At 40.8% G+C, this 138,473-nt stretch overlaps 16 protein-coding genes across 16 annotated transcripts; all 16 read left to right on the plus strand.

The window, feature by feature from the left end:
• Nucleotides 1–226: 226 nt before the first annotated feature.
• Nucleotides 227–30,193, plus strand: fgf22 (fibroblast growth factor 22). Its single transcript, XM_084355785.1, has 3 exons — nt 227–1,277; nt 25,829–25,932; nt 27,964–30,193. Exons 1-3 carry the CDS (start codon nt 905–907, stop codon nt 28,156–28,158), a joined length of 672 nt encoding a protein of 223 aa, XP_084211911.1. The 5' UTR covers nt 227–904; the 3' UTR covers nt 28,159–30,193.
• A 10,202-nt stretch (nt 30,194–40,395) lies between these two features.
• On the plus strand, nt 40,396–42,589 carry LOC311258072 (duodenase-1-like; the record flags this gene model as incomplete). Its single annotated transcript, XM_084354118.1, has 5 exons — nt 40,396–40,456; nt 41,347–41,497; nt 41,636–41,771; nt 41,872–42,126; nt 42,233–42,589. The coding sequence occupies 5 exons, from the start codon at nt 40,396–40,398 to the stop codon at nt 42,398–42,400; spliced, it is 771 nt and encodes a 256-aa protein (XP_084210244.1). The 3' UTR covers nt 42,401–42,589.
• A 3,408-nt stretch (nt 42,590–45,997) lies between these two features.
• Nucleotides 45,998–51,327, plus strand: LOC311258073 (mast cell protease 2-like; the record flags this gene model as incomplete). Its single annotated transcript, XM_084354119.1, has 6 exons — nt 45,998–46,092; nt 46,261–46,390; nt 46,581–46,832; nt 46,918–47,057; nt 48,810–49,007; nt 51,297–51,327. 6 exons carry the CDS (start codon nt 45,998–46,000, stop codon nt 51,325–51,327), a joined length of 846 nt encoding a protein of 281 aa, XP_084210245.1.
• An 846-nt stretch (nt 51,328–52,173) lies between these two features.
• LOC311258402 (complement factor D-like) lies at nt 52,174–53,791 on the plus strand. The gene is made up of 5 exons (XM_084354652.1): nt 52,174–52,315; nt 52,393–52,552; nt 52,729–52,858; nt 53,178–53,447; nt 53,534–53,791. Exons 1-5 carry the CDS (start codon nt 52,258–52,260, stop codon nt 53,690–53,692), a joined length of 777 nt encoding a protein of 258 aa, XP_084210778.1. The 5' UTR covers nt 52,174–52,257; the 3' UTR covers nt 53,693–53,791.
• A 3,849-nt stretch (nt 53,792–57,640) lies between these two features.
• On the plus strand, nt 57,641–59,280 carry LOC311258617 (cathepsin G-like). The gene is made up of 5 exons (XM_084355061.1): nt 57,641–57,719; nt 57,797–57,947; nt 58,342–58,471; nt 58,666–58,917; nt 59,003–59,280. The coding sequence occupies exons 1-5, from the start codon at nt 57,662–57,664 to the stop codon at nt 59,156–59,158; spliced, it is 747 nt and encodes a 248-aa protein (XP_084211187.1). The 5' UTR covers nt 57,641–57,661; the 3' UTR covers nt 59,159–59,280.
• A 5,019-nt stretch (nt 59,281–64,299) lies between these two features.
• Nucleotides 64,300–65,861, plus strand: LOC311258729 (complement factor D-like). Its single transcript, XM_084355284.1, has 5 exons — nt 64,300–64,391; nt 64,469–64,631; nt 64,808–64,937; nt 65,258–65,527; nt 65,614–65,861. The coding sequence occupies exons 1-5, from the start codon at nt 64,334–64,336 to the stop codon at nt 65,770–65,772; spliced, it is 780 nt and encodes a 259-aa protein (XP_084211410.1). The 5' UTR covers nt 64,300–64,333; the 3' UTR covers nt 65,773–65,861.
• Nucleotides 65,862–69,766: 3,905 nt separating this feature from the next.
• Nucleotides 69,767–71,249, plus strand: LOC311258739 (serine protease 57-like). The gene is made up of 5 exons (XM_084355294.1): nt 69,767–69,835; nt 69,913–70,063; nt 70,231–70,354; nt 70,675–70,926; nt 71,013–71,249. Exons 1-5 carry the CDS (start codon nt 69,778–69,780, stop codon nt 71,169–71,171), a joined length of 744 nt encoding a protein of 247 aa, XP_084211420.1. The 5' UTR covers nt 69,767–69,777; the 3' UTR covers nt 71,172–71,249.
• A 5,832-nt stretch (nt 71,250–77,081) lies between these two features.
• On the plus strand, nt 77,082–78,623 carry LOC311258735 (complement factor D-like). Its single transcript, XM_084355290.1, has 5 exons — nt 77,082–77,161; nt 77,239–77,395; nt 77,578–77,707; nt 78,030–78,281; nt 78,368–78,623. The coding sequence occupies exons 1-5, from the start codon at nt 77,104–77,106 to the stop codon at nt 78,524–78,526; spliced, it is 756 nt and encodes a 251-aa protein (XP_084211416.1). The 5' UTR covers nt 77,082–77,103; the 3' UTR covers nt 78,527–78,623.
• A 3,595-nt stretch (nt 78,624–82,218) lies between these two features.
• On the plus strand, nt 82,219–83,285 carry LOC311258074 (duodenase-1-like; the record flags this gene model as incomplete). Its single annotated transcript, XM_084354120.1, has 4 exons — nt 82,219–82,313; nt 82,480–82,615; nt 82,768–83,034; nt 83,118–83,285. 4 exons carry the CDS (start codon nt 82,219–82,221, stop codon nt 83,283–83,285), a joined length of 666 nt encoding a protein of 221 aa, XP_084210246.1.
• An 18,407-nt stretch (nt 83,286–101,692) lies between these two features.
• Nucleotides 101,693–103,251, plus strand: LOC311258738 (chymase-like). Its single transcript, XM_084355293.1, has 5 exons — nt 101,693–101,777; nt 101,869–102,019; nt 102,185–102,314; nt 102,633–102,884; nt 102,970–103,251. The coding sequence occupies exons 1-5, from the start codon at nt 101,720–101,722 to the stop codon at nt 103,126–103,128; spliced, it is 750 nt and encodes a 249-aa protein (XP_084211419.1). The 5' UTR covers nt 101,693–101,719; the 3' UTR covers nt 103,129–103,251.
• Nucleotides 103,252–105,858: 2,607 nt separating this feature from the next.
• Nucleotides 105,859–107,386, plus strand: LOC311258733 (complement factor D-like). Its single transcript, XM_084355288.1, has 5 exons — nt 105,859–105,961; nt 106,039–106,198; nt 106,381–106,510; nt 106,805–107,056; nt 107,142–107,386. Exons 1-5 carry the CDS (start codon nt 105,904–105,906, stop codon nt 107,298–107,300), a joined length of 759 nt encoding a protein of 252 aa, XP_084211414.1. The 5' UTR covers nt 105,859–105,903; the 3' UTR covers nt 107,301–107,386.
• A 2,504-nt stretch (nt 107,387–109,890) lies between these two features.
• LOC311258076 (granzyme-like protein 1) lies at nt 109,891–111,436 on the plus strand (the record flags this gene model as incomplete). Its single annotated transcript, XM_084354122.1, has 5 exons — nt 109,891–109,909; nt 110,313–110,463; nt 110,640–110,775; nt 110,918–111,184; nt 111,269–111,436. 5 exons carry the CDS (start codon nt 109,891–109,893, stop codon nt 111,434–111,436), a joined length of 741 nt encoding a protein of 246 aa, XP_084210248.1.
• A 5,093-nt stretch (nt 111,437–116,529) lies between these two features.
• LOC311258731 (kallikrein-14-like) lies at nt 116,530–117,989 on the plus strand. The gene is made up of 5 exons (XM_084355286.1): nt 116,530–116,628; nt 116,720–116,867; nt 117,032–117,161; nt 117,405–117,668; nt 117,754–117,989. Exons 1-5 carry the CDS (start codon nt 116,568–116,570, stop codon nt 117,910–117,912), a joined length of 762 nt encoding a protein of 253 aa, XP_084211412.1. The 5' UTR covers nt 116,530–116,567; the 3' UTR covers nt 117,913–117,989.
• A 2,211-nt stretch (nt 117,990–120,200) lies between these two features.
• LOC311258737 (granzyme B-like) lies at nt 120,201–121,678 on the plus strand. Its single transcript, XM_084355292.1, has 5 exons — nt 120,201–120,299; nt 120,389–120,539; nt 120,705–120,834; nt 121,112–121,363; nt 121,450–121,678. Exons 1-5 carry the CDS (start codon nt 120,239–120,241, stop codon nt 121,606–121,608), a joined length of 753 nt encoding a protein of 250 aa, XP_084211418.1. The 5' UTR covers nt 120,201–120,238; the 3' UTR covers nt 121,609–121,678.
• Nucleotides 121,679–129,160: 7,482 nt separating this feature from the next.
• Nucleotides 129,161–130,689, plus strand: LOC311258730 (cathepsin G-like). Its single transcript, XM_084355285.1, has 5 exons — nt 129,161–129,261; nt 129,353–129,503; nt 129,664–129,793; nt 130,114–130,377; nt 130,463–130,689. Exons 1-5 carry the CDS (start codon nt 129,201–129,203, stop codon nt 130,619–130,621), a joined length of 765 nt encoding a protein of 254 aa, XP_084211411.1. The 5' UTR covers nt 129,161–129,200; the 3' UTR covers nt 130,622–130,689.
• Nucleotides 130,690–134,578: 3,889 nt separating this feature from the next.
• On the plus strand, nt 134,579–136,140 carry LOC311258734 (kallikrein-14-like). Its single transcript, XM_084355289.1, has 5 exons — nt 134,579–134,677; nt 134,769–134,916; nt 135,071–135,200; nt 135,517–135,777; nt 135,863–136,140. Exons 1-5 carry the CDS (start codon nt 134,617–134,619, stop codon nt 136,019–136,021), a joined length of 759 nt encoding a protein of 252 aa, XP_084211415.1. The 5' UTR covers nt 134,579–134,616; the 3' UTR covers nt 136,022–136,140.
• The last annotated feature ends 2,333 nt before the right edge of the window (nt 136,141–138,473 follow it).

Below are 138,473 nucleotides of genomic sequence, written 5' to 3' on the forward strand. Positions count from 1 at the left end.
GACTGACTGACTGACTGCACACAGCAGAGCGTGAGGCCGTTCACTTACTGCTTCACTGCCCCGTGCTAGCTGACACACACTCGCTGACTGCCGCTCACTCTGACACATACAGACACACTCAGTCACTCTCTCTCTCTCCCTCTCTCTCTCTCTCTGTCTCTCTCTCTCTCTGTCGCAAACACACACCGGCTCTCTCCCTCCCATACTCACTCACTTGCTCACTCCCTCTCTCTTTCTCTTTTCCTCTCTCAGTATCACACACTCTCTCACACACACACAGACACACACACTTGCACAGAGTCAGTAACCAACCCTCATTCAACTCCCTCTCAGCCACGGGTCAGCAGCTCAGACAGGCACCTTGTTCCTATTCAGCTGGAAAGGGTAGAGCATCACAAGGTGCACACAGACAGACAGACACACACACTCACACACAAACACACACATATCCATACACACACAGACAGGCACTCTGACACACACACACACACACATGCGCATCCTCATCCATCCCAGGACTTTATCTGTGGCACGGGGACAGAAGACCTCAGTCCAAGGAGGAGGACAAACAGAGAAACAAGGAGCGGCACTAAAGATGAACTTTTAAAAGGTGGATTCATCAGACTTCATCACTTCATGAAAGGATCGGGCGAACACAATCGGGAGATAGACTGAAGATGACAACTGGAGAAACTTTGACAAGCTTGTTGCAGTAGGAAGGCCTGCTGTCAGCCCAAAGTGGAGATTGGCCGCCTGTCACATCCAGAGGATCTGCTGTGAGTGCCATTTCCCTCCCTTCTCACTTCAGGACCCCCACCCTCTTGTCATCCCTCCACTGGGACATCCTCCAATCATCAGCATGCCTACAGCTTGCACAAGGTGCACCTTGGGAGTCTGACCCACCATGTGCAGATGGACGCCGTCCGTAGCTCATCTCTGTCCTGAACCTGCCCTCGGCACCTCCACTGTCGTAACCTCCGCTGGGCGACCTCTCCCCCTGCCCAGTGCAGCCTCCCTTTGCCTGGCATGCTTCACCCTGCTCCTGGTCACCGCTGGCACTGCCACAGGGGCCTGTCCTCCTGGGGTAGGGCATGAACCCCTTCAGGTGCTGGCGAGTGGCATCAACTGTTCATGGACGTTGGAAAGGCACACTCGCAGTTACAATCACCTAGAGGGCGACGTCCGACTGCGGCGACTTTACTCTGCCAACAAGTTTTTCCTCTGCATTGACAAAACAGGCAAGGTGGACGGGACTCGGCGGAAAAACTATGCAGACAGTAAGTAGCTGGCACGGCCAGAGTGCACCTAGATTCAAATGTGTGTTGGCTGGACTTTCTTATCTGTTCACTTTTATAGCGGTTCATAGGGATATCCTATGATTCATTCACTGCTGAGCTATTTATGTTGTGTTTAGAGCATGAGAGACGCGTTGCTAGGTAAGAAGGGAATGCCCTGGTGTGGAATTAGGCTCCTCATGGGACGGCCGGCACAACAAAGCTGACTTGAGGAGAGACGTTGAGCATCAGTTGGTGATGCAAACTGGGCTTAAAGCTTCGGTTTCAGGGATTAACTTGTCAAAACTGTGATGAGAGTGCATCAGTTATAAGTAGCAGGTGTACACAGAAACACATTCCTCCAACAAACACAAACAGTTTGATCAGTCTTCAGTAATAAGACTGCAGTTACAGTCAGATTTAAGGCTGTGCGTTGGCCTCATGCAACCTGCATTGGTATTTGAACTTTTTTTATGGACCCATTTGCTGTTCATCATATTTTGGCAATCGTGCTCACAGCTGTAAATCTCTCTGTAGAGTCTTCTAGGATTGTAGCTCTCCTTCTGCCTCTTAGCACCTGCTCAGACCGGACAACACTCCCCAAAGTGTAAAGTGATTGCTGCATTGAGCATGTGTTCCAGATAGATCCAGATTCTGTTGGAAAGTGGTTCAGGGACACCTGAGAAGAGGTGCTTCATAGAGCAGCCGTGCCTCCTCAGTGTATCTATCAATGGGTGTCTTTCAGATGCTTGACCAGGTCAGATGAGCCGACTGGTCATGATCTGACCTCCTTCTCCATTAGTCACTGGCTGACTGGTTAGCCCTTAGAGACGTTTATGCCTTCGACGGTAATATTTATGTTTTTGGTCGTTAATGCCTTTTTACACAAGTGGGTGAGTCAGAGTTTTTCCACACAGCTACTGGGGGCAGGAGCAGCTGCTGCATCCAGCTAACAGGCCAGTCTGTCTGTTGCCACTGTTTCACTGAGCTCCAAGCTGCAGACTGGATGACATTTGTTAACCTGTCGGGATTAGTCACCTGGCAGAATCTTTTAAAACCACCCACACTGGTAGAAATGAGTTATTACTGTGTTACATTTTGACCCAACGTTGGGACATTACTCTCTCATATTAGGGGTAATATATGTCAGCTACCACAATAAAATATTACTCCCAAACTTTGCTCGAATTTGACACTTCAGAGTTCATGCTGGAAGACTGGTAGCAAGTTGGCAACGTGAAGGAGTTTGAATTAGTGCTCAGAGAGCCTGTGCCTGTGGATTGTGAAATCCATGCTTTTTCTTGCCATAGCCATGTCATTAATGCTTCAGCGGTTGCAGTACCTCTCTATGAAAAAGTGCAGTCCCCCTCAAAAGTAATGTCCTCATACACTTGAGCCATCATCCTCTCATTTCCTTTGGTGGAAAGAACGATTCTTTCTGCACTCACACAGAGCGAGGGGAGGGTGTGTACCTGCACCCCGAACTGAGCACAGTGCCAAACCGGTGGTCACCTTGTGGTCAGTCTGCGGTTGCGCCTCACAATGGGGCAGATCTGGTTTAAGGCTGGTTTGAGGTCTCGCTCTGTTTTTGTGTGGGCTACCGTTACTGCCATCACACAAGGAGGCTTTCAATCAGACTTAAAGCCTTCTGACTCTCACATTATCTTCATACTGCTACAGTAGCCATGCTATAGATTAGGGTGGCAGGACAAGCAGGAAGTCGTACATATTTAATGACAAGGTCAGTGACAGAGATACTGGGGTCTCTCACAGGAAGGAGGACACATTTCGAAATATCTTTTTCCATCTGTTGTCAAACTTGATATAATATGTGCTCAATTTTTTATATTATGTGTATTATTCCATTGCTTTCTGCAAGATATAACGCTTCCCTGCCCGACTCAGCCCACACTAGCTGAGCTCAGGGCTGTCCTGAGCCTGCACGCAACTTTTGCCCAGCAGTCTGGCCGACCCCTCCTCTGTCCTCTGTGTTGCCCTTACACTCTTGTCGACACAGCTACATTGCCCCGACAGCTCTGCCTGCTACACCCAGGCCCCCGTCCCTCACCTCCACCCCACTCAGTTTTTCCAGCCCAGGCTCCCAGCTCCCTCTCAGGTGCAAAAACAGTTGGAATTAGTCAACAGGCTCTCTGCTAATTGAGGTTGGAAAATATTGTATCAATCCCAGTGGAGCAGGGGCATGGAACAGCTGAGGGAAGAGGTAGAAGGACTGGACGAGGTTGAAGGAAGGGAGATAGAGAAAAATTACAAAAACAGCCATGATAAATGACTGCACTTTTGTTTATCTCCCTTGAGTTTCAGTTTGTGAGGAATTAGCTAGCTGTATGAAAAGCGAAAAGACTGTAGAGAAGACACCGCCTCACCAGATGTTATTGATGGAAGGATTGCGAGTGATGAAATTCAAAACTTTCACCCAGTCACAGACAGGACAGGCTGAGTGTGTATCAGTTCCATCTCCAAAGCGTCCCGAGAAAAATGTCCTGTCCTGTGAGCACACATGCGGAAATACACACAAACACACACACTCAAACACACACAAACACTAAAGTTTCAGGTATCTGCTTTGTTATCAGAATAAAGCATGCTTTAAGCTGACAGCGACTATACCGCATTTGTTAGTTAAACGAGAGAGATAGCAATCGGACAAGATAAGCGACTCGGCTACAGCTCGTGAAAGCACACGCTCTAAATATAGATCCACCGACCACTTGATCATCGAGCTTACTAAAAATAACTTGTTGAAATAGCCACAAGAAGAGACAAAGTACAGTGCTTTGAGGGGCCGAATGGGAGGGCCTCGACATGTTTTTCTTTTGACCTATGGCAAAGCAGTGAAGGATCGAGGGGAAAAACACACCCAAGTGTTTACAAAAGCTCCAGAGGCAGGTACGCATCATATCCTGTCCTAGGTCATCGGTCATAGCCTGCTAATTAGACAGCACAACAGCTGTGCGGGCACACCCAGCAACCATTTCATGATCAATTGCAACAGCAAATCATAAAACTAAGTAGAGAGTAGAGTACAGGAAAGAAACTGCTCTGTGTGTACGGTCACTCAAGTCAAACTCAATCAATACATCAGGGCTAATTGAAATTTTACAGCTTTAATTGTGAGTTTTCAATTTATTCCCCCCTTTCCGTTTTGTCTTAGAAATTCTTAGAGGTGGTTTTTTTGGCATGCCGCGCTGCATGTACTTCTTTAATGTTATGTTTAATTTTTTCATCCCATTTTAAAGGATGGACTGTTACATTTTGGGTGTGTGTGGCTGAAGGCATCAAACGTTTGTGCAGCCTCCAGGTAGTGACAGCCCGTTCACCCTTAGGAAATAAGGTCACCTCACCGCGGCGCAATAATCGCAGAAGTCACTACGGCCGTTCTGCCCCTGCAGCCGTGCGGCTCTCACAGCCAGGGCGTGTTGTGTTTACCAAATTTCCCTTGGTGTGCAACATCTTGCTGTTTGATGTGAGAGTTTTCCTAGTTCATGAGTGTATTTGACTTGGATGGGACCCATGGGAAGAAAATCTTCCACCCTACTGAAATATGTTGTTGAAATTATTCAAACTTGTTTTAGACAGGGGAAAGTGTCACTCGCCAAGGAGAGACTGACTTGAATTTGAAAATGGGAAAAGACAGGACGTGTGCTGCAGACAGATGACTAAATCTAGCTGAAAGATTTGACCAGTTAGACAGCATCGGCCGTGATGAAAATATTAAACTCGGCACAACCCAATTGCCAGAGTAAATGTTGGCATTGTACATTTCTGCAGGCCATGGATATGTTGAAACCTTACATTTCTTAATGTTGCAACTTTACGTTTCGTTGGGTTTAATTTTCCATTTTATCTTGTGACATCGCTGCATTTATTGTCTGGTTAGGTTTAGGGCATACAAATCACTCAGTTAGGGTTAGGAAATGATGTTCTGACTTCCCGTCAAAACACAATAGTCACAAGGTTTTTGAAAAGATATCTAGTGGTTTCACACTTACAAATGTGTAAATGTGTCATCTCAAACTGCAACTCCATCTCCATTCCCTCCATCTCCTGATGTGAAATTCAGGTTATAAACATGTAATTTACAGAGAATTATCTGCTGAATCTGCAGCTCTCCTCGGCTTTATGGAGCTTCATCAAGTTTCAGCTGATTGTTTGGACGTCTGACAAATTTGCTGTTCTGGTTAGCATTGTTCCAGTCGCACGATGTAGCCACTTTCATTGAAAAAGCTCCAAAAAACCCATTGTACACTGTACCTGCTTAGCACCAGACAACAGACAGACAACAAGTTAGCATCTAGCTAGTGAACACAGTGAACAGAACATTAATATAATGACCCCAAACACAATCTCAAATGAATGCTAACCAGCTAGCCCACAACATTGTTAGACATTGATATTTGGTTGAATCTAGGTTGTGATGCCGAGTGACCAAATCCAAGTATCTGTTAAACGTCAAATGTTAAATTGTAACATCATTAAACAGTGACTTTTTGTTGGTTTTACAACAAGGTGTTTAGTAACTAATTCCACGTTTATCCAACGTCGGAGATTGATGTCAAGCCATTGGGTTTTGCCGTCACACCAAATGTCCATAACAAACCAAAATTTACGTCCAATGTTTGAGGTTGATGTCGACCCAATGTCGGGGTTTGTCAGACATCTGATTTTTAATTGGCCACTATTGTGCTCACTACTAGTGTTCTCTGCCCTCTCATGGCCAAAAATATCAGTTATGTTAAATAACAGATGTACTGGTCTTTTATTTAAATCATTTATCAATGTAAATACCACGATTTGGTTACGCCAGTTGTTAATAAATCCACCACTGAGTTGTGAGACAGGTTCTCAGCAACAACTAGAGAGTTTTAACTAGATTTGGTTGCACCATTAAATGCCTTTGCCAGTTAAGACTTTAGAAACATGTAAGCCAGTTGCTAAGAAAACATTTGCAGAGCCTGCAGTTATCTCTTATTTAATTTTGCTTCATTTATTTTTGAATGCTTGGAGACATGTGCATGTTTCAGAGGTATAGTATTCTCATCAGATCGTGATGTTCAGATCGTCAGTTAGCCTGAAATGTGAAATTTAAAAGCATTTTGTTGAAGTGTCAGGTCAGCTGTGTTGTCTACCATGTTCAGTTGTACTTCTTCTACTCTTCATTTTAAATGCCTCATATATTAGGAGTCGTTACTTTTCTTTACTGGCTCTTATTGGCTGTGAATGTTTACTAAAATCTCATCTCTGCTTATTTTTGTTTGGTGAAACCTGCTTAAATTTAAGGATGGATAAATCTCAGGAAATACACAGGAAGTAAATTTAAGTACCACTCATGAACAGTTAGTCATACAGTAAACTACTCTCAAGCTCTTGTTAAGTACTCACCATTCAGATATATTAAACCAGAATACACTTCAGAAGACATTATTTTAACCAGAGCCCTAAAAATACATGTGTAAAAAGTGCTATAGAGGAGCTTAATGTTTCCACGAGGATTTTATTATTTTAAATTAACAAATTCCCGCTCAAAAACACCAGCTCAAGTGTTATCTAGACTGCAATGTAGGGACAATGGCATACACATGCCAAAGCGACAGACATTACAAAATGTCTGTACTCTGCTGTCTGCCATTTTAAAAGGTGTTAGGAAGTTCATTCTGTCCTGGCCATCCTCACCATGACTCACCATTAACTCTGGTAGGGCTCATGTGGGGACGTGTGACTGGATCAACCGCACCGTGGTTGGAGGGGCTAAGAGGGAAGCACCTGGCCGAAGGAAGTCTTTGGTGTTTTGAATCGGGAGAATACTCATGTTAATGAGGCTAGGAGAAGGGCTGGGGCGTGCTCTGCTCAGTATTGAGGTGGAAATTAAAGGCTAGAGGAGTGCTGGAGCGTTTCCCGTTGCTCATTAGGCATTATGTAAGGTTTCCTCTGGGTCGTCTCAACTGAGAAGGGATTCGTGGACATTTTGGATGCCAACAGGAGGGTAAAATCCCACGAATCATGCATTTATTATCCCCCCACCGCCCCCAATAAGGACAGTGCATGGCCTCAGCCTGTGGGAGACAAATGAAAACCGACCCGATGCCAGCTGTTCCTGATGTTAAGAGGCCGAAGGCTAAATAAAACATCTCTGGCACACGGATGCACGTTAGTTCTCTCTCTCAAACGCAGACACATACACACACTATCACTGTCCTGGGAACGTTGCAGGACAAGAGTGTCAGTGTCACCCTAATTAGCCGAGCATCCCTGGTTTCTGCCACCAGGGTTTGATATCATGAATGGGCCCGAGAAATGTAGCAATTAGTAGCTAACAACCTTTAGCAGTCTGGCGGCGGCTCCTCTCTGGGATTTACTGGGTTCATCAGCAGGTTTATAGAGTCTGACTTTGGCTCCAGCAGCCAATTCAGTTATAGCATCCCACAGCTCTGAACATCCTGTGGGTGTGAAGGGAACACAAAGGAGAAGACTTCACAGTGCCAGTAACCGGCTACTTGGATCTTAAAGCCGTTGATAAAAGATGTTTGCACTGATGTTCTGAAAAGCTTCTGACAGTGAATACAAGGTTCGGCATATCAACTTCTAGATACTTGAAGGACGAAAATAGTGTAAACACCAGAAAATGATTAAAGAGTGTAATAGAGCAAGATTGAGGTTTGACTCTTTCAACATTCTTTCGGCCAGGAAAAATAACCTTTATATTTGCCTCTTTTTTTCCCGTGAGCAGGCTATCAGTGGCCATCCAAAAACTACTCCCTCCATGATTTAGGTGTTTTATACAGCATTGTAATGAGCCACAATTAATTACAGTAAGGCAACGCAATATTAACATGGTCACAGCCAAGCAGTAAGGTTTTAAAGATTTTGCCCTTTCCCTCAATGAGAACACATTAGCAGTGTTCTTAGTGTGTGTGCTTTTTTTTGTGAAAGGTGTAAAATGAGTATTAATTAGATCAGTTGGGAACAGTCGGCCAGCTAGTCTTACTCATGCAGCACCACATGTTTGAAATCACTCGCCAAAGGAAATTCTCACCAAGGAGCAGCTGCCACTCACGTCTCAGACCCTGCAAGCACACACACACACACGCACTGACGTAATCAGCCCATTGAGTCAGGGGAGACAGGTCTTGCCTCAGCCTTAGATAGACCAAGACAGATTAATGGTTTTGTTTTGACCCTTCCAATAAAGCCTCTCACCTCCCTGCTCGAACTGAGCCAGACATCATGTCTTGGAAGGCGTTTAACCACTGGCCCAGGAATAAAGAAGCTGAAAGAGAACCCCTTGCTGTAGAGAGGAAAAAAGAAACAACTTGGCATCCCTAAATACAGCTACGGCTGACTGGCTAATGGTACGGGAGTTTAAAGGTGTTCAGATTTAACGTAAAATCACAAGGAGCCCGGGACTAGGAAGCAATAATAGCTGGAATGTAATGCACCTGTTGCCCCAAAGACACATATCCCTCCCTGTCGGATTCGGTCCAGATCATAAAGGAAGTAATAAGAGGCCGTAAAATCAGTCTTTCTCCTAGGTGACATTCAGGTAAATCTGGGGCTCCCCACCCTTTTATTTTCCTGCGAGGCTATGAGAGCCAAAAGAGCACGCTGGACCTCCGTGGACTTTTGAACAGACTTTAATCTCTCTCACAACTCGCACACATAAAACAGAGCAACCAGAACCTGCCCATCAATCGGTGTGGCTAAATATTGACTCGCTGTCAGGCAATCATGTCATAAAAATCTAGTTAACTGCTCCTGGATATGTGTAATAGACTGGAAATCTATTTACTCATGACACCTTTGTGGAGACATGCTGCTGCATCAGTCTGAGATTCATATCTGTTAACGACACATATTCAATAATTAACTGCTCTGTGCAGCACATTAGATGTTTTGCACCAGAGCGCCTGTGATGATATAATATTTCTTTATTATTACATCATGTTTCTCTGTGTGTTTAAAGGTTTTGAAGAGCAGTTTTAAACAAGACCAAGAGTCTACAGCCATATAATGCTACTAATAATATTATAAAGAAAACTAAGTTTTTGATTGTGATCAGGTGGTGCCTAGGGGAAGGTCATGGGATTACCATAAAATCATGGAGATTTATCCTCAGGGGAGCAAGTCATTTTTTCTCCAGTCCGTCTTGTAGATGTTGAGATACTTGACAGAATAAATGAAAACTTTGAGCTTATTGTGGCACAGTAAGGTCAGTAGATTTATCCCCAGGGTACAATGAACATCTATACAACATTTTATGATAATTTATCAAATAGCTTTCAAGACATTTCACCAAAAGACAAGTGAAGTAATCATCAAAGTCAGTTGCATGTGTCCTCTGGGGAGCATGAATGCCTGTACCAATAATTTCACACCAGTGAATCTAGTAGATGTTGAGATATTTCACAGAATAAGTGGAAACTTTGAGCTTCTAAATGAAAAGTCAAAAAATTAGCAAAATCAGTAGATTGATCCTCTGGGCACCATGAGTATCAAAACAAAACACTGGAAAAGTGAGGGGATCACCAAAGTCAGTAGGGTTTATCTGCTGGAGACCATGCATTTCTTAGTCTTAAATCAAACTTTAATGAGTATACATAATAGTAGCTTTGGAAATATTTCTGGAACAAAGAGGTGAACTGATCGAAAACATTTCATACAGCATTTTTTATTTTTTTTATTTAATTCTTAAAACCCCCAGTGTGAGACTTGAGTGCATTTCAGTTGTTGTCCACTGAGTACAGATCCCCATGTACGTGGGTCACAACAAAGAATTTGAGACCACACGGACTGACAACTGGGTGGGAACAGGGTCAAATCTCAAATTTTAAAACTTGAACAGAAAAAAAAAAGATTTAACACGTGATATTTTGATTTGTCTTGGATTTAGATGACAGTTTTATAAAAGCAAACAAATAATCTGTCAGATTTTGTTCCATTAGTTGAACAACCTCTGCGCTGAAGCTGTCGTGCTTTGAAGACTGAAACAGAGAAGTCGCTGTCTGGACTGAATATCCGTGTTGCAAATGCATTTCCTGAAAGTAGGATAATTAATGCAAATGCGGACGGCTAAAAACAGCAACTCTGGTGCAGGTCTGTGCATACCAACAGGTTGAGACCATACAGCGTCTTCTCTGAACTCCATAACACACATCCACCCATACCTGCTTTTTATCTCTGAGGCCATTTCTCTAAACGAACACAAGCAGGATGTGAGTATCGTGTCAGGGCTCTTTGAATGTGTGTGTACATTTAGGATGCATGCGCCTGTGTTTATACTCGTGCCATTGCAGGAGCATGAAGTGGACCCTAAACTGAAAAAGATGTGCGTTTCCTTTCCCTAATGGCTAATATGAACCAGACTTTACCTCGCACTCAATTCAGACACACGCATGTGTGTGTGTGTGTGTGTGTGTGTGTCTGAACGCACGCTGACATGTGCAAGCTTGTGTGCACACGGGTGTTTTTCCCGTCTGGAAGGCCATGCTCCTCATTAGAACACAGCGGGTGGCACGAAGCATTGTAGAGATACAGTTAGAGCTGGACAGTAAAGTCCTCACCGGACATCAGACCAGTCCTGTGATCGTTGTCCTGGCCGTAGCTTCTCCTTTGCATAACAAATTTTGTCTTGCCAAGTAAAATTTTTTATGAATGACTTGGGACAAGTTTGCATTGTGGTCAGCAATTTTCTGCTGCTTACACCTGCATTCATTCATAACTGTTCAGATAATATGCAAATGTCTATGTAAAACACCATGTTTTAACCGTATCTTTGCAAAGATAATGCTGCTTTTACATAAATCCTCTCCCTCCGTACTCATTCCTCCTCACCTACTGTATATACACATATCTTTCACTATCATCCTCTTGTTTCTTTTTCTTCTATCTATCTTGTCTACCCCTTTCAACCTATCACCATCTATCTCGCTGCTGTCTCCATTTCCCCCTCTCCTCCCCTGCAGTGGATAGGATTGGGGTCAGGGCCCTTTGGCCAGTGGAGCAAGTGACAGCTCTGACAGGGCCCTGATTTCACTCTTGTGCCTTCTGTCACCTCCCGGTATGCCCCGTCTCATTTTAATAATGTAAATATGGGGCAGGCTCAGGCCAGAGAGAATATTCTGTGTCCAGGAGCTCACTGACTGGAACCTCGCTGCACACCTGAGCCACACATGCACACACTTGGAGTTGGCAGTATTCTCCGAACTAACTTGGTTTGTTAGACTGCGGCTTAATACAGAACTACATGCAAAAAACCAAACAAAAACGTAATTTCTCAGTTATTAATACAAGTTTCGCTATGAGTAAACTGACAGTCAGCACATCAGTCGCAGCTAAAGACATGATCACTGTGTTGGTCATATAAGAGTTAAAGGTGCAGTTAAGCATTAGGTTGGGGGACTCATAAGAGATAGATTAAATATAATGGTCAACATCGAAGCAGCTGAGGGCAAGATATGCTGAATTTTAATCTCTAGCAGTGGCAGACTCAGGATGTTTGAGGGGCAGGGGCAAAACAAATGAAAGGAACACCTCATGCAAGATGGGGGCACCAACACGCAGAAAGTCATGATATATTTAAAATTTACTTCAACACATTTTTTCCACTGGAAAAAAAAAAATCCCCAAATTTCCCAGTGTTGGACTTGGGCGTTGTCGTGAATGCTATTTACAGTAGTAATCGTAATTACTGTAACTTTTGCATGACATGAACACAACATGAGTCAGTCCGCCAGCCTGCGCAGTCGAAGCTAAAAATGTGCAAACGCACCGTATTTTATTTTCTTTGAAGTACATTGCCAGCTACCCACACTCACATGCTTGTCACCTACAAGGGGCTCTAATAGCTTCGGCAACTTATTCTTCTCTGATCAAGAAATGCTGGGAATGCTGGTTTGGACCAGACGGGGATGTTCTTCAGTAACTACATGACGAGTTAAGTACTGACAGCCCAGGGTAGAAGACGTTAGGAAACTGTAAACAGGGCCTTTGTTTTCTCCTGATTGTGTTTCCACTCAGGGTGGCTGAGTCTGGTCTGGACAGCCATCCAAACCAGCCACAGATGCAACACACCAGCTTACTGCAATTAAGTGGCACAGGGGAATGACCTCAGTCTAATGTGGATCCCACCATCCCGCCTGCTCCTCCCAGGGTACCAAAGTTCAGGAAACTGCAGAAGCCGTGAGTCACAAAGCTCTCGGCGGGCAGATCTGTTCGTAACTATCTGTGAAGCCTTTGATAGCCTGCTCTTCGCTTGTTACGGATGTGATGCATGATTTGGAGGCCGTCTGCCCTCCATGATTAAAGAAGAGGCCTCCTGGTCGGTAAGATTGCGGCCCCTCAGTACCACAGACGAGCGCACCGTGGGCTTCGTTAACCTTGTTCACCTCTGCTATCCATCCAGCCATCCACCCCACCGCTCGCCCACTCCCTCGGGTCGTCCTCTAGTGTTACTTTTTCTTGCTTGTAAATTTGGGGTTTGATCAGCGGAGGGTCTTGGCCCTCTGATTCCGCATCCTGGAGGTCCCTAATGAACTGATTGATGTTCCATTATGTACAATCACAGCTTAGCATGTCCGAGGAAGTTACTGTTCAGTGGAATAACTACCACGGAGCGCATGCTGACAGGACGTTCAGGTACACTAATCACCGGTTGATGGGGAGTGTGTGTGTGGTAGAAGCGATTCCTCTGCGACTACAACCTTTGACCTGTCAAACTGATATTCTCTGTGAGCTTTGTGATTGTTTTTCACTAAACTCTTGTCTTTGCACTAACATTTAGTGCCAGTTGGAATCACTTCTGAGCACAACTGCCTCTACAAACACACACACAGACATATCCAGATGTGGACGGTGATTCTGGAGTATTGGGTCAGTCTGTCTGGGGATAAATCAGACAGACTAATGTGTCCTGTGAGGGGATGGAGGGTAATTGGTCACATTTGACCCCCGGCCTCGCGGACTGTGGGAACGCTGGCTTTATCTAGCAGCGGTAATTGGCTAATGAAACACTTCCGCAACTCCTCCACTAGATTGTCATCCACCGGTTGGGATTGGGTGAGGCATGTGCATGTGTGTTTGTGTGAGTGTGGCCGGCACAAGTGGCCAAGAGGCATGTGTGTGTGTGTGTGTGTGTGTAACTGTGTGTGCTGGCATATTTGTGTGTGTGTGTGTGAGTAGTACTAGAAAATAGCAGGATGCGGAACTCCCTGTGGCCATCTCCACAACGTTATCGACAGCATCAGTCCCATGATGCCTGCAGCACACTGATACATTGACAGAACGCACATTAATGCTTGTGTGGTCGCCATTGCAATTTAAATTTAGGTTTGAAGTAGAAATGGCTAATGTAATTCAAATTAAATCTGTAGCCCGAGGAAGCACTTTTTGTGCGGCGCATACTGACAGCGTAGCGAGGACATGACTGAGAGGAAGTCATACTCTCAATATCACGGTCGATACGACAGAGAGCCCTGTTATATTTTATCGAATTCTGCTCATGTTTTACAGTTGTTTGGTGTGATCATTTATCTGGGCACAGTCATGCCCACATCAATCGAAAGACAAGAAAACCAGGGAGGGGAGAGTGAGTTGTGGGGGTGGGTGGGGGGCACTAAGAAATAAAAAGGCTAAAGTTACGGTGGTGAGACAATGTCTCTGAGGTCCCATCAAATGAGCCATTCATAGATGCGGGCCTACCAGTTTGTGGAGCCAGGGAGACACTCCGATAGAGTGGGGCCCAGGGTGGCCTTGTCTTTTTGTCCCAAGCTGACCCCTGCTCTCCCGCCTGGCCTCTGCGCCCCTCACCTGGCCTGTCCCAGCGCACTGGTAACAGGATACCTGTAATTTGCTCTAATGGCCTTTGAAAGACCTGGCTGGGCTAATCCCTGGAGTACTTCTCCCAGCAGCACCGTATGAAAGGGTGGGGGTAAAAGGGCCGAGTGCGAGTCCTGAAAGAGGACCAGCCTCTGAATTGTGTGTGAGAGAATGTCACCCCTTGCGGCCGGGGCCGAGGGAGTGCGGGAGTCAGTTTTCAGCAGATCACCACCATGTGGCTTGTTCACAGGCTCGGTCTTGTAGAGAGGGAGATTGTCTCTGCTTTACACCTCCCTCAGTGGCTCAGTCTGGCACGCAGGGGGGAACGGGCCAAACACCGGCCTGCACACAACTTTGAGAGAGTGCACTTCAAATTGTTTCCAGATTCCTTTTCAAATTTGTGCTCAGGTAGTTCTTCATGGATGACATTTCCTTATTGAATAATAGAGATTGATATCCCCCAGTGCCGCAGAGCTGCATGGAGAGCAGGAATAACCAGGGAACGGTTTGACGTGAAGTTAGACGCTTAAATCGTCTTGCAAAAGCAAAGCAGCCAATGACTTCAGTCAAGGGAACGAAAATGGAGATGGACAAGAGACAGCAAGACAGGTTATGTTACTGTACACTGTCGGGTGTTATTATGGAGGCATAAAACTTCTATATATAAAACTGGTGACTGCAATGGATTTTGCAAAATTGGTTGCACATGCCGGTTAAAAAGAAGAATCGCTCATAGTTCGTATGAGCGATTCTTGCAAGAAGCCCAGTGGTGTGATAAAAATGATAATAATACTAATAACATCACTGTCCTTTGAATATGGCCTGAGATTAAAAGGACAGGAGAAAAATAATGTTATCAGTCTCATCTTTTGCTCTCGTCCCCCCAGAGATTTTAATGGAATGTGGGAACAGCAAGTGATATGTGGGCAGGGAGGACCAGCCCTCTGCCTGTCTTTTCTCTCCTTTCTTCCTGTCTTTTCTATCCATCGTTCTTGTTTTTTTTTTTGGTGGACCGCATGCAGCAAGTGAAATACACACACACGCAGACCAAGGTATAGGGGAGATTGCACACTGTGTGTACAGAGCGATTTAGAGAGTGACAGCATGTTTAGATCTGTGAACGTTCAAGTGTTTAAAAAAGAGAAAAGGGGGTACAAGAATAGTCCTGTTCCTTATTTCCTATGCTGCTACTTTAATTATGTACTTGTTTGAATTGTCTTTGATCAGAACAAACACGAGTTGAAGGATTCCTAACTGTCCAGGAATTCAGAGCTAAATTAGGCAAGAGAAACACTGTTCAGACTCCCAGAGAGTCTGAGCTTCAACAGAATCAGGTCTCAGGGCCAAGTAACTTGGCATGTTGGCCTGAATGTGCGGCTTTGAATAACATGTGGCGGGAGATCAGAGTGAGGGCTGTTCAGTTAATTTCATTACTGACTATCTTGGAGATTTTTCCTTGAAAAATCTTGTTTCTATTGCAAAAGTAAGAATACAGTGACAAAACCCGGAGAACTGCAGGCGCTTTGTGTGTTTTTGTGCGCGATCAGTCCAGCCCGGCTCGGCTCGGAGCAGACATATCTCATAGCTGTCGGTATGGCATGAATAAATTATCCCATTCCTGTGAGAGTTAATAGGTATGATGCATGTCCGGAGACCCGGCGCAGACAGGCCGCTTTAGGGAGGGAGAGGAGGGGTGACCCAGGCAGACTGAGACAGAGACCAAAGTGGTACGACAGGGGAGAAGTGAGGGACAGACGGGCAGTGAAAAGCAGGCTGGCAGATGGAAGACAGGAGGAAGGCGAGAAAGACAGGTACAGTTTGTAGTTTGCTGCGTGTAGATCGACAGCTGCTCCGCTTTGCAACAGAGGGCCGCTCTCAAAAACGCACACACACCAAAGTACAAACCCCTCGGCTGCTGGAACAGTGGAGCTCTCAGAGCGGCAGTCACAGCTCCTGTTAAAGAGACTGTAAATTTTTATTATTGCTGTCCAGAACTGGTCGGTCCATTAAACCAGTAAGGGCATTGCATCATATGTATTTTGAGCCCGGTCACACTTATTCAAACAAAAATAAATGTCATCATGTCATCACCGTGTGTATGAAACATTATGGACAGTGACTCAACGAGGGTGTTTTTACATTAATGAAAGGGAAATCCTGAGCAAACCCTCAACTTTGACCAAAATCGTTAAGTCCAACCTTTGGTGGAGTAAACCTCAGAATGAAGAGCATGAAGAAGCTGACCTCAGCCTCAACTAACATGTTTAAAATTGACCCAAAACCTCCCTAAAGCTGAACAAAAACCGGACAAGGTTTCTGAAAAAGGGCCATCATTTTTCTAGGTTCTGGTATAAGAATTTTGCTTTTGTCACACATGCAACAACCACAGATTATAGTCATGACTAGTGTTGGTACATTTAAATTCAAGACAAAACCTGCAATGCGAGAAGGTCATAACAAATGTGCAACTGCTTATAAACTGACTTTAGTAATATCCTTGGCATGTGCACATTTTAAAAAGACACCATTTCGAAAGATTTACAGCAGAAAATCATTGTGGCACTCCAATCAGTCACATCAAAGCAGGTACTTCTGCCTTTAAAAGCAGATGTACAGCACCTGCTCTGGCATCAGTCACTCATTGGGGTGTGGCCAAGTATTTGACACAGTGTTGGTGTGCCGTAGTGTGGACATTTCTAAGCGTTTTGATATAGTTTGTTGCTCTGAAATAAGAGTAACCTATTAGCGGCGCTTCACTGATGAGAGATCATCAAATGTGCCGATAAGCATTTATCTGTCTATCCTTTTTCCATCACCAGTGCCCCACCCCCTTTGCAAGTGCCCCTCCTCCCCTAGCGAGTTGCATATGCATAATATGCTTCTCAGGAATGAGTACATACTTAACGTTAGGTACTATTTATTTACAGTAAATCAATAAAGGTGGGGGTGGTGGCCTCCCCAAGATTGACTCCTTCTGGCGCCCCCCTATGAAAAATGTGTAGGGGCGGCCCTGTCTTTAGGTTCAGTTTTCATATTATGTTGCAACAACGTTGTGCTTAAGATCTGGTTAAGTTTAGGAACGAAAGCCACTTGGTTAGGGTTAGAAAAAGATCGTGTTTAGTCTTAAAATACCCACTTTGGCTGCCACACACATGGCTAAAAATTGCCCCAATGTCTCCTTAAAAATATCCAGTGGTTTCACACTTACAAACGTTGCAATACAGGCTTGACCTACGGACACTGACTTGGCAGCCTTCTCGCTTAACCTCACCATCTTCCCTGTATGACATGCACAAATGTAAAAGTATCTGTGGTTTGCCTTTGGGCTGGGGTGTACCCAATGTTATTCCACTGGAGAAGAAAAGAGGAATATAAATATTTTACTTCTTTAAAGAACTATATTTTCTAAACCAGCCAAGTTGCAACCAGTTATTATCAGTCAGCATGACGAATTGCATCGGACCACGTATCAGGATATACACTGTTTTTACCGACAACCCCTTTCTAAACCCATAGTGACCTCCCACCATGTGCTAATCAAGGGCTGTGTGCAGGTGATGGATTTGATCCAGAGGTCAAAAGTTTGGTTGGTAGAGTATACTTTACCAGGAGAATCCACAGGAGTCATGGTTCATCAGGAGACCATGTTTACTCTTGCCTTTCACTTAGTTCGGTGTGTCTTTGTATATGCGCTGTGCATCCATCCTCTGGTTTCAGCTAATCTAATGTGTCCGTGTGTGTGTGTGTGTGTGTGTGTGTGTGTGTTTGTGTGTGTGTGTGACCAATCAGACTGATCACTGAAAAAGAGACATGTAGCTAAAGGTGCAAAACCACCACTCAAATACCATCTGAAAACGTATTGAATGCTCTAATTTTTGCTTTTAAGTTCCACTCACACCATTAAATGAGTATTCAACTGATTGAATTTACCTTCACAACAACATTACAGGGCTGCTTAAAGCTATTTTATAGGCTCCTTGTGAGGTGGTGGAATATACAGGAATTTTCGAACTGCGAACTCCAAAGTCCAGCACACTGCGGTCCCTGTAAATTATCTTCCCGTCTCTGCAGCACTGTCATATTTCACAGCAAATTGGAGATCGGCTTTCATATGAACCACTCACTGAAATGAGATCATCACTGGCCCACTGCTACTGTTATTTATTTTCCGCAATATTTATTGATAACTGTCAGGATCCGGGTATATGAGCCTCCTGACCTGACATTCCTTCATCTGTCAGCAACCAATCGATATGAAGTGTGCGGCTTTTTCTGTCAAGGTTTGCAAGAGGGACCCAGACGCATGACTCCAAGCGGGCAGGTGGAAGTAACAAAAAGTGAGCTTTCATAACACAGACAGCAAACGCAGATGACCTGACAACGGTCTCCTGGGTGAAAGCCCTGTGTTTGTTTGACCCATCCATCAACCTCAACCTCCACCCTTCTTGGACTTTGTCACTCTTTATACTACGACATTTTTTATGCGTGGTAATTGGATGCATTGGTTTCGCAGAGAAAGGCTGGGCTGGTTGTGTTGATGTTTCGCCAAATGAGTCCCACTTTAAACTCATTGTAACATTTACAAATAGTATATCTTTCAAGCGGAGCATGTGAGGGTGGATCACTGATCATTCTCCCCGTGTGCCCTCTGAGCTCCTGACACAGAAGCAGGGATTTTTGTGCTGACACACCACTTGTAGCTGATTTGTCCCCACGGTCACCACATGCTGAGGGCCACAATCACAGTTTTTTTGTGGCCCAACATCATGTTGTCAGGGCGTGAACAATGGCCTCTGCCCTAAATCAATGCTGTGATTATGCTTTATGGGCTATTAAATTAAAGGGCCCTGTGCACATGACAACTTTTTCTTTTTTATAGATGTGATTCACCGGAAATCAAACATTTGTTATGAACCTGACTTCTCTGTCTTTCAACACGTGCTGTAAGTGAACTAGTTTGTATAAGTGGGGAAATCCCTGCTATCATAGCCTCCCACTGACTGCATCTCACTGCCACCGCAATCTCTTTCCAAGAACTCTGTTTAGTTTGCATGTCATTGTAGTCCTGGCACAGTGAAATTCAGTTATGGGGATAACAGTGGGGACACTTTTGAACAGTCTCCGCTTGTCGGCAGTATTGGTGTTACAGTTAAGAAGCGATGGAGGTAGTAAAACACCTGCACAATGGAAAAACAGTTAATTCCATTTGTCCTCCTTTTACTTATATTATCGCGACCTCTATATAAATGCTGACAGCTGTGCAGTGTGATATATTGACAAGTGATTTGCAAAAGCCCAGCCTTTCCTGTACACAAAAACCCTGGTATTTTTCAGATTTATACCCCAAAAAGCTCCTTTAAAGGGGTTTTTCAATTTAACCGCTATTGTCAAACCCTACGACTTTGATACCCCTACACACCTGGGCAATTGTTGTGGATCTTGGGTGAGATAGCTACGTTGTCTGTTTTGAAAAAAAAAAAAAAATTCCAACAGTGGAAAGGGGTTACATCTGGTGTTTTCAAAGTGCGCTCGTTGGAAAACGGCTGTACTTGAAAACCACATGTGCAGCCCGCGAACTTTACATAACACGCTTGCATTATTTTTTAAAATCAAATGGATCAACTTTGTCAAACCTCAAGGACATTGTGCGCAAGGAAATTAAATGTTAAACACCATTACGAGACCAATCACAAATCCTCATGGGTTTTGGCGCTCGGTCTTCAAATCTCTCTGTGTTAGACGATCTGAGAAGTACTTTGTTTGAGGCGGCTGAGGTCTTTATAGGGGCTAGGAAAGAAAGACGAGGGACAGCTGCGATGGAGGTTTTCAGCGGAGGGACAGTGACGGGAAACATTTTTGAAAATTCTGCATCAATGCAAGCAGCACTCAAAGCTGCTCGTGACTGGTTCATTCAACTGTAATCTGTGTTTGAAAGCATATCAAGTGAGTGACAGGTCAGCTTGTGTCCACTGCATATAAATGTACAAAATCATCCACAAAGGCATTTTGTGAGAGTAACTTCCATTTTCTTTGTTTGTCTGAGAATTTACATGTTTTTTGTGTAAATATACTAGAATATACTAACTATACTATACTTAGAATATACCTACTATACGTGTGAAAACATAAATTCAGTGCAGGTTATTCATTTTCTTCTCTATCAAGCGAACAAACTCGTCGGACTCCACAGGTCCTTGCTAATCATTAGTTGGTATTTTACTGTACATTCAAGGGTTAACGTCCAAGTTTCCATATGACACCACCTGTGATAGCCTCCACTGGAGCGCCTGTTCTCATGGTAATCTCTCAAGGTGTTTAAAGCAATAGTGAGTGATGCAGCCTTTGTCTGTGCTGATACACACAGGCGGCTGCTTCGCCCAGTACCAGACCCTTCAAGGGGGTCATGGCAGATCAAAGGTGCTGGTCACAGCCATTAGGCCCGGCAGCCCAGACCCGACATGAAAAGCTTGTGTTTTGAAAAGGAGGGCAGAAGGAAAAAAACAACAGGGCCCTCTTCGTTTAAAAAGCAAGCAAACTGTGAAATAATTGAAAAGGTATGTCAATCAAGAGCAGGAGCACAGCGGGAACTCCAAGATTCCCAGGCTCTGCTCTGGTCGAGCACTGAGCCATGGAGGGCTGCTCAAGGGGGCAACCCAAGAAATTAAAGACCTGGGAAAAGGAACAAAAAGAAGACAGGAGGAAAGAGGCAGGAAAATCTCTTTTTCTCACTCTGTCTTTGCACAGTCTTTCACTCTTTTCTGCTCGAAATTTGTGATGAAAGGAACCATTTTGCCACACTTTGTAGAGCCCCATTCAAAACCTTCGGTCATTAATAAGATCTTGTCTAGCTCTTCACCTCTCAGGTGAGTAACAAAGACTTATTGGGTGGAGGTGGGGGGGCAGCAGCAGCCATTGGAGGCGCTTGCCCCCACCGCTGCAGCTCCCATCTTATAACCAGCACCTTCAGCCTGTACTCGCTCCCTCCTCCTCCCCCATACCATGAGTCTGACAAAAGGGAACCCCGTGAGAGTGTCTCTCTCTTTCCTTTCTGCCTTTTTTTTTTCAAAGTCAGAAAAGGCTTGAATGATCTGACGATGGGCTAACGTCCAAAAAATGGGGGACGGAAAGAAAAGAAAGAGTAAAAAAAAAAAAAAAAAAGACTGGGTAAAAGACTTTTTCTATGCTTTTAAAAATCCCATAGAGGAGAAATAAATGGCAAGTCCACAGTTGACTAGACACGTATAGTGCAGGATTTGCTTGTAATGGCAGCTTGAGCTTATTGACAGTCCCAGCCAAATCATGTCAAAGGTTAAGAGATCTTGCCAATTGCAAGTGGGAAGCCAAAAGTACCTTTTTCATGAGCTCAATAGGGCCATCAGTTGATACTTGCTCAGCAGAACGCGGAGCAGGAGTGACCTTCAGTTTCCAAAGCAACTCGGGAACAAAGAGCTAATTTGTCTCCATTATTTCGCTCTCGTCTTTCTAACTGGGATATTGTTCAAAAGATTTGAAACATTTCTTGAATGAAAATGATTCGCAAAAAAATGTAGGAAAACTATTTCACTAGAATAAGGGTCATTTTATGAGAACAAACTAGATGTTCCCGTCTGTTTGTGTAGATAAAATGTCTTCATTTACAACAGACCGTGTGTTAAAATAACGGGGTTTATTAAAGAGAGGACAGTGGTCTTCAAAATGCTTAATATATTCAGAAATGTGACCTGCAAAAAAAGCAAAAAATAAAAGATCAAGATCAATCAAATCTCAGCAAAACTTTTGAAAATTACTTTTTTTCAAAGTAAAAATTGTATACTTCTAGAAAACTAAAACAAGTCCGGAGGCTAAACGCATACAGCCTTCCTTCCAGTAATGTGACCTTTGGATTTCAGCAGTTAGAAAAACCCTCTAATAGCCTGAAATACCTCACTCTGATTCCTCGGGCTTTGAACACAATGGAGTGACTTTTCAAAGGGGGGACTGTGAGTTATATGGATCTAACTGGTCTTTATAGATGTGTGGTCAAGCGTCCAGAGCCAGAGTGATTCCTCGAGACAACGTGAAATCCCCATTTCATGTCCTCGGATCTTTTGTGTCTGCTGGCTGCTACACCGGCATGTATGAATGAAATGACAGGAGAGAAAGGACGATATTTAATGTGCTGTAGACACGCATTTCGTTAAAAGGGACCGCTAAAACAAACCTTTAACCAGTGGACTCCTCAAATCTTTACTCCAAAACATTTTAAATGGAAGTGCTATAACAACTGTAACATTGCACTTTGATTTATTGAAGTCTGTTTTCTACTACTAGGTTTTCTTTTTTTTTTATTTCTACCTTTTAAAACCTGAGATTTTACTGTTCACGTCTCAGATGTGACAAACATCCTTCCAACACACCTACTGTGCCTTGAACTCAAAACAGCAAATAATGGCTATTACTGCTGGCACCACTTTCAGGCACCAGCGGTTTTCATTGGCCTGGACTAATCCCCCATAAATCCTTGCAGTGCTCCAATCACCAGCCGGGCCTCAGCTAATTGCTTATGAGTCCCTTGCACGCTCCAGGTGCCACCATAGCACACCCGGTGTTTGTAAACACAGCTCGTAAAGAGGAGGCTGCCATCAAAGTGTTAATGTTTCCTTGGAGGATCAGAGGCTGTGCAGGAATGATGGGGGTGCAGCTGGGCCGGTACCTGGATGGACTCGACCGGGGCATTCCCTCCTTCCCTGCAGCTGTGTCGGGCGGAGAGAGGGCTGCATTTACGCGGCCCTGTCAGAGAAGAAAGACACTCAACAGGAGTTTGTGTTTGTTTACCTTCCTCGTCTTTTTTCTTTCCTCCGTTTTACTCTTTGTACTTCTTTGTGTCCGTGCCTAAACTAGATGACCTCACTTGGTAAGCACGACTAGTGATGTTCAGAGCTGGCGAGAAAAAAAAAAAGTTTGAGATAGTTGCGTGTTTTGAGTGATGGGGGCAACAGATGTGTGTCTTTGAAAACAGCAACAGTAGTCTGATGGCATTAGCAGCTGTCTAGTAGAGAAGAGTTAGTCGCGTCGGGATGTGAGATTATGTATTATGATGGTGTCATCTGTAGAATATTAGACACGGGAAAAAAAAGGTGGCACAACATTTAAAATATGCAGTGAAACAGTACTTGGTTCATTATATTTATTGCTCCTGTCCAAACAGGCTGTAAAGAAATCCTTTTGTTTTTACAGTGCAAGTGATGGGGAACAACTCCCAGAGTCCTCTTTCAGTATAAAACTGCAGTCTTAAAGAACACATGTTATGCTCATTTTCAGGTTCATAATTTTATTTCTGGTTACTACCAGAATAGGTTTACATGCTTTAGTGCCCAAAAAACACATCAGTTTTCTCATACTGTCCAGTGCTGCAGCTCTGTATTCCCTCTCTGTCTGAAACGCTCTGTTTAAGCTCCTGTCTCTTTAAGGACCCCCCACTCCTGAATACCCAGTCTCCTCTGATTGGTCAGTTAACACACACCTGACCCAGCACCGCTAACAACAACAGAGCAGCTGTGCTAAATTAATTCTTACATTCCAAACTAGCCGCTAGGCATAAATTATACAAATGTGTGACATGGTGATGTAGTGTGATGCCATGGAAATAAAGACAGGACTACTGACGAGGTGTTTCAGGAGCATTGTTTTCTGTAGGAGAGACGAGCTTCTGTTGGTGCTGACTTTGACATCTTTAACTTCTTTAAGATCTTTCACATGCACAAGAACCGACAGAAACTGAAAAATGAAAAAGCGTAATAGGTCTCCTTTAAATTGAGCTGAAACTAATATGAGGCTTCAGCAGTCAGAGTTAGTCAAATCAAGAGGGTATCTACTAAATTTACAGTCTTTAAGAGCGTAATTCTCTATTCCTTAACATCCATCCATTAGTTCAACAAGGAAACATTGTCCGAGGAAAGATAAAAAGAGCCTCTGGTTTTTGTCCCCGCATCTCTTCACATGTTTTGATGGACAGTATGGACGGGAGGTAGGATTACACCAAACCAAAAACTCTTACAGTAGATGCACCTATTGGCAACTAAGAGACCATCTTCCTCAGGAGAATGACCGCATTGCTCACTTCAAAAAGTCCCCCAAAATTAAATCTATGTACGCCCAAGTGACAAAACCCTCTGACAGCTGAGGGATGAATGAGTGGGTGATTTATCATTATTACCATGACGAGGGCACTCCCATAACTTTATGTCATTTTAATCCAAGCCACAATCTTTCCCTAAACCTAACCAAGTCATTTTTGTGCCTAAGCCTATGACCAAATCTTGATGTCACATCAGTACATCACAGTATTGGAAGGCACAGATGAATAATGTTCAAACAGCGTAAGTTGTTGTTAAATTTGGAAGTCTTGTTGTGTATTAAAACAGACTTAAATAAATGTGAACCTGTCCTTTAAAGCCAGGTCTAAAACAAATATGTAACTCATTATTTAATCCAAAAACACATTAAGTCAAGCCAAATTCAGCTTTACTGTTCTTTCCAAACAAAATCTGGATTTGCACAAATAAATAGGCAGAAAAAGTTGCAATGCAGGGGGAGTAGCACCTGCGAAACCCCTGGTGTGAGCATTTATTTTTCATTGCTGGATGGGTTTAACCAGCGAGACTGCTCAGGAACTCGCTCACTGCCCTGTACAAGAGTTGCGGTTGTACCGGAGCAGCTGGGGGTTGGTCAGTTGGGTGGCCAGTGGCCCGCTGCTGCTTTTACGACTACTTCATTTCCTACCAGCTTTGGGTCACTCTGTCCCTCAGCACCTTGATCTGGTGCTATGTTTACAGCATGTGTCCAAAGGCAACAACCTTTTTTTCACAAATATCCAGCAGTGGCTAGTCTTTGAGCAACAACATTAAATGTTTTCTCCTGCACAGACTTGGTTTTCAGGGGTGTAAAAGGAAGATTTCGTGCTCTGATCAGATAGCAGACCACATCAGGGTGCTTTTGACAGTGTAAGTGGGCCTTGAAAGCCAGAAAAATGTCATCCAAAAGAGAGCTTCATCTGAAGCAATTAACTGCTATTCAGCACCCTGCGGTAAGCCCTCAGGTCATCTCCAAAACATCTCCCTGTCGTAGCCATGACAATGGGTGTGTGCCTTTATTTTTGTATGCAGACAAAAACCAGATCAAGAGTGAGCCACATGGGACTTGTTTGCAATCAGTGCCCAGAGGAAACAATTAGCCCACAAGCTTGCCAGCTTTTTCATGAGGTGAAGTGAGTTGGAGAGGCTGCGTAAGTGGCCAGCAGACACGGGTTTAATGCCCCTCAGTAAACAGCACTGGGCATCATCAGGTTGTAGTGCCACATCTGGAGTCAGGAGGCTTGAATGGGTGAATGGGGACTGTGCAGGCTCAGACACTGTGAGTGTGTTCAGATCATATGTAGTTGAGGATGTGTGATCCGAGACTGGAGTGCATAGTTGTTCAGTTAAGCTTTAATAAAAACAAATTCCCAGACATTAACCTGTTCTTAAAGCTCTGAGCTCAACTGGTCTTCTCACAAAAGGAGCTCTCTCAGGCCATTGTGTGTGTCCTGCGTATGTGTGTGTGTTTTTTCTCTTGTCTTGGGCTCTCTCTCCCCAGAGCATATGGCTGTCTGGTATCCTAATCGCTAATGATAGAGCAGCTTTTGATGGGGAAACTCCCAAAGCTAGATGTTTCTAACCCAGACTCTTGTTCCCTCTTTTATTTTCCAGGCCTGATGGAAATCCGATCTGTCAGTGTGGGAGTTGTTGCCATCAAATCTGTCAGCACCGGGCTGTACTTAGCCATGTCCAAGAAAGGCACGCTCTTTGGATCGGTGCGTATACAACCTGGCAACATTGTTCCTGGAGGTCAAGATGGGAGGGCTGGGAAGGGGAGGCGGGTGGTGAGGGTAGGGGAGGTATATATGTATAGGGGTCCCAAATGAGTGCCTACTCAAACATGTTAGATTCTGCTGAAGTGAAGGGAAATGTCTGGAATCTTCTGATGGAAAGTCCAGAAAAGGTCAAAGTGTCACAATCAATCATGGCTGTACACCTGTGCCGTGGTTGATGATACCTGCAGCTTGAGGTGGCTTGCTCCACTGTCAAAAAGAAACCCAACCAGCATCGACAAAGAGCCAGCTGGGCTCCCTTAAAAGTCCTTGCATGCCATCTGCCAATTGTTGTTTCACACAGCAAGCTTTCAAAAGTAATCACATCTCTTTGTTAAAATCAGCCACACATCAGACCTAAGTGTGTGGTGTCTAGCTCATGTATTTACATCTCGGAAAAGGAGAAATCAGGGACAAGCAATCAGTCAGCATCAGCGATAAGACAAGTGCCTTCAACAAGCAGTAAACACGGCATAAACATACCAGAAGACCCAGGCCTTTCTAAAATCTGACACCGCCCAAAATTACAAAAAGGCAGGTGAATCATGCCAGACTCATACTATCCTGATTTTATCACAGACAGGCCCTCATTATGGGCGCATGATAAAGATCAGAAAAAGGGAATGCAGCAGAACCTCTTGTCACTACAATATCTTTCAAGACTCTTTGACGGACTGATAAGAAGTGGTAACCACCCATGAAAAAGTGGCTGACTGTTGGATTAACTTCACAGATCAGCATACCTGTAGACAAACTGAATTAAAAACTGGATTGGAAGACAGATAAAATGATTTTGATTGAAATTGAATTGAAATCAAAATCCAACAGGTATTCAACACCAGCCAAGTGAGTTTGATGGCGTGTTTATTCACATGACTTTCTTGAGTGTTTATTCGCCCCCAACAGCCAGATTAATCTACTGTTTAGCTGTAAGCTAGCAAGCAACGGCACACACCGAGGGTGTGCGTCTGTGTTTTTAAAATTCAGGTCAACACGCACTCAATTCAGCACTCAACAGAGACTCCGGTTTGCTCTCTTTTCCCCCTCTCCTCTCTGTAATGTCGTTCAAGTACAAAGTTGACATTACAGAACATAAACACCCAACAATGGAGGTAACAATGGAGGTCACCTCTGCTGCAGTCAGGTTGATAAACAGGATTGAACAAAAATCCTCCTTTAATTCTAAAAGTTAAAAAGTAATTTCTGAGCTCTCCTCACGTTGGTAAACGGCTCCGGGATCAGAGAGCAGAAACTGATCTGACTCTGGGCGTTTATTCCTCATATCCGTTTATACCCTTGTACTCACCTGGAATGCTTAAATAAGAATAAGAATATTTGTCCACTAATCGGTCTTAGATTCGGTTAAAACTTATCTTTTAAAGGTCTCAAAAGCTTTAGTCTAAAAAGTGCTTGATACTTGTAGAACCCTGCAAAACCTCAACAACTCTTTCCAGTTACAATGTCCCAGTCACTCAAGATATTTCACAGACCTCCTTGTGATCAGTTTCAAAAGATCGGACCCAATGAAAACTTAACTGCGAGGCCTTCTAGATTATTGCGAGTAACCAGAACATTGTTTCCGGAAAGAAATGTTGCTTCAGGGGTTTTAATTTTAATTGTCCAATACTTTTTTTAGCAGCACAAATGAAATTCCTCTGACTTGGGTAGACGGGAATGAAGTCTCAGAGGTGGACAGCTGAAAACTCCAAAACTAACTGCAGTTGGTGAACCAACGTTGTAATTCTTAACTAAAACTTCCCTTGTGGCCTTAAAAAGACAAACCAGCTTCATACTTTGCAATGTAAAACTCAAGTTTAAACACCTGGAAAATCTTTTACTGCAACAACAGACATTAACCTTTGTGCACTTGGAAGTTTGCCTAGTATAGCACAGCAGGAATAGCAGTCAGCTGTTAGCCAAACACTCAACTGTACAACCTCCTTAACCTCTCTTCCCTCCTCCCTCTGATCACAGGTGAAGTACAATCCAAGCTGCAAGTTCAAGGAGCGTATTGAGGAGAACGGCTACAACACGTATGCCTCCCTCCGCTGGAAGCACGGCGGCAGGCAGATGTTTGTTTCCCTGAACGGGCGGGGCAAACCACGGCGAGGTCACAAGGCTCGACGGAGGCACCCGTCTACTCACTTCCTGCCCATGCTCCCGTCCTAGCTGCCCAATTCTGAACTCTGACCGTCACCCGGCTGGCTCACCCGCCTCCTCACGCTAGTGTTGAGCTGTGACGGCGATCTTTATTTTTGTTATTCCATCCTCCTGTCACATAAATGTACATTTGTTGAGGTTTATAACATTTGTAGAGTTAGTATAATATGTACTTTTAAGTTATTTTCTCCATTTTCTAATAATGTTCAGTAATACAGTCCAATACAGTAGAATTATACTATTTCCAGGCATTTGTCTGAACTGCATGTAAAGTGTTTGGGTGACTTTAAAGAGACTACAAAGCTTGATGACATCAAAATGTAGCTCAGTGGGTTGTTTATTTAAGCCTATTTAAGATACTCAGTTAAATAGAACAGAAGTATCTGGTACAGCAAAATGATATTTATCTAATCTGTGATAAATGGAAGTATCACTATTAGAAAAGAAGCAACTTTGAAATACCTACAAATCAGGGCCATAGCTACTGGGACACTGCGGTCATGCCTTCAACAGCTTAACTTTTGTGGTCTTTGGAGGGAGTCAGATTCATTTACTAAAAACTTACATATACCCTAGTTCATAGGCTGATTCCAAAAAACGCGAAATTGGGTCCCTTGTTGGTCCATTGGAAGGGGCATTACTTCGGCTGCCTCTATGGTCAGAGCTGCTGTAAATCACCTCTGTACTTTATCCTCGGTCTTCAGACTGGCAGTCCGTCAGTCTTGGCGATTGTGTTCAGTCAAGTAAGTCTGGTGAGCCCTGTTGCCTGTGGTGACTCCCTCTGTGATCTGAGGTTGTAGTGCAGGCAAACTCCAGTTAGCTAAAAAGGGCCACTAGCTCCACAGCTAACTGAGCTAATTAGCTAACGGCATCTAGCTACAGCCACAGATAGCTAAAGCAGAGAGTATATGAGCAGCTAGTGATATGCTGCCCCCCTACAGTTTGAGCAAACTTTGAATTCTTGCCATATCTTACAAATTACACCATTAATATTTCACATATTTAGCCTCACAAAGAAGCAAATGTGAATTTATTTTACCTATACAACATTTCTCATCTTCTTTAAGATTTATTGTGTGAAATTTGAATTTTACAGTTACACTTAAATTGGACTCGGGACCTTTGTATTTCTAAAGCCCTGGCTATGGCCCTGTGAAAAATACAACCTCTTGATTGTTACTTGGGATATACTGTACTGACACTACTGGATAAGAGACACTGATCTGCACCCGAACTGTACAGATGAGATGAAGATCTCTGCTGACTCACACACATTGATCGATGAACTGATCTGTGCGTATGTCTACATATAAGAACACAACAGAAACTAAGCTAACTACTGGGATGACATGCTGGATTTTCTGAGATGACCTTTGTATGTTTGTGCATGCCTCTGTCACACTGCTTTCCCCATTCAACAACCCGCAGCTACTAGATTAGAAATCAGTAACAAACAACAAAAACAAAACAAAAAAAAACAACAGAAAAACACATTGTGTCTCATCTAGTCTCTGATTCTTGGTCCTTCGTTCAGTCTTGGAATGATATTATACGTTTTGAGTCATTTAATGCATTATAGCAGCCGTAGATACAGTTGTCACTAGCAGAAAATTCATTAATTTTGTACACAGTAGTAAATGGTTATTGCATACTGCCTCTCTGTCAAGTCTTGCTAACATTTTCTCAAGGCTGTTGCTAATAGAACATTTAATATATTTAAAACATTTTGTACTCTTTAACTGTTTGAAGTTGGTGTTTATTGTTATTGTTGACCTTTTGTGTTGGCTTGTAGTCATACTGTTAAAAAAAGAAGGGAAAAAAGTAATCATGCTCAAGTCCATATTCAGCTCATTTTGTATGGTATTACTACTGGATATAGGTATATTTGTGATCCACTTATCATAAAAAAAAGCTAATAGTAGTTTGTATATAAGGCCAAAGTCTCAGAACAAACATTCTTTAGTTTCATTTCAGCAAAGTAAAATCATTTGAGTGCCTTGGTCCATGCTGAGTTTGGTAAACTTCAATAAAAAAATGTGGATAAATCTTGAATCATGGCTCAATCCCTCAGGCAAGCAAGCCTTTTTATTTAAATCATCAAGTGCACAAATGGTATTTTAATCTTGTCTTGTGCGTGGCACTGATTGTTAAGTGCTGGTAACATCTCCATCAGAGCTCTCCGACATAATCCCCCCTCCTCATCATAATCATGACAAAACTCACAGCAGGAGAGGCGTTGATGTGGAGGACCTCCCCGTGTCTGATGAAAGGTCTGCGGTTATGAACTATGCGACCGAGCATCGAGGTCATTTACACACAGACGAGCCCTCCAGTGGCACAGGAGGCCACTCGGTCTTTTCAGTGAACAGAAAGGAGAGTCGGGGATGAATAGTGGCTGTTTGGGGTGAATAAAGGCCAACCTTTCAGCCTGTCATAATGTGAGATTACTGTGACGGGGTACATGTCTGGTCAGAATGGCGTGAAGTCACACTGTAGTTCAGCTCCAAAGGTCTGGGTGCGGCACACAAATATCAGTATGGGGGGTCTGGCAGTACTGTTGCCATGCAAATGTCTTTGTCCTCAGCTCTGCACCCTTGGAAGATTGTTCGATTTTGAAAAGTAAATACTACAAGCACCTGTTGTCACTGTTGAATTTAAACTGTGAAATATAGTCTTTTAAAGGACAAGATTAGCATTTTTGGAGACACGCTTATGTGACTTTTTACCCAGAGTTGGCTGAGACGCTTGATATCACTTTCATGTTTTTACACTGAAAATTAAGATATCATCAGCTGCCGGATAATTTAGCTTAGCTCAAAGACTGGAAACAGGAGGGAACAGCTACCCTGGCTCTGTCCAAGGGTTATAAAACCAGCCTACCAACTCCTCTTTAGTTCATTAACTAAAACATTTATTTTACAGATACCAAAATAACACACAAATACTGAATTGTAGGCTATTTGTTTCCTTTTTTTTACAGGCAGTTTCCCCGTGTGTCCAGTTTTTTCATGTTAGCTTAGCTAGCCAACTAAGTCAGCTGGCTTAAAGTGTATATTGTTTGTTTTACAGATACCAAAATACCATACAAAAACTAAACTGTATTTAAACCTTTTTATACCGGCTAGCAAGCTTCCAGTTTTCTCTCATGTTTTCAGTCATTACATGTTAAGCTAAGTTAGCTGGCTGCTGATAGCAACGTACTTAGCATACTTAAGGGACAAAACAATGTAAAACTTACTAACAGATTAATTGGTAACAGGCGATAGTGTCATGAATAAAGGGTATTACTACATGGGCTCAGGAACTAAAACCGTTGTTGGCAAGCACAGTGCGTTTTTACACAGCGTCCCGACTTTTTTGGGGGTTGGGGTTGTAGGAAAATACTACAACACATTCCATTTTTACAGGTGTCCCTGAACATATGATCGTTATCCAACCGTCAGCTGGCGCAGACACACTAAAACATGCACGACACAAAGTAATCCCATTTTCTGCCCGTTCTCTCGATTGACCCGCCTCTTTGTCAGTGTCTCCTCCATCTTTTCTCCTCTACCTCTCTGCTCTCCTCTTTTAACCGTCCAAGAATCTCTCCTTTCTTCTTGGCCTGAGGGTGCGACTGGCTGTTGGTGCCAGTTCCAGGGACACCAAATGGGAACTGTAATTATCATTGCTCCACCACTGTCCTGTCAGTGCGCTCGCCAGCAAAACGAGAGGGATCCTTTGGAAGCCCTGATCAAAAGCTTTGGCCTTTGATCATGAAGCAAAAAGGAAAAACCTAAACACTGTGCAAAATCAACGAGGAATGTCCCAAAGAGCGCTCCGGAGAATGGAAATGACAGCCATCCAGAAGACATCCTCGGCTCCTCCGCTGCCATGATGTGTTGATGTCAGGAGCACAGGTGTTTGGGCTGTTTGATCCCATCAGTGTAAGCAGAGGACTGAGAGAGTGAGTCATGCAGCGATGTTGTTGCTCAAGTGTCCGTCAGATAGCACCTGGTGGGCCGCACAGCAGTTTCTGCACAGGCCTCTTCGCAATCTGAACTTGATGCAAATGTCTGCAGACTTCAGACACCACAGCAGCACACCCACGAACACATCACTAGTATGAAGGTATTCTGCCTGACCCATTAAAAATAGTGTTTATAGAGAAGGTTACTTTGACTGCCTCGAAATTAATTTGCAGCTGAGTGACCGAAAAAAGTAATAATAGAAGCCCATTTTGAGGGCCTTAGCCAAAATCTACAGGGGCACAAGTCATGCTGCTTCAGCGACAACAAACCACAGCCTCTGGAACCTTTGAAACCCTGTGTGGTCATTTTCTCTCACACTGACTGAAAAGAACTGTGGTGGGTGGGAAAGAAAAAAGAGCCCTTCGCCACTCATAATACCAATCTTATGTATGTAGACGAAAATGGGAGGGATGGGAGGGGTTGGGGGGTGGCAGACGGACTAAGGCACAATTTTAAAGCGCTTATTGAATTGCCATTACAGCTCCTGAGACTAATTGTGGCTGTTGTGTGTCTCTCGGTGGCCTAGGGGGCTCTGGAGTGGCCCTGTATGCTCTTACTCAGTGGGGTTTTCAAACCGAGTGGCCCTGAAAGAGAACAGGACCACCGTAGATCAATGGCAAACCTTTCACTCTTTCACAGGCCCTCGCTAATCCTTCTCATTTGTCTGCCATTTGTTGAGGCACATTCACAGTTCCCTGAATTTAGGATTAGGCCTTGTTTTGTTACAAAAACAGCCCAAGTTATAATGCTGAATAGATGGACTAAAGAGTGGACGACGGATGAGTGTGTATGTGCGTTAGCGAGCATGTGTGCATGTGTGTGTGTGTATGGTTACCAGGTATGCGCTATGTATATGACCAAATTCATGAGAATACAGAAGCTTTAATTCTCGTTTCAGTAATAAAATGATAGTTTGTAGTTCTCCTTTGCAGAAAAACTTGTTGTAGCTCTACATTTTCACACATGAACATCGATCTAAATTGTGGAAAACCTCTTAACACTGCATTTGAGTGATTCGGCACATTTTTTAGGATGATAACCTTGTCTTTATGTGAGAGAATTTGAATTTTATTTTTTAATATGTGTTCAGACAACCCAAATGGTAGAATAAATGTCAGCCCAGTGTGTTTCTGCAAAACCACTGACAAATTAAAAATGAACGTTTCTTTATGCTGCTACTTTGTGTCTGTTTTGGTTGAATTTTCTATTTCTCTCTCTTCACAGCGCTGTGTTTATTCTCTGCCCAGGTTTAGGCCCAAAAAAGCACTTGGTTAGGGTTTGGTTTGGCTTAGAATACCTGTTTTGCTCGCCAGGATCACGGATGTTGCCACAAAAAATGCTGAAAATATTCACAGGTCTGCTTAAAAAAACACCCGCATTTGATGCGACAAAAGCCATGTATGCTGCATGGATGTCAACCTTAGACGTATTTGTGGTTTGCAGAAACGTTACCTGCTAACATTATATAAACTGGTGACTGGGGACTAGGAACAGAAGGCAAGGTGAATTTTAGAGGCGGCATAAATGACAAAAGTCATTAAAATAGAAACGTAAGTCAGCGTGAATAGATGCGTGTTCGTCTTTGCAAGTTGAACTAGTTTCAATTCGAGCTAAGAATTTGCACTTATCTTGGAGCTTTATGAGTGTTTCAGACAGACGAGAGGAAAAGTAAAGAGCTTAATACAAACACACATGTTGTCACACTCCCAGTAACATGGTCAGTCCGTTTGCGTCTCTACAAATGGTCAAAATTCAACTGTGTTTTTCCAGAGATACCAAATATGTCATGCTGCAGAAGAAAATGTGCAATCAGTTATTGAAAAAAAATCTCGACTTCTACTAAATGAGGCAGTCCTGAATCAAGCGAAAATGTTTGTTTTTTTAATAACTTAGAAGCTACTTTAGGGAGAATGAAAAGGGAATATCAGGATCAAAGAGGTTTGCATACTAGATGAGGGGCTTTTAAAGCTATGTTATTCACATTCTGTCTTCTATTTCGTGAGAGCAAAGACAGACTTCACTCTCCTGTGTCTCCTTTTGAAATAAATATTTCATAAGAGAGAGGAAAAGCGTGAACAAATTGATTCATCACAGTCAAATACCTGCGAAGGAAATACAATTTCATTAAAGTTGCAATGATTCTCTTTGAAGCCTGGAGTTTGTCCCCATTGTGCTCTGTCTGAACCTGAGTTTGTGCTTGGACAGTCTTGGCAGCCTGCAGCAGAGCCATCAGACTGATGCCTTCTCATCACCGAGTGGATTAGTGTTCATGTCTGAAGCCACTTACTGGACATTAGACAGGGCTGCTGAGTGGCACATGCGCCACAGTTCCCCTAAAGCCCTGCCATGCCACGCCGCAGGTATGTGGTGCCGACCGGCCAAACCCCATGTCAGGCATTCTCTGGATGCCTGCAGTCGTGCCAGACACCAGGGGACAAGGTGAAGAGATGGACGCAGGGATGATTGTGTGAATCAGAAGGGATGAGAAAAGCAAGGAAAGTAAGTGTAATCTAATATTGGTGGATAAACAGGATACCGTATTTTATGAGCAAGATGTAGGAAGCAAATAAGATTTACTCGTTGGGTTCAAAGTTAGGGAAGGACAGACATGAATATTATAGTTACAGTTTCAGGATTCAAGATCAATTTAGTTTAGCTGGTTATTGTACAACCAGGATCGTACAACATTAGACTACATTTTTAAACAGTTACATAGCTGGAGATTTTTCTTTTCAGCTTTATGGCTCCAGCACAAAATGTGGTTCCAGCTTTCTTGCCTAGAGTAAGGTCAATAACACTCTTCACAGCAAACAGTGAAGCTAGAGACAACAGACAGTTAGCTTAGCTCAGTATAAAGCCTGGAAACAAGGGCCTCTGTGTGAAACGCTCTGTTGTAGCTCCTGTCTCTTTAAGGCCCCCCCCCTCCGTATACCCAGTCTGCTCCGATTGGTCCGCTCACACATGCCTGACCCAGCACCATTAAAAAAACACAACAGAGCAGCTGTGCTAAATCAATTCTTATGAGCCAAACTAGGTGCCTGGAATGAACTATGCAATTATGTGACACAATGATGTAGTGTGATGTCACAAAGTCAAGGAATTAAAGGTGAGACTACTGACGAGGCGTTCCAGGAGCAGTGTTTTCTGTGGGAGAGAGGAGCTCCTGTTGGTGGAGACCTTGACATTTTTAACTTTCAACACCTTTTACATGAAGAAGAAAATATTTAACATACTGAAGGAAAGGGGAAAAAAATGGAGAAGCATATTAGGGTCTCCTTTAAGTAGAGGCCAGAATAACACTTATGTAGCTGCAATTCTTTAAAACTCTTGTTGTACTGTTAGTATGATCTGTACTAATTTTTCTAAGTGGAAGAAAATAAGTGCTGATGAGGATGAACTGAGTGTTCTCACAGCCTGAGGAAAGATGCTGATCTGTAGTCTGGTGGTACGGTACTAATGCAAAGTTTACTTCATTTCGCCATCGTCACATTACAGTAATTAGCCACAAATGCATGACATCATCGCTATGCATTCCATAAACAGCTTTGTTTTCTCCTTCTGTCTTTCTTTCACTCGCTTCGAAAAGAAGTGTATGCACCAGCCGGATCAAGATCTTTATAAAAGAAGTTTGTGGTGCTCGTACCACTTTTGTCCACTGGAGCTGCCAGAATCAACACTAGATGAAAGTTCCTTGTAGCTGCTCTAATGTGGCTTCAGCTTCTGATTGTGATACTTAACAATTTATCAATGTTGCTTCTGTGTGTCACTAAGACATTACAGGAATAATGCTAGCTAGACACACTGATGTGAACAATGTGTGGGTATGTTTTTGCTCACATGGCAGTATAAAAAGTCACAAACCAGGAATATAATCCAAATGCATTTAAGCAAGCTAAAGATGAGAATGTACAAAATCTAAGAAGATCAGTTGAAAAGGTGGTGGCAGCCTGAAGGGGCACAGACCATCTCCTATATAGTCTGGCTAGCTGAGGCAGAACAGCCACATGTTGGCTAACGTCCCAGTCAACATCATGAGGTTGTCTTTGGCCGTAAGTGACTGGAAAAGACCAAAGTCAGTGCCGCTTCATGCAAAGGTTTAACTGTGCCAAAGCCTATCCACCCTGCCCCTCAAGCCCCGCTGTGTGAAGTAATTCTTCATGCCAGTGAAACCAGACAGACTCTGTGTTTTGTCACTGCATGCATGGCGATATTATTTCAGCTCCTCACTTTTTTTTTTAACTTAAAAGATTAACAGGTGGATGTTCTTCCTTAAAAAGCAACATTTTTCTTGTGCAATGTCAAAATCTGCTCTCTATTTCCTGTAAGGAGGTTTGAAATAGTGGATTAAAACCTGCAGACAATTAGCAAGACGTGCAAATGTCAGTTTCATCTGTCGAGGTCTGCTGTGGGAGAAAGAACTCGATACTGGAAAACTTAAGGTTGTTTTATCCACTCCAACTGAGACTGTAAGGGAACAATCTTTGACTCAAATTCTGGCTAAAACAAGCTCTTATTTAATGTTTATTTTGTTCTGTACCGACACACTGTGAAAGAGTAACAGTTAGAAATTTTGTTCTAACAAGACAGCTGTGTCCTGACAAAATGTGGGGTTCAACTGCAGGCCAAAGTCAGGAGTCTAAATGACAATCAGCACCTTTGTTCTTGAACTTTTGTGATATTTCTGTGTCTACAGAGCAGCCACAGGAACTTATCCATATATCGTTTTCATCACTTAACCTCTACAGGCCTTCTATGCCAACACGGAGGCTGCTCACATTATGTCAAAAGAGAGTCAGAGTAAAGTACGACCAATCATTCTTAACCTTACTAACATTTACATTTAAACAATGACCACTGATAAGGTAGAAAACAAAACTATGCAGATGCAGTGATTTCTCCCATCATGTCCCGCACTCCTCCAGCCTCAGCACCAGACTCAGTGGCAGCAGCCAGGAGAATCACATTGATCGGGCTGTGAGGTTTAGTGTTTCATCCCTTAACCAGGAAGGTTCTCAAGTGTGTTGTTGCAGTTTGTCATAAATTCAGATTTTAAGCAGTTTTTAAAACCACAAATCATGTAATTGCACCATAAAATCAGACATCAGGTTACTGGTCGCCTTCTTTTGGATGTTGTACTGCATTAGCTATTGTGCATCTTTTTGCTGCACACTTCCATGTTAAACCCACGTCTTCTCTTAATTTTGGGAATTATAAAAATTATAGGGTACAGTCCACAGAAGGATGGCTCCTTTTCATATATCACTGTCCCACTAACCTTCAGGTTATAGGAGTGCCAAGCCATGTATTAGTAGTGGGATCACATGTTTACTGTTTTGCTCAAAATGAGGGACTTTATTGGGCCACAGAGGGCAGATGCTGGTAGGAAGATTCATCAGACAGCTCAATTTGTGACTTCACATTAAAATTTCCACTGATGGTGAAGCAGCACCCTCTGATGGTCAAAATGTCGAGCATTTTTTAAAATCTTGTTGAGAACTCTGGCTCTCTCTGGTGGATATCCTGAAGTACTAACCAAAGTGACAGAAACAGCTGAGACAACACAGTATATTCTGTGTTTGACGTTAAACTTGACGGTATCCAGATGTGGATATGGAAGATACAGTACAACATGCAGTAAAACAAAAATGGCAAATCCTCTGTATCTATGAAAAGTTTCAACAATGCATGCACGAGTGGGTGTGAGGGTGTGCTAATGTGAGCAGCACAGCACTGTCTGTGACTAAGCCAGTGGTCTATGTTTAGCAGTCTATAGGTTGCTTAAATGGGCCCTTTTAAAAAAAGGTGCACTGGATAGTTTTGGGAAATAAATTCAAATCATCAAGATTTTTGTTTATGCCTAAACAAACTAAATAAACAAACTCTTTGTTTCGTGACTGAATAAACAAACTGTCCTTAAAGGATGACACAATTTCACACTGTTTCACTTTGTTCATATGTGGCGGACCCTGCCACCTTTCTAGCTTCAAAAAGGTTCTGGAAACCCTATTTTCCTCTGAGAACAGCTTGTTTATTCAGTTGTAGAAAAAATAAATATCTCTGAGTTTGTATTATTACTTCATTAATGTTGTGAATATTAAAATTCTGATGTTAAAAATTCCTCTGAAAAATTACACAGTTGTGGCAGGGTGAGGGCCCCCTGTGCGCCATTCCCCACCTTCTTTTAAGCCTTCACAAAAAGGGCATCATCACACCGTGATTGGCTAGGAGGGAAATGCCCCAAGCTGCTAACACTCCTCAGTCAGGAGTCAGTCTCCCCACCATGCACACAGGTGATCTGAATCCCCCTGCAATTAGTCTTGAGGGATTTTGAAAAAACAGTCTAAAACAAAGAAAGACAGCAAGTCTCAAACAATGGGACTGCTACACAGTGCCCCTTCAAGCAATAGTATTCATCTAAAATACCATTTTTACTGGGAGAATTGGGTCAACTAATTAAATATCCTCTAAACATCTTAAGTAGAGGCTGCCCAAAGTGAGGCTCGTGGGTCAAAGTTGGCCCACCATTAGATTTGTCTCATTCTCTCTGCCCTCTCATCTGCCCCTGAAAAAGACATTAAAAAAAGGAATCATTTTGGACACAACAAACATTTCAAAATAATGAATTGACAATCATAATAACATTTTTAAGGAAAAGAGATAGGTGTACTTTTATTCTGCACCTTTCTACAAGCTCTGTAGCTATATAAGTTTTTAAAAATGATTGCATACAAATGTTGTCAACGTGACCTTTAATGAGCTGGAGTTTCATAACTGTGTCTGTGAGAACATCAATGATCAAATGTGCAGATAAAGCCTGTGGTGTCTGTGGCTTGTCAAGATTGTCAAACAGTTCCAAGAAACGGGTTAGGGTTGTTGGTTTTGTCACGTACATCCACACCAAAGAACAATGGTTTTGTTTTTCCACTAAAACGGTTAATCAAGCTAAAAATCATTTGATGTGGATACATACCAGAGTAGCAAGCATAAAACAGAAAGAGTGAAAGGGAGAAGCAACATGGACCAAAACAAATAAAAAGCAAGTAAGTTAAAGTGATATAGGGACAAAACAAAAATTGAATTAAATGAATAGTAATAGTAAAATGGATGGATTTAAAATAGGTATGTTTTGAATGTGTGACAATGAACGGGTCACTAATGTCGATGAAAGGAACTGTATGAGAGGGAACAGTCTGACATTTGTTTGAAGACTGTGACACAAGCAACGTCTAAGATAAGTTGTTATTGTTTTTTAAGAAAGAAAGAAAGAAAGAAAGAGAAACATTTCTTTAGCTCCATGTATCACCAGCAATATCTAAACCGACCAGACGAAAGACATTTCACATTGTGGAACAGTGTTGTAATTTTATCATCCAGATATTGCAACCTTGACACATAACTAAGCCTTTTTTCATCTATGTTCTCTTCTCTGCAAGCTCCCACGCTTCATAGCCCTTCTCATAATGTTCTTGTTATGTGTGTTATGTACATACACATCTGACTCCTGCGTTTCACTGAATGATGCCTTCTGAAACGTTTATTCCGTTCTCATTTCATAAACATATACTTGTTTGGGCCAGTATACACAGTCAGTTTAAACACATAAATTACAGATGACTCATGAGGCTCCTTTTCACTTCTAGCTGTCAGTTAATGATCGCATGACTTTCGTGCATTAGTGTCATACTTGTGAGAATACCCACACTTCAACCTTGAGCTGGAAACTATGGTTTCCTGTTCGTTTTTTGGTGCGACCTTGCAGTTGCAAAGGCGAAAAGCCCAGGGTCCCGGCTAAAAAGAAGATCCATAACAAGAAAAAGGGTCTGTCACTTCATTTCCCCGGTTAAAAGTCCGTTGGTGAAGTGGTATCCAGACAGTGAGATAAGATTCATCCAAAGACAGAGGTTGACAGGGGCTTAAAGTGCCAGATACAAAAGGAAAAATGTTGAATTGTTGTCTTAAACTCATTACATGCTGATGTCGAAATGTGTGTACGTGCTCCAGGCTGAACAACACGGTTTATATTTACCATAACATGACCCCAATGCTTCATCTCTGTATTGCCCACATGCACTCATAAGACAATTAAAAATTGCACTGACATCACAGAGGATGTGGCTGAAGAAGTCGAGGTTGAGAGCATGAAAACCACAGGGTCGCTTACTGAGCAAGCTACTTTTAGCTTATATAAAGGTGATCTTTGAGACCCCAAAGACACCAGCTTGAGTTTTCTGCCAGCATGATGCAAGCTCTGCACAAGTTTCTGCTCTGTCATCTTCTGGCATGTCTGGGACTTAACGGTAAGATGAACTAATCTGGTTATAAGTCTAAGTTCTACAAATGCAGGGGTGGGTAACGAGTTACAAGTAATGCATAGGAGTAAAAAGTCTTGTTTGTTTTTTTACTTTTCGTACTCTGCCTGGGAGAAAATAAGCTCCAGGTGGTCTTTTGACCCTGATGCGATGATGAAAAAACATTAAAAAGAGGCAGCTTACAATATCTGGTCATGGTACCTCAGGATGTGATTGTTGGGCTCTGTTCACCAGTACTGCACCACAGAGGTACCCAGTACTTACAAAATACTTCCCTTGTTCCCCTGTACATAAATTTACGTACCAGTAAGAACCTTTGAGTCTTGTGGGCTACATGTACTTAATCATAAAATGAAATTACTCAGTAAATACCAGGACATTACACTCTAAGCCCTGGCTGTCTTTTAAAGTGCTGCCCGACAGACTTTTAAAAACTCCTCCTCTAACCTCTGCAAGCACGAGGAAGTTAGTTGCACATACTACTGTTTATAATATAGTTAGCCAGCTAATGTTAGCTGTGTTACTAATTTAATATGCACCATTAATCTTTGATGTTATGATAATGACATTAACTTATCTTGTGGTCTGTTGGACATTTAAATAGACGGCTTTAGAGAGCAGTTAACCTGATGTAATGCCAGCTTTAAATGCAACTTTCATTTTTAAAAGATATTAAAAATGGAAAGTAACTTGTACTTTGAGTAATTTATTAACCTGGTGCTGTTTTCTTTTAATCGATTAAGTTTCTTAAATTAAATTAAATTGTCATACAGTCTTTAAAAAAAGGTTGTTTTTTTTAATAGATTTTCAGTACTCCACTCACTGAGTGCTAAATGCTACATTTACTCATCATAAGGATTTTCCTCTTATCTTTACAGCACTTGGGGATGAAATCATAAATGGTAAAAAGGCCCCGGCGAAGTTAATGCTGTATATGGCCTCGCTGCAGAACAAACGTGGTCATCATGTATGTGGAGGATTCCTCATCAGTGAGGACTTTGTGGTCACTGCTGCACACTGTAACGGCTCGTGAGTTACCTTTCTTCTTTAAATTGTGTCATTTTAAATGAAAAATAATATTGAATATTAATATTTGATCAGTTTTAGCATTTTTATTTATGAATTTGTTTAATTAACTTTATATTTGTTCAATGATCATTCGTCCAGGATGCCTACAAGTGTTGTTCTTGGCACCCACAATCTCAAGAAGGTTGATAAAACAATGAGATATGCTGTGGATAAGACATGCATCCATCCGGCTTTTAAAGATGTAAAACATGGCAATGACATCATGCTCCTCAAAGTAAGTAGATATCCATTCATCCAATCTCTGTTCAGCACTTCAGGTCTGATGCAGGATACAAAGCATACTATGAATTTGTCTTTGCTTTTTGTGTCTCCAGCTGTCTAAGAAAGCCCCACTGGACAACAGAGTACAACCGATTCAACTTCCAAAGACTGTGGTTAAGACAAAAGATAACGCTAAGTGCCGTGTGGCTGGATGGGGCTTCACAAAAACAGATGGCAAAGTTGTTGATGAGCTGCAAGTAGTGGATGTGCCTTTCGTTAACAAGGAGGCCTGTCAGAAAACATGGGGGGAAAACTTTCCTCCCACTGGTATCTGTGCAGGTGGAATTGGCAAAACAGGATTCTGTCAGGTATGTTTGGTGTCATTTCAATGAAAATGTCAACAGGTTTCTTACTTAATGATTTATAGTCTTGGATATTACACGAAAAAATTCTCAAAGAAGTTTCTCCTCACAGGGTGATTCTGGGGGTCCTCTGGTGTGCAGTGGGATGGCTGTAGGTGTTGTGTCTTTTAACTGGCACAAAGACTGCGACTATCCAAATGCACCCAACATCTATACGGATGTATCAAAATACCTTCCCTGGATCAAAAAGGTTCTCAAGCAAAAGAATTGTAAAATGTGAGAATTCAGCATACTGTAGTGTATTGTACTGGCATCTCGGCTCTGAGACAGCCTTCCACTTAGCAGCAGTTCGGCTGACACTGTCACTTTTACACAATCGCCTGTCTTAACATCTGACATACTCTCTCATTTCGTTGGAAATCTCTTGTGCCTTTTGCTTCAAACCTGTTCTATGAATGAAACTTTTATATTATATAACTATTATTATTGTGGAGGTTCTGCCAAGTTTCAATCAGTCTGTCAGCGTTTGGTCTTTATATGAAATGCAAAATAAAGAGCTATTGATTCATTTAAATTCTTCATCTGAATAAAGAAATGGTATTTAAAAAACTATATACTGTATATGCCTTTCTTTCTAAAAGGTACACACAAAACCTTTAAGGGTAAGTTTTATGTAGAATCCCTACCTGAGTCTGTGTATGTGTCTGGTTCTTGGATGTGTATTTGTTTTAGTATAGATGTTCATGTTTGCACGACTCAATACATTTTCCGACTTTTAACATATTCTGGATTCTGATCAAATGAAACATTAACAGACAACTACTAGTGAGTACTAATAGCAACCGTTAGCTGCTAATAATGAAATAAATTTAACTCAACCACGTTTCATAACGGCATCTATGAGAACACTGATGTTCAAATCTAAATGAGGAAACTGTGGTTTCTGTGGTTTGTCACAGAATTCAAACGAATATGTCAGCAGGGTGTGTCAAGTAGATCCACATCAAAGAAAACCTTTCTTGTGTCTTTGTGCTTTAGGCGATCCAAGAGTGTGTGTATGAGAAAGTAAATCCTGCTGTAAAGAGATTGCACAACCAGACTTAATATCTACTTAGCAGATTTATAAAGGCATACAAGGTAAACTAAAAGTTGTAAAGAGGAATACTTCCAAAGAAACATTTCTTTTTACAAAGTTTGACACTTTGGTTTTTGTATGGATTAGAATAAATGAGATAAAACATATATATTAGTGAGCTTTTGAGGTGCTGCTAGGCGGATTTTGTCACCTTTTGGACAGTCAGGCTCACAGGGGACTAGGAATGACTCATAGTAGACAGTCATGTAGGCAGTTGCTAACATAGAAACATCAGGCTGCAACGACCCCATGTGCAACTCTCTCTTCAAGTAATGGTTTTGTTCTGTAACACAGCTGATAGAGAAGACTGTAGCTGTGGCATCTGATGATGCAGCGCCCACTAATGGTCAAAAGGCAGAGAAACTATGACATGACTCATGGGGCTCTCTGCTGAGTATAAAGACGGGCTAACAAGGCAGCATCAGCTTGTGTTTATGTACAATAAATACTACATGAATGAATGAATGAATGAATGAATTGATTTTATTTCGAACATGTATATATAAAAATAAATGTATGTAACTATTTGTCCATACAAAAGAAAGAAAGAAAAAAAAGAAATTAAAAAAGTAAAATAAAGTAAAGAGCTAAGACATAACAAAACACTGCACATTGTTCAAAAAAGGAGTGGGAAGAACCTATATACCATATACTAAGTTAGTTATAATATAACAATCAACCCTATTCTATTTATAGATTTATCCCTCATCATCCTCCGTTAACATACTTCCTCTTTCATGTACTTGTTTAAAAATATTTTTTTGTACCTTTTTTTACATTTGTTGATACTAACCTAATTATAGATTTGTAGAGAGAAAACACTGAATAATGTAGTCAGATCTGTTTAACACTGAATACATTTAATATAACACATGTAAATGTATCACTTATTACATGACAAATTCAAGTTTTAAAAAAAGATGACAGTACAGTATGAGTGCATTTTTACTGCATTTCATATTACATATTATTATTATTATGAACAAATGGGATAGCATATCACCAGAGTGAGCACTAACTGTGGCTGCTGTTCACTAGTTAGCTCACTTAGCTCACTTAGCCATGCAGCTAGCAGTCTGGACTTGGAGCTCAGACAACTGGGGGAATGTTGTTGTTTACACCCCAAGCACAGGAGCATTGTATCAGGGTCAGGGCTAGCTGGCTACCATGCCAACATCTGTATATCTTTGCAACACAATAAATTAATGTCATAACGTCAGAACTGTTATTCACATGTTGTTGATGATTGTAATTTTTTTTTCATGTTTTCAACTAATATTCTTACACATTGCACCTTTGAGTGTTGTTTGGTCAATTGTGTCACATTTAATGCAAAGTTTAAATTGTTACCTTGTTTGGTTTGTCAGCAGGATTACACAAAAACTACAGAACAGATTTTCATGAGACTTTGATGGAGGATGAGTGTCGTCCCAGAAGAGACACCATTAACCTTTGGTGCTAATCCGGATTAAGAGACGGATCCAGGACTTTTTTCTCACCTTCCTTCATTTAAAGTCATCTTGAAATGAAGGCAGAGTGTTATTTGCTTCCTCATACTTGCATGTTTCCAGTAAAAACGTTCATGTAGGGACGGGCTTGTTGAGAATATTGCTTGCCGTTTATAGTAGCCAATTATAACAGCCAAAATAAAAGTAGCCGTGAGTGCTTAATGGAAAATACGCCCCCGCCCTGCAGCTAGGTGTAGTTAGTCACCATTAGTGAATTCGCTCATGGCTCAGTTAGCTCTAGAGCCAAAGGTCCTAGAGTTTCTTAACCTGGGCCTTAGATTACAGGGGGAGTCACCACAGCCTCCAAGACTGACCGAGGTCAGTTTGACAACAGGGGACAGTCTGACTAAGACTATGACTTAAGGGACAACATAAGAAAACACAAACATGAACTGATACAACAGCAGATTTTCATCAAATGGACATGATTCTGGTCAATTAAAAACATTAACAGAATCAGTGATGATCCTCTGTTATGGCACTTGGGATTAATCTAGCCCATTAGTTTCATGAGAAGGTGGGAGGCGGGAAACTGGTTCCTATTGTTCATCTAGTTTGTCACAGAATTCAGAAGAACTGTTTTGAGTGGGCTTTTTCACCAAAACCCAACACAGCCACTGGGTCACAGTGACAAAGTCTGACTTCCACACTAAATAATCTGCACACATGTTCTTGTATGAATTTAACAAAAGTCACTTAATCAAGAAGCTGAACGTGTCCTAAATACAGAAAAGTAAAACAAGTGAGTGGAGGAGGAAATGAATAGTAAGAATCAAAAGAAAGAAGAAGAAGAATTTGTTAATGTGTTATACATGAATTGTTATACAGTACTTGTCATGTACTGATCGCAGCCGATGACCAATAAACAAGATAGTGCAAAGATAACACAAGTTGCAAACCTTTGCATTTTCCATTGCACACAGGACGTGGTTAGAAGTCAAGATAAAATAGATGATGACCACAAATGCAAACGAAGCAAAGCTCTGTATAAAAGGGTCGTCTTTGCTCCCCCAAGAGGACCAGTCAGTTGACTTGCTGCCATCATGCATGCTCTGCACAAACTTCTGCTCTTGCATGTTCTGACATGTCTCGGAAGAAATGGTAAGCTAACAGAATATTTTCATTAATTCCATTTAATAAGACAATCAGCTAATTTTGATTTTAACTTATCTTTGCAGCACTTGGAGCTAAAATCATAAATGGGGAAAAAGTCCCGGAGAACCAGATGCAGTATATGGCCTCGTTGCAGTCCAACAATGGTCATCGTTTCTGTGGAGGCTCCCTCATCAGCGACAACTTTGTCCTCACTGCTGCGCACTGTGATGTTAGGTGAGTTAAGATTTATTTTACAGAAATTGTTTATTTTTCATTTAAAGTTATAAGTTACATAAACTCACGTTTTATCAAAAGAAATGTATAATCTGTTGCTTTGTTTTGTTGTTGGCAAAACAACCTGAGAAAATCTACTGACGACCTCTCAATTTTAACTTTTTGCAGTCGACTTGCGAGGGTTGTTTTGGGCACCCACGATCTCAGAAACAATGGGACAGTGAGAGGCATTGTGCAGAAATGCAAACACCCTGATTATTGGAATGTGGACAGTGGAAGTGACATCATGCTCCTCAAAGTAAGCATATTTTCTTTCAGCCCATTTGTCACAGATGATGTGTTGTGTGTTAACAGTCAAATTAGATGCATTTAAGCTTTGCTTGTTTTTTTGGGGGGGGGGGGCTGGCGATTGTTTAACTGAAGCCTGATGAAGAGTAAAACCATGTTCAGACACTGTTCATTTCTACATTCTGATTTTGTGTCTCCAGCTGTCTCAGAGTGTTCGAGAGGGTGGAACAATACAACACATTCCTCTCCCCCTTCCTGACATGAACCTACAACCCGACCAAATGTGCCATGTAGCTGGATGGGGAGAGACTGAAACTGAGCAAGGTGTTTATGACCTGAGGGTGGTGAATGTGTCTGTCGTCGACAAGAACATGTGTAGACAGCAAACGATTTGTCATCCTGCCAACGTCATCTGTGCAGGTGGATATCGAACATTCAACGGAGCCTGCCTCGTGAGTTTTCTGTCCGTTTTTGGGAAGTTTACAAACACATTACATATTTTTTGTATCAAAATATAAAGATATTTCCATTTCACAGGGTGATTCTGGTGGTCCTCTGGTGTGCAACGGGAAGGCTGCTGGTATTGTATCTTTCGGGGCTCCAAATTGTAGGAACCAAGACTTTCCCAATGTCTACACAGACGTGTCCAAGTTCCTTCCCTGGATCGACCAGATCAGGCGAAATGGTTGTTAAATGCAACAACCTTACACAAAGCTTTGCTTCAGCATACCTTCATTGTATTTAGGAGGTGCAGTCGTGTCTAAGTCGCTCTGTCAGTGTTTGCTCCTTAACGCAAAGCAAAATAAAAAATGTTTCAAATATTGTTTTCTCTTTTCTTCTTCTGAAGACACAAATGGCATTTTAGTTGTTTTTCCAGTAACATATCCACAAACTGTCTTTGGGTGAATTAGATGTAGGATGCAGTAGAGCTACTGTAACTGGCTTGTGTTGGAAAATATTAATTCATGTGACTTTAGTCAGAGAAGCAGTTCAGTAGTAGGTCATACTCGTTAACGGAGACTTTATTACAGAAAGGCACATTATTAGAGAAGCAGTGTGTTAAAAAGATTACAAAACAGTGAACGTGTGAATGAACAGAAAAAGAAACAGAGCTTTATAAAGATTTTAACAATATCATTATTATTGAATTTACTGTATAGCTCGGTGTCTCCTTAGAATAAAGCTATGTAACCTCAGCTAACCAGAGTGAAGGGCCTGTTACAATGTTGAACAGCTATGAGCTCCATGATACAGAGCGGGTATGAAGACAATTTAAATAAAGAATAAAAACAACAAAAATCACATCTGTATGAATGATCAATGATTAATGAGAGTAAATTAATCCTACTGTACAGTAAATCACCTACATTAGGACAAGACAAAAGAGCATCATGTTCATTCAGGCAAAAGAAAAAGTTCCCAATGATGACAGATATTATTAAAAATAACATACTGTACGTGTATTTATTTCATTTGTTGAAGAGGGCCCTTTAGTCACTGTGTGTACGTCTCTGGTCTACAGTATCCTGTGGTTCAGCTAGTCTGTCACACAATTCAGAGCGATGTTTGAAGTTTCTGTGTCAAGTAGATCCACACCAAAGAGCCATGTTGTTGCATGTATGTTAAATTCATCCAAATGAAGTTCACTTAATGTTAAATGTTTAGTCAACTGAGTAGTCAAAAGCAGGGAGAGATACATTAAAGGCCAAGAAAAACAAAATACAGACATTAAAAGTCAACGCCGACAAAAACAACAGAATGAAGAGGATAATTAACATGATTTTGTTAGTACATTTATAGATGCATGTGACAAACAATAACAAGTAGAATACAAATCTACAAAATAAATGGATTTATAAACAATCAAATGCCAATCACTCATGTGGAACCCCTAAAAATATCATGAAAAATATCATGAATCATGAATACAAAATGCAAAGCAAAAATAAAAGGTGAATGACATGAAGGGAAGAAGACAGAGAGTGGAGTCATTTCACATATGTCAAAGTTCCCTGGATCAGAGAGGTCTCAGACAAAGTTAACTCTGTTACATGCAGTAAAATAGTGAGGACCCAAACACGAGACACTCTGGAGGGAGGCAGGGTAAAGAACAAAAGGTAATCTTTAATAACAAAGCTGAGGTCTCTAAGAAATCCAAAAAGCAAATACAAAAGGAAGTCTGGGCTTGGGTGCTGGGCAGTGGAGGCTCTGGTACAATGAGCTGGGCCGGAAGGTAGCAGGCTGTCGGCTAGCTGAGACAGGAGGCTCTTCTTGAGGTCAGTAGTAACTGTTACATTGTGACCCTCTAATGGAAAGTCCAACAGCCTGGGTCATAACAAAAGTGTCCTTTCCATAAGGGTGTAAACAAATAGCCTGTGTTCTACGTATTCTAAGATTACTGCGAGTATCGTGTTCTTTGATTTCTCCAGTGCTTTCAACACCATACAGCTTGCACTTTTGGGGGAGAAGCAGGAGCTCATGGGGATGGACCAACACCTCACGCCCTGGATCCCCGACTACCTCTCTAACCGGCCACAGTACGTGAGGACTCAGGACTGTGTGTCGGACACGGCCGTCTGCAGTATGAGGGAACAGGGAACAGTCCTGCCCCATTTCCTTTTCACCCTGTACACTGCAGACTTCTCCCTCCAATCACCCCACCGCCATCTACAAAAGTTCTCTGATGACTCTGCTATCGTCGGCCTCATCAGGGACGGGGACGACAGGGCCTACAGAGAACTTATTCAGGACTTTGTGGACTGGTGCCAGCGAAACCACCTCCAGCTCAATGTCGGGAAGAGCAAAGAGCTGGTGGTGGATTTCCGCAGGCACAGACAACCCTGCACACAGGTGAACATCCAGGGAACGGACATTGAGATGGTGACATCTTACAAGTACCTGGGAGTTCACCTGAACGATAAACTGGTCTGGACTGATCACACTGCAGCAACCTATAAGAAAGTTCAGAGCAGACTCCATCTGCTGAGGAAGCTCAGGTCCTTGGGAGTGCAAGGGGCGCTCCTGAGGACTTTTTATGACTCTGTGGTGGCAACAGCCATTTTCTACGGAGTAGTCTGCTGGAGCAGCAGCATCTCAGCAGCAGATAGGAAGAGACTTGATAAACTTATCAAGAAGGCCAGCTGGGATGCCCTCTTGACCCAGTGCAGGTGGTGGGAGAGAGCAGGATGATAGATAAGCTGTCATTGCTGCTGGTGAAGGAGTCCCACCCCCTGCAGGACACTATCACAGCACTGAGCAGCTCCTTCAGTGATACACTGATTCACCCCAAGTGTGTGAAGGAGAGTTATCGCATGTCCTTCCTTCCTGCTGCTGTCAGACTCTACAATCAGCACTGCTCCCAGTAGACCTCACTGTGCACTGTGCAATAAAAACTGTATACATAACTATAACTGATTTCTCATTTTGGTTTGCACTAACTGGGCAATTTTCATAATCATTTATTATTATTAATAACAGTGACTGCCCACACTGTTTATAATTACACTGTTTATATTTGTACATATTATGTATGTACAATTCTATTTCTATTTCTGCTCTAGCTCTTCTTCTTACCTCTTTATCATATTGTATTGTAGTTTTTACTTTTATTATTGTTTATTGTTATATTGAACCAGGGGCGCCGCCAGAAATCTTTGGCCCCATGACAGATTAAAATATTCAAGATAGATAATAATATTATTAGCCCCTCAAAGGGCCCCCTGTCAGTGCCAGGCCCTTGGAATCATCCTAACCTTTCCCCCCCTGGCCTCGCCCCTGTATTGAACTGTCCTTTGGCTGCTGTGACGCACAAATTTGTCCGTTTGCAGAACTAATAAAGGAATTTCTGATTCTGATTCTGATATCTGACTGTGGAAACTGTGGTTCCTATGGCTCACCCAGTCTGTAGATTACAAAGAAACGTCTCAGACGGCTGTGACAAAGTCTGTGGTTTTCACTTGTTAGATTCAATTGAAATAAAACTCACTTAATGTGAGAGGAAGGTCCAAAAGGGTCCAGAATGAACATGTTAAGGAGATGCAAATAAAAAATGAAAAGGGAGAAAAGATTTATACAATGATCTTTCACAGCCTGCATGTGCTTCACCCTGCAGCAGCACCAGATCGGCAAGCAGTCATTTTAGTAAGAGTAACTGTAACAGCAGTGCATGAAAGAAAGAAGCTGATGCATATGAGGCGAAAGAAAATGGTAAGACTTTATTTGAATGGGTGTGCATAAGACACTGTCATAAACATGAAGGAGTCTTAATGTCTTATGACAAACAGGGGGTAGCATGTCACCAGAGTAAGCACTAACTGTGGTTGTTGTTCGCTAGTTAGCTCACTTAGCCATGCAGCTAGCAGTCCAGACTTGGAGCTCAGACAACTGGGGGAGTGTTGTTGTTTACACCCTGAGAACAGGAGCTTTGGATCAGGGTCAGGGCTAGCTGGTTAGCATGCTAACTTCTGTATATCTTTGCAACACAATAAATAGATGTCATAACGTCAGAACTGTTATTCACATGTTGTTGATAATTGTAATTTATTTTTTTTATGTTTTCAACTCATATTCTTACACATTGCACCTTTGAGTGTTGTTTGGTCAATTGTGTCACATTTAATGCAAAGTTTAAATTGTTACCTTGGTTGGTTTTTCAGCACGATTACAACAAAACTACAGAACAGATTTCCATGAGACTTTGATGGAGGATGAGTCTCGTCCCAGAATAGCCACCATTAACTTTTGGTGCTGATCCGGATTAAGAGACGGATCCAGGACTTTTTTCTCACCTTCTTTATTTAAAATCTTCTCAAAAACAAAGGGAGAATGTTATTTGTTTCCCCATTGTTACGGCCTGAGAGCCGTCAGTGGTTGTGTGTGGGTGTGGCTGCTCTCTTCTGTGCCTCTTTGTCCTCCAGGTGCTGCCCTCCTCCGCTGGAGCATGGCTAGTGTTTTTCTGTGAGTGGAAACCTGTTTGTGGAGTGCCACCGGCTTCCCTGTTCTTCTAAAGGGAAGAACAGGTTTCTGTTTGCATTTTCACTTTGTGTGTTTTAAAGAGTAAATCTTTATTTTTTGGGTAACATAATAAAACCTGAAAACTGATTTGGGAGTTAAGCTTTCTTTTGTAATGTGTTACTCCCCACAGCCCCTAGACCTCCCAGGGGACGTAACACCCATACTTGCATATTTCCTGTAAACCCGTTCAGGTAGGGATGGACTTGTTGGGAGTATTGATTGGCCTTTAAAGTAGCCAATTATAAGAGCCAAAATAAAAGTAGCCATTTCTGCTAAATGGTAAATATACCCCCCCGCCCCCACCTGCAGCTAGGTGCAGCCGGTCCTAGAGTTTGTCTGAACCTGGGCCTTAGATTACAGGGGGAGTCACCACGGGTGACAAGGCCCAGTTTGGATTTGGCAGCCTGACATGAGAGTGAACACACAGAACTGGATCAGAACACAGCCTCCAAGACCAACCGAGGTCAGTTTGACAACAGTCAGTCTGACCAAGACTACGACTTTGGAGACAACAAAACAAAACACCTACGTTTTAGAACTGATACAACAGCAGATTTTCATCAAATTTATATTGGTCAATCAAAAACAGACTCAGTAATGATCCTTAATTATGACATTTATGGGATTAATCTAGTTTATTAGTTTCATGACTGGGTGGGAGGCAGTATTGCTCAACGACAAAGCAGGAAACTGATGACCGATAAACAAGATAGCAACCCTTTTGAATTTTCCATTGCACACAGGACGTGGTTGGAAATCAATATAAGATAGCTGGTAATCACAAATGCAAATTAAGCAAAAATTATGTTTAAAAGGGTCATCTTTGCTCCCCCAAGAGGACCAGTCAGTTGACTTGCTGCCATCATGCATGCTCTGCACAACTTTCTGCTCTTTCATGTTCTGACATATCTCGGACCAAATGGTAAGCTAACAGAACATTTTCATTAATTCCATTTAATGAGACATTTAACTAATTTTGATTTTAACTTATCTTTGCAGCACTTGGAGCTAAAATCATAAATGGGGTAAAAGTCCCCGACAACTTGATGCGGTATATGGCCTCAGTGCAGGACAGCGACGGACATGTGTGTGGAGGCTCTCTCATCAGCAACAACTTTGTCCTCACTGCTGCGCACTGTCATGATGATGATGATGATGAGTGAGTTACGTTTCATCTTCCAGGAGTTGTTTCTTTTTGATTTGAAGTAATAAGTTATACAAGCCAACATTTTGTCAAAAAATGTATCTCTTTTTTTTTTGCTTTGTTTTGTTTTGTTGTTGTCAAAACAACCTGAGAAAATCTACTGACGACCTCTCAATTCTAACTTTTTGCAGCACACCAGTGAGGGTTGTTTTGGGCACCCACGATCTCAGTAACACTGGGACAGTGAGAGACGTTGTGCAGAGATGCAAACACCCTCATTATCAGCAGAACACACTAGAAAATGACATCATGCTCCTCAAAGTAAGCATATATTCTTTCAGCCTATTTGTCCCAGATGACATGTTGTGTGTTTGCAGTCAAATTAGATGCATTTAAGATTTGCTTGTTTTTTTCCTGTGAGGGTAAATGTCAAAAGTGGTAAAAAAAACAATGTCAAATACAAATGTCCCTGAAATTCTAGCCAAGACACATTCTATCAAAGCTGTTATATTGTAGAGTTAACTTTCATTAAAAAGATTCATCAGCTCCAACTTCTAGTGATTGTTTAACTGAAGCCTGATGAAGAGTAAAACCATGTTCAGACACTGCTCATTTCTACATCCTGGTTTTGTGTCTCCAGCTGTCTCAGAGTGTTCCAGAGGGTGGACCAATACGACACATTCATCTCCCCCCTCCTCACATGAACCTACAACCCGACAAAATCTGCCGTGTAGCTGGATGGGGAATTACCGAAGATGGTAGAGATGTTGATGACCTGAGACTGGTGGGTGTGTCTGTCGTCGACCAGAACGTCTGTAGACAGCAATGGTCTGACTCTAAATGGATTCATCGTCTTCCTGACAATGTCGTCTGTGCAGGTGGATATCAAACACACAACGGATTCTGCAACGTAAGTTTTCTGTCCGTTTTTGGAAAGTTTATGAACACATTACATATTTTTTTGGATCAAAATTTCAAGATGTTTCCATTTCACAGGGTGATTCTGGTGGTCCTCTGGTGTGCAACGGGATGGCTGCTGGTGTTGTATCTTTCGCAGATCCAGTGTGTTTGGACAAACTCTTACCCAATGTCTACACAGACGTGTCCAAATTCCGTCCCTGGATCGATCAGATTCTCAAGCAAAATGGTTGTTAAATGCAACAACCTTACACAAAGCTTTGCTTCAGCACACCTTCATTGTATTTAGGAGGTGTAGTCATGTCTAAGTCGCTCTGTCAGTGTTTGCTCCTTAACGCAAAGCAAAATAAAAAAATGTTTCAAATATTGTTTTCTCTTTCCTTCTTCTGACGACACAAATGGCATTTTAGTTGTTTTTCCAGTAACATATCCACAAACTGTCTTTGGGTGAATTAGATGCAGGATGCAGTAGAGCTACTGTAACTGGCTTGTGTTGGAAAATATTCATTCATGTGACTTTAGTCAGAGAAGCAGGTCAGTGATGAACACTCATTAACAGAGACTTTATTACAGACATAACATCATTATTTACGTTTCTTTATAGCTCAGTGCCTCCTAATGTAACCTCAGCACTCCAGAATGAAGGTCCTGCTACAATGTTAAGCAGCTATGAGCTCCAGAACACAGTCTGGGTGAAAAGACCATTAAATAAAGAATAGAAACAAGAAAAACAAATGTATCAGTGCATTTACACTAATTCATTGATTAATGAGAATCAATTAAAAATGAAACAGTCCTCATCGTGTACAGTAAATCACCTCCATTAGGACAAAGAACATCTTGCAACATGTTCATTTAGGCAAAAGAAAAAAAAATCTAAACAATGTCACTGATACAGTAAAAATCAACATATTTCTCTTTTTATATTACCTGTACGTTTCTGGTCTACAGTTTCCTCTGGTTCAGTTTGTTTGTCACACAGTTCAATGTGATGTTTGAGGGAGCTGTGTCAAGAAGATCCACACAGACGAGCCTTAGTGTTGCATCTGTGTTAAATTAATCTAAATGAAGTCGACTAATTATTTGGTGCTTTACAGGCCAAAATATAAACAGTACACACAGTCAAGATGAGGACAAGAACGTTACACTCTGTCATAATTTTGTGTTTTGGGGTTTGATTTTCTGTTGTACTTGCAGAGGTGCACTGAGAGGCTGGGCTTTCCATTCACCAGAGCTGCTGACACACATGCACCTACAGCAGGTTGGCAATCAGCTCCTGCTGATAAGCTCTGGTCTTCACGCTACCTGCTGCCAGATGATTTCATCAGTCAGACGCAATACATGGCTGGGCTAGCGTGTCAGGGTGTCTTTGTATGTTAAGACTGCTTTATTAGCTGAATTGTCCTGTTGTAACATACAGTCAGTCTGTCAGTGTTTGGTCTTGATATGAAATGCAAAATAAAGAGCTATTGATTCATTTAAATTAAAATAAATTTTCATCTGAAGAAAGAAATGGTATTTTATAAACTATATATGTGGTTTTCTTTCTAAAAGGTAAGTTTTATGTAGAATTCCTACCTGAGTCTGTGTATGTGTCTGGTTCTTGGATGTGTATTTGTTTTAGTATAGATGTTCTTGTTTGCACGACTCAATACATTTTTCGACACTTCACCTTTAACCTATTTTGGATTCTGATCAAATGAAGCATTAACAGACAACTACTAGTGAGTACCAATAGCAACCGTTAGCTGCTAATAATGAAAGAAATTTAACTCGACCACGTTTTATAACGGCGTCTGTGAGAACACTGATGTTAAAATCTAAATGAGGAAACTGTGGTTTCTGTGGTTTGTCACAGAATTCAAACGAATATGTCAGCAGGGTGTGTCAAGTAGATCCACATCAAAGAAAACCTTTCTTGTGTCTTTGTGTTTTAGAGTAGAGGCGATCCGAGAAGAAAGTAAATCCTGCTGTAAAGAGATTGCACAACCAGACTTAATATCTACTTAGCAGATTTATAAAGGCATACAAGGTAAAAAAAAATTGTAAAGAGGAATACTCCAAAGAAACATTTCTTTTTACAAAGTTTGAGACTTTGGTTTTTGTATGGATTACAAAAAATGAGATGAAACATATATTAGTGAGCTTTTGAGGTGCTGCTAGGCGGATTTTGTCACCTTTTAGACAGAGTCAGGCTCACAGGGGACTTCTAGGAATGACTTATAGTAGACAGACATGTAGGCACTTGCTAACATAGAAACATCAGGCTGCAATGACCCCATGTACAACTCTCTCTTAAGGTGATGGTTTTGTTCTGTAACACAGCTGATAGAGAAGACTGTAGCTGTGGCATCTGATGATGCAGCACCCACTAATGGTCAAAAAGCAGAGAAACCATGACATGACTCATGGGGCTCTCTGCTGAGTATAAAGACGTGCTAACTAGGCAGCATCAGCTTGCGTTTATGTACAAAAAATACTACATTTGTTGATACTTACCTAGTTATGGATTTGTAGAGAGAAAACACTGAATAATGTAGTCAGATCTGTTTAACACTGAATATAGTTAATATAACAAATGTAAATGTGTTACTTATTACATGCCAAATTCAAGTTTAAAAAAAAAAGATGACAGCATGAGTGTATTTTTACTGCATTTCATATTACATATTGTTATTATGAACAGAGTAAGCACTAACTGTGGCTGCTGTTCACTAGTTAGCTCATCTTAGCTCACTTAGCCATGCAGCTAGCAGTCCGGACTTGGAGCTCAGACAACTGGGGGAGTGTTGTTGTTTACACTCCGATCACAGGAGCTTTGGATCAGGGTCAGGGCTAGCTGGTTAGCATGCCAACTTCTGTATATCTTTGCAACACAATAGATAGATGTCATAACGTCAGAACTGTTATTTACATGTTGTTGATAATTGTAATTTATTTTTTCATGTTTTCAAATAATATTCTCACACATTGCACCTTTGAGTGTTGTTTGGTCAATTGTGTCACATTTAATGCAAAGTTTAAATTGTTACCTTGTTTGGTTTGTCAGCAGGATTACACAAAAACTACAGAACAGATTTCCATGAGACTTTGATGGAGGATGAGTCTCATACCAGAAGAGACACCATTAACTTTTGGTGCGGATCCAGATTAAGAGACGGATCCAGGACTTTTTTCTCACCTTCTTCATTTAAAGTTATCTTGAAACGAAGGCAGAGTGTTATTTGCTTCCTCATACTTGCATGTTTCCAGTAAAAACGTTCACGTAGGGACGGGCTTGCTGAGAATATTGCTTGGTGTTTATAGTAGACAATTATAACAGCCAAAATAAAAATAGCCGTGAGTGCTTAATGGAAAATACGCCCCCGCCCTGCAGCTAGGTGTAGTTAGTCACCATTAGTGAATTCGCTCATGGCTCAGTTAGCTCTAGAGCCAAAGGTCCTAGAGTTTCTTAACCTGGGCCTTAGATTACAGGGGGAGTCACCACAGCCTCCAAGAATGACCGAGGTCAGTTTGACAACAGGGGACAGTCTGACTAAGACTATGACTTTGGGGACAACATAAGAAAACACAAACATGAACTGATACAACAGCAGATTTTCATCAAATGGACACGATTCTGGTCAATTAAAACCATTAACAGAATCAGTGATGATCCTCTGTTATGGCACTTGGGATTAATTTAGCTCATTAACTTCATGAGAGGGTGGGAGGCGGGAAACTGGTTCCTATTGTTCATCTAGTTAGTCACAGAATTCAGAAGAACTGTTTTGAGTGGGCTTTTTCACCAAAACCCAACACAGCCACTGGGTCACAGTGACAAAGTCTGACTTCCACACTAAAGAATCTGCACACATGTTCTTGAATTAACAAAAGTCACCTAATCAAGAAGCTGAACGTGTCCTAAATACAGAAAAGTAAAACAAGTGAGTGGTGGAGGAAATGAAAAGTAAGAAGCAAAGTAAAAAGAAGAAGAATTAATTAATGTGTTATACATGAATTGTTATACTTGTCATGTACTGATCGCATAACGTAAGTGCAAAGATAACACAAGTTGCAAACCTTTGCATTTTCCATTGCACACAGGACGTGGTTAGAAGTCAAGATAAAATAGATGATGACCACAAATGCAAACGTAGCAAAACTCTGTATAAAAGAGTCGTCTTTGCTCCCCCAAGAGGACCGGTCAGTTGACTTGCAGCCATCATGCATGCTCTGCACAAACTTCTGCTCCTTCATGTTCTGACATATCTCGGACAAAATGGTAAGATAACAGAATATTTTCATTAATTCCATTTAATGAGACACTTAGCTAATTTTGATCTTAACTTATCTTTGCAGCACTTGGAGCTAAAATCATAAATGGGGTAAAAGTCCCGGAGAACTCGATGCAGTATATGGCCTCGTTGCAGAACGACAAAGGTCATCATTTCTGTGGAGGATCCCTCATCGGAGACGACTTTGTGCTCACTGCTGCGCACTGTGATGATGAGTGAGTTATCTTCCAGCAATCTTTGATCCATGTGATTACAAATCAAATTAAAAAAATAAGAAATATATTATTAATGGTTTTCTATTTTTATTGTTTATTATTTATTTAATTTTAGAAAATGTACCTATAAACTCCCAATGTTGGCTCATTCAGGAAACCTGCACGTGTAGTTCTTGGTACCCACGATCTGAAGATTTATTGAAAAGACACACAACACAAAGATTTTTAAAGTGCAGAATCATGCTGACATTGCTATTTTTTAATTTAATGTATAAAGTACTGTACATAATTTCACTTTTTTCAAAAGAAATGTATAATCTGTTGCTTTGTTTTGTTGCTGGCAAAACAACCTGAGAAAATCTACTGGCGACCTCTCAATTCTAACTTTTTGCAGTGGACTTGCGAGGGTTGTTTTGGGCACCCAAAATCTCAGAAACACTGGGACAGTGAGGAGCGTTGTGCAGAAATGCAAACACCCTGATTATTGGAATGTGGACAGTGGAAGTGACATCATGCTTCTCAAAGTAAGCATATTTTCTTTCAGCCCATTTGTCCCAGATGACGTGTTGTGCGTTTACAGTCAAATTAGATGCATTTAAGCTTTGCTTGTTTTTTTTTTTTTGGGGGGGGGGCTGGCGATTGTTTAACTGAAGCCTGATGAAGAGTAAAACCATGTTCAGACACTGTTCATTTCTACATCCTGATTTTGTGTCTCCAGCTGTCTCAGAGTGTTCGAGAGGGTGGAACAATACAACACATTCCTCTCCCCCTTCCTGACATGAACCTACAACCCGACCAAATGTGCCATGTAGCTGGATGGGGAGAGACTGAAACTGAGCAAGGTGTTTATGACCTGAGGGTGGTGAATGTGTCTGTCGTCGACAAGAACATGTGTAGACAGCAAACGATTTGTCATCCTGCCAACGTCATCTGTGCAGGTGGATATCGAACATTCAACGGAGCCTGCTTCGTGAGTTTTCTGTCCGTTTTTGGGAAGTTTTTGGGCACATTACATATTTTTTGTATCAAAATATAAAGATATTTCCATTTCACAGGGTGATTCTGGTGGTCCTCTGGTGTGCAACGGGATGGCTGCTGGTATTGTATCTTTCGGGGCTCCAAATTGTAGGAACCAAGACTTTCCCAATGTCTACACAGACGTGTCCAAGTTCCTTCCCTGGATCGACCAGATCAGGCGAAATGGTTGTTAAATGCAACAACCTTACACAAAGCTTTGCTTCAGCATACCTTCATTGTATGTAGGAGGTGTAGTCGTGTCTAAGTCGCTCTGTCAGTGTTTGCTCCTTAACGCAAAGCAAAATAAAAAATGTTTCAAATATTGTTTTCTCTTTTCTTCTTCTGAAGACACAAATGGCATTTTAGTTGTTTTTCCAGTAACATATCCACAAACTGTCTTTGGGTGAATTAGATGTAGGATGCAGTAGAGCTACTGTAACTGGCTTGTGTTGGAAAATATTAATTCATGTGACTTTAGTCAGAGAAGCAGTTCAGTAGTAGGTCATACTCGTTAACGGAGACTTTATTACAGAAAGGCACATTATTAGAGAAGCAGTGTGTTAAAAAGATTACAAAACAGTGAACGTGTGAATGAACAGAAAAAGAAACAGAGCTTTATAAAGATTTTAACAATATCATTATTATTGAATTTACTGTATAGCTCGGTGTCTCCTTAGAATAAAGCTATGTAACCTCAGCTAACCAGAGTGAAGGGCCTGTTACAATGTTGAACAGCTATGAGCTCCATGATACAGAGCGGGTATGAAGACAATTTAAATAAAGAATAAAAACAACAAAAATCACATCTGTATGAATGATCAATGATTAATGAGAGTAAATTAATCCTACTGCACAGTAAATCACCTACATTAGGACAAGACAAAAGAGCATCATGTTCATTCAGGCAAAAGAAAAAGTTCCCAATGATGACAGATATTATTAAAAATAACATACTGTACGTGTATTTATTTCATTTGTTGAAGAGGGCCCTTTAGTCACTGTGTGTACGTCTCTGGTCTACAGTATCCTGTGGTTCAGCTAGTCTGTCACACAATTCAGAGCGATGTTTGAAGTTTCTGTGTCAAGTAGATCCACACCAAAGAGCCATGTTGTTGCATGTATGTTAAATTCATCCAAATGAAGTTAACTTAATATTAAATGTTTAGTCAACTTAGTAGTCAAAAGCAGGGAGAGATACATTAAAGGCCAAGAAAAACAAAATACAGACATTAAAAGTCAACGCCGACAAAAACAACAGAATGAAGAGGATAATTAACATGATTTTGTTAGTACATTTATAGATGCATGTGACAAACAATAACAAGTAGAATACAAATCTACAAAATAAATGGATTTATAAACAATCAAATGCCAATCACTCATGTGGAACCCCTAAAAATATCATGAAAAATATCATGAATCATGAATACAAAATGCAAAGCAAAAATAAAAGGTGAATGACATGAAGGGAAGAAGACAGAGAGTGGAGTCATTTCACATATGTCAAAGTTCCCTGGATCAGAGAGGTCTCAGACAAAGTTAACTCTGTTACATGCAGTAAAATAGTGAGGACCCAAACACGAGACACTCTGGAGGGAGGCAGGGTAAAGAACAAAAGGTAATCTTTAATAACAAAGCTGAGGTCTCTAAGAAATCCAAAAAGCAAATACAAAAGGAAGTCTGGGCTTGGGTGCTGGGCAGTGGAGGCTCTGGTACAATGAGCTGGGCCGGAAGGTAGCAGGCTGTTGGCTAGCTGAGACAGGAGGCTCTTCTTGAGGTCAGTAGTAACTGTTACATTGTGACCCTCTAATGGAAAGTCCAACAGCCTGGGTCATAACAAAAGTGTCCTTTCCATAAGGGTGTAAACAAATAGCCTGTGTTCTACGTATTCTAAGATTACTGCGAGTATCGTGTTCTTTGATTTCTCCAGTGCTTTCAACACCATACAGCTTGCACTTTTGGGGGAGAAGCAGGAGCTCATGGGGATGGACCAACACCTCACGCCCTGGATCCCCGACTACCTCTCTAACCGGCCACAGTACGTGAGGACTCAGGACTGTGTGTCGGACACGGCCGTCTGCAGTATGAGGGAACAGGGAACAGTCCTGCCCCATTTCCTTTTCACCCTGTACACTGCAGACTTCTCCCTCCAATCACCCCACCGCCATCTACAAAAGTTCTCTGATGACTCTGCTATCGTCGGCCTCATCAGGGACGGGGACGACAGGGCCTACAGAGAACTTATTCAGGACTTTGTGGACTGGTGCCAGCGAAACCACCTCCAGCTCAATGTCGGGAAGAGCAAAGAGCTGGTGGTGGATTTCCGCAGGCACAGACAACCCTGCACACAGGTGAACATCCAGGGAACGGACATTGAGATGGTGACATCTTACAAGTACCTGGGAGTTCACCTGAACGATAAACTGGTCTGGACTGATCACACTGCAGCAACCTATAAGAAAGTTCAGAGCAGACTCCATCTGCTGAGGAAGCTCAGGTCCTTGGGAGTGCAAGGGGCGCTCCTGAGGACTTTCTATGACTCTGTGGTGGCAACAGCCATTCTCTATGGAGTAGTCTGCTGGAGCAGCAGCATCTCAGCAGCAGATAGGAAGAGACTTGATAAACTTGTCAAGAAGGCCAGCTGGGATGCCCTCTTGACCCAGTGCAGGTTCCAGGAGAGAGCAGGATGAAGATAAGCTGTCATCGCTGCTGGTGAAGGAGTCCCACCCCCTGCAGGACACTATCACAGCACTGAGCAGCTCCTTCAGTGATAGACTGATACACCCCAAGTGTGTGAAGGAGAGTTATCACATGTCCTCCCTTCCTGCTGCTGTCAGACTCTACAATCAGCACTGCTCCCAGTAGACCTCACTGTGCACTGTGCAATAAAAACTGTATACATAACTATAACTGATTTCTCATTTTGGTTTGCACTAACTGGGCAATTTTCATAATCATTTATTATTATTAATAACAGTGACTGCCCACACTGTTTATAATTACACTGTTTATATTTGTACATATTATGTATGTACAATTCTATTTCTATTTCTGCTCTAGCTCTTCTTCTTACCTCTTTATCATATTGTATAGTTTTTACTTTTATTATTGTTTATTGTTATATTGAACCAGGGGCGCCGCCAGAAATCTTGGGCCCCATGACAGATTAAAATATTCAAGATAGATAATAATATTATTAGCCCCTCAAAGGGCCCCCTGTCAGTGCCAGGCCCTTGGAATCATCCTAACCTTTCCCCCCCTGGCCTCGCCCCTGTATTGAACTGTCCTTTGGCTGCTGTGACGCACAAATTTGTCCGTTTGCAGAACTAATAAAGGAATTTCTGATTCTGATTCTGATATCTGACTGTGGAAACTGTGGTTCCTATGGCTCACCCAGTCTGTAGATTACAAAGAAACGTCTCAGACGGCTGTGACAAAGTCTGTGGTTTTCACTTGTTAGATTCAATTGAAATAAAACTCACTTAATGTGAGAGGAAGGTCCAAAAGGGTCCAGAATGAACATGTTAAGGAGATGCAAATAAAAAATGAAAAGGGAGAAAAGATTTATACAATGATCTTTCACAGCCTGCATGTGCTTCACCCTGCAGCAGCACCAGATCGGCAAGCAGTCATTTTAGTAAGAGTAACTGTAACAGCAGTGCATGAAAGAAAGAAGCTGATGCATATGAGGCGAAAGAAAATGGTAAGACTTTATTTGAATGGGTGTGCATAAGACACTGTCATAAACATGAAGGAGTCTTAATGTCTTATGACAAACAGGGGGTAGCATATCACCAGAGTAAGCACTAACTGTGGTTGTTGTTCGCTAGTTAGCTCACTTAGCCATGCAGCTAGCAGTCCAGACTTGGAGCTCAGACAACTGGGGGAGTGTTGTTGTTTACACCCTGAGAACAGGAGCTTTGGATCAGGGTCAGGGCTAGCTGGTTAGCATGCTAACTTCTGTATATCTTTGCAACACAATAAATAGATGTCATAACGTCAGAACTGTTATTCACATGTTGTTGATAATTGTAATTTATTTTTTTTATGTTTTCAACTTATATTCTTACACATTGCACCTTTGAGTGTTGTTTGGTCAATTGTGTCACATTTAATGCAAAGTTTAAATTGTTACCTTGGTTGGTTTTTCAGCACGATTACACCAAAACTACAGAACAGATTTCCATGAGACTTTGATGGAGGATGAGTCTCGTCCCAGAATAGCCACCATTAACTTTTGGTGCTGATCCGGATTAAGAGACGGATCCAGGACTTTTTTTTCACCTTCTTTATTTAAAATCTTCTCAAAAACAAAGGGAGAATGTTATTTGTTTCCCCATTGTTACGGCCTGAGAGCCGTCAGTGGTTGTGTGTGGGTGTGGCTGCTCTCTTCTGTGCTTCTGTGTCCTCCAGCTGCTGCCCTCCTCCGCTGGAGCATGGCTAGTGTTTTTCTGTGAGTGGAAACCTGTTTGTGGAGTGCCACCGGCTTCCCTGTTCTTCTAAAGGGAAGAACAGGTTTCTGTTTGCATTTTCACTTTGTGTGTTTTAAAGAGTAAATCTTTATTTTTTGGGTAACATAATAAAACCTGAAAACTGATTTGGGAGTTAAGCTTTCTTTTGTAATGTGTTACTCCACAGCCCCTAGACCTCCCAGGGGACGTAACACCCATACTTGCATATTTCCTGTAAACCCGTTCAGGTAGGGACGGACTTGTTGGGAGTATTGATTGGCCTTTAAAGTAGCCAATTATAAGAGCCAAAATAAAAGTAGCCATTTCTGCTAAATGGAAAATATACCCCCCCCCCCCCTGCAGCTAGGTGCAGCCGGTCCTAGAGTTTGTCTGAACCTGGGCCTTAGATTACAGGGGGAGTCACCACGGGTGACAAGGCCCAGTTTGGATTTGGCAGCCTGACATGAGAGTGAACACACAGAACTGGATCAGAACACAGCCTCCAAGACCAACCGAGGTCAGTTTGACAACAGTCAGTCTGACCAAGACTACGACTTTGGAGACAACAAAACAAAACACCTACATTTTTGAACTGATACAACAGCAGATTTTCATCAAATTTATATTGGTCAATCAAAAACAGACTCAGTAATGATCCTTAATTATGACATTTATGGGATTAATCTAGTTTATTAGTTTCATGACTGGGTGGGAGGCAGTATTGCTCAACGACAAAGCAGGAAACTGATGACCGATAAACAAGATAGCAACCCTTTTGAATTTTCCATTGCACACAGGACGTGGTTGGAAATCAATATAAGATAGCTGGTAATCACAAATGCAAATTAAGCAAAAATTATGTTTAAAAGGGTCGTCTTTGCTCCCCCAAGAGGACCAGTCAGTTGACTTGCTGCCATCATGCGTGCTCTGCACAACTTTCTGCTCCTTCATGTTCTGACATATCTCGGACGAAATGGTAAGCTAACAGAACATTTTCATTAATTCCATTTAATGAGACATTTAACTAATTTTGATTTTAACTTATCTTTGCAGCACTTGGAGCTAAAATCATAAATGGGGTAAAAGTCCCCGAAAACTTGATGCGGTATATGGCCTCAGTGCAGGAAGGTGACAGACATGTGTGTGGAGGCTCTCTCATCAGCGACAACTTTGTCCTCACTGCTGCGCACTGTCATGATGATGATGATGATGATGAGTGAGTTACGTTTCATCTTCCAGGAGTTGTTTCTTTTTGATTTGAAGTAATAAGTTATACAAGCCAACATTTTGTCAAAAAATGTATCTCTCTTTTTTTTGCTTTGTTTTGTTTTGTTGTTGTCAAAACAACCTGAGAAAATCTACTGACGACCTCTCAATTCTAACTTTTTGCAGCACACCAGTGAGGGTTGTTTTGGGCACCCACGATCTCAGTAACACTGGGACAGTGAGAGACGTTGTGCAGAGATGCAAACACCCTGATTATCAGCAGAACACACTAGAAAATGACATCATGCTCCTCAAAGTAAGCATATATTATTTCAGCCCAGTTGTCCCAGATGACATGTTGTGTGTTTGCAGTCAAATTAGATGCATTTAAGATTTGCTTGTTTTTTTCCTGTGAGGGTAAATGTCAAAAGTGGTAAAAAAAACAATGTCAAATATAAATGTCCCTGAAATTCTAGCCAAGACACAGCACTATCAAAGCTGTTATATTGTAGAGTTAACTTTCATTAAAAAGATCCATCAGCTCCAACTTCTAGCGATTGTTTAACTGAAGCGTGATGAAGAGTAAAACCATGTTCAGACACTGTTCATTTCTACATTCTGGTTTTGTGTCTCCAGCTGTCTCAGAGTGTTCCAGAGGGTGGACCAATACGACACATTCATCTCCCCCCTCCTCACATGAACCTACAACCCGACAAAATCTGCCGTGTAGCTGGATGGGGAATTACCGAAGATGGTAGAGATGTTGATGACCTGAGACTGGTGGGTGTGTCTGTCGTCGACCAGAACGTCTGTAGACAGCAATGGTCTGACTCTAAATGGATTCATCGTCTTCCTGACAATGTCGTCTGTGCAGGTGGATATCAAACACACAACGGATTCTGCAACGTAAGTTTTCTGTCCGTTTTTGGAAAGTTTATGAACACATTACATATTTTTTTGGATCAAAATTTCAAGATGTTTCCATTTTACAGGGTGATTCTGGTGGTCCTCTGGTGTGCAACGGGATGGCTGCTGGTGTTGTGTCTTTCGCAGATCCAGTGTGTTTGGACAAACTCTTTCCCAATGTCTACACAGACGTGTCCAAGTTCCGTCCCTGGATCGATCAGATTCTCATGCAAAATGGTTGTTAAATGCAACAACCCTACACAAAGCTTTGCTTCAGCACACCTTCATTGTATTTAGGAGGTGTAGTCATGTCTAAGTCGCTCTGTCAGTGTTTGCTCCTCAACGCAAAGCAAAATAAATTTTTTTTTCAAATATTGTTTTCTCTTTTCTTCTTCTGACGACACAAATTGCATTTTAGTTGTTTTTCCAGTAACATATCCACAAACTGTCTTTGGGTGAATTGGATGCAGGATGCAGTAGAGCTACTGTAACTGGCTTGTGTTGGAAAATATTTATTCATGTGACTTTATTCAGAGAAGCAGGTCAGTGATGAACACTCGTTAACAGAGACTTTATTACAGACACAACATCATTATTTACGTTTCTTTATAGCTCAGTGCCTCCTAATGTAACCTCAGCTCTCCAGAATGAAGGTCCTGCTACAATGTTAAGCAGCTATGAGCTCCAGAACACGGTCTGGGTGAAAAGACCATTAAATAAAGAATAGAAACAAGAAAAACAAATGTATGAGTGCATTTACACTAATTCAATGATTAATGAGAATCAATTAAAAATGAAACAGTCCTCCTCGTGTACAGTAAATCACCTCCATTAGTACAAAGAACATCTTGCAACATGTTCATTTAGGCAAAAGAAAAAAAATCTAAACGATGTCACCGATACAGTAAAAATCAACATATTTCTCTTTTGATATTACCTGTACGTTTCTGGTCTACAGTTTCCTCTGGTTCAGTTAGTCTGTCACACAATTCAAAGCGATGTTTGAGGGAGCTGTGTCGAGTAGATCCACACAGACGAGCCTTAGTGTTGCATCTGTGTTAAATTCATCTAAATAAAGTCGACTAATTATTTGGTGCTTTACAGGTCAAAATATAAACAGTACACACAGTCAAGATGAGGACAAGAACGTTACACTCTGTCATAATTTTGTGTTTTGGGGTTTGATTTTCTGTTGTACTTGCAGAGGTGCACTGAGAGTCTGGGCGGAGCTTTCCATTCACCAGAGCTGCTGACACACATGCACCTGCAGCAGGTTAGCAATCAGCTCCTGCTGATAAGCTCTGGTCTTCACGCTACCTGCTGCCAGATGATTTCATCAGTCAGACGCAATACATGGCTGCGCCAGCGTGTCAGGGTGTTTTTGTATGTTGAGACTGCTTTATTTAGCTGAATTGTCCTGTTGTAACATACAGTCAGTCTGTCAGTGTTTGGTCCTGATATGAAATGCAAAATAAAGAGCTATTGATTCATTTAAATTAAAATAAATTTTCATCTGAAGAAAGAAATGGTATTTTATAAACTATATATATGGTTTTCTTTCTAAAAGGTAAGTTTCATGTAGAATTCCTACCTGAGTCTGTGTATGTGTCTGGTTATTGGATGTGTATTTGTTTTAGTGTAGATATTCATGTTTGCACGACTCAATACATTTTTCGACACTTCACCTTTAACCTATTTTGGATTCTGATCAAATGAAACATAAACAGACAACTACTAGTGAGTACAACAGGTAGCTGCTTATAATGAAAGAAATTTAACTCGACCACGTTTCATAACGGCGTCTGTGAGAACACTGATGTTAAAATCTAAATGAGGAAACTGTGGTTTCTGTGGTTTGTCACAGAATTCAAACGAATATCTCAGCAGGGTGCGTCAAGTAGATCCACATCAAAGAAAACCTTTCTTGTGTCTTTGTGTTTTAGAGTAGAGGCGATCCAAGAGTGTGTGTACAAGAAAGTAAATCCTGCTGTAAAGAGATTGCACAACCAGACTTAATATCTACTTAGCAGATTTATAAAGGCATACAAGGTAAACTAAAAGTTGTAAAGAGGAATACTTCCAAAAACCATTTCTTTTTACAAAGTTTGACACTTTGGTTTTTGTATGGATTTCAAAAAATGAGATGAAACATATGTTAGTTAGCTTTTGAGGTGGATTTTGTCACCTTTTGGACAGAGTCAGGCTCACAGGGGACTTCGAGAAATGACTCATAGTAGACAGACATGTAGGCACTTGCTAACATAGAAACATCAGGCTGCAATGACCCCATGTACAACTCTCTCTTAAGGTGATGGTTTTGTTCTGTAACACAGCTGATAGAGAAGACTGTAGCTGTGGCATCTGATGATGCAGCGCCCACTAATGGTCAAAAAGCAGAGAAACCATGACATGACTCATGGGGCTTTCTGCTGAGTATAAAGACGTGCTAACTAGGCAGCATCAGCTTGCGTTTATGTACAATAAATACTACATTTGTTGATACTTACCTAATTATGGATTTGTAGAGAGAAAACACTGAATAATGTAGTCAGACCTGTTTAACACTGAATATAGTTAATATAACAAATGTAAATGTGTTACTTATTACATGCCAAATTCAAGTTTAAAAAAAAAAGATGACAGCATGAGTGTATTTTTACTGCATTTCATATTACATATTGTTGTTATGAACAGAGTAAGCACTAACTGTGGCTGCTGTTCACTAGTTAGCTCATCTTAGCTCACTTAGCCATGCAGCTAGCAGTCCGGACTTGGAGCTCAGACAACTGGGGGAGTGTTGTTGTTTACACTCCGAGCACAGGAGCTTTGGATCAGGGTCAGGGCTAGCTGGTTAGCATGCCAACTTCTGTATATCTTTGCAACACAATAGATAGATGTCATAACGTCAGAACTGTTATTCACATGTTGTTGATAATTGTTATTTATTTTTTCATGTTTTCAACTAATATTCTTACACATTGCACCTTTGAGTGTTGTTTGGTCAACTGTGTCACATTTAATGCAAAGTTTAAATTGTTACCTTGTTTGGTTTGTCAGCAGGATTACACAAAAACTGCAGAACAGATTTCCATGAGACTTTGATGGAGGATGAGTCTCATACCAGAAGAGACACCATTAACTTTTGGTGCTGATCCGGATTAAGAGACGGATCCAGGACTTTTTTCTCACCTTCTTCATTTAAAGTCATCTTGAAACGAAGGCAGAGTGTTATTTGCTTCCTCATACTTGCATGTTTCCAGTAAAAACGTTCATGTAGGGACGGGCTTGCTGAGAATATTGCTTGGTGTTTATAGTAGACAATTATAACAGCCAAAATAAAAATAGCCGTGAGTGCTTAATGGAAAATACGCCCCCGCCCTGCAGCTAGGTGTAGTTAGTCACCATTAGTGAATTCGCTCATGGCTCAGTTAGCTCTAGAGCCAAAGGTCCTAGAGTTTCTTAACCTGGGCCTCAGATTACAGGGGGAGTCACCACAGCCTCCAAGACTGACCGAGGTCAGTTTGACAACAGGGGACAGTCTGACTAAGACTATGACTTTGGGGACAACATAAGAAAACACAAACATGAACTGATACAACAGCAGATTTTCATCAAATGGACATGATTCTGGTCAATTAAAAACATTAACAGAATCAGTGATGATCCTCTGTTAGGGCACCTGGGATTAATCTAGCTCATTAGCTTCATTACTGGGTGGGAGGCGGGAAACTGGTTCCTATTGTTCATCTAGTTAGTCACAGAATTCAGAAGAACTGTTTTGAGTGGGCTTTTCACCAAAACCCAACACAGCCACTGGGTCACAGTGACAAAGTCTGACTTCCACACTAAATAATCTGCACACATGTTCTTGTATGAATTTAACAAAAGTCACTTAATCAAGAAGCTGAAAGTGTCCTAAATACAGAAAAGTAAAACAAGTGAGTGGAGGAGGAAATGAATAGTAAGAAATAAAAGAAATAAGAAAAATAATTTGTTAATGTGTTATACATGAATTGGTATACTTGTCATGTACTGATCGCATAAAGTATGTGCCTCAGCCGATGACCGATAAACAAGATCATGCAAAGATGACACAAGTTGAAAACCTTTGCATTTTCCATTGCACACAGGACGTGGTTAGAAGTCAAGATAAAATAGATGATGACCACAAATGCAAATGAAGCAAAACTCTGTATAAAAGGGTCGTCTTTGCTCCCCCAAGAGGACCAGCCAGTTGACTTGCTGCCATCATGCATGCTCTGCACAAACTTCTGCTCCTGCATGTTCTGACATATCTCGGACGAAATGGTAAGATAACAGAATATTTTCATTAATTCCATTTAATGAGACATTCAGCTAATTTTGATTTTAACTTATCTTTGCAGCACTTGGAGCTAAAATCATAAATGGGGAAAAAGTCCTGGACAACCGGATGCAGTATATGGCCTCGTTGCAGTACAACAATGGTCATCATTTCTGTGGAGGATCCCTCATCCACAACAACTTTGTCCTCACTGCTGCGCACTGTGATGTTAGGTGAGTAAAGATTTATTTTACAGAAATTGTTTGTTTTTTATTTAAAGTTATAAGTTACATAAACTCACGTTTTTCAAAAGAAATGTATAATCTGTTGCTTTGTTTCGTTGTTCGCAAAACAACCTGAGAAAATCTACTGACGACCTCTCAATTTTAACTTTTTGCAGTCGACTTGCGAGGGTTGTTTTGGGCACCCACAATCTCAGAAATACTGGGACAGTGAGAGACGTTGTGCAGAGATGCAAACACCCTGATTATCAGAATACCACAAATGACATCATGCTCCTCAAAGTAAGCATATATTCTTTCAGCCCATTTGTCCCAGATGACATCTTGTGTGTTTACAGTCAAATTAGATGCTTTTAAGCTTTGCTTGTTTTTTTTCCTGTGAGGGTAAATGTCAAAAGTGGCAAAAAAACAATGTCAAATACAAATGTCCCTGAAATTCTAGCCAAGACACAGCACTATCAAAGCTGTTATATTATAGAGTTAACTTTCATTAAAAAGATTCATCAGCTCCAACTTCTAGTGATTGTTTAACTGAAGCCTGATGAAGAGTAAAACCATGTTCAGACACTGTTCATTTCTACATTCTGGTTTTGTGTCTCCAGCTGTCTCAGAGTGTTCCAGTGGGTCGAACAATACGACACATTCGTCTACCCCCTCCTATCATGAACCTACAACCCAACCAAATCTGCCATGTAGCTGGATGGGGAATTACCGAAACTGGTAGAGTTACTACTAACCTGAGAGCAGTGGATGTGTCTGTCGTCGACCAGGACGTCTGTAGAGAGAAATGGTCTGGGATTCCTGCCAATGTCATCTGTGCAGGTGGATATGGAACACAGAAAGGATTCTGCGACGTAAGTTTTCTGTCCGTTTTTGGAAAGTTTATGAACACATTACATATTTTTTTGGATCAAAATATCAAGATATTTCCATTTTACAGGGTGATTCTGGTGGTCCTCTGGTGTGCAACGGGATGGCTGCTGGTGTTGTATCTTTCGCAGATAAATATTGTAGGGAAGAAAGCTTACCCAATGTCTACACAGACGTGTCCAAGTTCCGTCCCTGGATCGACCAGATTCTCGATAACAATGGTTGTTAAATGCAACAACCTTACACAAAGCTTTGCTTCAGCACACCTTCATTGTATTTAGGAGGTGTAGTCATGTCTAAGTCGCTCTGTCAGTGTTTGTTCCTTAACGCAAAGCAAAATAAAAAAAAGGTTCAAATATTGTTTTCTCTTTTCTTCTTCTGACGACACAAATGGCATTTTAGTTGTTTTTCCAGCAACATATCCACAAACTGTCTTTGGGTGAATTAGATGTAGGATGCAGTAGAGCTACTGTAACTGGCTTGTGTTGGAAAATATTCATTCATGTGACTTTAGTCAGGGAAGTAGGTCAGCAGTAGGTCACACTCGTTACTGAGACTTTATTACAGAAAGGCACATTATTAGAGAAGCAGTGTGTTCAAAAGATTAACAATTAATAAACATGTGAATTAACCAAACCGGAGAAGGGAGTTTCTATATTCTATATAGCTAGTTTCTAAATACCTCAGTGCCTCCTAATGTAACCTCAGCTCTCCACAATGAAGGTCCTGCTACAATGTAAAGCAGCTATGAGCTCCAGAATACGGTCTGGGTGAAAAGACCATTAAATAAAGAAAAGAAACAAGAAAAAGAAATGTATCAGTGCATTTACACTAATTCAATGATTAATGAGAATCAATTAAAAATGAAACAGTCCTCCTCGAGCACAGTAAATCACCTCCATTAGGACACAGAACATCTTGCAACATGTTCATTTAGGCAAAAGAAAAAAAAATCTAAACGATGTCACCTTTACAGTAAAAATCAACATATTTCTCTTTTGATATTACCTGTACGTTTCTGGTCTACAGTTTCCTCTGGTTCAGTCTGTCACACAATTCAAAGCGATGTTTGAGGGAGCTGTGTCAAGTAGATCCACACAGACGAGCCTTAGTGTTGCATCTGTGTTAAATGCATCTAAGAGAAATCGACTAATTATTTGGTGCTTTACAGGTCAAAATATAAACAGTACACACAGTCAAGATAAGGACAAGAATGTTACACTGTCATAATTCTGTGGTGGAGATTTTGTGTTTTGGGGTTTGTTTTTCTGTTGTACTTGCAGAGTATGATCTGGAGTACAGGAAGGTCATCACCAACTTTGTCGCCTGGTGTGAACTGAACCACCTGCACATCAACGCCAATAAGACAAAGGAGGTGGTGATCGATTTCAGGAGAAAGCCTCCTCAAACTGCACCGGTGAACATCCAGGGTTTGGACATTGAGATCGTGGAGGAGTACAAATACCTGGGTGTTCACATAAACAATAAACTGGACTGGACACACAACACAGATGTCCTGTTCAAGAAGGGCCAAAGTCGTCTCCATCTGTTGAGGAGACTGAGGTCCTTTGGTGTGTGCAGGTCACTGCTAAAAACTTTCTATGACTCTGTGGTAGCATCAGCGATCTTCTACGCTGTGGTCTGCTGGGGCTGTGGAAGCTCAGAGAGGGACAGGAAGAGACTCAATAAGCTGGTCAAGAGGGCTGGCTCAGTCTCGGACTGTCCTCTGGACTCCATTGAAGAGGTGGGTGAGAGGAGGATGTTAGTCAAGCTGACATCTATTATGGACAACCCCTCTTACCCCCCTACATGAGACTGTGGGGGCCCTAAGCAGCTCCTTCAGTAACAGACTGCTCCACCCACGGTGCAAAACAGAACGCTACCGCAGGTCGTTCATTCCATCTGCAGTCAGACTGTACAACACCAAAAACTCTTAATGTAGCACCATAAGCACCTTAACACCACCATATCCTGCACTACTACCACTTCTACCTCCGCCATTCTGTGTAATTGCTGTGTGCAATAATACTTTGTTAATACCTTTTATTTTATTTTATTTTTCTACACATTTATATTTTCTGTCTCTTATTTAAATCCATTTTAGTATTTTTAGTATTTTAAGTCTACTTGTTTTTATGTCCCCTGTACGTATTGTATGTCTGTTCTACCTGCTGCTGTAACAAGTAAATTTCCCCGATGTGGGATAAATAAAAGTCTAAAGTCTAAAGTCTACTTGCAAAATAAAGAGCTAATGAGTCATTAAAATTCTTCATCTGAAGAAAGAAATGGTATTTTATAAACTATATATATGGTTTTCTTTCTGAAAGGGATAAACAAATAACGGCGTCTGTGAGAACACTGATGTTCAAATCTAAATGAGGAATCTGTGGTTTCTGTGGTTTGTCACAGAATTCAAACGAATATGTCAGCAGGGTGTGTCAAGTAGATCCACATCAAAGAAAACCTTTCTTGTGTCTTTGTGTTTTAGAGTAGAGGCGATCCAAGAGTGTGTGTACAAGAAAGTAAATCCTGCTGTTAAGAGATTGCACAACCAGACTTAATATCTACTTAGCAGATTTATAAAGGCATACAAGGTAAACAAAAAGTTGTAAAGAGGAATACTTCCAAAAACCATTTCTTTTTACAAAGTTTGACACTTCGGTTTTTGTATGGATTACAAAAAATGAGATAAAACACATACAGTGAGTCCAATATGTATTTGATCCCTTGCTGATTTTGCCGGTTTGCCCACTAATAAAGACATGATCAGTCTATAAATTTATGATAATATGTATTCAAACATGGAGAGACAGAATATCAAAAAAAAAATCCAGAAAATGAACCTAAGGAATATATATTAATTGATTTGTATTTCATTGAGGGAAATAAGTATTTGATCCCTTAGTATTCATTAGGAGTTCTGGCTTTTACAGACCAGGTAGACACTCCCAATCGACTTGTTACCTGAACTGAAGCCACCTGTTCTCACTAATCACCCGTGTGAAAAACACCTGTTCACAGAATCAGACAATCAGACAGATTCCAAACTGTTCACCATGGGGAAGACCAAAGAGCTGTCTCAGGACCTCAGAGTCAGGATTGTTGATCTCCACAAAGCTGGAATGGGGTACAAAAAGATTAGCAAGGTGTTGGATTTGAAGGTAACAACCATTGGTGCAATTGTAAGAAAATTTAAAAAGCATAACATGATCATCAACAGACCTCGGTCCGGTGCTCCTAAGAAGATTCCACCTCGTGGGGTAGCAATGATTCTGAGAACGGTCAAAAATCATCCTGCAACCACTCGGCAGGAGTTGGCAAATGACCTGAAGGCAGCTGGGACCACAGTTTGCAAGGAAACAATAGGCAACACTTTGCGCAGCAATGGGTTAACATCCCGCAGTGCCCGAAAGGTACCCCTTCTCAAGAAGGCACATGTGGACGCGCGCCTTAAGTACGCCAATGATCACCTGAAAGATGAACCAAGTTATTGGGAGAAAGTTATGTGGTCGGACGAGACCAAAATTGAGCTTTTTGGCCTCAATTCTACCCGTCATGTGTGGAGGAAAAAAAATGCTGCTTATGACCCCAAGAACACTGTGCCCACCGTCAAGCATGGAGGTGGAAGCATAATGTTTTGGGGGTGTTTCTCCGCCAAGGGTACAGGGCTACTTCACCGCATCACTGGGAAGATGGATGGAGCCATGTACCGTACAATCCTGAAGGACAACCTCCTCCCCTCTGCCAGGAAGCTGAAAATTGGCCGTGGTTGGGTCTTCCAACATGATAATGACCCGAAGCACACAGCAAAGGCAACAAAGGATTGGCTCAAGAAACATCACATCAAGGTCATGGAATGGCCCAGCCAGTCACCGGACCTCAATCCGATCGAAAATCTATGGAGGGAGCTGAAGGTCAGAGTGGCCAGGCGACAGCCCACCAACCTTCATGATTTAGAGAGGATCTGCAAAGAAGAGTGGGCCAAAATTCCACCTGGTGTGTGTGCTAAACTTGTGGTTAACTACAAAAAACGTCTCACTGCTGTGCTTGCAAACAAAGGCTTTGCCACTAAGTATTGAGTGTGTTTGGCCAGAGGGATCAAATACTTATTTCCCTCAATGATATACAAATTAATTAAAATATATTCTTTAAAGTTATTTTCTGGAATTTCTTTTTGATATTTTGTCTCTCCATGTTTGAATACATATTATCATAAATTTATAGACTGATCATGTCTTTATTAGTGGGCAAACCGGCAAAATCAGCAAGGGATCAAATACATATTGGACTCACTGTATATATTAGTGAGCTTTTGAGGTGCTGCTAGGCGGATTTTGTCACCTTTTGGACAGAGTCAGGCTCATAGGGGACTTCTAGGAATGACTCATAGTAGACAGACATGTAGGCACTTGCTAACATAGAAACATCCGGCTGCAATGACCCCATGTATAACTCTCTCTTAAGGTGATGGTTTTGTCCTGAAACACAGCTGATAGAGAAGACTGTAGCTGTGGCATCTGATGATGCAGCGCCCACTAATGGTCAACAAGCAGAGAAACTTTGACATGGCTCATGGGGCTCTTGCCCTTCCTCTTGTGTCACCGGTCTGACGTCTCCCCTGATCCCTGATTGTTTCCACCTGTTCCCCATCAACCTCATGTTGATGTGTCTTATAGTCTGCGTCTCCCTTTGTCCTGTGCCAGAGTGTCGTTTGTCCATGCGCCTCAAGCCCCACGTCCACAGCCTTGTCCTGTTCTATGATCACCTTTGTATTTTGATATATCTCTTGTTTCCTCTTGAGAAGAGTGATTTTCTTTTGTAAGTTTTTCCCTGTTTATTTTTATAGGTAAAGTGTATTTTTTCATAGCCTTGTTTTTTCATGCACTGTAACACCAGTGCATGAAAGAATGAACCTGATGCATATGAGATGAAAGAAAATGGTAAGACTTCATTTGAATGGGTGTGCACAAACACTGTCATAAACATGAAGGAGTCTAAATGTTTTATGACAAATGGGGGGTAGCATATCACCAGAGTAAGCACTAACTGTGGCCAACTGTGGCTGTTGTTGCTAGTTAGCTCACTTAGCCATGCAGCTAGCAGTCCAGAGTTGGAGCTCAGACAACTGGGGGAGTGTTGTTGTTTACACCCCGAGCACAGGAGCTTTGGATCAGGGTCAGGGCTAGCTGGTTAGCATGCCAACTTCTGTATATCTTTGCAACACAATTGCAACACATTCCATTCTAATGTCAGAACTGTTATTCACATGTTGTTGATAATTGTATTTTTTTTATGTTTTCAACTAATATTCTTACACATTGCACCTTTGAGTGTTGTTTGGTCAACTGTGTCACATTTAATGCAAAGTTTAAATTGTTACCTTGGTTGGTTTTTCAGCACGATTACACCAAAACTACAGAACAGATTTCCATGAGACTTTGATGGAGGATGAGTCTCGTCCCAGAATAGCCACCTTTTGGTGCTGATCCGGATTAAGAGACGGATCCAGGACTTTTTTCTCACATTCTTCATTTAAAATCTTCTCAAAAACAAAGGGAGTTTGTTACATTGTTACAGCCTGAGAGCCGTCAGTGGTTGTGTGTGGGTGTGGCTGCTCTCTTCTGTGCCTCTTTGTCCTCCAGCTGCTGCCCTCCTCCGCTGGAGCATGGCTGTCTCCAGTTAGTAATCAGGGAAAGATTTAAGCTGGGGCCAGAGTGTCCATGCGGGAACCAGTGGGTCATCCAACAGTGTCCATGCTGTGTGTGTGTTTCAAGAGTGGGGGCAGACTGAACCTTCTAGTGTTTTTCTGTTAGTGGAAACTTGTTTGTGGAGTGCCAACAGCAGATTTTCATCAAATGTATATTGGTCAATCAAAAACATTAACAGACTCAGTAATGATCCTTAATTATGGCATTTATGGGATTAATCTAGCTTAGTAGTTTCATGACCGGGTGGGAGGCAGTATTGCTCAACGACAAAGCAGGAAACTAATGACCGATAAACAAGATAGCAACCCTTTTGCATTTTCCATTGCACACAGGACGTGGTTAGAAATCAATATAAGATAGCTGGTAATCACAAATGCAAACGAAGCAAAAATTATGTATAAAAGGGTCGTCTTTGCACCCCCAAGAGGACCAGTCAGTTGACTTGCTGCCATCATGCATGCTCTGCGCAACTTTCTGCTCTTTCATGTTCTGACATATCTCGGACGAAATGGTAAGCTAACAGAATATTTTCATTAATTCCATTTAATGAGACATTTAGCTAATTTTGATTTTAACTTATCTTTGCAGCACTTGGAGCTAAAATCATAAATGGGGTAAAAGTCCCGGACAACTTGATGCGGTATATGGCCTCAGTGCAGGAAAGCGATGAACATGTGTGTGGAGGCTCTCTCATCAGCAACAACTTTGTCCTCACTGCTGCGCACTGTCATGATGATGATGATGAGTTAGTTACGTTTCATCTTCCAGGAGTTGTTTCTTTTTAAATTGAAGTAATAAGTTATACAAGCCAACATTTTGTCAAAAACTGTATCTTTTTATTTTTTTATTTTGCTTTGTTTTGTTTTGTTGTTGTCAGACCAACCTGAGAAAATCTACTAACGATCTCTCAATTCTAACTTTTTGCAGCACACCAGTGAGGGTTGTTTTGGGCACCCACGATCTCAGTAACAATGGGACAGTGAGAGACGTTGTGCAGAGATGCAAACACCCTGATTATCAGCAGAACACACTAGAAAATGACATCATGCTCCTCAAAGTAAGCATATATTCTTTCAGCCTATTTGTCCCAGATGACATGTTGTGTGTTTGCAGTCAAATTAGATGCATTTAAGATTTGCTTGTTTTTTTTCCTGTGAGGGTAAATGTCAAAAGTGGTAAAAAAAAACAATGCCAAATTCGAATGTCTCTGAAATTCTAGCCAAGACACAGCACTATCAAAGCTGTTATATTGTAGAGTTAACTTTCATTTAAAAGATTCATCTGCTCCAACTTCTAGTGATTGTTTAACTGAAGTCTGATGAAGAGTAAAACCATGTTCAGACACTGTTCATTTCTACATCCTGGTTTTGTGTCTCCAGCTGTCTCAGAGTGTTCCACAGGGTGGACCAATACAATACATTCGTCTCCCCCCTCCTGACATGAACCTACAACCCGACAAAATCTGCCGTGTAGCTGGATGGGGAATTACCGAAGATGGTAGAGATGTTGATGACCTGAGACTGGTGGGTGTGTCTGTCGTCGACCAGAACGTCTGTAAACGTCAGTGGTCTGGGATTCCTGACAATGTCATCTGTGCAGGTGGATATCAAACACACAACGGATTCTGCAATGTAAGTTTTCTGTCCGTTTTTGGGAAGTTTATGAACACATTACAAATTTTTTTGGATCAAAATATCAAGATATTTCCATTTTACAGGGTGATTCTGGTGGTCCTCTGGTGTGCAACGGGATGGCTGCTGGTGTTGTGTCTTTCGCAGATACAGTGTGTTTGGACAAACTCTTACCCAATGTCTACACAGACGTGTCCAAGTTCCTTCCCTGGATCGACAAGATTCTCAAGCAAAATGGTTGTTAAATGCAACAACCTTACACAAAGCTTTGCTTCAGCACACCTTCATTGTATTTAGGAGGTGTAGTCATGTCTAAGTCGCTCTGTCAGTGTTTGCTCCTTAACGCAAAGCAAAATAAAAAAATGTTTCAAATATTGTTTTCTCTTTTCTTCTTCTGAAGGCACAAATGGCATTTTAGTTGTTTTTCCAGCAACATATCCACAAACTGTCTTTGGGTGAATTAGATGTAGGATGCAGTAGAGCTACTGTAACTGGCTTGTGTTAGAAAATATTCATTCATGTGACTTTAGTCAGAGAAGCAGGTCAGTGATGAAAACTTGTTAACAGAGACTTTATTACAGACATATCATCATTATTTAAGTTTCTGTATACCTCAGTGCCTCCTAATGTAACCTCAGCTCTCCAGAATGAAGGTCCTGCTACAATGTTAAGCAGCTATGAGCTCCAGAATACGGTCTGGGTGAAAAGACCATTAAATAAAGAATAGAAACAAGAAAAACAAATGTATCAGTGCATTTACACTAATTCAATGATTAATGAGAATCAATTAAAAATTAAACAGTCCTCCTCGTGTACAGTAAATCACCTCCATTAGTACAAAGAACATCTTGCAACATGTTCATTTAGGCAAAAGAAAAAAAATCTAAATGATGTCACCAATACAGTAAAAATCAACATATTTCTCTTTTGATATTACCTGTACGTTTCTGGTCTACAGTATCCTCTGGTTCAGTTAGTCTGTCACACAATTCAAAGCGATGTTTGAGGGAACTGTGTCAAGTAGATCCACACAGACGAGCTTTAGTGTTGCATCTGTGTTAAATTCATCTAAATGAAATCAACTAAATATTTGATGCTTTACAGGTCAAAATAAAAACAGTACACACAGTCAAGATGAGGACAAGAACGTTACACTCTGTCATAATTCTGTGGTGGAGATTTTGTGTTTTGGGGTTTGTTTTTATGTTGTACTTGCAGAGTACTTCCAAAATAAATAGCTATCGATTCATTAAAATTCTTCATCTGAAGAAAAAAAAATGTATTTTTTTCATTCAAACGAATATGTCAGCGGGTGTGTCAAAGAAAACTTGTCTTGTGTCTTTGTGTTTTAGAGTAGAGGCGATCCAAGAGTGTGTGTACAAGAAAGTAAATCCTGCTGTTAAGAGATTGCACAACCAGACTTTATATCTACTTGGCAGATTTATAAAGGTATACAAGGTAAACAAAAAGTTGTAAAGAGGAATACTTCCAAAGAAACATTTCTTTTTACAAAGTGTTACAACCCAGCTCGTTAAGGGAAGGCAGCAACATAAAACCAGACATTAAGGTTGGGATTTAAATAATTTATTAGCCACAATTTATCAAAGGAGAAACAATACAACAACTGAGGACGCCCGAACGGGGATAAAGGCCATTGGATGCTGTTTAAACCAACAACATAAATATAACCAAAAGAGACTCTGACTCCAGAGTTATGTCAAGATAAAATGGACAAACAGTGAAAAATAAAACCCACAGTGACTTCGTCAGGCAATGGCGATAAAACAGAAAATACAAAGCGAACAGCACCCTTAATCCTAGTGAAACTAACAAAGTAAATGTCTAGCATGTGCGGTCTCGATAGTGAGATTCTAGCCCTGGCCCAGTACCCCGACACAAGCCACAGTCCACAGAACACAGAACACAATTGTTCCAAACAAAGCGAGGCGAGCTGGCCACCAAGATCATTCGCCACGACTGACAAGCCGACGGACCATTTGAAAACTCCAGTCCCTGATTGTCGCCCTCGGATTGGCGCACCTGCACCACGAGGGAGGAGCCTGATCCGGGGGCCGGAGAATGACTGAGGAGGAGAGGGAGAACAAAACGACAGACAAGGCACACACACACATGCACACACACACATGCAGGGCTGTAACACAAAGTTTGACACTTTGGTTTTTCTATGGATTACAATAAATGAGATAAAGCATACTTTATCTATTAGTGAGCTTTTGAGGTGCTGCTAGGCAGATTTTGTCACCTTTTGGACAGAGTCTGGCTCACAGGGGACTTCTAGGAATGACTCATAGAAGACAGACATGTAGGCACTTGCTAACATAGAAACATCAGGCTGCAACGACCCCATGTACAACTCTCTCTTAAGGTGATGGTTTTGTTCTGTAACACAGCTGATAGAGAAGACTGTAGCTGTGGCATCTGATGATGCAGCGCCCACTAATGGTCAAAAAGCAGAGAAACTATGACATGACTCATGGGGCTCTCTGCTGAGTAAAAAGACGTGCTAACTAGGCAGCATCAGCTTGTGTTTATGTACAATAAATACTACATTTGTTGATACTTACCTAATTATAGATTTGTAGAGAGAAAACACTGAATAATGTAGTCAGATCTGTTTAACACTGAATATAGTTAATATAACAAATGTAAATGTATTACTTATTACATGCCAAATTCAAGTTTTTTTTAAAAAAAAGACAGTATGAGTGTATTTTAAATGCATTTTATATTAAACATTGTTATTATGACAGCAATATTAAAATATTGGTGTCTATGTATGTTTGTTCTCCCCTACATGTTCTAACTAGAGCATTTGTTTCACAACCGTGAGCACACTAAAGCTCATATCTGACTGTGGAAATTGTGGTTACTATGTCTCACCCAGTCTGTAGATTACAAAGATACGTCTCAGACGGCAGTGGCAAGTATTTCTACAAAGTTGCATATGTGGATTTTACTTGTTAGATTCGATTAAATAAAAACTCACTTATTGTGACAAGAAGGTCCAAAAAGGCCCAGTTTGGATTTGGCAGCCTGACATGAGAGTGAACACACAGAACTGGATCAGAACACAGCCTCCAAGACCAAAGTCAAAGTCTTGGTCAGTCAGTCTGACTATGACTTTGGGGACAACAAAACAAAACACATACATTGTTGAACTGATACAACAGCAGTTTTACATCAAATTTACATGATTCTGGTCAATTAAAAACATTAACAGACTCAGTAATGATCCTCTGTTAGAGCACTTGGAATTAATCAAGCTCATTAGTTTCATGACTGCGTCAATGAACTGTTTTGAGTGGGCTTTTTCCCCAAAACCCAACACAGCCACTGGGTCACAGTGACAAAGTCTGACTTCCACACTAAAGAATCTGCACACATGAAAGTGTCCTAAATATGGAAAAGTAAAACAAGTGAGTGGTGAAGGAAATGAATAGTAAGAAGCAAAGTAAGAAGAGGAAAAATTAATTAATGTGTTATACATTAGCTGTTATACTTATCATGTACTGATCGCATTACAGTATGTATGTGCTTCAGCCGATTGACACGATCGTGCAAAGATAACACAAGTTGCAAACCTTTGCATTTTCCATTGCACACAGGACGTGGTTAGAAGTCAAGATAAAATAGATGTTAATCACAAATGCAATCGAAGCAAAGCTCTGTATAAAAGGGTCGGCTTTGCTCCCCCAAGTGGACCAGTCAGTTGACTTGCTGCCATCATGCATGCTCTGCACAAACTTCTGCTCCTTCATGTTCTGACATATCTCGGACGAAATGGTAAGCTAACAGAATATTTTCATTAATTCCATTTAATGAGACATTTAACTAATTTTGATTTTAACTTATCTTTGCAGCACTTGGAGCTAAAATCATAAATGGGGTAAAAGTCCCGGACAACTTGATGCGGTATATGGCCTCAGTGCAGAACGACAATGGTAATCATGTCTGTGGAGGATTCCTCATCAGAGAAGACTTTGTGCTCACTGCTGCGCACTGTGACGATGAGTGAGTTATTTTCCAGCAATCTTTAATGCATGTAATTACAAATCAATTTCAAAAAGATTTCAACTCACTCTTTTTCTTATAAGAAATATATTATTAACCATTTTCTTTTGTTATTGACACAATTTTAGAAAATGTACTGATAAACTCTCAATGTTGGCTCATTCAGGAAACTTGTACGAGTAATTCTTGGTACCCACGATCTCAAGAGGGTTGGTGATGAAAAAATAAGATTGATTGAAAAGAAATACAAACACCCAGGTTATGAAGGGGTAGGTCAGGGGAAGGACATCATGCTTCTCAAAGTAAGTACATCACATCTTTGCTAAACTGAGGTCTGATGAATAAACTGAGGTCTGATGAATAAACTGAAGTCTGATCAATGAGAAGAAGTATGTTATGAAATTAGACTTAAGCTAGTTCATAATTTTTACTTTCTGATTTTGTGTGTCTCCAGCTGTCTAAGAAAGCTCCAATAAGCAACAGCGTACAAACAATTCGACTTCCCAGCACAGAGAAGAACATAAGAGAAAATGAAAAGTGCCTCGTGGCTGGATGGGGTAAGACACAAACTGGTGGTCAAGTTGTTGATGAGCTGAGAGAGGTGAAGGTGTCTGTCGTTAGCCAGAAAGTCTGTGCGGAGGAATGGAAAAAGATTCAGTTCAATCTTCCTGAAAAAGTCATCTGTGCCGGTGGATATAACACCAACTATGGATTCTGTCAGGTATGTCCTTTCAAGGAAAATGTCAACTGTTTCTTGTACAGAAATGCTACAAAACATATTAATGATGTATTTCCTCCTCACAGGGTGATTCTGGTGGTCCTTTGGTGTGCAACGGAGAGGCTGTTGGTATCGTGTCTTTCAACTGGAACAAAAACTGTGACTACACCTCTCATCACGGAAATAAACCCAACGTCTACACAGATGTCTCAAAATACCTCCCCTGGATCAATGACATCCTCAAACGTGAATAAAAATCTCGCAGTATTGCTTCAGTATACATTCACTGTAATATGGTTGTTTTGTGGTGTCACAGATTGCTCTGCTTGTGTGACTGCAACTTAAAATAAAGGCTTTTTGCAAATGCATTGTTCATTTGCTTCTGTTACAACCTAATCAGAAGACATCATTTGTGTTCAAAGGTGTGATATGTAAGATTATTAGTATAAATCATGCAGAAATAACCAGAACAACAAAATGTGTAGATATAACAGTGTTGATGTTATTTCAAAGACATCTATGTACTGTTTTGCAGAGATATTTACTAAAGTTAGCATGCTAACTAGCTAGTTCATGCCTGAAAACCTCTTCCTCCCAGTGGTCCAAAGCTCCTGTGCCCGGTTAGCTGCACGGCTAACTGAGCTAACAAGCAGTACATACAGTTGTGGAACAGAATACAGCCACCATCAGATAGCAGTTAGCCTGCTCTGGTGATATACTGCATCTTTTTATTGGGAGAAAGAATTCAACAGGTGGCAAAATTCTCATATTACATTTTAAATTACATTACACCATTAAGTTAAAGGGATAGTGTGTAACTATTTACGTAATTTATTAACTCAAATCAACGTCTTCGTTCATAAGTAAGTCCTCATTGGTGTACAATGGCCTCTGTCATCAGTCTGACTTGTCCTCCTGAGCGCAGAATTGCCTATCTGAATATACAGAGGACGGGCAGGCCCTCCAGAGGCCACCGTGTCTTCCGGTTTTAAGAAAACTACGGACTGCCGAGAGGGACAGAAAGCGCTACGTGGTGCTAGTTAGCGAAACGCGTTTCCGCTCAGAGCCAGCCTGACTGCGGTACTGAGAGGGAGCTCAGCGAAAGCACTCGTCACTGCACCGGAGTATGAGAAAGCCTGCGAGGTTTTTTTTCTAAATGGCAGACCACACGTATGCCAGGGCACAAGAGAAGGAGTCCTCCCCACCAAAAAAGCGAAAAAGAGAGAGAAAAAGGCAACGTGACCGGCGACTTCAGAAAACGAGGATAAATATCGGCTCTCCCTCTTCCTCTCCCTGTCACTACCGTGTCATCTACTGATGATGACGATGATGTTTTCTGAATATGCACGGACATCGACAAATAAACGAATAAGGAATGCATTACTACTAATTTGCACATCATTTCATAATTTCTTCGTATGATCGTAAAGTTTATTTTTATTTTTGTTTTGTTTTATTATAACGTCTAGTTTTATAGCCTTAATAACTAACTACATAATTACCTCATAACTTGAATCAATCAAAGCTGTTCGGAAAGAGTCCATATTTTGAAAATGAGTTTCTTGTCCGTCAGGGCCACCGTAGCTTCAGGGAACGTCTCCAACGTCTTCAGGACGGGAGGGGTGAGCGAAGGAGTGTTGCAATGCAGAACCTCACAGCTAGATGGTGCTAAAACGTGATATATTACACACTGTCCCTTTAATAAAATAACATAATAGTCATTTAAAGATATGATTATACTTGATATTCAGTCCTCCTTTGCAATATTTCATCAAAAAGATTTATGAGATTGACTGTTAAAAATGAAAGAAAACAAGTTTATTTCTAAACAGACTGATATTTCCAGAATGGACTCCACTGAGTCATGTGACTGCTGGTAAGAAGTAGAATGCACGTCTGGTTAAAGCTTCTAAGATGGCTTATCCACTCACATGATCATCATCATCATCATCATCATCATCATCATCATCATCAGCAGCAGCAGCAGCAGCAGCAGCAGCAGCATTTTAGCAATTAGTTTTATTTCCACAAGGTTCAAATGACATATTTGGTGCCATATAGCTAGAGGCAGGCAAAAGGCTGAGCCGCTTCCATCCTAAATGAGCGATGGTCCACTGTAAATGCCGACTGGAAGAAGAGTCTCTCTCACCTGTAGTCACAATGTTGTTAATTACCTGCAGCTTGTCTGTGCCTCATTATGCTGCCAGTGGTTCAGTCTCTAAAGTGACGGTCCGATACGTGAGGCAGAAAGACTAATAAATCTAAATCATCCCAAGTTATTCACACAAATTGAAGTAAGAAACATTCATTTCTCTGAAAGTTATGCTTTCATTTAGGCTACTTCTAATCATACTTTGAAAGTTTTAATCAGTGTGTCTTTGTATGTTAAGACTGCTTTATTTTGCTGAATTGTCCTGTTGTAATATTATATACTACGGATGTCATTTGTTCTCAAATTTCTCAAACAAAAGAGAATTTGTCCTCGAGGAGAATGGAAAGATATTCCACAATGCCAGATCAAATATTGTGTTAGGTGTACATGACCATCTATGCAGACAAATCGCAAAGGTCTGAAGGTCAGTCTAGATAAAAAGAAAAGAACAAAAAAAACCTAGGAGCATAGGAGCTCAACAAGATGGATTTTAACAAATTTCTGCTAAGAATTTGAGAGAATTATTTTTTAAATTTCATTGCATTGTGGAGATATAAAATGGTATTTAGGTTCATAAAACAAATGCTATCGTTTTTTTTCCCCAGTGTTCTGCTGAGCTCAACAAAAACTCAACAGTCACTCTGAAAGGCCTGTTTCTGTAGTCGATGTACTCCATATTCTGTCCTTTTACGAGTGGCAACAAGTACATTTATCAACATATAATATTATATATTTTAATTTTAGAACAAAACTTTCCAATCTTAGAACGCTGAGAAACTCAGTTGTGTGTAAGAGCAGATTTCGTCAAAGTCTGCAGAACATTTCACTAGAAAACCACATTGTTTCTTAAGAATTATTTTGAACACAAACCTGTTGTAACACGCTGAAAAGAGGAAAGTGAAATAACACAAGATTTATTAAACCACAATTTTTTAAGGAATTTTCTCTTTGTTGGTCATTAATGACTTGGACATATCAGTGGTAGAAAGAGTAGAGAAAATCTGCACCCAAGTACGAGTTATAATAGCCCATCACCAAATCCGGTTATTATGCACCATTAATCTTTGATGTTATGATAATGACATTAACTTATCTTGTGGTCTGTTGGGCATTTAAGTAGATGGCTTCAAAGATCAGTTAACCTGATGTAATGCCAGCCTTAACGTTAACACAACATTCATATTAAGTTTCCTAAATTGTGATACTTTACTTGAGTCATCTTTTTAAATAGATTTTCAGTACTCCACTCACCACTGAGCAAACGCTACATTTACTCATCATAAGGATTTTCCTCTTATCTTTACAGCACTTGGGGATGAAATCATAAATTGTAAAAATGCTCCAGAGAAGTTAATGCTGTATATGGCCTCACTCACTGTAGAACACACGTGATCATCATGTGATAGCAGGGTGTGTCAAGTAGATCTACATCAAAGTAAACTTGTCTTGTGTCTTTGTGTTTTAGAGTAGAGGCGATCCAAGAGTTTGTGTACAAGAAAGTAAATCCTGCTGTGAAAAGATTGCACAACCAGACTTAATATCTACTTAGCAGATTTATAAAGGCATACAAGGTAAACAAAAACTTGTAGAGAGGAATACTTTCAAAGAAAACATTTCTTTTTACAAAGTTTGACACTTTGGTTTTTGTATGGATGTATGGTTGTATTACAACAAATGAGATAAAACATACACTGAACAAAAATATAAACACTTTTGTTTTTGCTCCCATTTTTCATGAGCTGAACTCAAAGATCTAAAACATTTTATACATACACAAAAGACCATTTCTCTCAAATATTGTTCACAAATCTGTCTAAATCAGTGTTAGTGAGCACTTCTCCTTTGCCGAGATAATCCATCCCACCTCACAGGTGTGGCATACCAAGATGCTGATTAGACAGCATGAACAGGTGTGCCTTAGGCTGGCCACAATAAAAGGCCACTCTGAAATATGCAGTTTTGCTTTATTCGGGGGGTCAGAAAACCGGTCAGTATCTGGTGTGACCACCATTTGCCTCACGCAGTGCAACACATCTCCTTCGCATAGAGTTGATCAGGTTGTTGATTGTGGCCTGTGGAATGTTGGTCCGCTCCTCTTCAATGGCTGTGCGAAGTTGCTGGATATTAGCATCCCAAACATGCTCAATGGGTGACATGTCCGGTGAGTATGCTGGCCATGCCATGCAAGAACTGGGATGTTTTCAGCTTCCAGGAATTGTATACAGATCCTTGCAACAAGGGGCCGTGCATTATCATGCTGCAACATGAGGTGATGGTCGTGGATGAATGGCACAACAATGGGCCTCAGGATGTCGTCACAGTATCTCTGTGCATTCAAAATGCCATCAATAAAATGCACCTGTGTTCATTGTCCATAACATACGCCTGCCCATACCATAACCCCACCGCCACCATGGGCCACTCGATTCACAACGTTGACATCAGCAAACTGCTCACCCACACGACGCCACACAAGCTGTCTGCGGAGAGAACATGCTGGATGTGGAGGTCCTGGGCTGGTGTGGTAACACGTGGTCTGCGGTTGTGAGGCCGGTTGGCTTATGGTAGAGAAATGAACATTCAATTCATGGGCAAGAGATCTGGTGGACATTCCTGCAGTCAGCATGCTCCCTCAAAACTTGCGACATCTGTGACATTGTGCTGTGTGATAAAACTGAACATTTTAGAGTGGCCTTTTATTGTGGCCAGCCTAAGGCACACCTGTGCAATATTCTGATCTACTACCTCTGACCTGGAAGATGTCGTCTCTGAGCTGCGCGCGCACCCGCGACAGCGCGGCTTGTTTACCTGTAGCTGCTACTGCTAGTTTGACCCCGGATGTTGATAACGGACGAGCCCGGACTCAGAGGGGAATAGCGCTAGCATTTCATAACAAAATATTGATGAAATTAACTAGTTTCGTGGCAGATAATGTGTTATATAGAGGCTGTGTGTCGCTGCCCCGTCTCTCCCATTATATGGATATATCGCCGCTACACTGGATCTAATTTCGTCCGAACGACGCCGAATGACACCAAAGTTATCTGGGTGAGTAAATGACCATATATTTTGCCAGAAATAAGGTCCAGGTTGTAAAAAACGGTACTTATCCTTTAAGGTAATGGTTTTGTTCTGAAGACTGTAGCTGTGGCATCTGATGATGCAGCGCCCACTAATGGTCAAAAAGCAGAGAAACTATGACATGACTCATGGGGCTCTCTGCTGAGTATAAAGACATGCTAACTAGGCAGCATCAGCTTGCATCTATGTACAATAAATACTACATTTGTTGATACTTACCTAATTATGGATTTGTAGAGAGAAAACACTGAATAATGTAATCAGATCTGTTTAATGCAGCAAACACTGAATATAGTTAATATAACAAATGTAAATGTGTTACTTATAACATGCCAAATTAAAGTTTAAAAAAATAAAATGACAGTATGAATGAATGAATGAATGAATATTGTTTATTTCGGACATGTCAGTTAGATCAATCATCATCACACATCATCTTGACTCATTAATACACATGGCCGAAAGGGACAGCGGGAGAAGCATACGCTTATCTAGTCCCGCCCCCGTTATCCACAGCATACAATATTTCCATAGTATTTTTTATTTTTTTTAAATTTCTTTAATTTTTTTTGACATATCATGTTTCAACAGCAGGTAGCACTCAGAGTTGCAGTCTAGCTCTAGACATTCCAACAGACTACGTGTATGTCTGTACATGTGTCCATATTGGTCCGACCTGAGTGACAACAGTCTCTACTTGTTGCCTGGCAAGTTGTCTTTAGTCATCCATTTCTTCTGCAGATCTTGTTGCTTTTTTTTTTTTTTTTTTGCTTATTTTTATGTTGGCTTAGCACAGTGTCTGCTGATTTCTGTCTCTGACCTTTGTCAACTGTCCTCCTGCGTCATTTTGTAACGATTAATAGTATGAGTGTATTTTAAATGCATTTTATATTACATATTGTTATAATGAAAGCGATATTAAAATATTGCTGTCTGTGTATGTGACCGTGAGAACACTAAAGCTCATATCTGACTGTGGAAACTGTGGTTCCTATGTCTCAACCAAAGAAATGTCTCAGACGGCTGTGGCAAGTATTTCTACAAAGTTGTACATGTGGTTTTTACTCGTTAGATTCAATTAAATAAAAACTCACTTAATGTGAGAAGAAGGTCCAAAAAGGCCAAGAATAATCATGTTAAGGTGATGCAAACAAAAAATGAAAAGGGAGAAAAGATTTATACAATGATCTTTCACAGCCTGCATGTGCTTCACCCTGCAGCAGCACCAGATCTTTAAGCAGTCATTTTATTAAGAGTAACTGTAACACCAGTGCATGAAAGATGAAGCTGATGCATATGAGTTTTTGAATGGGTGTGCATAAGACACTGTCATAAACATGAAGGAGTCTGAATGTTTTATAACAAATAGGGGGTAGCATATCACCAGAGTGAGCACTAACTGTTGCTAACTGTGGCTGCTTTTCACTAGTTAGCTCACTTAGCCATGCAGCTAGCAATCCGGACTTGGAGCTCAGACAACTGGGGGAGTGTTGTTGTTTACACCCCGAGCCAGGGGCGCCGAAAAGGGGGGGTAAAGGAGACGGATTCTAGGGGCCCATGATTGAGGGGGGCCCAGAGAGGCCCCTAATGGTGATGAAATTATATGCTAAAATAGCATCAAAAAATTTCGCCGCTGTGTTGGGGGGCCCTGTAAAGATTCTTTTCATGGGGCCCAAAATCCCTAGCAGCGCCCCTGCCCCGAGCACAGGAGCTTTGGATGAGGGTCAGGGCTAGCTGGTTAGCATGCCAAATTCTGTATATGTTTGCAACACAATAAATGGATGTCATAGCGCCAGAACTGTTATTCACATGTTGTTGATAATTGTAATATACATAATAGGTCGACACTAAAGCTCATATCTGACTATGTAAACTGTGGTTCCTATGTCCCACCCAGTCTGTAGATTACATAGAAATGTCCAGGATGCCGATGGAGAAGCACTGGGGTTGGTTGGCAGGGATGCTGACGGGGAAGCACTGGCAGGTGTCGGCAGGGCTGCTGACAGAGGTGCAGGAACAGGAGTTGGCCGCTCCGTCGATGGAGGAGCAGGAACAGATGTCGGCCGGGTTAAGAGAAGGATCTAGGACTTTTTTCTCACCTTGTTCATTTAAAGTCCTCTCAAAAAACTTGCATGTTTCCTTTGAAACCGTTCAGTAAATATGGTTTATAGTGGCCAATTATAACAGCCAAAATAAAAGTAGCCATTAGTGCTAAATATAAATTACACCCCGTAGGGGCGGCTGTAGCTCAGTGGGTAGAGCAGGTGACCAGCAGCCAGAAGGTTGCTGGTCCGAACCCCAGCTCCCCTGGGCGGAACTGAGCTACATGCTGAAGCATCCTTGAGCAAGATGCTGAACCCCTAAACTGCTCCTGATGTGCATCAGAGGGCCCTGGATGAACTGGCGTCTCATCCAGGGGTGTACCCTGGCCTTCACCCGGTGAGAGCTGGATTTGGCCCCAGTAGCCCCGCAAAATAAAAGCGGCAACACCCCGCTACCCCAATAGGGAAATAGCAGAAAGAAAATGAGATGAGAGATGAGATAAACTACACTCCCCACCCTGCAGCTAGGTGTAACCATGAACTCCCAGTGAACACAGCCGACTAAATGTATAATTTGTATAATACCACCAGAATTCAAAGCTTCAAAAACATAGGGGGCAGCATATCACTGGAGTAACCAACCATCTTTGGTAGCTGATTTGGCAGCCTGACATGAGAGTCAACACACAGAACTGGATCTGAACATAGCCTCCAAGACCGACCATGGTCAGTTTGACAGCAGGGGACAGTCACCCACGGCCACTGGGTCACAGTGACAAAGTCTGACTTCCACACTAAAAAATTTATCTTAATTAATAATCTTAATTTATTAATTGAATTTAAGAAAAGTCACTTAATCAAGTGGCTGAAAGTGTCCTAAATACAGAAAAGTAAAACAAGTGAGTGGTGAAGGAAAGTAATAGTAAGAAGCAAAGTAAGAATAAGAAGAATGAGTTACTATGTTATACATTAATTGTTATACTTGATGTTATACTGATGGGTAATGTATGTGCTTCAGCCGATGACCAATAAACAAGATTGTGCAAAGATAACACAAGTTGCAAACCTTTGCATTTTCCATTGCACACAGGACGTGGTTAGAAGTCAAGATAAAATAGATGATGACCACAAATGCAAACGAAGCGACGCTCTGTATAAAAGGGTCGTCTTTGCTCCCCCAAGAGGACCAGTCAGTTGACTTGCTGCAATCATGCATGCTCTGCACAAACTTCTGCTCCTTCATGTTCTGACATGTCTCGGACGAAATGGTAAGCTAACAGAATATTTTCATTAATTCCATTTAATGAGACATTTAGCTAATTTTGATTTTAACTTATCTTTGCAGCACTTGGGAGTGAAATCATAAACGGGCAAATTGCTCCACGGAACCAGATGCAGTATATGGCCTCAGTGCAGACCAGAGACGGACATTACTGTGGAGGCTCCCTCATCAGCGACAACTTTGTCCTCACTGCTGCGCACTGTGACATCCCGTGAGTTATCTTCCAGCAATCTTTGATACATGTAATTACGAATCAATTTCAAAAAGACTTCAACACTCATGAACGCACATTTTTTTTAAAAAAATTAAGAAATATATTATTAATGGTTTTCTATTTTTATTGGCACAATTTTAGAAAATGTACTGAAACTCTCAATGTTGGCTATCAGTAGTTCTTGGTACCCACGATCTGAAGAGGGTTGATGATGAAAAATTTATTGAAAAGACACACAAACACCAAGATTATAAGAGTGTAGAACTGGGGAAGGACATCATGCTGAAATAGTTAATTTTTAACTTAATGTATAAGTTACATAAACACACTTTTTTCAAAATAAATGTATAATCTGTTGCTTTGTTTTGTTGTTGGCAAAACAACCTGAGAACATCTACTGACGACCTCTCAATTTTTGCAGTGGACTGGTGAGGGTTGTTTTGGGCACGCACAATCTCAGAATCACTAGGACAGTGAGAAACATTGTGCAGAGATGCAAACACCCTCTTTATCGGCATCACGAAAAAGGAAGTGACATCATGCTCCTCAAAGTAAGCATATATTCATTCAGCCCAGTATGAATATGTATTTTTACAGTCAAATTAGATGCATTTAAACTGTGGTTAAAAAAACACGCATCAATAAACTTCAGTTTTCCTGTGAGGGTAAAGTGTCCCAGAAATATAATGATTTACATTGAAATTCTACCCAAGACACTGTTACCAAAGCTGTTTAGCTGAAGCCTGACTAAGAATGAGAACATGTTCAGAAAGACAGTTTTTGATTTTATTCTTTCTGATTTTGTGTCTCCAGCTAAATGAGGGTGTTCCTGTGGGCAGCACAACACAACGCATTAGACTCCCCCTTGCTAACATGAATGTAAAAGACGACCAAATGTGCCGTGTAGCTGGATGGGGCAAGACCGAAAATAGTAACGTTGTCGCTGACCTAAGAGTGGCGGATGTGCCTGTCATTAACCAGAACGTCTGTGGACGGCAATGGTCTCAACAGATTCGTCTTCCTGCCAATGTCATCTGTGCAGGTGGATATCAAACACTCAAAGGAGCATGCAAGGTAAGCTTTCTGTCTATTTTTGGAAAGTTTACACATTTTTTTAGATCAAAATATCAAGATATTTCTATTTTACAGGGTGATTCTGGTGGTCCTCTGGTGTGCAATGGGATGGCTGCTGGTGTTGTATCTTTCGGAGATCCAGCTTGTAATAACACAGAGCTTCCCAATGTCTACACAGACGTGTCCAAGTTCCGTCCCTGGATCGACAAGATTCTCAGGCAAAATGGTTGTTAAATGCAACAACCTTACACAAAGCTTTGCTTCAGCACACCTTCATTGTATTTAGGAGGTGTAGTCATGTCTAAGTCGCTCTGTCAGTGTTTGCTCCTTAACGCAAAGCAAAATAAAAACATTTTTCAAATATTGTTTTCTCTTTCCTTCTTCTGAAGACACAAATGGCATTTTAGTTGTTTTTCCAGTAACATATCCACAAACTGTCTTTGGGTGAATTGGATGCAGGATGCAGTAGAGCTACTGTAACTGGCTTGTGTTGGAAAATATTCATTCATGTGACTTTAGTCAGAGAAGCAGGTCAGTGATGAACACTTGTTAACAGAGACTTTAAAGACCATTAAATAAAGAATAGAAAGAAGAAAAACAAATCAGAGCATTTACATTAATTCAATGATTAATGAGAATCAATTAAAAATGAAACAGTCCTCCTCGTGTACAGTAAATCATCTCCATTAGGACAAAAAACATCTTGCAACATATTCATTTAGGCAAAAGAAAGAAATTCTAAACGATGTCACCGATACAGTAAAAATGAACATGTTTCACTTTTGCTATTACCTGTACGTTTCTGGTCTACAGTATCCTCTGTTTCAGTTAGTCTGTCACACAATTCAAAGTGATTTTTGAGGGAGCTGTGTCAAGAAGATCCACACAGACGAGCCCTAGTGTTGCATCTGTGTTAAATTCATCTAAATGAAGTCGACTAATTATTTGGTGCTTTACAGGTCAAAATATAAACAGTACACACAGTCAAGATGAGGAGAAGAAAACATAATATGATACAATCTAGATAAAAATAACTCAATAAAAATGAGCATAGAATAAAACCACGTGATCCAAAAATAAGATGAAAGGGATAGAAACCAGCCAACCAGACATCCACTGCCCCTGCCACCACCCTAACACACCTCAACATACAAGAAGCTTCACTTTGCCCCTCTACCACACTCCACACACACACATACACATGTAGATACACATGTATAGACAATTAGTACTTGTATGTTCAGATTATGCAGATTGTCATCACCTGACACTGCATATTTGCACTGGTAATGACTATTTACAGACCCGTCCTCCCGTCTGTCATCATGGGGAATGTAAGATCTCTCCCCAACAAGATGGACGAGCTAACGGCGCTGACCCGGCAGAGGGACTACCGTGAGTGCAGCATTATGGTGTTCACAGAGACGTGGCTAACGGCGCTGACCCTGGACACGGTCGCTAATCTGGATGGTTTTCAACTGCTGCGGGAGACAGGAAGACGGAGAACGGTAAGAGGAAAGGAGGAGGGCTAGCTGTGATTGTTATTGACAGATGGTGTAACTGTGGGCTCATCACTGTTAAAGAACAGGTCTGCTGTAAGAACATTGAACAAGCTGAATCTGCTAACGCTGATGCAGCTTGTGATGTTCTCCACTCAGTCACAAGCTCACTGCAGACACAGCACCCACAGGCCCTCTTCCTGATCTCTGGGGATTTCAATCATGCCTCTCTGTCCTCCACCCTGCCTACATTCACACAGTATGTCACCTGCCACACCAGAGACAATAAAACACTGGACTTATTTTACGCCAACAGCAGGGAGGCATACAACTCATCCCCCCTTCTTCTCCTGGGAAGATCTGACCACAACCTGGTGCATCTCCTGCCTGTGTACAAGCCCATGGTTAACAGGCAACCGACGGAAACCCGCACAGTTAATGCATGGACCGAGGAGTCTGAAGAGTGTTGTGCTCACATCACACGAGGCACCATAATGTAGTGCTTCATGCAAGAGTTTTGGGTTAAATTTGGCTATCAATAATAATTAATGATTATCAGGGATAATTATTAATTCTGATTACTAATAAGATCCAATTTACATTAGATCACCTTGGGGCACCACCCTTGAAGAAAATATAGCCAATTCACCAAATCATTCTCAGAAAAGGTACTAAACTGTTTGTAACTCTGATTAATAATTAACTTAATAACTACAACCAATATTACCATAACAGCTAGTAATGGTCGAAGGATTTTGGAGCTCTTGACAGAGTAGAGGTTGGCAACATTCACTCTAGTACAATATTAAATAGACAACATGTGGGTTAAAAAGTCTTTTATTCAACACAAAGATGAAAACACACTAACTAACATGTACTATATACAGGTGTGTGTGTATGTGTATGTGTGTGTGTGAGTGTGTGTCTGGCAGAACAAAGAAACAATGGTGGTCACTGATCTCAAATGTGGGTGTGATATGCTCCAGGCTCAAGGACTGTGTGTGTGTGTGTGTGTGTGTGTGTGTGTGTGTGTGTGTGTGTGTGTGTGTGTGTGACGTGATGCCAGGTTATAGAAAATGGTTAGTTGCATGCAAAGACCCTGAGTCTGTGTGAAGCATCATTCGACTAACGTCGAATTAGCCATCTAGGAAAGCAAACTACCAATAACCTGACCTGAGATCACAATAACACTCAAACAGTGGACACACATAAATTGAACACATATGCATTACATCAACCAGAGTTTAAAGTCCTGTGCTTAGCCGTGCTATGCTATGCTATCTAAGCCCAGTTCAACGTTACCAGTCTTTGAAGAAAAGGCCCTTGAGGATAAGAAGTTGGAGGAGAAGAGAGGCTTGAGGAGAAGAGAGAGAACAAAGGAAGGCGCTGGAGTTTTGACTCTCTGATCAGAGGGGGGTCTGTCACCCTAACCAATAGTAGCTCAAAGCTGAATTTTTGTGAAGAAAGGGGAATTCTGGGACTCTGAGTTCAGTTCAGAGTCCATTTTGAAATCCGCAATGAATTACTTCATCTGTGGGTCCCAACAAGAGGCTCTGAGGGACTTTTTTGACGCAACTGTGTGGGAAAAACTGTGCGTTTCTCATGGGGAGGACATCAACAGTTTAACAGGCTGCCTAACGGACTACATTAACTTCTGTGTGGATAACACCGTACCCACCAGGACTGTACGGTGTTAGTCAAACAACAAAGCCTTGATTAATCCTGACATAAAGGCTCTCCTTAAGGAGAAAAAGATGGCTTTTAGGTCAGGCAACAAGGAGGAGCTGAAGGCTGTGCAAAACACCTCACATCCTGGGTCCTTCACTACCTCACCAACCGGCCACAGTATGTGAGGACTCGGGACTGTGTGTCGGACACAGTTGTAAGAACACACGTGTTCATGCCTCCTCTTCATCTGGACAAAGGAACTTTATTTTCTTAAGAATACAGACATCACTTTGGACACTCCACAGATACTATTTCCTCTATGATACCCATCTGCAGAGGCCCTTTAAGTTGTATTATTAATTTTATAACTGCCCCCATGGAGACACCCCTACCTTTAAGGGTCAAGCTAGGTTCAATTGATCACAATTGAATCCATGGATGCAAACACCAGAAACTGAAGAACTTTCTTTTGGAAATCATATGTTATAATTGAATGTATTTTGTATCTGTAAAAATGACACTAAAATTGCTATCATTTTGCTCTCTCCTATTTAAGTAACACACACATATACCCAGAGTGAACTTCTCCCCCCTTAAAATCCTCTTATCCTTGCCTGATAAGAAAAAAACACATGCAGACCATGGTGATTTATGGCCTGACTCCCCTTTACATTCCTTAGATAGAGTTTTTACTCTCTTCCAGATTTGAACAAAGTTAGAATAAGTATTAAGCCACAACCTAATCTTCTGGAAATTAACACATTATTAATCAGGAAAAGTAGTTCATTAAATTGATTTTAATTTCAATTTCAATTCCTCTGTGACAAAAATTGACTGAGGTAAGTAAAATGTGTAAAAATGTCTTGTATTCTATGGAGCCACAGCGCTCTCCAGTGGTGACCCCTGGTAACATTTTAACAAGTTTGAAATGCCTTTTCCATCCATCCATCCATTATCTTCCGCTTGGTCCGGGGTCGGGTCGCGGTGGTAGCAGGCTCAGTAGGGAGCTCCAGGCCTCCTTCTCCCCAGCAACACTTTCCAGCTCCTCTGGGAGGATCCCAAGGCGTTCGCAGGCCAGATGAGATATGTAATCTCTCCAGCGAGTTCTGGGTCTTCCCCAGGGTCTCCTCCCAGTTGGATGTGCCCGGAAAACCTCCATGGGGAGGCGCCCAGGAGGCATCCTAATCAGATGCCCGAACCACCTCAACTGGCTCCTTTCGACGCGAAGGCGCAGCGGCTCTACTCCGAGCTCCCTCCGGATGTCTGAGCTCCTTACCCTATCCCTAAGGCTGAGCCCAGCCACCCTGCGGAGGAAACTAATTTCAGCCGCTTGTATTCGTGATCTTGTTCTTTCGGTCACTACCCACAGCTTATGACCATAGGTGAGGGTTGGAACATAGATGGACCGGTAAATCGAGAGCTTCGCCTTGCAGCTCAGCTCCCTCTTCACCACAACGGCCCGGTACAACGCCTGCAATACTGCAGACGCTGCGCCAAGCCATCTGTCCACCTCATGCTCCATCCTCCCATCACTCGTGAACAAGACCCCGAGATACTTAAACTCCCTCGCTTGGGTCAGGAGCTCACTCCCCAACCGGAGGGTGCAATCCACCGTTTTGACCATCACAGATTCCCCTGGATTCGCAGACCAGCTCTCGGTATGTGGAAACGCCTTTTCGAACTCATTTATGCATATTACCACTCAATGTTTATCCCCTGTATATCCCCTGTTATAATAGCATCAGGCTAGTGTAAGTGTGTATGTGTAAGTTATTATTTCTACTGCATAATTAAGTGTTTAAACAAGAATTGTTATTTTTGAATGTTAATGATTCATGTGATTTGTGTTTAAGACAGTCCACATTAAGCCATGGTGACATTCTGGGAAAAGTGAAACACAATATGAAACATTAAATTATTAGTTTAGTTTTAATTAGTTACCTGTTATGTTCTCAATAGTGACAACATTGGTGGCCCTGCCCCCTTGGGTCACACCTGCTATTAGACTGGACAAAACAGAGGGACATCTCCCTCTGAACTCACTTCTTTTTACTCTACACTCTCTCTTAAACTCTTTGAAACTCTTCAAGTTAAAGGATAACTACCGTTTTTTACAACCTGGACCTTATTTCTGGCAAAATATATGGTCATTTACTCACCCAGATAACTTTGGTGTCATTCGGCGTCGTTCGGACGAAATTAGATCCAGTGTAGCGGCGATATATCCATATAATGGGAGAGACGGGGCAGCGACACACAGCCTCTATATAACGCATTATCTGCCACGAAACTAGTTCATTTCATCAATATTTTGTTATGAAATGCTAGCGCTGTTAGCCTCTGAGTCCGGGCTCGTCTATTGTCAACATCCGGGGTCTGTAGGCTGATCTACTACCTCTGACCTGGAAGATGTCGTCTCTGAGCTGCGCGCGCACCCGCGACAGCGCGGCTTGTTTACCTAAATCAAATCAAATCAAATTTTATTTGTATAGCCCAAATTCACAAATCACAGTTTGCCTCAGAGGGCTTTACAATCTGTACAGAGACGACACCCTCTGTCCTTCGACCCCCGATTCGAGTGAGGAAAAACTTGCCCCAAAAAAGGCCCTTTTAACAGGGAAAAAATGCGGAAGAAACCTCAGGGAGAGCCACAGAGGAGGGATCCCTCTCCCAGGACGGACAGACGTGCAATAGATGTCGCATGTACAGAGCAGATCAACGAGATCACAATGTATTCAATTATAAGCGATGGTTGACAGGAGTGAAAGTACACAAAGATGTATTACAGCAATAATGATGAAATGCACATGGAAATGTGATTACTAGTGATAACAGTAGTAATGATCAATGGCAAGGATGGTATGTAGCAATGCAGTACGATAATAGTAGTGGAACGTATGTAACAGAGATGTGACTAATATTAGCGACAGTAGTGGTGGGTGTCAGGCAGGGTCATGGCAGTAGGTGCTACTGCTAGTTTGACCCCGGATGTTGATAACGGACGAGCCCGGACTCAGAGGGGAATAGCGCTAGCATTTCATAACAAAATATTGATGAAAGTAACTAGTTTCGTGGCAGATAATGCGTTATATAGAGGCTGTGTGTCGCTGCCCCGTCTCTCCCATTATATGGATATATCGCCGCTACACTGGATCTAATTTCGTCCGAACGACGCCGAATGACACCAAAGTTATCTGGGTGAGTAAATGATCATATATTTTGCCAGAAATAAGGTCCAGGTTGTAAAAAACGGTAGTTATCCTTTAAGCTTTGAGCTCTTTACTTCATTTTTACGCCTTAAGCACAGGCTCCTTTATACTTCAAGTTCTACTCTCTTCAAGACCTCACACTTAAGAGAAGTTGCTCGCGTGTTATTTTTGTAAAAAATTTTTACCCACAACAAACCTGAGTGCTGCCACTGGCTGGGTATTTGATCGAGACTGCCACCCTGCAGTTAAAGGACAGCCAAGGCCGCTGGAGGACGACCAACCACAGCTTGCTGACTCTCCAAATGACGCTCAGACAAGTATCCATTCATTCATCCTACTGGATTCCCTTATGAAATATGAGTTTCTGTCCCTTTATTTCACTCATAAACTCATTACAATAGCCATTACAGAATAAGCATCTGTCTGTTACCTGTTTATCTTTTGTTCATTCATCATTCATCATTTGTTTAATTTTCCTTTACATTTATTTACTCTGAACTATTTAGCCAAATAAATATATTTCACTGAATGCCATTGTCTGTGAAGGTTTGTTTTAATGCAGAGAACCAACTGTGTGTAGAAGTCACTACTTCAGTTATGAAATTAAATAAATTGATTTGAAATTGATTAGAATTGATCGATATTGATTTAAGTTAACCTTGTCTAGCTCTTCTTCTTACCTTTTTATTATATTGTTTTCTTTTTACTTTTATTATTGTTTATTGTTATATTGAACTGTCCTTTGGCTGCTGTGATGCACAAATTTGTCCGTTTGCGGGACTAATAAAGGAATTTCTGATTCTGATTCTGATATCTGACTGTGGAAACTGTGGTTCCTATGGCTCACCCAATCTGTAGATTACAAAGAAACGTCTCAGACGGCTGTGACGAAGTATGTGGTTTTCACTTGTTAGATTCAATTCAATTAAAACTCACTTAATGCGAGAGGAAGGTCCAAAAGGGTCCAGAATAAACATGTTAAGGAGATGCAAATAAAAAATGAAAATGGAGAAAAGATTTATACAATGATCTTTCACAGCCTGCATGTGCTTCACCCTGCAGCACCAACAGATCTGCAAGCAGTCATTTTATTAGGAGTAACTGTAACAGCAGTGCATGAAAGAATGAAGCTGATGCATATGAGATGAAAGAAAATGGTAAGACTTTATTTGAATGGGTGTGCATAAGACACTGCATGAACATGAAGGAGTTTGAATGTTTTATGACAAATGGGGTAGCATATCACCAGAGTGAGCACTAACTGTGGCTGCTGTTCGCTAGCTCACTTAGCCATGCAGCTAGCAGTCCGGACTTGGAGCTCAGACAACTGGGTGTTGTTGTTTACACAAGGGCTAGCTGGTTAGCATGCCAACTTCTGGATATCTTTGTAACACAATAAATAGATGTCATAACGTCAGAACTGTTATTCACATGTTGTTGATGATTGTAACTTTTTTTTTTTATGTTTTCAACTAATATTCTTACATATTTTACCTTCGAGTGTTGTTTGGTCAATGGTGTCACATTTAATGCAAAGTTTAAATTGTTACCTTGGTTGGTTTGTCAGCAGGATTAAACAAAAACTACAGAACAGATTTCCATGAGACTTTGAAGGAGGATGAGTGTCGTCCCAGAATAGCCACCATTAACTTTTGGTGCTGATCCGGGTTAAGAGACGGATCCAGGACTTTTTTCTCACCTTCTTCATTTAAATTCATCTCAAAAACAAAGGGAGAGTGTTATTTGCTTCCCCATACTTGCATGTTTCCTGTAAAACCGTTCAGGTAGGGACTGACTTGTTGGGAGTATTGATTGGTGTTTATAGTAGCCAATTATAAGAGCCAAAATAAAAGTAGCCATTAGTGCTAAATGGAAAATACACCCCCTCCGCCCTGCAGCTAGGTGTAGCAGGTCCTAGAGTTTGTCTGAACCTGGGCCTTAGATTACAGGGGGTGTCACCACGGGTGACAAGGCCAAGTTTGGATTTGGCAGCCTGACATGAGAGTGAACACACAGAACTGGATTTGAACACAGCCTCCAAGACCGACCGAGGTCAGTTTGACAACAGTCAGTCAGTCAGTCTGACCAAGACTAGGACTTTGGGGACAACAAAATAAAACATGGACATTTTTGAACTGATACAACAGCAGATTTTCATCAAATTTATATTGGTCAATCAAAAACATTAACAGACTCAGTAATGATCCTTAAATATGGCATTTATGGGATTAATCTAGCTCATTAGTTTCATGACCGGGTGGGAGGCAGTATTGCTCAATGCTAAAGCAGGAAACTGATGACCGATAAACAAGATAGCAACTCTTTTGCATTTTCCATTGCATACAGGACGTGGTTGGAAATCAATATAAGATAGCTGGTAATCACAAATGCAAATTAAGCAAAAATTATGTTTAAAAGGGTCGTCTTTGCTCCCCCAAGAGGACCAGTCAGTTGACTTGCTGCCATCATGCATGCTCTGCACAACTTTCTGCTCTTTCATGTTCTGACATGTATAAGACCAAGTGGTAAGCTACTCAATCTGACTGTTTTTTTCCAGCCTGCCAATGTGATGTTAACTCATATTTACGTCTCTTCATTTTCTTCTCATGTTTTCAGCACTTGGGAGTGAAATCGTAAACGGGCAAATTGCTCCACGGAAGCAGATGCTGTACATGGCCTCGTTGCAGTCTGACAATGGTCATCATTTCTGTGGAGGCTCCCTCATCAGCGACAACTTTGTCCTCACTGCTGCGCACTGTGATAATGAGTGAGTTAAATTTCATCGTACAGGAATCCTTTAGTTTTAATTTAAAGTTACATAAACTCACTTTTTTCAAAAGAAATGTATAATCTGTTGCTTTGTTTTATTTTGTTGTTGTCAAAACAACTTGAGAAAATCTACTGACGACCTCTCAATTCTAACTTTTTGCAGCAGACTGGTGAGGGTTGTTTTGGGCACCCACAATCTCAGTAACACTGGGACAGTGAGAGACATTGTGCAGAGATGCAAACACCCTGATTATTGGCATTTCACAGAAGGAAGTGACATCATGCTCCTCAAAGTAAGCATATATTCCTTCAGCCCAGTTGTCCAAGATGATGTCTTGTGTGTTTACAGTCAAATTAGATGCTTTTAAGCTTTGCTTGTTTTTTTTCCTGAGGGTAAATGTCAAAAGTGTCAAAAAAACAATATCAAATTCAAAGGTCCCTGAAATTCTAGCCAAGACACAGCACTATCAAAGCTCTTATATTGTAGAGTTAACTTTCATTTAAAAGATTCATCAGCTCCAACTTCTAGCGATTGTTTAACTGAAGCCTGATGAAGAGTAAAACCATGTTCAGACACTGTTCATTTCTATATTCTGGTTTTGTGTGTCAAGCTGTCTGAGAGTGTTCCAGTGGGTCGAACCATACGACGCATTCGACTTCCCCCACCTAACATGAACCTACAACCCAACCAAATGTGCAGTGTAGCTGGATGGGGAACGACTGAAGCTGGTAGCGGTGTTACTGACCTGAGAGTGGTGAATGTGTCTGTCGTCGACCAGAACGTCTGTAGAGACAGATGGACTGGGATTCCTGACAATGTCATCTGTGCAGGTGGATATCGAACACTCAAAGGATCCTGCCATGTAAGTTTTCTGTCCCTTTTTAGAAAGTTTATGAACACATTACATATTTTTTGTATCAAAATATCAAGATATTTCTATTTTACAGGGTGATTCTGGTGGTCCTCTGGTGTGCAACGGGATGGCTGCTGGTGTTGTATCTTATGGAGATCCAGATTGTAGTGACCCAGGCTTTCCCATCGTATACACGGACGTGTCCAAGTTCCGTCCCTGGATCGGCCAGATTCTCAGGCAAAATGGTTGTTAAATGCAACAACCTTACACAAAGCTTTGCTTCAGCACACCTTCATTGTATTTAGGAGGTGTAGTCATGTCTGAGTCGCTCTGTCAGTGTTTGCTCCTTAACGCAAAGCAAAATAAAAAAATGTCTTTCGAATATTGTTTACTCTTTTCTTCTCCTGAAGACACAAATGGCATTTTAGTTGTTTTTCCAGCAACATATCCACAAACTGTCTTTGGGTGAATTAGATGCAGGATGCAGTAGAGCTACTGTAACTGGCTTGTGTTGGAAAATATTCATTCATGTGACTTTAGTCAGAGAAGCAGGTCAGTGATGAACACTCGTTAACAGAGACTTTATTACAGACATATCATTATTTAAGTTTCTATATAGCTCAGTGCCTCCCAATGTAACCTCAGCTCTCCAGAATGAAGGTCCTGTTACAATGTTAAGCAGCTATGAGCTCCAGAATACGGTCTGGGTGAAAAGACCATTAAATAAAGAATAGAAACAAGAAAAACAAATGTATCAGTGCATTTACACTAATTCAATGATTAATGAGAATCAATTACAAATGAAACAGTCCTCATCGTGTACAGTAAATCACCTCCATCAGGACAAAGAACATCTTGCAACATGTTCATTTAGGCAAAAGAAAAAAAAATCTAAACGATGTCACTGATACAGTAAAAATCAACATATTTCTCTTTTGCTATTACCTGTACGTTTCTGGTCTACAGTTTCCTCTGGTTCAGTTAGTCTGTCACACAATTCAAAGTGATGTTTGAGGGAGCTGTGTCGAGTAGATCCACACAGATGAGCCTTAGTGTTGCATCTGTGTTAAATTCATCTAAATGAAGTCGACTTAATATTTGGTGCTTTACAGGTCAAAATATAAACAGTACACACAGTCAAGATGAGGACAAGAATGTCACACTCTGTCATAATTCTGTGGTGGAGATTTTGTGTTTTGGGGTTTGTTTTTCTGTTGTGCTTGCAGAGTACTTGCAAAATAAAGAGCTATTGATTCATTAAAATTATTCATCTGAAGAAAGAAATGGTATTTTATAAACTACACTAGGTATAAACAAATAACGGCATCTGTGAGAACACTGATGTTCAAATCTAAATGAGGAAACTGTGGTTTCTGTGGTTTGTCACAGAATTCAAACGAATATGTCAGCAGGGTGTGTCAAGTAGATCCACATCAAAGAAAACCCAAGAAAGTAAATCCTGCTGTAAAGAGATTGCACAACCAGACTTAATATCTACTTTAGATTTATAAAGGCATACAAGGTACACTAAAAGTTGTCAAGAGGAATACTTCCAAAGAAACATTTCTTTTTACAAAGTTTGACACTTTGGTTTTTGTATGGATAACAATAAATGAGATAAAACATATATTATATTCGGCGGCTGTAGCTCAGGAGGTAGAGCGGGTCGTCTAGTAACCGGAAGGTCACTGGTTCGAATCCCGGCTCCCCCTAGTTACATGTCGAAGTGTCCTTGAGCAAGATACTGAGAGGACTGGAAAAGCGCTATATAAATGCAGACCATTTACCATTAGTGAGCATTTGAGGTGCTGCTAGGCGGATTTTGTCACCTTTTGGACAGAGTCAGGCTCACAGGGGACTTCTAGGAATGACTCATAGTAGACAGACATGTAGGCACTTGCTAACATAGAAACATCAGGCTGCAACGACCCCATGTACAACTCTCTCTTAAGGTAATGGTTTTGTTCTGTAACACAGCTGATAGAGAAGACTGTAGCTGTGGCATCTGATGATGCAGCGCCCACTAATGGTCAACAAGCAGAGAAACTATGACATGACTCATTGGGCTCTCTGCTGAGTATAAAGACATGCTAACTAGGCAGCATCAGCTTGTGTTTATGTACAATAAATACTACATTTGTTGATACTTACCTAATTATAGATTTGTAGAGAGAAAACACTGAATAATGTAGTCAGATCTGTTTAACACTGAATATAGTTAATATAACAAATGTAAATGTATTATTTATTACATGCCAAATTAAAGTTTAAAAAAATAAAATGACAGCATGAGTGTATTTTAAATGCATTTTAAATTACATATTGTTATTATGAGAGCGATATTAAAATATTGCTCTCTGTGTATGTGACCGTGAGAACACTAAAGCTCATATCTGACTGTGGAAACTGTGGAAACTGTGGTTCCTATGTCTCACCCAAAGAAATGTCTCAGACGGCTGTGGCAGTATTTCTACAAAGTTGTACATGTGGTTTTTACTTGTTAGATTCAATTAAATAAAAACTCACTTAATGTGACGAGAAGGTCCAAAAAGGCCCAGTTTGGATTTGGCAGCCTGACATGAGAGTGAACACACAGAACTGGATCTGAACACAGCCTCCAAGACCGACCGAGGTCAGTTTGACAACAGTCAGTCAGTCTGACCAAGACTACGACTTTGGAGACAACAAAACAAAACACATACATTGTTGAACTGATACAACAGCAGATTCTTATCAAATTTATATTGGTCAATCAAAAACATTAACAGACTCAGTGATGATCCTTAATTATGACATTTATGGGATTAATCTAGCTTATTAGTTTCATGATGGGGTGGGAGGCAGTATTGCTCAACGACAAAGCAGGAAACTGATGACTGATAAACAAGCATTTTCCATTGCATACAGGACGTGGTTAGAAATCAATATAAGATAGCTGGTAATCACAAATGCAAACGAAGCAAAAATTATGTTTAAAAGGGTCGTCTTTGCTCCCCCAAGAGGACTAGTCAGTTGACTTGCTGCCATCATGCATGCTCTGCACAACTTTCTGTTCTTTCATGTTCTGACATATCTCGGACGAAATGGTAAGCTAACAGAATATTGTCATTAATTCCATTTAATGAGACATTTAGCTAATTTTGATTTTAACTTATCTTTGCAGCACTTGGAGCTAAAATCATAAATGGGGTAAAAGTCCCGGACAACTTGATGCGGTATATGGCCTCAGTCCAGGACAGCGACGGACATGTGTGTGGAGGAGTCCTCATCAGCGACAACTTTGTCCTCACTGCTGCGCACTGTCATGATGATGATGATGATGAGTGAGTTACGTTTCATCTTCCAGGAGTTGTTTCTTTTTAATTTGAAGTAATAAGTTATACAAGCCAACATTTTGTCAAAAACTGTATCTTTTTTATTTTTTATTTTGCTTTGTTTTGTTTTGTTGTTGTCAGAACAACCTGAGAAAATCTACTGACGACCTCTCAATTCTAACTTTTTGCAGCACACCAGTGAGGGTTGTTTTGGGCACCCACGATCTCAGTAACACTGGGACAGTGAGAGACGTTGTGCAGAGATGCAAACACCCTGATTATTGGCATTTCACAGAAGGAAGTGACATCATGCTCCTCAAAGTAAGCATATATTATTTCAGCCCAGTTGTCCCAGATGATGTCTTCTGTGTTTACAGTCAAATTAGATGCATTTAAGCTTTGATGTTTTTTTCCTGTGAGGGTAAATGTCAAAAGTGGTAAAAAACCAATGCCAAATTCAAATTTTCCTGAAATTCTAGCCAAGACACAGCACTATCAAAGCTGTTATATTATAGAGTTAACTTTCATTTGATTGATCGTCTAACTGAAGCCTGATGAAGAGTAAAACCATGTTCAGACACTGTTCATTTCTACATTCTGGTTTTGTGTCTCCAGCTGTCTCAGAGTGTTCCAGAGGGTGGACCAATACAATACATTCGTCTCCCCCCTCCTAACATGAACCTACAACCTGACAAAATCTGCCGTGTAGCTGGATGGGGAATTACCGAAGATGGTAGAGATGTTGATGACCTGAGACTGGTGGGTGTGTCTGTCGTCGACCAGAACGTCTGTAAACATCAATGGTCTGGGATTCCTGACAATGTCATCTGCGCAGGTCGATATCAAACAAACAACGGATTCTGCAACGTAAGTTTTCTGTCAGTTTTGGAAAGTTTATGAACACATTACATATTTTTTTGGATCAAAATATCAAGATATTTCCATTTTACAGGGTGATTCTGGTGGTCCTCTGGTGTGCAACGGGATGGCTGCTGGTGTTGCATCTTTCAAAGATAAAGTGTGTTTGGACAAACTCTTACCCAATGTCTACACTGACGTGTCCAAGTTCCGTCCCTGGATCGACCAGATTCTCAAGCAAAATGGTTGTTAAATGCAACAACCTTACACAAGCTTTGCTTCAGCACACCTTCATTGTATTTAGGAGGTGTAGTCATGTCTAAGTCGCTCTGTCAGTGTTTGCTCCTTAACGCAAAGCAAAATAAAAAAATGCTTCAAATATTGTTTTCTCTTTTCTTCTGAAGACACAAATTGCATTTTAGTTGTTTTTCCAGTAACATATCCACAAACTGTCTTTGGGTAAATTAGATGTAGGATGCAGTAGAGCTACTGTAACTGGCTTGTGTTGGAAAATATTCATTCATGTGACTTTAGTCAGAGAAGCAGGTCAGTGATGAACACTCGTTAACAGAGACTTTATTACAGACAAATCATCGTTATTTAAGTTTCTATATAGCTCAGTGCCTCCCAATGTAACCTCAGCACTCCAGAATGAAGGTCCTGTTACAATGTTAAGCAGCTATGAGCTCCAGAACACGGTCTGGGTGAAAAGACCATTGAATAAAGAATAGAAACAAGAAAAACAAATGTATCAGTGCATTTACACTAATTCAATGATTAATGAGAATCAATTAAAAATGAAACAGTCCTCCTCGTGTACAGTAAATCACCTCCATTAGGACAAAGAACATCTTGCAACATGTTCATTTAGGCAACAGAAAAAAAAATCTAAACGATGTCACCGATACAGTAAAAATCAACATATTTCTCTTTTGCTATTACCTGTACGTTTCTGGTCTACAGTTTCCTCTGGTTCAGTTAGTCTGTCACACAATTCAAAGTGATGTTTGAGGGAGCTGTGTCGAGTAGATCCACACAGATGAGCCTTGCATCTGTGTTAAATTCATCTAAATGAAGTCGACTTAATATTTGGTGCTTTACAGGTCAAAATATAAACAGTACACACAGTCAAGATGAGGACAAGAATGTCACACTCTGTCATAATTCTGTGGTGGAGATTTTGTGTTTTGGGGTTTGTTTTTCTGTTGTGCTTGCAGAGTACTTGCAAAATAAAGAGCTATTGATTCATTAAAATTATTCATCTGAAGAAAGAAATGGTATTTTATAAACTATGTATATGGTTTTCTTTCTAAAAGGTATAAACAAATAACGCCTTCTGTGAGAACACTGATGTTCAAATCTAAATGAGGAAACTGCGGTTTCTGTGGTTTGTCACAGAATTCAAACGAATATGTCAGCAAGGTGTGTCAAGTAGATCCACATCAAAGAAAACCCAAGAAAGTAAATCCTGCTGTAAAGAGATTGCACAACCAGACTTTACATCTACTTACTGTAGCAGATTTATAAAGTCATACAAGGTAAACAAAAAGTTGCAAACATTTCTTTTTACAAAGTTTGACACTTTGGTTTTTGTATGGATAACAATAAATGAGATAAAACATATATATTAGTGAGCTTTTGAGGTGCTGCTAGGCGGATTTTGTCACCTTTTGGACAGAGTCAGGCTCACAGGGGACTTCTAGGAATGACTCATAGAAGACAGTCATGTAGGCACTTGCTAACATAGAAACATCAGGCTGCAATGACCCCATGTACAACTCTCTCTTAAGGTGATGGTTTTGTTCTGTAACACAGCTGATAGAGAAGACTGTAGCTGTGGCATCTGATGATGCAGCGCCCACTTATGGTCAAAAAGCAGAGAAACTATGACATGACTCATGGGGCTCTCTGCTGAGTATAAAGACGTGCTAACTAGGCAGCATCAGCTTGTGTTTATGTACAATAAATACTACATTTGTTGATACTTACCTAATTATGGATTTGTAGAGAGAATGAATATACTGAATATAGTTAATATAACAAATGTAAATATGTTACTTATTACATGCCAAATTCAAGTTTAAAAAAAGACAGTATGAGTGTATTTTAAATGTTATTATGTTGTTATTATGACAGCAATATTAAAATATTGCTGTCTGTGTATGTTTGTTCTCCCCTACATGTTCTAACTAGAGCATTTGTTTCACAACCGTGAGCACACTAAAGCTCATATCTGACTGTGGAAACTGTGGTTCCTACAGTATGTCTCAACCAAAGAACTGTCTCAGACGGCTGTGGCAAGTATTTCTACAAAGTTGCATATGTGGTTTTTACTTGTTAGATTCAATTAAATAAAAACTCACTTAATGTGACAAGAAGGTCCAAAAAGGCCCAGTTTGGATTTGGCAGCCTGACATGAGAGTGAACACACAGAACTGTATCAGAACACAGCCTCCAAGACCAAAGTCAAAGTCTTGGTCAGTCAGTCTGACTATGACTTTGGGGACAACAAAACAAAACACATACATTGTTGAACTGATACAACAGCAGTTTTACATCAAATTGACATGATTCTGGTCAATTAAAAACATTAACAGACTCAGTAATGATCCTCTGTTAGGGCACTTGGGATTAATCAAGCTCATTAGTTTCATGACTGTGTCAATGAACTGTTTTGAGTGGGCTTTTTCCCCAAAACCCAACACAACCGCTGGGTCACAGTGACAAAGTCTGACTTCCACACTATAGAATCTGCACAAATGTTCTTGAATGAATTAAACAAAATTCAAGAAGCTGAAAGTGTCCTAAATATGGAAAAGTAAAACAAGTGAGTGGTGAAGGAAATGAATAGTAAGAAGCAAAGTAAGAAGAGGAAAAATTAATTAATGTGTTATACATTAGCTGTTATACTTATCATGTACTGATCGCATTACAGTATGTATGTGCTTCAGCCGATAAACAAGATTGTGCAAAGATAACACAAGTTGCAAACCTTTGCATTTTCCATTGCACACAGGACGTGGTTAGAAGTCAAGATAAAATAGATGTTAATCACAAATGCAATCGAAGCAACGCTCTGTATAAAAGGGTCGGCTTTGCTCCCCCAAGAGGACCAGTCAGTTGACTTGCTGCCATCATGCATTTTCTGCACAAACTTCTGCTCCTTCATGTTTTGACATATCTCGGACGAAATGGTAAGCTAACAGAATATTTTCATTAATTCCATTTAATGACACATTAACCTAATTTTAACTTATCTTTGCAGCACTTGGAGCTAGAATCATAAATGGGGTAAAAGTCCCGGAGAAGTCGATGCTGTATATGGCCTCGTTGCAGTACATCAATGGTAATCATGTCTGTGGAGGATTCCTCATCAGAGACGACTTTGTGCTCACTGCTGCACACTGTGATAATGAGTGAGTTATTTTCCATCAATCTTTGATGCATGTAATTACAAATCAATTTCAAAAAGATTTCAACACTGAAAAACTCACTCTTTTTCTTATAAGAAATATATTATTAACCATTTTCTTTTGTTATTGGCACAATTTTAGAAAATGTACTGATAAACTCTCAATGTTGGCTCATTCAGGAAACTTGTACGAGTAGTTCTTGGTACCCACGATCTCAAGAGGGTCGGTGATGAAAAAATAAGATTGATTGAAAAGAAATACAAACACCAAGAATATAAGAGTGTAGGAATGGGGAAGGACATCATGCTCCTCAAAGTAAGTACATCATATCTTTGCTAAACTGAGGTCTGATGAATAAACTGAAGTCTGATCAATGAAAAGAAGTATGTTATGAAATTAGACTTTAGTTGGTTTAGCTAGTTCATGTTTTTTAATTTCTGATTTTGTGTGTCTCCAGCTGTCTAAGAAAGCTCCAATAAGCAACAGCGTACAAACAATTCGACTTCCCAGCTCAGAGAAGAACATAAGAGAAAATGAAAAGTGCCTCGTGGCTGGATGGGGTAAGACTAAAACTGGTGGTCAAGTTGTTGATGAGCTGAGAGAGGTGAAGGTGTCTGTCGTTAGCCAGAAAGTCTGTGCGGAGGAATGGAAAGGGAATCAGTTCAATCTTCCTGAAAATGTCATCTGTGCCGGTGGATATAACACCAGCTATGGATTCTGTCAGGTATGTCCTTTGAAAGTAAATGTCAACTGGTTTCTTGTACAGAAATGCTACAAAACATATTAATTACGCATTTCGTCCTCACAGGGTGATTCTGGTGGTCCTTTGGTGTGCAACGGAGAGGCTGTTGGTATCGTGTCTTTCAACTGGTGGTCCGACTGTGACTACACCTCTCATCACCAAAACAAACCCAACGTCTACACAGATGTCTCAAAATACCTCCCTTGGATCAATGAGATCCTCAAACGTGAATAAAAATCTCGCAGTATTGCTTCAGTATACATTCACTGTAATATGGAGGTTTTGTGGTGTCACAGATTGCTCTGCTTGTGTGACTGCAACTTAAAATAAACGCTTTTTTCAAATGCAATGTTTATTTGCTTCTGTTACAACCTGATCAGAACACATCATTTGTGTTCAAAGGTGTGATATGTAAGATTATTAGTATAAATCATGCAGTAATAACCAAAACAACAAATAGATAGATATAACAGTGTTGATGTTATTTCAAAGACATCTATGCACTGTTTTACAGAGATATTTACTAAGGTTAGCATGCTAACTAGCTAGTTCATGCCTGAAAACCTCTTCCTCCCAGTGGTCCAAAGCTCCTGTGCCCGGTTAGCTGCACGGCTAACTGAGCTAACAAGCAGTACATACAGTTGTGGAACAGAATACAGTTACCATCAGATAGCAGTTAGCCTGCTCTGGTGATATATTCAATATTTTTATTGGGAGAAAGAATTCAACAGGTGGCAAAATTCTCACATTACATTTTAAATTACATTACACCATTAAGTTAATAAAATAACAACAATAATAGTCATTTAAAGATGATATGATTATACTTGCTATTCAGTTCTCCTTTGCAATATTTAATCAAAAAGATTTGTGAGATTGACTGTTAAAAATTAAAGAAAAAAAGTTTATTTCTAAACAGACTGATACTTCCTAAATGGACGTCTGGTTAAAGCTTCTAAGATGGCTTATCCACTCACATGATCAGCAGCAGCAGCAGCATTTTAGCAATTAGTTTTATTCCCACAAGGTTCAAATGACATATTTGGTGCCATATAGCTAGAGGCAGGCAAAAGGCTGAGCCGCCTCCATCCTAAATGAGCGATGGTCCACTGTAAATGCCGACTGGAAGAAGAGTCTCTCTCACCTGGTAGTCACAATGTTGTTAATTACCTGCAGCTTGTCTGTGCCTCATTATGCTGCCAGTGGTTCAGTCTCTAATGTGATGGTCCGATACGTGAGGCAGAAAGACTTAATAAATCTAAATCAACCCAAGTTATTCACACAAATTGAAGTAAGAAACATTAATTTCTTGAATTAATTATTAAGTTATGCTTCACTTAGGCTACTTCTAATCATAGTTTGAAAGTTTTAATCAGTGTGTCTTTGTATGTTAAGACTGCTTTATTTTGCTGAATTGTCCTGTTGTAATATTTCATACAACGTATGTCATTTGTTCTCAAGTCTCTCAAACAAAAGAGAATTTGACCTCGAGGAGAATGGAAAGATATTCCACAATGCCAGATCAAGTATTGTGTTAGGTGTACATGACCATCTATGCAGACAAATTGCAAAGGTCCTAGATAAAAAGAAAAGAAAAGAACAAAAAAACCTTAACATCAATTGATTCATTTATGCTTCACAAAAATAGCAATGCCGTTCTTTTCCTTTGGCATATCAAGATGCTAATTAAGCAGCATGATTAGTGCACAGGTGTGCTTTGGGCTGGTCCAAATTAAAGACCACTCTTACATGTGCAGTGTTATCACACAGCACAATGCCGTAGATTGGTATGATGACTGCAGGAATGTCCACCAGAGCTGCGTAAGCCGCCTCTAATGCCGCCTTCTGAGGATTTTTCATTACATCTAACTTGCTTCTCAATTACACACCACATTTACAGTTAAATCTGTTAAAGTTAAATCTAAGAAATCCTACTAAAGGTTTGGCATCAGTATACGTTCATTGCATTGTGGCGATATAAAATGGTATTTAGGTTCATAAAACAAATGCTATCGTTTTTTTTTTCCAGTGTTCTGCTGAGCTCAACAAAAACTCAACAGTCACTCTGAAAGGCCTGTTTCTGGAGTCGATGTACTCCATATTCTGTCCATTTACAAGTGGCAACAAGTACATTTATCAACATATAATATATATTTTAATTTTAGAATGAAACTTTCAACCCGAGACAGCTGAGAAACTCAGTTGTGTGTAAGAGCAGATTTCGTCAAAGTCTGCAGAACATGTCACTAGAAAACCACATTGTTTCTTAAAAATTCTTTCGAACACAAACCTGTTGTAACATGCTGAAAAGAGGAAAGTGAGATAACACAAGATTTTTTTTTTTTTATGGTCATATCCCGCCTGGACTACTGCAACCTTAGCTTTATCGACAGTGATATGTTGTGGTTTCGGACAAAAGCGCCTGCTAAATGCCCTAAATGTAAATGTAAATGTAAATTTCTACAAAGTTGCATATCTGGTTTTCACTTGTTAGATTCAATTCAATTACAACTCACTTAATGTGAGAAGAAGGTCCAAAAAGGCCCAGAATGAACACGTTAAGAAGATGCAAATAAAAAAATGAAAAGGGAGAAAAGATTTATACAATGATCTTTCACAGCCTGCATGTGCTTCACCCTGCAGCACCACCAGATCTTCAAGCAGTCATTTTATTAAGAGTCACTGTAACACCAGTGCATGAAAGAATGAACCTGATGCATATGAGATGAAAGAAAATGGTAACACTTTATTTGAATGGGTGTGCATAGGACACTGTCATAAACATGAAGGAGTCTGAATGTTTTATGACAAACAGGGGGTAGCATGTCACCAGAGTGAGCACTAACTGTGGCTGCTGTTCGCTAGTTAGCTCACTTAGCCATGCAGCTAGCAGTCCGGACTTGGAGCTCAGACAACTGGGGGAGTGTTGTTGTTGACACCCCGAGCACAGGAGCTTTGGATCAGGGTCAGGGCTAGCTGGTTAGCATGCCAACTTCTGTATGTCTTTGCAGCACAATAAATAGATGTCATAACATCAGAACTGTTATTCACATGTTGATATTTGTAATTTATTTTTTTTTACGTTTTCAACTAATATTCTTACACATTGCACCTTTTGAGTGTTGTTTGGTCAATTGTTTCACATTTAATGCAAAGTTTAAATTGTTACCTTGGTTGGTTTTTCAGCACGATTACACAAAAACAACAGAACAGATTTCCATGAGACTTTGATGGAGGATGAGTCTCGTCCCAGAATAGACACCATTAACTTTTGGTGCTGATCTAGATTAAGAGACGGATCCAGGACTTTTTTCTCACTCTTCTTTTAAAGTCATCTCCTAATCGAAGGCAGAGTGTTATTTGCTTCCCCATACTTGCATGTTTCCTGTAAAACCATTCATGTAGGAACGGGCTTGTTGAGAATATTGCTTGGCGTTTATAGTAGCCAATTATAACAGCCAAAATAAAAGTGGCCGTGAGTGCTAAATGGAAAATAGGCCCCCGCCCTGCAGCTTGGTGTAGCCGTCTCTGCCCAACCATGAACTCCCAGTGAACACAGCCACGTAAAGGTATAATTTGTAGAATACAGCCAGAATTCAACGCTCAAAGAACATCTGGGGGCAGCATATCACTGGAGTAACCAACAACTGCTCTTTGGTAACTGTCCTTGGCTATAGTTAGCCACCATTAGTGAATTAGCTCATGGCTCAGTTAGCTCTAGAGCCAAAGGTCCTAGAGTTTGTCTGAACCTGGGCGTTAGATTACAGGGGGAGTCATCACGGGTGACAAGGCCCAGTTTGGATTTGGCAGCCTGACACGAGAGTGAACACACAGAACTGAAATCGAACATAGCCTCCAAGACCGACCGAGGTCAGTTTGACAACAGTCAGTCAGTCAGTCTGACCAAGACTAGGACTTTGGGACAACAAAACAAAACACATAATTTTTTTAACCGATACAACAGCAGTTTTTCATCAAATTATATGATTCTGGTCAATTAAAAACATTAATAGACTCAGTAATCATCCTCTGTTAGGGCACTTGGGATTAATCTAGCTCATTATTTTGATGACTGGGTGGGAGGCAGTATTACTCAAAGCCAACACAGGAAACTGGTTCCTGTAATGCATCTAGTTTGTCACAGAATTCAGAAGTTTTGAGTGGGCTTTTCCACTAAAACCCAACACAGCCACTGGGTCAAAGTGACAAAGTCTGACTTCCACACTAAAGGATCTGCACACATGTTCTTAACTTATTGAATGAATTTAACAAAAATCACTTAATCAAGAAGTTGAAAGTGTCCTAAATACAGAAAAGTAAAACAAGTGAGTGGTGGAGGAAATGTACAGTAAGAAGCAAAGTAATATGAGAAAGAATTAATTAATGTGTTATACATTAATTGTTATACTTGTCATGTACTGATCGCATAAAGTATGTGCTTCAGCCGATGACCGATAAAGGAGATAGTGCAAAGATAACAGAAGTTGCAAACCTTTGCATCAAGAACACAAAATACTAAGAAAATAAGAAAATACAGACCTTGGTCAAGATACTCTGCAGAGCTTTTCCATTGGCTAAGTGATCTAATGAAAGTTGTCTAACAATCTGAAGAATTTGATTTTTTTTAAAAAGTACATGTCATGCAGGGGGAGGATGGCAACCCAAACATTGCTCTTAATAGTAACGCATAACTCATCTATAAAGCATTAATGAATGATTTGTTTGAACTTTGAATAAAGGGTTCCTTATTAGAAAGTTGAAGCACGTTACCCAGGTCAAACTGCTCATTTGGCTGGGTGATACTGATAGAGATCAAGCTGCAAAAAGTAAGCAAAAAATGGCAAGGCTGCAAGACAGTAAATGTCTTTAGTGACTCTGACACGTGCCAAACAATTGCATAGCCTCACTGACACAGAAACAATGTAAGGTATAGATTAGCCTGAGGTACTGTACAAAGTGTTGGCGATGGAGACAAAGGCCAAGGTCTCAAAGTCAGTCTGGATAAAAGAAGGAAAAACAAAAACAAAGTCAAAGCTAGATGCCATCCTGCACCCAATACAGAAAAAACAAAGAGGACTTCTCAGTGAACAACAGCTCTAGATGCTCACTGTATTTAGTGCTGTCTATACAAAATGGATACAATCTGAATAGTTATCACATGAACAAAAGAAGGAAGAAAGTATAAAAGTAAGTGTCACACTGACTATGATGACACCTAATAATCACATGATCATAATGTTTCGCAAACTTGCAAAATGGCATTGCCCAAAGTATGTGGCCAGAAGTCAATATAAAGCGGATCAAACACTGTTGAGGGTCGACTTGACTGACAACCCAAAAGCAACAGGTTGAGGCTCCTGCCGCCATGATGCATGCTCTGCAGAAGTTTCTGCTCTTTCATGCTCTGACATGTATCGGACCGAATGGTAAGCTGCTCAGTCTGACTGCTTTTCTCCAGCCTGCCAATGTGATGTTAACTCATTTTAACGTCTCTTCATTTTCTTCTCATGTTTTCAGCACTTGGGAGTGAAATCATTAACGGGCAAATTGCTCCACGGAACCAGATGCTGTACATGGCCTCAGTGCAGACCAGAGGTGGACATCACTGTGGAGGCTCCCTCATCAGCGACAACTTTGTCCTCACTGCTGCGCACTGTGATTCTGAGTGAGTTAAGTTTCATCTTGTTTATTACAATTGTTTATTTTTAATTCAAAGTTACAAAAACTCACTGTTTTCAAAAGAAATGTATAATCGGTTGCTTTGTTTTGTTGTTGGCAAAACAACCTGAGAAAATCTACTGATGACGTCTCAATTATAACTTTTTGCAGTCAACTGGTGAAGGTTGTTTTGGGCACCCACAATCTCAGAAACACTGGGACAGAGAGAAACATTGTGCAGAGATGCAAACATCCTCATTTTCAGCATCACCCACCAGCAAATGACATCATGCTCCTCAAAGTAAGCATATAGTATTTCAGCCCATTTGTCCCAGATGACATCTCGTGTGTTTACAGTCAAATTAAATGTCCCTGAAATTCTAGCCAAGACACAGCACTATCAAAGCTGATATATTGTAGAGTTAACTTTCATTTAAAAGATTCATCAGCTCCAACTTCTAGTGATTGTTTAACTGAAGCCTGATGAGGAGTAAAACCATGTTCAGACACTGTTCATTTCTACATTCTGGTTTTGTGTCTCCAGCTGTCTCAGAGTGTTCCAGTGGGTCGAACAATCCGACGCATTCAACTTCCCCCTCCTAACATGAACCAACGACCCAACCAAATGTGCCTTGTAGCTGGATGGGGTAGGACTGAAGCTGGTAGAGGTACTACTGACCTGAGAGTGGTGGGTGTGTCTGTTGTCGACCAGAAAGTCTGCAGACGGCAATGGTCTCAACGGATTGGTCGTCTTGTTGACACTGTCATCTGTGCAGGTGGATATCGAACAGACAAAGGAGCCTGCTATGTAAGTTTCCTGTCTGTTTTTGGAAAGTTTTAAAAAACCTTACATATTTTTTGGATCAAAATATAAAGACGTTTCCATTTTACAGGGTGATTCTGGTGGTCCTCTGGTGTGCAACGGGATGGCTGCTGGTGTTGTGTCTTTTGGAGCTCCAGGTTGTAGGAACCCAGGCTTTCCCAATGTCTACACGGACGTGTCCAAGTTCCGTCCCTGGATCGACCAGATTCTCAGGCAAAATGGTTGTTAAATGCAACAACCTTACACAAAGCTTTGCTTCAGCACACCTTCATTGTATTTAGGAGGTGTAGTCGTGTCTGAGTCGCTCTGTCAGTGTTTGCTCCTTAACGCAAAGCAAAATAAAAAAAGGTTTCAAATATTGTTTTTTCTTTTCTTCTTCTGACGACACAAATGGCATTTTAGTTGTTTTTCCAGTAACATATCCACAAACTGTCTTTGGGTGAATTAGATGTAGGATGCAGTAGAGCTACTGTAACTGGCTTGTGTTGGAAAATATTCTTTCATGTGATAAGCTTGACAAACAAATCCTCCGCACACTGACACAGACTTTACTATAGTACTTTATTAAAGGGAACAACACGTTTCGCGTTCAGCGTCAGGTCTGACCTGAGCATTCACAGGTGTGTTTAAATGCTTGCTGGTCACATGACCAATTTCATTTTTTTTCTAAGCAAGACTCAAACAGTAAACACATGACAGTATACAAAAACAATACAATTACATCAATCATGAAGTCGAAAAATATGTATCAACCATGGTATAAGTTAAAAACTTTAAAATTTCAATGCATGAATATTATAGCAAAATCTACTTACATATGAGCAAACAGTAATACACAAAACGAGGAAATAAAGTAGAAATACTACAAAGTACTATATCCCAGCTTGAGACTACGGCCATTACCTATATACAGAAATACAATTACCTTTATGCAGAAAAACAATATAACATGACAAGAATAATATACATCCTACAAATCCATCCCTTACTCACTGCTCTGCAGGTGATAGTGTAGGCTCGACTTTCCCTACGCAGGATAGTACAGCTGTCCCTACGCAGGCAGATGGCTAAACTTTCCCTATGTATCCTACTGGAAGAAAAAGAAAAAACAGGTTAAAGAAAACAACTCAAATCCTGTGCATCATTCATTCCAAAAGGTTCAACTGTAGACAGTTCATTAATCCAAAACGCTTCCCTTCTCAGGAGCTGTTTGATGATGTTCCCCCCTCTCGGATTAGGCAACACTCTTTCAATTCCAATAAATCTGAGGGAAGCTGCAGAACCATGATTTTTATCTTTGTAATGTCTGGCGATGGCGTAATCAAGATTATTGTTTCTGATGGCCGCTTTACGCTCAGCAATCCTCAACTTCAGATTACGCTTTGTTTGGACAGCGCACATCACGCCACATGGGCAAATAAGCACATAATTACATGAGTGGAAAGACAACTGATAAATTCTCTTACAATATATTTCTTTCCCGAATGGGGATCATTAAATGTTTTTGTAACAAATGTGTTGGCACAATGTGCACATTTTCCACATCTATTATTCCCATAAACTTGCTGAGAAAGCCAGTTGGTTTGTGTTGGTTCACTGTACATGGAACTGACAACAGTGTCTCTCACATTTCTGCCTCTCTTGAAGCAAAATCGAGGTCTGGAGGCAGATAGATGGTTCGGGTCACATTCTAGTACTTTCCAATGTCTATTAATAATTTGTCTGACTTGCCTTGAAGCTGTGGAATTGTATCAAGGTTCTACTTTAAACTCCTCAAAAACGAAAAATGATGGTGTAGTCGAAAAATTATGACGTGAAAATACCTTTTAATTTCACCAACCTCCACAATGTAGCAGTGCAAATATTTACAAAAGTGAATATAACAAACAAACTGTACAATATCTATATAAGGTGAAGATTGAACTCTGCAGTAATCCAATAACTTCAGAGAAACAAAACAACTGTTGAACTGCTCATTTGGCTGGGTGATAATGATAGAGATAAAGCTGCAAAAAGTAAGCAAAAAATAGCAAGGCTGCAAGACAGTAAATGTCTTTATTGACTTCGACACGTGCCAAACAACTGCATAGCCTCACTGACACAGAAACAATGTAAGGTATAGATTAGCCTGAGGTACAAAGTGTTGGCGATGGAGACAAAGGCCAAGGTCTCAAAGTCAGTCTGGATAAAAGAAGGAAAAATAAAAACAAAGTCAAAGCTAGATGCCATCCTGCACCCAACACAGAAAAAACAAAGAGGACTTCTCAGTGAACAACAGCTCTACATGCTCACTGTATGTAGTGCTGTCTATACAAAATGGATACAATATGAATAGTTATCACATGAACAAAAGAAGGAAGAAAGTATAGAAGTAAGTGTCACACTGACTATGATGACACCTAATAATTACATGATCATAATGTTTCGCAAACTTGCAAAATGGCATTGCCCAAAGGATGTGGCCAGAAGTCAATATAAAACGGATCAAACACTGTTGTATGAAAGGGTCGACTTGACTGACAACCCCAAAACAACAGGTCGAGGCTCCTGCCGCCATGATGCGTGCTCTGCAGAAGTTTCTGCTCTTTCATGCTCTGACATGTCTCGGACCGAACGGTAAGCTGCTCAATCTGACTGCTTTTTTCCAGCCTGCCAATGTGATGTGATGATTTTAACGTCTCTTCATTTTCTTCTCTTGTTTTCAGCACTTGGGAGTGAAATCATTAACGGGCAAATTGCTCCACGGAACCGGATGCTGTATATGGCCTCGTTGCAGAGCTACAGTGGTCATCATTTCTGTGGAGGCTCCCTCATCAGCGACAACTTTGTCCTCACTGCTGCGCACTGTGACAATGAGTGAGTTAGGTTTCATTTTACAGATTTTGTTTATTTTTAATTCAAAGTCATAAGTTACATAAACTCACTGTTTTCAAAAGAAATGTATAATCTGTTGCTTTGTTTTGTTGTTGGCAAAACAACCTGAGAATCTACTGACGACCTCTTAATTGTACATTTTTGCAGTCGACTTGCAAGGGTTGTTTTGGGCACCCACAGTCTCAGAAAGACTGGGACAGTGAGAAGCGTTGTGCAGAGATGCAAACACCCTGATTATCAGCGTCACCCACCAACAAATGACATCATGCTCCTCAAAGTAAGCATATATTCTTTTTGCCCATTTGTCCCAGATGACGTGTTGTGTGTTTACAGCCGAATTAGATGCATTTAAGCTTTGCTTATTTTTTTCCTGTGAGGGTAAATGTCAAAAGTGGACTAGACACATTCTATCAAAGCTATTATATTGTAGAGTTAACTTTAATTTAAAAGATTCATCAGCTCCAACTTCTAGCGATTGTTTAACTGAAGCCTGATGAAGAGTAAAACCATGTTCAGACACTGTTCATTTCTACATTCTGGTTTTTTGTCTCCAGTTGTCTCAGAGTGTTCAAGAGGGTCGAACAATACGACGCATTCGACTTCCCCCTCCTAACATGAACCTACAACACAACCAAAAGTGCCGTGTAACTGGATGGGGAGTGACTGAAGCTGGTAGAGGTTCTACTGACCTGAGAGTGGTGGGTGTGTCTGTCGTCGACCAGGATGTCTGTAGACGGCAATGGTCTAGCATTCCTGCCAATGTCATCTGTGCAGGTGGATATCGAACACTCAATGGGGCCTGCAATGTAAGTCTTTTGTCTGTTTTTGGAAAGTTTATGAACACATTACATATTTTTTTGGAACAACATATCAAGATATTTCCATTTTACAGGGTGATTCTGGTGGTCCTCTGGTGTGCAACGGGATGGCTGCTGGTGTTGTGTCTTTTGGAGATCGTGGTTGTAGGGACAAACGCTTACCCAATGTCTACACAGACGTGTCCAAGTTCCGTCCCTGGATCGACCAGATTCTCAAGCAAAATGGTTGTTAAATGCAACAACCTTACACAAAGCTTTGCTTCAGCACACCTTCATTGTATTTAGGAGGTGCAGTCATGTCAAAGTCGCTCTGTCAGTGTTTGCTCCTTAACGCAAAGCAAAATAAAAAAACGTTTCAAATATTGTTTTCTCTTTTCTTCTTCTGACGACACAAATGGCATTTTAGTTGTTTTTCCAGTAACATATCCACAAACTGTCTTTGGGTGAATTAGATGCAGGATGCAGTAGAGCTACTGTAACTGGCTTTTGTTGGAAAATATTCATTCATGTGACTTTAGTCAGGGAAGCAGGTCAGTAGTAGATCACACTTGTTAACAGAGACTTTATTTCAGAAAGGCACATTATTAGAGAAGCACTGTGTTAAAAAAGATAAAAGAGACAGTGAACGTGTGAATGAAGAGAAAAATAAACAGAGTTTTACAAAGATTTTAACAATATCATTATCATAATTGAATTATCATGACCATCTATGCAGAGGTCTGAAGGTCAGTCTAGATGAAAAGAAACGAAAAAAAAAAATCTCAACATCAATTTATTTATGCTTCAGAAAAATATCAATGCAATACTTTTCCTTTGGCATATCAAGATGCTAATTAAACAGCATGATTAGTGCACAGGTGTGCTTTGGGCTCGTCCCAGTTAAAGGCCACTCTTACATGTGCAGTGTTATCACACAGCACAATGCCATAGATTGGTATGATGACTGCAGGAATGTCCACCAGAGCTGCGTAAGCCGCCTTCTGAGGATTTTTCATTACATCTAACTTGCTTCTCAATTACACACCACATTTACAGTACCAGTCCAGGAACGCCACATCCGGTTTCTTCACCTGCAAGATCGTCTGAGATCAGCCACCCAGACAGCTCATGCAACAGTTAGTAACCAAAGACGTTGTGCACTGTCATAAACCATCTTTATCTTGGCAAAGGAGCTCAACAAGATGGATTTTAGCAAATTTCTGCTAAAAATTTGAAAGAGATAATTTTTGCTGTGCATAGCAGGAGAGAAAACAAAAGTGATGCATTTATATTCTGTTGAGTGCATTTATACCAGGTGGCACTTTAACATCTGTGTGTCTATGCCTCTGGCCCACAATATCCCAGTCCATAAGATTAAGTTTCAGAACACTTCACGGAAGACATGTTGGAATTTGCCATCTGATGTCTGTATGCACATGCATAGTTACCCTGAATCCAAAATGGAAGGCAGAAATGAATGATGAATAACATTAAGGGAGGAAATGGGAGAATGGATTTATGTGAAGCATATCAAAGTTCCTTCCCTGGACCAAAGAGGTTCTCAGACAAAGTTAAATCTAAGAAATCCTACTAAAGGTTTGGCATCAGTATACTTTCGTTATATCTCCACATTGCATTGTGGAGATATAAAATGGTATTTAGGTTCATAAAACAAATGCTATCGTTTTTTTCCCCAGTGTTCTGCTGAGCTCAACAAAAACTCATCAACTCTGTCCATTTACAAGTGGCGCCAAGTACATTTATCAACATATAATATTATATATATTTTAATTTTAGAATGAAACTTTCAATCCGAGACAGCTGAGAAACTCAGTTGTGTGTAAGAGCAGATTTCGTCAGAGTCTGCAGAACATGTCACTAGAAAACCACATTGTTTCTTAAGAATTCTTTTAAACACAAACCTGTTGTAACACGCTGAAAAGAGGAAAGTGAATTACACAAGATTTATTATATTTTTTTATGGTCATATCCCGCCTGGACTACTGCAACCTTAGTTTTATCGACGGTGATATGTTGTGGTTTCTTTCTTGTGACAAATATACTTATTGTAAGTCGCTTTGGACAAAAGCGCCTGCTAAATGCCCTAAATGTAAATGTAAATTTCTACAAAGTTGCATATCTGGTTTTCACTTGATAGATTCAATTCAATTAAAACACACTTAATGTGAGAAGAAGGTCCAAAAAGGCCCAGAATGAACACGTTAAGGAGATGCAAATAAAAAAAGAAAAGGGAGAAAAGATTTATACAATGATCTTTCACAGCCTACATGTGCTTCACCCTGCAGCACCACCAGATCTTCAAGCAGTCATTTTATTAAGAGTCACTGTAACACCAGTGTGTGAAAGAAAGAACCTGATGCATATGAGATGATAGAAAATGGTAACACTTTATTTGAATGGGTGTGTATAAGACACTGTCATAAACATGAAGGAGTCTGAATGTTTTATGACAAACAGGGGGTAGCATATCACCAGAGTAAGCACTAACTGTGGCTAACTGTGGCTGCTGTTCGCTAGTTAGCTCACTTAGCCATGCAGCTAGCAGTCCGGACTTGGAGCTTAGACAACCGGGGGAGTGTTGTTGTTTACACCCCGAGCACAGGAGCTTTGGATCAGGGTCGGAGCTAGCTGGTTAGCATGCCAACTTCTGTATGTCTTTGCAGCACAATAAATAGATGTCATGATGTCAGAACTGTTATTCACATGTTGATAATTGTAATTTTTTTTTTATGTTTTCAACTAATATTCTTACACATTGCACCTTTTGAGTATTGTTGTGTAAGTTGTTTCACATTTAATGCAAAGTTTAAATTGTTACCTTGATTGGTTTTTCAGCACGATTACACAAAAACAACAGAACAGATTTCCATGAGACTTTGATGGAGGATGAGTGTCGTCCCAGAGTAGACACTATTAACTTTTGGTGCTGATCCAGATTAAGAGACGGATCCAGGACTTTTTTCTCACCTTCTTCTCAAAATCGAAGGCAGAGTGTTATTTGTTTCCCCATAATTGCATGTTTCCTGTAAAACCGTTCATGTAGGGACGGGCTTCTTGAGAATATTGCTTGGCGTTTATAGTAGCCAATTATATCAGCCAAAACAAAAGTGGCCGTGAGTGCTAAATTGAAAATAGGCCCCCGCCCTGCAGCTAGGTGTAGCCGTCTCTGCCCAACCATGAACTCCCAGTGAACACAGCCAACTAAAGGTATAATTTGTAGAATACAGCCAGAATTCAAAACTCCAAGAACATCAGGGGCAGCATATCACCAGAGTAACCAACAACTGCTCTTTGGTAACTGTCCTTGGCTATAGTTAGCCACCATTAGTGAATTAGCTCATGGCTCAGTTAGCTCTAGAGCCAAAGGTCCTAGAGTTTGTCTGAACCTGGGCCTTAGATTACAGGGGGAGTCATCACGGGTGACAAGGCCCAGTTTGGATTTGGCAGCCTGACATGAGAGTGAACACACAGAACTGAAATCGAACACAGCCTCCAAGACCGACCGAGGTCAGTTTGACAACAGTCAGTCAGTCAGTCTGACCAAGACTAGGACTTTGGGACAACAAAACAAAACACATACATTTTTTAACCGATACAACAGCAGTTTTTCATCAAATTATATGATTCTGGTCAATTAAAAACATTAATAGACTCAGTAATCATCCTCTGTTAGGGCACTTGGGATTAATCTAGCTCATTATTTTGATGACTGGGTGGGAGGCAGTATTACTCAAAGCCAACACAGGAAACTGGTTCCTGTAGTTCATCTAGTTTGTCACATAATTCAGAAGTTATGGGCTTTTTCACTAAAACCCAACACAGCCACTGGGTCAAAGTGACAAAGTCTGACTTCCACACTAAGGAATCTGCACACAATTTCTTAACTTATTAAATAAATTTAACAGAAATCACTTAATCAAGAAGCTGAAAGTGTCCTTAATACAGAAAAGTAAAACAAGTGAGTGGTGGAGGAAATGTATAGTAAGAAGCAAAGTAATATGAGGAAGAATTAATTAATGTGTTATACATTAATTGTTATACGTGTCATGTACTGATCGTATAGTATGTGCTTCAGCCAATGACCGATAAAGGAGATAGTGCAAAGATAACACAAGTTCCAAACCTTTGCATTTTCCATTGCACACAGGACGTGGTTAGAAGTCAAGATAAAATAGATGATGACCACAAATGCAAACAAAGCAAAGCTCTGTATAAAAGGGTTGTCTTTGCTCCCCCAAGAGGACCAGTCAGTTGACTTGCTGCCATCATGCATGAAAGTTTCTGCTCTTTCATGCTCTGACACATCTTGGACGAAATGGTAAGCTAACTAACACGCTAGCTAATTTTCATTAATTCCATTTAATGAGATATTGAGCTAATTTTGATTTTAACTTATCTTTGCAGCAGTAGGAGCTAAAATCATGAATGGGGTAGAAGTCCTGGAGAACTCGATGCAGTATATGGCCTCGTTGGAGTACAACAATGGTCACCCTTTCTGTGGCGGATCCCTCATCAGCGACAACTTTGTCCTCACTGCTGCGCACTGTGCTAGCAGGTTGTTGGCTAGCTGAGACAGGAGGCTCTTCTTGAGGTCAGTAATTACTGTTACATTGTGAGCCACTAATGGCAACTCCAAGAGCCTTGGTCATAAAAAACGTGTCCTTTCCATAAGGGTGTAAACAAATAGCCTGTATTCTACGTCCAAAGACCCTGTGATGGCAGAGTTCAGTCTTTTGAAAATGGAACAGACCTCCTTAAACTGCTCCAATAGAGACATAGTCTCTGTCAGGTCCAAATTATGGTCAGTTTGTACTGTAACATGCAGCAAAGATAGTGAGGACACAAACACAAGACACTCAAGAGGCAGGCAGGGTAAAGAACAAAACGCTGAGGTAAGTACAAAAACTAAAAAACGTACAAACCAAAGAAGCACAGGGAACACAGGCAGGAACACAGGAGACAACATGGGGAAACAGAGCAGAGGAGAGAAGGAGAGAAAGGACAGAATTACAAAATAAAACAGGAAATAATTCAACCAAAAACTCAAACCACGACTAACTAAAAGATCCTACGAGAAGTTTGACTTCAGCATACTTTCTTTGCTTTGTGGAGATATAAAATGGGATTTAAATGAATAAAACAGGTGGATTTCTTCTTTTTCCAATGTTCACTTGAGCTTAACACAAACTCAACAGTGTTACTGAAAGGCTGTTCTTTCTTGCTGAGTGTTATGTTGTCAATGTACTTCATATTCTGTCCCTCCAAATGTGGCAATAAGTACATTCGTCAATGTTTAATACATTTTTTAAAATGATACTTTCAATCCCACACAGCTGAGAAACTGCAGAACGTTTCAGTAGAAAACCACAGTGTTTCTTAAGAATTCTTTTGAACTCAAACCTGATGTAACACGCTGAAAAGAGGAAAGTGAAAAAACACTTTGCAAGATTTATTAAACCACAACTGAGTAAGAATTTTCTCTCTGTCAATCATTAATGACTTTAATGTATTTGTTTTTCAGGCAATGTGGACGTCAAAGGGATACTATGCAGGATTTTTCCGTTGCACAATTCAAAGTTGAAAGATAGCTGATTGTTGAGCCTCGTTCCCAGGTTGTCAAATGGCGAGCCATCCAAGAAAAATAGCATCTTTCTCAGACTTTGGTCAAGATACTCTGCAGAGCTTTTCCATTGGCTAAGTGGTCTAATGGAAGATGTCTAACAAACTAAACAATTAGATTTTTTTTAAAAGCACATGTCATGCAGGAGGAGGATAAACACCATGGCAACCCAAACATCGCTCTTAATAATAACCTATAACTCATCTATAAAGCATTAATGAATGACTTGTTTGAACTTTGGATAAAGGGTTCCTTATTAGAAAGTTGAAGCACGTTACCCAGGTCAAACTGCTCATTTGGCTTGCTGATACTGATAGAGATCAAGCTGCAAAAAGTAGGCTGCAAGACAGTTAATGGCCGCGTTTCCCAGATTCGTTAAGAAGCTCTTAAGTGCTAAGATCTTCTTAGGAGCGCTCTTAAGAACGCGGTGAAAGAAGGATGTGTTTCCCAGAGTCGCTCTGAGCTTAAGAAGATCTTTCACTAAGAAGGAAATGTAAGATCGAGCTGACCCACTCTTAACAGCCTTCTTAGCGACCAAATGCTCAGTGATCAAGCCGCGTCAGGGAAATTTATATCCTCCACTTTTCAAAATAATAAAACAATGCTCAATGTTGAAATGCGCTCATAGCTGCGGACCACTGGCGCAAGAAAAAAACAACTTTTTATTGAATTACACGTTTAAGTTTTCCACACACATCTGGATATATGAGTTTATAGTAGCTACTAAAAAAAACAACAACCCTGTGGCATTTCACAGATATCAAGGAAACAGATGTAATTAAACTCAACTGAACCTCATCCAGAGAGGCTTCACCTGCTACTCTGCGTTGCCAAAGTCCGCGTGTGTGAGAAACCATGGCTGCAATACAGCACATTTTCGCTGCAAACCAACAGCGTCGCCGTGCGCGAAGCCAGAAGGTTTACATAAATGCATACGTGCACGTACACTGGACGTTCTGTCAGACCGGGCTGTCCAGGCAAATTAGCGGCTGCTCCGTGCGGAGATCCAACGGCTGATCACTCTGGTGTCTCCACACATCCAGAGAGCAACCTGCTGCAATTTTGCCCTCAGCCCGGGGGTGCAGCTCCTGGCTGCGCCGCGTTTTTACACAGTGGGGAGCTTCCTGGAGGTGGTCGGGGACGGCACCAGCCTCAGCAAGGAATCGGTGTCACGCAGTGTGGCAGCTGTCCGCCAGGTCCACCAAGGGTTTCACGCAATGGCTGGGACCCCCCGGGTGATTGGTGTGGTGGATGGCACCCTCATTCCAATACACAATCCCTCCCTGGTGGATCCATGCTGGATCGGTAGAAAGCACTACGCGGCCATCAACACACCCACACACACACCTGCACACACCTGCACACACACACACACACACACACACACACACGATACATGCGTAGCCTAATTGCACCTGTGTGGGGGGACCACGGGGCGCTGTGTGTGACTTATGCGCTGATAAATAGGTGGGTGATCGATTTGCCTGGCATCGATTGATTCAGTTTCAGCAACACCGTGGTGGACAGCGCCCTCTAAGAGCTTCTTAAGAAGCTTCTTTGGCTTGATCTTAAGGTTCTCCTCAGAAGGCAGTTAAGAACGCATCTGGGAAATACCCGTATCTTAGCGCTGCTTCTTAGCCGAACCCTTCTTAAGAGCCTTCTTAAGTCCTTAAGAACGATCGAATCTGGGAAACACGGCCAATGTCTTTACTGACTCTGACATGTGCCAAACAACTGCATAGCCTCACTGACAAAGAAGCAATGTAAGGTATAGATTAGCCTGAGGTACAAAGTGTTGGCGATGGAGACAAAGGCCAAGGTCTCAAAGTCAGTCTGGATAAAAGAAGGAAAAATAAAAACAAAGTCAAAGCTAGATGCCATCCTGCACCCAACACAGAAAAAACAAAGAGGACTTCTCAGTGAACAACAGCTCTAGATGCTCACTGTATTTAGTGCTGTCTACAAAATGGATACAATCTGAATAGTTATCACATGAACAAAAGAAGGAAGAAAGCATAAAAGTAAGTGTCACACTGACTATGATGACACCTAATAATTACATGATCATAATGTTTCGCAAACTTGCAAAATGGCATTGCCCAAATAATGTGGCCAGAAGTCAATATAAAGCAGACCTAACACTGTTGTATGAAAGGGTCGACTCGACTGACAACCCCAAAACAACAAGTCGAGGCTCCTGCCGCCATGATGCGTGCTCTGCAGAAGTTTCTGCTCTTTCATGCTCTGACATGTCTCGGACTGAATGGTAAGCTGCTCAATCTGACTGCTTTTCTCCAGCCTGCCAATGTGATGTTAACTCATTTTAACGTCTCTTCATTTTCTTCTCTTGTTTTCAGCACTTGGGAGTGAAATCATAGACGGGCAAATTGCTCCATGGAACCGGATGCTGTATATGGCCTCGTTGCAGAGCTACAATGGTCATAGTTTCTGTGGCGGCTCCCTCATCAGCGACAACTTTGTCCTCACTGCTGCGCACTGTGATTCTGAGTGAGTTAAGTTTCATTTTACAGAAATTGTTCATTTTTAATTCAAAGTCACATAAACTCACTGTTTTCAAAAGAAATGTATAATCTGTTGCTTTGTTTTGTTGTTGGCAAAACAACCTGGGAAAATCTACTGATGACGTCTCAATTATGACTTTTTGCAGCGGACTGGTGAAGGTTGTTTTGGGCACCCACAATCTCAGAAACACTGGAACAGTGAGAAGCGTTGTGCAGAAATGCAAACACCCTCATTATCAGCATCACACAACAGGAAGTGACATCATGCTCCTCAAAGTAAGCATATATTATTTCAACCCATTTATCCCAGATGACATCTTGTGTGTTTACAGTCAAATTAGATGCTTTTAAGATTTGCTTGTTTTTTTTCCTGTGAGGGTAAATGTCAAAAGTGACAAAGAAACAAGATCAAATTCAAATGTCCTTGAAATTCTGGCCAAGACACAGCACTATCAAAGCTGTTATATTGTAGAGTTAACTTTCATTTAAAAGACTCATCAGCTCCAACTTCTAGTGATTGTTTAACTGAAGCCTGATGAAGAGTAAAACCATGTTCAGACACTGTTCATTTCTACATTCTGGTTTTGTGTCTCCAGCTGTCTCAGAGTGTTCCAGAGGGTCGCACAATACGACGCATTCGACTTCCCCCTCCTAACATGTACCTACGACCCAATCAAATGTGCCACGTACCTGGATGGGGTAGGACCGAAGCTGGTAGAGGTGCTACTGACCTGAGAGTGGTGGATGTGTCTGTCTTCGACCAGAATGTCTGCAGACGGCAATTGTCTCAGGTGATTCGTCGTCCTCCTGACAATGTCATCTGTGCACGTGGATATCGAACACGCAAAGGAGTCTGCTTCGTAAGTTTCTGTCCGGTTTTGGAAAGTTTATGAACACATTACATATTTTTTTGTATCAAAATATCCAGATATTTCCATTTTACAGGGTGATTCTGGTGGTCCTCTGGTGTGCAACGGGATGGCTACTGGTATTGCATCTTTCATAGTCTCGGATTGTTTGGACAAACGCTTTCCCAATGTCTACACGGAAGTGTCCAAGTTCCGTCCCTGGATCGACCAGATTCTCAGGCAAAATGGTTGTTAAATGCATCAACCTTACACAAAGCTTTGCTTCAGCATACCTTCATTGTATTTAGGAGGTGTAGTTGTGTCTAAGTCGCTCTGTCAGTGTTTGCTCCTTAACGCAAAGCAAAATAAAAAAATGTTTCAAATATTGTTTTCTCTTTTCTTCTGAAGACACAAATGAATTTTTAGTTGTTTTTCCAGTAACATATCCACAAACTGTCTTTGGGTGAATTAGATGTAGGATGCAGTAGAGCTACTGTAACTGGCTTGTGTTGGAAAATATTCATTCATAAGACTTTAGTCAGAGAAGCAGGTCAGTAGTAGGTCACACTCATTAACACTTTATTGCAGAAAGGCACATTATTAAAGAAGCAGTGTGTTGAAATGATTCAAAAACAGTGAACGTGTGAATTAACAGAAAAGGAAACAGAGCTTTATAAAGATTTTAACAATGTCATCATTATTATTGAATTCACTGTATAGCTCGGTGTCTCCTTAGCATAAAGTTATGTGACCTCAGCTAACCAGAGTGAAGCTGCTGTTACAATGTTGAACAGCTATGAGCTCCATGATACAGAGCGGGTATGAAGACAATTTAAATAAAGAATAAAAACAACAAAAATCACATCTGTATCGGTGCATTGACTCTAATTCAATGATTAATGACAGTAAATTAATCCTACTGTACAGTAAATCACCTACATTAGGACAAGACAAAAGAGCATCATGTTCATTCAGGCAAAAGAAAAAGTTCCCAATGATGTCATAGATGTTGTTAAAAATAACATATGTGTATTTATTTAATTTTTTGAAGAGGGCCCTTTAGTTACTGTGTGTACATCTCTGGTCTACAGTATCCTGTGGTTCAGTTAGTCTGACAATTCAGAGCGATGTTTGAAGTTTCTGTGTCAAGTAGATCCACACCAAAGAGACATGTTGTTGCATGTATGTTAAATTCATCCAAATAAAGTTCACCTAATATTAAATGTTTAGTCAACTTAGTAGTCAAAAGCAGGGAGAGATACATTAAAGGTCAAGAAAAACAAAATACAGACATTAAAAGTCAACGCTGACAAAGACAACAGAATGAAGAGGATAATCAACATGATTTTGTTAGTTCATTTATAGATGCATGTGACATAAACAATAACAAGTACAATACAAATCTACAAAAAAAATTAATTAATAACAATCAAATGCCAATCACTCATGTGGAACCCCTAAAAACTATGTGGAATAAAAAATATTCATACACAGAGAAACAGGGCTGCTAAAAGGATCAGAACAAAACAAAAACAGTAAATACAAAAGTGTCATGAATACAAAATGCAAAGCAAACATAAAAACTGAATGACAAGAAAGGAAGAAGACAGAAAGTGGAGTCATGTCACATGTCAAAGTTCCTTGCCTGGATCAGAGAGGTCTCAAACAAAGTTAACTCTGTTACGTGCAGCAAAATAGTGAAGATCCAAACACAAGACACAACAAAGTTACATTGTGAGCCTCTAATGGAAAGTCCAACAGCCTTGGTCATAACAAAAGTGTACTTTCCATAAGGGTGTAAACAAATAGCCTGTATTCTACGTCCAAAGACCCTGTGATGGCAGAGTTCAGTCCTTTAAAAAAACGAACAGACCTCCCTAAACTGCTCCACTAGAGACATAGTTTCTGTCAGGTCCATATTATGGTCAGTTCGTACTGTAACATGCAGCAAAGATAGTGGGGACACAAACACAAGACACTCAAGAGGCAGGCAGGGTAAAGATCAAAACGCTGAGGTCAAGTACAAAAACGAAATAACGTACAAACCAAAGAAGCACAGGGAACAGGCAGGAACACAGGAGACGACATGGGGAAACAGGACCGAGGAGAGAAGGAGACAAAGGACAGAATTACAAAATAAAACAGGAAATAATTCAACCAAAAACTCAAACCACGACTAACTAAAAGATCCTACGAGGAGTTTGGCTTCAGCATACTTTCTTTGCTTTGTGGAGATATAAAATGGGATTTAAATGAATAAAACAAGTGGATTTCTTCTTTTTCCAATGTTCACTTGAGCTCGACACAAACTCAACAGTGTTGCTGAAAGGCTGTTCTTTCTTGCTGAGTGTTATGTTGTCAATGTACTTCATATTCTGTCCTTCCAAAAGTGGCGATGAGTACATTCATCAATGTTTAATACATTTTTTAAAATACTTTCAATCCCACACAGCTGAGAAACTGCAGAACGTTTCAGTAGAAAACCACATTGTTTCTTAAGAATTCTTTTGAACTCAAACCTGATGTAACACGCTGAAAAGAGGAAAGTGAAAAAACACTTTGCAAGATTTATTAAACCACAACTGAGTAAGAATTTTCTCTCTGCCAATCATTAAAATGAATATTGAATATATTTGCTTTTCAGGCAATGTGGACTTTAAAGGGATACTATGCAGGATTTATCTGTTGCTGTTAGTAAAAACACAATTCAAAGGTGAAAGATAGCTGATTGTTGAGCCTCATTCCCAGGTCATCAAATAGCGATGCTTTGGGTTGGCGAGCCATCCAAGAAAAATAGCATCTTTCTCACTATCTTTTTTCAGAATTGTCGATGCCCAGAAACATCAAGAACACAGAAAATACTAAGAAAATATGAAAATACAGACTTTGGTCAAGATACTCTCCAGAGCTTTTCAATAGGCTAAGTGATCTAATGGAAGATGTCTAACAAACTAAATAATGCAGGAGGAGGATAAACACCATGGCAACCCAAACATCACTCTTAATAATAACGTATAACTCATCTATAAACCATTAATGAATAAGGCGATAAGTACATTCATCAATGTTTAATACATTTTTTAAAATACTTTCAATCCCACACAGCTGAGAAACTGCAGAACGTTTCAGTAGAAAACCACATTGTTTCTTAAGAATTCTTTTGAACTCAAACCTGATGTAACACGCTGAAAAGAGGAAAGTGAAAAAACACTTTGCAAGATTATTAAACCACAACTGAGTAAGAATTTTCTCTCTGCCAATCATTAAGATGAATATTGAATATATTTGCTTTTCAGGCAATGTGGACTTTAAAGGGATACTATGCAGGATTTATCTGTTGCTGTTAGTGAAAACACAATTCAAAGGTGAAAGGTAACTGATTGTTGAGCCTCATTCCCAGGTTGTCACGTACCGATGCTTTGGGTTGGCAAGATATATAAAAAAATAACATCTTTCTCAGTATCTTTTTTCAGAATTGTCGATGCCCAGAAACATCAAGAACACAGAAAAATACTAAGAAAATAAGAAAATACAGACTTTGGTCATGATACTCTGCAGAGCTTTTCCATTGGCTAAGTGGTCTAATGGAAGATGTCTGACGAACTAAATAATGCAGGGGGTGGATGAACACCGTGGCAACACAGACATTGGTCTTAATAATAACAACGTATAACTCATCTATAAAGCATTAATGAATGATTTGTTTGAACTTTTAATAAAGGGTTCCTTATTAGAAAGTTGAAGCACGTTACCCAGGTCAAACTGCTCATTTGGCTGGATGATACTGATAGAGATGAAGCTGCAAAAAGTAAGCAAAAAATAGCAAGGCTGCAAGACAGTTAATGTCTTTACTGACTTCGACACGTGCCAAACAACTGCTTAGCCTCACTGACACAGAAACAATGTAAGGTATAGTTTAGCCTGAGGTACAAAGTGCGGAGACAAATGGAGACAAAGGCCAAGGTCTACAACAGCTCTACATGCTCACTGTATTTAGTGCTGTCTATACAAAATGGATACAATATGAATAGTTATCACATGAACAAAAGAAGGAAGAATGTATAAAAGTAAGTGTCACACTGACTATGATGACACCTAATAATTACATGATCATAATGTTTCACAAACTTGCAAAATGGCATTGCCCAAAGGATGTGGCCAGAAGTCAATATAAGGCAGACCAAACACTGTTGTATGAAAGGGCTGACTTGATTGACAACCCCAAAGCAACAGGTTGAGGCTCCTGCCGCCATGATGCGTGCTCTGCAGAAGTTTCTGCTCTTTCATGCTCTGACATGTCTTGGACCGAATGGTAAGCTGCTCAATCTGACTGCTTTTCTCCAGCCTGCCAACGTGATGTTGACTCATTTTAATGTCTCTTCATTTTCTTCTCGTGTTTTCAGCACTTGGGAGTGAAATCATAAACGGGCAAAATGCTCCACGGAACCAGATGCTGTACATGGCCTCAGTGCAGACCAGAGGTGGACATCACTGTGGAGGCTCCCTCATCAGCAGCAACTTTGTCCTCACTGCTGCGCACTGTGATTCTGAGTGAGTTAAGTTTCATTTTACAGAAATTATTGAAGTTATAAGTTAGATAAACTCACTGTTTTCAAAAACGCATATAATCTGTTGCTTTGTTTTGTTGTTGGCAAAACAACCTGAGAAAATCTAGTAACGAACTCTCAATTCTAACTTTTTGCAGTGAACTGGTGAAGGTTGTTTTGGGCACCCACAATCTCAGAAGCACTGGGACAGTGAGGAACATTGTGCAGAGATGCATACACCCTCATTATCGGCATCACACAACAGGAAGTGACATCATGCTCCTCAAAGTAAGCATATATTATTTCAGCCCATTTGTCCCAGATGACGTGTTGTGTGTTTCCAGTCAAATTAGATGCATTTAAGCTTTGCTCGTTTTTTTCCTGTGAGGGTAAATGTCAAAAGTGACAAAAAAACAATGCCAAATTCAAATGTCCCTGAAATATAGGGACATTACATTGTTATATAATGTTATATTGTAGAGTTAACTTTCATTTAAAAGATTCATCAGCTCCAACTTCTAGCGATTTTTAAACTGAAGCCTGATGAAGAGTAAAACCATGTTCAGACACTGTTCATTTCTGCATTCTGGTTTTGTGTCTCCAGCTGTCTCAGAGTGTTCCAGTGGGTCGAACAATACGACGCATTCGACTTCCCTCTCCTAACATGAACCTACAACCCAACCAAAAGTGCCGTGTAACTGGATGGGGAATGACTGAAGCTGGTAGAACTACTGACCTGAAAGTAGTGGGTGTGTCTGTCGTCAACAAGAACGTCTGCAGACGGCAATGGTCTCAAATGATTCGTCGTCTTCCTGCCAATGTCATCTGTGCAGGTGGATATCAAACAGACAAAGGAGCCTGCTATGTAAGTTTCCTGTCTGTTTTTGGAAAGTTTTAAAAAACCTTACATATTTTTTGGATCAGAATATAAAGACGTTTCCATTTTACAGGGTGATTCTGGTGGTCCTCTGGTGTGCAACGGGATGGCTGCTGGTGTTGTGTCTTTTGGAGCTCCAGGTTGTAGGAACCCAGGCTTTCCCAATGTCTACACGGACGTGTCCAAGTTCCGTCCCTGGATCGACCAGATTCTCAGGCAAAATGGTTGTTAAATGCAACAACCTTACACAAAGCTTTGCTTCAGCATACCTTCATTGTATTTAGGAGGTGTAGTTGTGTCTAAGTCGCTCTGTCAGTGTTTGCTCCTTAACGCAAAGCAAAATAAAAAATGTTTCAAATATTGTTTTCTCTTTCCTTCTTCTGAAGACACAAATGGCATTTTAGTTGTTTTTCCAGTAACATATCCACAAACTGTCTTTGGGTGAATTAGATGTAGGATGCAGTAGAGCTACTGTAACTGGCTTGTGTTGGAAAATATTCATTCATGTGATAAGCTTGACAAACAAATCCTCCGCACACTGACACAGACTTTACTATAGTACTTTATTAAAGGGAACAACACGTTTCGCGTTCAGCGTCAGGTCTGACCTGAGCATTCACAGGTGTGTTTAAATGCTTGCTGGTCACATGACCAATTTCATTTTTTTTCTAAGCAACACTCAAACAGTAAACACATCACAGTATACAAAAACAATACAATTACATCAATCATGAAGTCGATCATGAAGTCGAAAAATATGTATAAGTTAAAAACTTTAAAATTTCAATGCATGAATATTATAGCAAAATCTACTTACATATGAGCAAACAGTAATACACAAAACGAGGAAATAAAGTAGAAATACTACAAAGTACTATATCCCAGCTTGAGACTACGGCCATTACCTATATACAGAAATACAATTACCTTTATGCAGAAAAACAATATAACATGACAAGAATAATATACAGTACATCCTACAAATCCACCCCTTACTCACTGCTCTGCAGGTGATAGTGTAGGCTCGACTTTCCCTACGCAGGATAGTACAGCTGTCCCTACGCAGGCAGATGGCTAAACTTTCCCTATGTATCCTACTGGAAGAAAAAGAAAAAACAGGTTAAAGTAAACAACTCAAATCCTGTGAATCATTCATTCCAAAAGATTCAACTGTAGACAGTTCATTAATCCAAAACGCTTCCCTTCTCAGGAGCTGTTTGATGATGTTCCCCCCTCTCGGATTAGGCAACACTCTTTCAATTCCAATAAATCTGAGGGAAGCTGCAGAACCATGATTTTTATCTTTGTAATGTCTGGCGATGGCGTAATCAAGATTTTTTTTTCTGATGGCCGCTTTACGCTCAGCAATCCTCAACTTCAGATTACGCTTTGTTTGGACAACGCACATCAAGCCACATGGGCAAATAAGCACATAATTACATGAGTGGAAAGACAATTGATAAATTCTTTTACATTATATTTCTTTCCCGAACGGGGATCATTAAATGTTTTTGTATACAATGTGCACATTTTCCACATCTATTATTCCCATAAACTTGCTGAGAAAGCCAGTTGGTTTGTGTTGGTTCACTGTACATGGAACTGACAACAGTGTCTCTCACATTTCTGCCTCTCTTGAAGCAAAATCGAGGTCTGGAGGCAGATAGATGGTTCGGGTCACATTCTAGTACTTTCCAATGTCTATTAATAATTTGTTTGACTTGCCTTGAAGCTGTGGAATTGTAGCGGCGTTCTACTTTAAACTCCTCAAAAACGAAAAACAAGGGCGAAGTCGAAAAATTATAAAGTGAAAATACCTTTTAATTTCACCAACCTCCACAATGTAGCAGTGCAAACATTTACAAAAGTGAATATAACAAACAAATTGTACAATATTTATATAAGGTGAAGATTGAATTCTGCAGTAATCCAATAACTTCAGAGAAACAAAACAGTTCAACTCCTCTGGCTCAGATGTCACCTTCTCTGTGAACACCATGGCAAGACTGACACTACCCAGCCAAAAGGCCTTCTTTCAAACCAAAAAGCCCCTCCCCTGGGTGTAGCCATTTTTACAGAATTAATCAATTTAATGATATTAATGGGCAGAGGAAACATCTACCGGCTGTTTAAACATTACCCTGTCATCTAAACATTTCCCCATAAACAAAACAAGTGATTTGGCCACACAATCACCATGAAAACAATAAAACATTGTTATAAATGGTCACCTGACCCTGGAGATGCGTGTACCACTATTTTTAAGGGCGGAAATGGTTTCGCCTCTGTTTTGCCTGCATGGCCGAGGACAAGGTGAGTGTGAAGCGTTTCATCCATTTGTGAGTGTGTACTGATTTTGTGAGTATGTTTGTATCCCGGAAATAGTAGGACGAACAAGTGTGCACCCTTGATCATGCTACTAAACAGTTAAGGGAATGGATAATTATGGGACGCCTTTAAAGCCCTCGTAAATGGGTCGAAGAGCCGTGTGGCGTGCGTGTGTGTGTGTGTTTGTGTGTGTGTGTGTCTGTGCGGACTGCAGCCAGCGACACCACGGAGCAATATGCATTGTGTGTGTGTGTGTGTGTAATATTCTGACACATACAGTAGGTGGTTCTGTTTATATTTTCATGCTGAGAAGGTGGAGGATTTAATAATTCATCCCTCTCCCTCTTATTAGCCTT

This window comes from Pagrus pagrus, assembly GCF_965226575.1.
Source record: "Pagrus pagrus genome assembly, chromosome: 6".
Taxonomy (NCBI): Eukaryota; Metazoa; Chordata; class Actinopteri; order Spariformes; family Sparidae; genus Pagrus; species Pagrus pagrus.

What these genes read in the sequence shown, in the direction of transcription:
- LOC311258402 (XM_084354652.1), top strand. Translation starts at nt 52,258, where the DNA reads ATGCATGCTCTGCACAACTTTCTGCTCTTTCATGTTCTGACATATCTC. An exon ending in CATGATGATGATGATGATGA is followed by an intron (nt 52,553 to 52,728) that starts GTGAGTTACGTT and finishes AACTTTTTGCAG; the next exon opens with CACACCAGTGAGGGTTGTTT. An exon ending in CACACAACGGATTCTGCAAC is followed by an intron (nt 53,448 to 53,533) that starts GTAAGTTTTCTG and finishes TCCATTTCACAG; the next exon opens with GGTGATTCTGGTGGTCCTCT.
- LOC311258735 (XM_084355290.1), top strand. Translation starts at nt 77,104, where the DNA reads ATGCATGCTCTGCGCAACTTTCTGCTCTTTCATGTTCTGACATATCTC. An exon ending in GACATATCTCGGACGAAATG is followed by an intron (nt 77,162 to 77,238) that starts GTAAGCTAACAG and finishes TTATCTTTGCAG; the next exon opens with CACTTGGAGCTAAAATCATA. An exon ending in ATGACATCATGCTCCTCAAA is followed by an intron (nt 77,708 to 78,029) that starts GTAAGCATATAT and finishes TTGTGTCTCCAG; the next exon opens with CTGTCTCAGAGTGTTCCACA.
- LOC311258737 (XM_084355292.1), top strand. Translation starts at nt 120,239, where the DNA reads ATGATGCGTGCTCTGCAGAAGTTTCTGCTCTTTCATGCTCTGACATGT. An exon ending in GCTGCGCACTGTGACAATGA is followed by an intron (nt 120,540 to 120,704) that starts GTGAGTTAGGTT and finishes ACATTTTTGCAG; the next exon opens with TCGACTTGCAAGGGTTGTTT. An exon ending in ATGACATCATGCTCCTCAAA is followed by an intron (nt 120,835 to 121,111) that starts GTAAGCATATAT and finishes TTTTGTCTCCAG; the next exon opens with TTGTCTCAGAGTGTTCAAGA.
- LOC311258734 (XM_084355289.1), top strand. Translation starts at nt 134,617, where the DNA reads ATGATGCGTGCTCTGCAGAAGTTTCTGCTCTTTCATGCTCTGACATGT. An exon ending in GCTGCGCACTGTGATTCTGA is followed by an intron (nt 134,917 to 135,070) that starts GTGAGTTAAGTT and finishes AACTTTTTGCAG; the next exon opens with TGAACTGGTGAAGGTTGTTT. An exon ending in CAGACAAAGGAGCCTGCTAT is followed by an intron (nt 135,778 to 135,862) that starts GTAAGTTTCCTG and finishes TCCATTTTACAG; the next exon opens with GGTGATTCTGGTGGTCCTCT.
- LOC311258729 (XM_084355284.1), top strand. Translation starts at nt 64,334, where the DNA reads ATGCGTGCTCTGCACAACTTTCTGCTCCTTCATGTTCTGACATATCTC. An exon ending in GACATATCTCGGACGAAATG is followed by an intron (nt 64,392 to 64,468) that starts GTAAGCTAACAG and finishes TTATCTTTGCAG; the next exon opens with CACTTGGAGCTAAAATCATA. An exon ending in ATGACATCATGCTCCTCAAA is followed by an intron (nt 64,938 to 65,257) that starts GTAAGCATATAT and finishes TTGTGTCTCCAG; the next exon opens with CTGTCTCAGAGTGTTCCAGA.
- LOC311258739 (XM_084355294.1), top strand. Translation starts at nt 69,778, where the DNA reads ATGCATGCTCTGCACAAACTTCTGCTCCTGCATGTTCTGACATATCTC. An exon ending in ATGACATCATGCTCCTCAAA is followed by an intron (nt 70,355 to 70,674) that starts GTAAGCATATAT and finishes TTGTGTCTCCAG; the next exon opens with CTGTCTCAGAGTGTTCCAGT. An exon ending in CACAGAAAGGATTCTGCGAC is followed by an intron (nt 70,927 to 71,012) that starts GTAAGTTTTCTG and finishes TCCATTTTACAG; the next exon opens with GGTGATTCTGGTGGTCCTCT.
- LOC311258738 (XM_084355293.1), top strand. Translation starts at nt 101,720, where the DNA reads ATGCATGCTCTGCACAACTTTCTGCTCTTTCATGTTCTGACATGTATA. An exon ending in GACATGTATAAGACCAAGTG is followed by an intron (nt 101,778 to 101,868) that starts GTAAGCTACTCA and finishes TCATGTTTTCAG; the next exon opens with CACTTGGGAGTGAAATCGTA. An exon ending in GCTGCGCACTGTGATAATGA is followed by an intron (nt 102,020 to 102,184) that starts GTGAGTTAAATT and finishes AACTTTTTGCAG; the next exon opens with CAGACTGGTGAGGGTTGTTT.
- LOC311258731 (XM_084355286.1), top strand. Translation starts at nt 116,568, where the DNA reads ATGATGCATGCTCTGCAGAAGTTTCTGCTCTTTCATGCTCTGACATGT. An exon ending in GCTGCGCACTGTGATTCTGA is followed by an intron (nt 116,868 to 117,031) that starts GTGAGTTAAGTT and finishes AACTTTTTGCAG; the next exon opens with TCAACTGGTGAAGGTTGTTT. An exon ending in CAGACAAAGGAGCCTGCTAT is followed by an intron (nt 117,669 to 117,753) that starts GTAAGTTTCCTG and finishes TCCATTTTACAG; the next exon opens with GGTGATTCTGGTGGTCCTCT.
- fgf22 (XM_084355785.1), top strand. Translation starts at nt 905, where the DNA reads ATGTGCAGATGGACGCCGTCCGTAGCTCATCTCTGTCCTGAACCTGCC. An exon ending in GCGGAAAAACTATGCAGACA is followed by an intron (nt 1,278 to 25,828) that starts GTAAGTAGCTGG and finishes TTTATTTTCCAG; the next exon opens with GCCTGATGGAAATCCGATCT. An exon ending in AAGGCACGCTCTTTGGATCG is followed by an intron (nt 25,933 to 27,963) that starts GTGCGTATACAA and finishes CTCTGATCACAG; the next exon opens with GTGAAGTACAATCCAAGCTG.
- LOC311258733 (XM_084355288.1), top strand. Translation starts at nt 105,904, where the DNA reads ATGCATGCTCTGCACAACTTTCTGTTCTTTCATGTTCTGACATATCTC. An exon ending in CATGATGATGATGATGATGA is followed by an intron (nt 106,199 to 106,380) that starts GTGAGTTACGTT and finishes AACTTTTTGCAG; the next exon opens with CACACCAGTGAGGGTTGTTT. An exon ending in CAAACAACGGATTCTGCAAC is followed by an intron (nt 107,057 to 107,141) that starts GTAAGTTTTCTG and finishes TCCATTTTACAG; the next exon opens with GGTGATTCTGGTGGTCCTCT.
- LOC311258617 (XM_084355061.1), top strand. Translation starts at nt 57,662, where the DNA reads ATGCATGCTCTGCACAAACTTCTGCTCCTTCATGTTCTGACATATCTC. An exon ending in GCTGCGCACTGTGATGATGA is followed by an intron (nt 57,948 to 58,341) that starts GTGAGTTATCTT and finishes AACTTTTTGCAG; the next exon opens with TGGACTTGCGAGGGTTGTTT. An exon ending in GTGACATCATGCTTCTCAAA is followed by an intron (nt 58,472 to 58,665) that starts GTAAGCATATTT and finishes TTGTGTCTCCAG; the next exon opens with CTGTCTCAGAGTGTTCGAGA.
- LOC311258730 (XM_084355285.1), top strand. Translation starts at nt 129,201, where the DNA reads ATGATGCGTGCTCTGCAGAAGTTTCTGCTCTTTCATGCTCTGACATGT. An exon ending in GACATGTCTCGGACTGAATG is followed by an intron (nt 129,262 to 129,352) that starts GTAAGCTGCTCA and finishes TCTTGTTTTCAG; the next exon opens with CACTTGGGAGTGAAATCATA. An exon ending in GCTGCGCACTGTGATTCTGA is followed by an intron (nt 129,504 to 129,663) that starts GTGAGTTAAGTT and finishes GACTTTTTGCAG; the next exon opens with CGGACTGGTGAAGGTTGTTT.